The 104,158-nt window shown below is 49.2% G+C and overlaps 5 protein-coding genes and 1 long non-coding RNA gene across 11 annotated transcripts; 3 read left to right on the forward strand and 3 right to left on the reverse strand.

The window, feature by feature from the left end:
- Positions 1 to 25,786: 25,786 nt before the first annotated feature.
- LOC133627740 (uncharacterized) lies at positions 25,787 to 54,418 on the reverse strand. The gene is made up of 3 exons (XR_009820365.1): positions 54,237 to 54,418; positions 53,574 to 53,831; positions 25,787 to 26,029 (listed from the first exon to the last, which is right to left on the reverse strand). It is a non-coding gene; the product is annotated as an uncharacterized LOC133627740 (long non-coding RNA).
- A 122-nt stretch (positions 54,419 to 54,540) lies between these two features.
- Positions 54,541 to 56,639, forward strand: SYF2 (SYF2 pre-mRNA splicing factor). Its single transcript, XM_062014466.1, has 7 exons — positions 54,541 to 54,628; positions 54,729 to 54,839; positions 54,933 to 55,058; positions 55,278 to 55,395; positions 55,481 to 55,571; positions 56,040 to 56,138; positions 56,225 to 56,639. Exons 1-7 carry the CDS (start codon positions 54,569 to 54,571, stop codon positions 56,388 to 56,390), a joined length of 771 nt encoding a protein of 256 aa, XP_061870450.1. The 5' UTR covers positions 54,541 to 54,568; the 3' UTR covers positions 56,391 to 56,639.
- Positions 56,640 to 56,876: 237 nt separating this feature from the next.
- Positions 56,877 to 61,934, reverse strand: RSRP1 (arginine and serine rich protein 1). Of its 2 annotated transcripts, none has more exons than XM_062014465.1 (6): positions 61,911 to 61,934; positions 61,039 to 61,094; positions 59,258 to 59,881; positions 58,796 to 58,944; positions 57,521 to 57,604; positions 56,877 to 57,383 (listed from the first exon to the last, which is right to left on the reverse strand). In XM_062014465.1, the coding sequence occupies exons 3-6, from the start codon at positions 59,817 to 59,819 to the stop codon at positions 57,201 to 57,203; spliced, it is 978 nt and encodes a 325-aa protein (XP_061870449.1). In that variant the 5' UTR covers positions 59,820 to 59,881; positions 61,039 to 61,094; positions 61,911 to 61,934; the 3' UTR covers positions 56,877 to 57,200. The 2 variants fall into 2 exon arrangements, with proteins under 2 accessions (XP_061870449.1, XP_061870448.1); XM_062014464.1 differs by lacking the exon at positions 61,911 to 61,934 and adding an exon at positions 61,252 to 61,484.
- TMEM50A (transmembrane protein 50A) lies at positions 61,547 to 64,983 on the forward strand. Of its 2 annotated transcripts, XM_062014468.1 has the most exons (7): positions 61,548 to 61,654; positions 61,982 to 62,092; positions 62,488 to 62,600; positions 62,764 to 62,831; positions 62,995 to 63,087; positions 63,311 to 63,371; positions 63,660 to 64,983. In XM_062014468.1, the coding sequence occupies exons 2-7, from the start codon at positions 62,000 to 62,002 to the stop codon at positions 63,703 to 63,705; spliced, it is 474 nt and encodes a 157-aa protein (XP_061870452.1). In that variant the 5' UTR covers positions 61,548 to 61,654; positions 61,982 to 61,999; the 3' UTR covers positions 63,706 to 64,983. The 2 variants fall into 2 exon arrangements, with proteins under 2 accessions (XP_061870451.1, XP_061870452.1); XM_062014467.1 differs by lacking the exon at positions 63,311 to 63,371 and having other exon boundaries at positions 61,547 to 61,654.
- Positions 64,984 to 65,841: 858 nt separating this feature from the next.
- Positions 65,842 to 76,806, reverse strand: RHCE (Rh blood group CcEe antigens). Of its 4 annotated transcripts, none has more exons than XM_062014461.1 (10): positions 76,520 to 76,806; positions 72,328 to 72,514; positions 71,951 to 72,101; positions 71,148 to 71,289; positions 69,273 to 69,433; positions 68,840 to 68,977; positions 68,476 to 68,606; positions 67,762 to 67,841; positions 66,583 to 66,656; positions 65,842 to 65,955 (listed from the first exon to the last, which is right to left on the reverse strand). In XM_062014461.1, exons 2-10 carry the CDS (start codon positions 72,462 to 72,464, stop codon positions 65,929 to 65,931), a joined length of 1,041 nt encoding a protein of 346 aa, XP_061870445.1. In that variant the 5' UTR covers positions 72,465 to 72,514; positions 76,520 to 76,806; the 3' UTR covers positions 65,842 to 65,928. The 4 variants fall into 4 exon arrangements, with proteins under 4 accessions (XP_061870445.1, XP_061870447.1, XP_010197095.2 ...); XM_062014463.1 differs by lacking the exon at positions 76,520 to 76,806 and adding an exon at positions 75,782 to 76,099; XM_010198793.2 differs by lacking the exon at positions 76,520 to 76,806 and adding an exon at positions 73,734 to 75,765.
- Positions 76,807 to 76,993: 187 nt separating this feature from the next.
- MACO1 (macoilin 1) lies at positions 76,994 to 103,418 on the forward strand. The gene is made up of 11 exons (XM_062014406.1): positions 76,994 to 77,288; positions 85,480 to 85,621; positions 86,268 to 86,394; positions 88,019 to 88,142; positions 90,034 to 90,212; positions 90,676 to 91,174; positions 98,149 to 98,307; positions 98,506 to 98,688; positions 99,394 to 99,514; positions 100,989 to 101,163; positions 102,241 to 103,418. Exons 1-11 carry the CDS (start codon positions 77,209 to 77,211, stop codon positions 102,441 to 102,443), a joined length of 1,992 nt encoding a protein of 663 aa, XP_061870390.1. The 5' UTR covers positions 76,994 to 77,208; the 3' UTR covers positions 102,444 to 103,418.
- Positions 103,419 to 104,158: the final 740 nt, after the last annotated feature.

A 104,158-nucleotide genomic window follows, 5' to 3' on the forward strand; every position in this document is an offset into this window, starting at 1 on the left:
CTGCAGTTACCGACACTCAAATCCTGCCCTTTTTAGGTGAAAGCGGCCGCCGGGTTTAGTTCGTGTTTTCGTCGCCCGTTCAGCAGCGGGGCACACACATCCCGAACCCGCAGCGGGGCAGGGGGACAGAACTGCGGGACGGGACGACCTGCAGCACAGACCCACACCGGGGTCTGCCGGGGTCTCGTCACGTCCCCATCCCGGTGCCCCCGGCCGGTACCCTCGGGGGGAGGGGTCACCCCGCGCATGCGCGTGCAGTGCGCCGGCGCGTCCGCTAGTTGGCGCCTCGGCTCCGCCGTGGCCACCGACCCCGAGCGCCGGTCGCCTTTGGCTCGGCCGCCTGCCCGGGCAGCCCCGGGGCTGTCACCCGCTGTCGCCCGGAGCTGCAGCCCCGGGGCTGTCACCCGCTGTCGCCCGGAGCTGCTGTCACCCCGGAGGCGTGCGAGGGGCGAGTGTACGCAGGGCAGGCAGAGCCCCGCCGTGGTTGCCCGCCCCGTCCTACAAATCGCCACCGGGTGCTGGGGCTCGGTCCCAGCAGGGCAGCCGCCTCCCAGTTGCACGGAGCTCCTTTCCAGATTTAGCTTCCTTGCCGGTCCCAGTCTGGCTGGTTTACCCGCCGGGTTCCCCCTCACAGCTCTGCATCTGCCCGTGCTCTAGTCACTTTTCATACTGGGAGCAACTTGTTGGAAAGGGCATCTGATTACATCACCTTGGTGTCCTCAAGGTAACGTACAAATGCCTCCTAACATACAAGTCTCCTGGGTTGCTCACCGGTGTATTCCCAGATGCACAGGACCCCACATCCTGCTCCCTCCTCAAAAGCCACTCTCTCCAGCACCCTCTGCCCTCCCACCCTGACTTGTTCCTGACTTCAGGGTGTCCAGGTGCAGATTCACCCCCATAACCCATTGCATGGCCCCACACTTCTCTGCTGCAGATATGCAAAGCCAGTCACCAGCTTGCAGCAATGTAAAATGAGACCCAGAATGCAGAGTAGTGGCAAAACGGGCTCCCCTCAGCCCCAAATTGGGCAGTGACCCCCATAGGTGCAGACCCCAGCGAAGAAACCCAGGGGCTGTTTCTGCAGAGAGGTGTTGAGGAGAGCAAATCTGTCCTGGAGTGATGGGCACCCGCTGCACCCTCCCTCCAGGGAATTAGCGCTCATTTAAATGATCCTTCCCAGCTCAGCAGGATCCAGCGTCTCAAACACGCGACAAACCTCACGCTGCTCTCGTCCTCCGCAAACCAGGAGACATCAACACTTGGGGATTATTCCTCCACCGCCCTCCCTGCACTCCAGAGGAGGTTAATAGAGTGCAAGACCCAGGATTTGCATGGGCCTCTTTTCAAATACTTAAAAGCTACTGTTCACATCTCAGGGAGGTCAGCAGCTCTTTAAATCATTACTCGCTGGGATTACTTCCCTTACAGGCTCCTCTGTAGTTTTTAATTCATTTGAGCTGCTATTTAGCAGCAGAGCCACTCGTTTCGATGGCAAGGAAAGCGCAGAGGCTTATAGGAAGCTTTCTATTAAAAATTCATCGCAAACTGCCTCAGCGCTCTCAGGAGCCCGGCGCTCAGTAGGGCCAGGCGGGTGTCTGGATCTGTTTTGTAGTTAAGGGAAGGGGATCTGAGAGCAGCATGCAGGGAGGGAGCGTGCTATTCATTCATAAATCAAACAGCAGATGCTGGGTCCAACGGGGTGCACGATGGTGACAATTTTTAACCCCTGAGTGTCACCGCTAAAACGAGCTCCCATGGGGCAATTACGGGCTCTGCAGGCAGAGGTTCCTGTGGGAGGAAGCTGTGGGGTTCTGGGGAAGAAATAAGGGGAAACTGAGTGGGGGGAGAAAAGATGGTGCCTGTCCCAGACATAAATCAGGGGAAGCCTGCGCCAGGGCGAGAGCGGGCTGTTGACGACTCCAGCAGAGCTGCACCGGGCTCTGCTCAGCTGCGGCTGTGCCCTGGGGTTGGGCGATACCCACAGCGGAGGAAGCCCTTCCCAGCCCCTACTTCCAGGGCCAGGGCTGCAGCTTGGCATCAAATCCTGAGCCAGGATAGCCCTTAACCCCATGTGAGCCACGACTGCCAAAATCCACCTTGCTGCTGGCTACATACCCAACCTGGGTGCCTGGCATCTAGGATCGTTGCTTGGGGCAGCAAGAGGAGGAGGAAGACTTTGGCAAGAGTTTCAGATCCTGGCATGAAATGCCTTCACCGGGGAAAATCAGTATGAGATTCCCACCTGGTTGCTTGGGGCCAGGTTTTGTTCACCATCATTTGGTGAACAGCCACCTCGGAGAGGTGGTTGCTGACTCTCCTTACGGCTTTGGGACTTGTCTGTTCTCCCTGTTCTCTCCATCATTTTTTACCAATTTTCACTGAAGTCAGCATCCCCAGGGAGAAACTCCATATGTGTGGCACCACTTGGGGCTGGAGCAGAGCGCCCCGGGCACACACACTGGAATAGAGCAGCAGCGATGCCGTTGGGGATGATGGTCTCTCTGAGCAGGGTGTGAGGGGAGGCAGGACCCCCTGTCCCCCAGCAGCAGCCTCTGGCAGGCTCCCTGCACTCGGGGCGCAGCACAGACACGGTCGTGTGCAGTGCTGACGGGATGAGATGGGTTTTCAAAAGCTGCGAAGTGACTTAGGAGCACGAGTGCGATTGACGTGGATCCTGCGGTTCTGAAGTCACGAAAGTGCCATTCTTCATTGTTCGGGACCGCGATTCTCCTCTCCCCACGACGGCCCGACAATGAGCAGCATGTTCAGGGCTCACATCCTCTGTGCTATTGATAGCACGGCCGAGCTTTTTGGAGCGCGGGTCCCATCTGCCACTTCCACTCTTTTTTAAAAGATCCTAATGACTGTCAGATCCTTTTAGTTCTTAATTAATTTCAGAGTTCAACTGCAAATAGGAAACAAGGCAGCTTTTGCCCTTACGCATATGAATATTACTGTTCCATTTAATGTGGTTACTGGTGGAATGCTGTTATTCATTCCTGCCTGCAATAAAAGCCACATGTTTTTAAAACTTTGCACTTGAAAAAACTTTTAGGAAAGAAATCAAGTATGTTTTGTATGCATGGCATGAGATAAAAACTAGTCATAAATATTCAAAGAACAGTTAGAGCTTTATGCTTGATTTAAACAAGTGAACAGAGAAGTAGGACGGTTGAAGTAAGTGGAGAATGAAAGCCCAATGCTCCTTTAAGAATGTGCTTATGCAGAGAAAAGAAACCATTCATGCAAAGGTTACGGAGCACCTAAGGACATCCCATCTCCTCCAAAAGTGCCCAAAGGTGGGTAGCACAACTGGAAACATTGGGCTTTGTTCACAGCTATTTGAGTTCACGGGAGTTTCTCTTTCTTCGGGGGTTTCGGAGGAGTTTTGCATGATGTTTCGTGCCAGACCCTGTGGGGAACGAGGACTCTTCTTGCATGGAGACATCTCCAACGTGTCCGTTCCCCACGTCGGAAGGCAGACGGTTGAAGTCATGGTGAGCAATTTGTGGGGCTCCTGGGACCCCTGGACAGACCTTCCCCAGAGTCCCCAGAGCCCGGTGTGGCCAAGGCCAGCAGGGCGTGAGCAGCGGGGCTGCAGCAGCGTGGGTCCCACGGCCGTGCCGCTGGGGCTGGGGCAGTGCTGAGCCTTCAGAACCCAAAACGCGACAGGGGCACCAAGAAAAAAAATTCCAAAGGAAAGAAAAAGGGGAAACGTCTGGATGGTGAAAAGAGGAACCGAGGCACATGACGCCAAGGAAAGTACAACAGGGTGGACACAGAAAAACACGATATGATTTCTAATTGGGAGGAGAGGCGCGCAGAGGAGCTGCTGTCACGGAAGGGCTCCTGGGCAGAGTGCCGAGGGCTGGGGCGCAGGGAAATCCTCCTGCACGTGCTGAGCAAAGCATTCTTGCAACATGAAAAGATTGGAGAAAGCAGTTTCTTGTCTTGGAAAATAGCTGTGCATTGGCAAGTCTGTCCCTTGCTTGTCCCCATCCCCAGTGGGGTGGGAAAATCGACCTCCTGTCCAGCAGCTGAGTGTGCAGTGGGGTTTCCCAAAGAGCATTTTGCAATGCTGTTCCGTACAGTTTGGCCCAAAATGTTGGGATGATGTTGGGTATCAAACTGGTGCTCAGTGCTTCTGTGGTACATTGAGGTTTGCAGGGCAGCAGGGAGCCCGCAGGGACCCTTAGGGAGGGATCTTGCACTCCCACACTGAAACAGCAGCCGGTGTGTGTGCTCGAGTCCTGGCAGGGCAAAGTTAAGCTGAGCTGGGCTTCTGCTGACAAACAGTCCCTTTGGGAGAGTCAAATGTGAAGAGAGAGAAAGTGAATCTCTCACATTTCCACTTGCTCACCTGCCTCCCATGAGGGCACCTGGCCGTTGGCAAATGGTGGCCAAAGGTTTTGCTGCTTCGGGGCTGCAATGTCTGCAAATACCCCTCAGATTTGGGGGTAGAGATGAGTGTTTGACCCTCCTGGGAGGGCAGGAGGAGGCTGGCAGCTGCCTGCGACGAGTGCTGGTGTCAGACAGGGAACTCTAATTTCCCTTTTGGTTCAGGTCTGATAGAGCATCTTAGGGTCACATCTCAGCAAAAGAAGCTTTACAGGCAAGTGCAAACACACTGTGGCTGCTTAACTCCCCCATGAGATATCAGCATTAGAAAGGGAACCCACCCTGGTCACCTTGAAGGCACCCCACTGATTTGAGAGCCACGGACACCCCTTTAACCAGGCAGCCCACAGACGTGCTTTCCACAGTGGCCTCGTGAGTCATTTGCATCTTACTCCAGAGAGGACACGGGGTTGTACCACCTCAAACTGGCTGACTCCAGGCAGCAGAGATGCCTCACGGCAGCTTCGCTGAATTTCCAAAGCCCTTCCTGGAATATCCTCTTGCTGAAGGTGGAGAGTTTCCTCCCTGAAATGGGAGAGTTTTCCCCACCTCTCTGCAGGCAGAAGAGCTTTTCAGAGCAGTGCCAGCACAAGGCAGCTGGCAGTTGTTTTGAAGCAAGAGAACAGTTTGGAAAAGCCCCCAAAACTGATACTAAAAGGCAGAGGTGAGATGGGACCAATTGCAGCCACAGAGCTCAATGAGATGCGAGGTCTGCACCAAGTGGCATCGCACACGGCTGGATGAATGTAAGCAGGGGCACTTGCCCATCCCGCTGCGAGGCTGCTTGGCGTGGCGCAGGAGCAAACATCTGGCAGCACACAGCTCGTCTGCAGGCAGCTGCAACTCTGCTTCAGTCCTCACCCCAGGGCCACCTCACTCAGGTTGCTCCTCAAGCAGCCTGCCCATGAACCCACCGGCACACACAGCTCCTTAGCTCTGCTTAGAGTTCAAGATGGAAGGTACAGAGGAAGCCTGCACTGGGTGTCCTCTCGCCGGGATCACACCCCAAACATTTCTGTCAATGCAACACATTGGCCCTTTTCTACATAAATTAAGGTTCAGGGCAAGGACCAGCCCTTCCCATCTGACCGTGTGTGTATCATCCTTTTGTGACCAAGCCCTGATTTCTGCCACCTCCACCAGACTTGGTGGCAACACACAGGAGAAACAGTGAAGATGCTCCAGCAGTGACATGGAGCAACCTCAAACTCTGCCATCAACAAGTCGCCTACAGCAAAGTAATTCTGAGAAAATCAGCCTTTGGTTCCAGTTGCAAACTGTGCTGCAAGTCCCCACCATTTTTTCCAGTTTCATTTGCTTTTTGCACTTATTCACTACTTTCACGTCCATGAGTAACTCCGGGTGATGCCGTTTCGCAGAGAGTGGATGGGCTCCAGGCTGCATTTCTCTGCTCCTTTCCCTGGATTACATTTTCTGGTGCAAACGTTTACTTTCATATTTGCCCTTCCCTAAAGACTCTCACCAGTGTGAGCCTGTTTAGTGGTTGTAGAGTTTCTCCAGAACATGAGCCTCAGTGAGGGCTGAGCCTGAGCACTTGCCCAGTGCTCACACATCCCTTCAGGCACAGAACAAATCCCTGACTTGGAGCAATTTGTCACAGGCTAAAAATGATGCAGAAGGTCCTTTTCTGGTTTCTGGCTCTGAACTCAGACAAGTCAAACGCAATGTTCTTTGGGAACCACTGTTGCTCCTCATCCATCTCCAGCAGCTTGGAGAGGGAACCGTGCCTGCCTGCCTCCACCAAACCCCTGGCCCAGCGCTCATCAGCCAGAGCTCATTTTTGGTTTTTGCAGAAGTTTCTTATAAAAGTTCCTGTGCAAGCAGGAGGTGCCTGTCTGCCTGGGTCAGCTGGCTGACACCACGAGCAGACTCCTTGCCCCAGCCCAGACAGCAGCCTGGGAAGTTGGAGCAGTTCAGCAGCAGGTTGGGGCTGGAGATGAGAGAAATGGAGAACTTGCCCAGACAAAACAGTAGCAGCATTCAGTCTCGCACAAGCAGCCAGATCTGCGGAGAGAGAGGGGATCTTATCTGCAAAACACAACCTCAGCCGTGTCCCGGTGTCTGACCCACTCTGTGCCTGCCTGACTCTCCAAAACTGCTGGCTTTCAAGAATATTTTTACATTTTCTCCTCCAACTGAGCAGCAGGCCCTTGCTGCCAGGAACTACAGGCTTTGGGAGAAGGCATTGGCAAGCAAAGATGTCTGGGTTCAATCTGCAGCTCCACCACAGCCTTCCCTGAGGACCCAGACGTGCTGCATGGGAGCTCCCTGGCAAGTGCTTTGGTTCCCCTGTCTCCCATCCCTTGGTGATGGTAAACACCCCAAACCAGACTGACATGAAACACAGACCTGGCACCACGTGTGCATCCCACCTTCAGCAAGGAGGCCCCAGCTCCAGCTCCCAGCAACACCCTGAGGCATGCCAAGGTCCCACCAGCACCTGATCCACTGCCAAACACCTCCACAACCCCCACCTAAACTCAGCCCTTCCCACAACAGACCAAAAGGCCCCAAATCAACAAGAGAAAGCAGGTGGTGATGGGTTTCAGCAGCCCTCTGTGCTTGCAAGAGCAGGTCGAGCCCCTGCTTGTGATGCTTGGTGGGAGCAGAGCTAACAGGGAGCAGAACAGTGATATCTGGGGAAAAACCACGTGAAGGGAAGTTCTGTGCCCAGCTCAAGGTGCAAAAGCCAACTCACAACACTAACATGGAGTAACTACAGGTCTGAAGGGCCTTGTCAGTTCAAGATCTCTATTAGCTGCAGAGGTAGGGAAGGTTTAAAGCACTTACATGGAATCCAACTCTCATGGGCAAGGGGCCAAGATGCTGGTGGGTGTCCCAACACCCTGATCTGGGATGAGGAGTTGGGCTGAGGCTGGTCCTCCCAGCCTGGATGTTTTGCTGAGTTTTATGGAAAAAAAAAAAAAATCGTAGGCTTGCTCATTCAGTGAGATTTTCCAAACCAACCCAGGGCTAATAAAAAAGAGATGTTTAATTACAGGGTTCAAGGTAATTGGGCACAAAAGTGGCCAGTAAAATGCAACCTGGTGCAAAGGAGCTGCAGAACAAGAGCTTAATTTTGGAACAGCACATCTGATTTAGTCTTTACATTCTCTGGCCCACACTTTCTCTCTACTAATGAGGGAAAACAGCATGGCCTTTCACAAATCCCCCCTAAGTACTTTATTCCTGGCTTCAGAAATAAACTTCAAGTCACTGAAATCATGGCACCATGCTCTGTCCTTAAATTATCTTCCAGTTTAAAGAGAAATGGCACAGCCTCTGTCTGGTATTTAATGGCTGCCAGGCTGTGAAGAAACAACCTCCCTGTTTTTTCCATGCACCCCAGAGGAGTGTGGCCCCACTCTTGTCTTCTCACCGCTCACGTGCACCCGCTGTCACCGAGCGTGGGGTGCAGACAGCAGCACTCCTTTAAGCATTTTGTAAGCACTACAAACAGGAACGGAAATAGACTTTTATTTCCCAGGAGTTTTTAGTATTTGTGATTGAGTGTAGCTTTCTCCCTGGCTTTTTGGTGTCCCACAGGGTGAGAAATGGAGCTGCAGAGAGGGATATTCCTGCAGCAGCCCTGCTGCCTGGCGGCTGGGCAGGAGGCTGTGCTGCTGTGTAAGAAAACGTGATGCTCCTGGGAATAACTCATAGCATCACTCCAGAGATCAGAAAGTGGCCTCTCCAGTCACTTGCTGAGGTTTTCCTCCAAGAAAATTCCCCTCCCACTACAAGAGAAGGACATTTACCCAGCACCCAGCTCATGGACACACTCACCCTGTGCTGTCGGCTCTGTCCTGGGTTGGTGGTGCTGCACCCAGAGCCATGTGGGACAGACACCTCTTGCAAAGCCCTGACCAATGTTTGTTAACACAATGAGTATCTTTTAACGACCATTCCTGGACTCACAGCACTGTCCCTGTTTCCATCAGCAGGTAGTTTGTGGCACCCTTTGTCTGTCTGTCCCTGTGTCAGACGGAGCCCTGGCTGGGGCCCAGGAGGCGCAGAGGGTGCAAGAAGCCAGACTTTGGTCCAGGGTTGTGTCTCTAACATAATTCCTACAATTTTGTTTTGATTTTTTTTTAGAAGCTATTTTAACAAAAGCCATGCTGCTTGTGAAGTCACATCCCAATACAGCTGTCACAAACACACACACAGTGACTGCAGGAGAAAACCCCAAACCAGCCCTGGACCCCTACATCCCATCACTGCAGGCAGAAAACACCCTTGGAAAGTGCCTCCCCTCAGCAGGCACACGGCTTCCCTATGCTACCAGCCCTTGGTTATGAGGTCAAACCCCACCATGACACCAAAACCTCAGTGGGGGCAGCTGGTGCCCCAGACTGGTCTGGGGGGATGTGTGGCCAGTGCCAGCGGTGATCTGGGGCACTGCTGGCACATCCCTCACCACCTGCTGCCCTGAATCGTGGCCATGAAACTGCACCTTGGGGACACAAATCCCTCATGGGACCATCCCAGGGCGGCAGGAGGTCCCTTTCCAGCCCCCACAGGGAAGACTGCATCTCACCAGTGGAAACACAAACCCAGGAGCCTCTCCTCCTTCCAACCAGGATCCAGCTGCCCCAGAGGCAAAGGTCAGGTCTCTACAGGGCCTTCCTGCACAACAGGCGCTGTTGAAGAAAAGCCCCTTTTTCTGCGTCTCCCTCCCCAACTGAGGCTTTTTTTTACAAAAATCTCTCCCCTCTCCTCCTATTTTGGTTGTTTTTATATTTCATTTTACAATAGCTTCAGTAATACGTTCCTCATGTTCTGAAGGCGCTCGCTGCTTCCACTGGGAATGGAAAATCGTTGTTTCTTTTTATTTTCCCTTTTCTTTTTATTTTTAATATGTTTATGTTATGGAAAATACCCCAAAGATTGCGACTGACAGGCGCGGGGGCTGCCCAAGACAAACCAAATAACGATTAAAGAACCCAAGCGTGTTCAGAAAGGCCAGAGCCGAGGAGGAGGAGGAGGGTACCGCTGCGGTTGAAGGCTGCGCCTGGCACCCCGCGGACCGCTGCCGTGGCCGGTTTGGGTGCTGCTCTGGGCTGTCAGCGCACCGTGCTGTCACAACAGTTTATACAGGACCCGGAGCGCCGACCGCGCACCCGGCCCCGCATCCCGCACCCACCCCGCATCCCGCACCCGCCCCGCATCCCGCACCCGGCCCGCATCCCGCACCCGGCTCCGCATCCCGCACCCGCCCCGCATCTCGCACCCGCTCCGCATCCCGCCCTCTGAGCAGCGGCCGCAGCGCGAGGTCGGTGCCTGGCGGGGGAGGTGGAGGGAGGACCCAGCCAGGGTCCCTCCGTCTCCCCTCCCCTGTGCTCTCTCCCGGGGGATGCCCAGGTCGGAGCTGCCTCTCGCAGTTCCCCGCGGCCGGGAAACCGCACCCGCATCTCGGCAGCTGCCCCGGCGGGGACGGGGCGGCAGAGGCAGAAATGGGTCGTAACATTCAGACAAGGTGGGGAGCAGCAGCAGCAGGTGCTGCTGGCAGAGGAGGATTTGTGTTTGCGACCAAAAAGGGTGAAGCACCGGCGGTTTGAGCGGACGCTGATGCTGAGGCTGATGCTGACGCTTGCCCAGACGGCAGCGCCGGGGATCAGCGGTGTCAGCCCCCTCCCTGCTCACCTCGGGGCCACAGACAGTCCCGGGCTGCACACCGTGGTCACTGGTCACCAGCAACACGGCAAGGGTGATATGCTTTGGACAAGAATTGGAATGAAAGGCTTCCAGGATCAATGGGATGAAGGGGCCAGGAGTGAGGACTCAGCCCTGATGAAGTGCTGGAGCCAAGGGAAGAGAAGTGTGATGGGAAGCCCTGGGGAGAGCTCAGCTCCCAGCTCCTGCATCCTTGCACAGCTAATAGACATCACTGCTGCAGTGATACCTTCTTCCTACTCTGGACATATCCAAGAGAAAAACTGTGTGCAGATGCACCCTGCAGCTGCAGGGGCCGGGCCCCGAGTGCTGGCACCCCAATGCCACCAGAGACCTGGCAGGTTTTCAGTGCTTTCCCTCCACTGCTCAGCTTCTTTCAGTGAGTATTTGCAGCATGGCCCGTGGCTTGGGCACATCGCTTCAGATGGGAAGTCATATTCCTGCTCCTAATGCTGACCATGTGTGGATCTGAGCCTACAAACATACAGTCTGTTGTTTGTTTCCGTCCTGGCCAAAACAGTGAACCACAAACAGTGACGACATATCAGAGATGGAGTCTAAAATCATCATGAATTAAAGAGCTCAGAAAAGGGCAATGCCACTGCCTCTCTACCCCTATTAGATCATAACAAGGTGATGAGAGACAATGGATTTATACCAGTTCTCACACACACAAATATGGGGTTTTTAAAAAAGGAAAAAAAAAAAAAGACATGCCACCAGTCAGCAGGGACCCTTGGAACAGGCAAAGCCACTGACAGTCTGTCAGGAGCCAGCGAGCTTTCCCCAGGCAGGGAGGACGAATGGAGGCAAACCGGACTTTGTGGCTGCACACCAGGCCCTGGCACGTGGGCAAGAGCGTGTGTGCGGGGCCAGGGCAGCACAGGGGCTCCCTGAGGGGAGCTGGGGGGCAGAGGGAGGGTTTGGGCAGGGACCTGGGCTGCTGGGTGAGAGCCGTGACTATAGGAGAACTCCCAGGTGCACAGACATCGCTCCTGTCTCCTTTGCTTCTCCCACCTCCACACACAGCATATCTGGCCACAGGCAGGGATGGTCCAATGCCCATGCAGACCCCCAGTGCCATCATGCTGGTGGGGAGCTTAGTTACCCATAGATGAAAAACCCTTCACCTTGGGTGGCAGAGGACGAGGTAGAAGATGTGCCTTTAGGGAAACACGACGGGCAGGGTCGGTGACACCACAGCACGTGTGTCTGCTCACGCAGTGTGTGCTCGCTGCCTCGGCTGCAGGCACTGCCCAGAGCCCAGTGTGGCAGCAGCAAGGAAAAACAACTTGAATACTGTCAGAGTCACAGCTTTCTGTGGCTAGTAAGAAACACAGAAGTCCATTAAAAGGAAGTTTGCCGAGTGGGAATCCTGCGGTGGGCAGTTGTGGGAAGGGTGGAAAAAGAAACCTCTGCTTGGGGTGAGCCGGGGCCATCAGTTCTGCCCTGGCCAGCCGGGAAGGGCACTGCTGGCCTGGGGCTGCAGGAGGGAGCAGCTGGGCACGGCCAGAGCACTGCAGTGGCTTCCCCACAGCCCAGGATGTGCCAGCCCTAGCGCACAGCAGCAGCCGAGACCACAGCCCCAGCACAGCCGCTGAGGAACTCTGACTAATCCCTGCCCGTGGCAAACGGGGGAAGGGATGGACGCAGCGACCTTCCAGAGAAGAAATGACGTCTGTGCCGGGCCAGGACAGTCAGTGTCTCCCACTCTCAGAAGCCAAAGGCACCGGCTCCACCACTGCAAGGTTTCCTCCTGCTCCTTCTCCAGCATCTGCTGGGGCAGGTCTAGGGCCAGGAGGAGTCAGTTTGTCTATGCAAACTGCCACGTTTTGGGGATGGGGTGGGCCTGGGGTCTCTCAGGAGATAATGGCTCATTTTTTGCCCTACAAGACAATGTTCTTGTAGGGCTTTCAGACCCCTTAGTAAGGCTGCTCTGAGCAAAGTCACAACCCTACTGCCTTCCTTGGTCAGAGCAGCTCTGCACGGAGCCTCTACACCCACTGCTTTGGGCAGAACCCTGCCCATTCATTAGGATAACGAGGCTGTGAAGGGACAGCAGGAACTCTCCAGCTCCCTGCGCCCACATGGCCCAGCTGCTCCCTTTAGTAAAGCGGAGAGGGTGATGCAGAAACAGGAGGAAATTTGCCACAAACAACCTGAGGTGAGGATCTGGAGGATGCAGGAGCAAAGCAGGGAGTAAACCCCAGGATTAGTCCCAGTTCCTTCAGAGCAGCTCTGAGCACTGTCCTGTGGCCAGACAGGGCTGAGAGGGTGCATTCGCCAAATAAGCAGCAAATTCCCTCCCTGGATTCTGGGACTGAGGCTCAGTGCCCTTTGCCTCCCACTCAAGGGCACAAAACAACGTGTGGAAGGTGATGAGGCAAAGGCAGCTGCTCAGGAGGACAAGTCCCATAACACCATTGTGTTGTTACTGGTGAGCAGGGACGGACAGAGCCAGTTCAGAAGCTGTTCCCACATGTAGAGTTACAAAAAGCAAGGGAAAATGTCAAACATTGGCAACCTGAGCTATGAAGACATGAACAAGCCCAACAGGGACAGTTAGAGCAGAGGAGTCAGCCCATTCCACCAGCAAAGCCTTTGCAGGGCTCACCCTAAGGCAAAATAACTCCAACCCTCAGCTGGAAGGTCTGAGAGCATCTGAACCACCAGCACCTCGCTCCTCCCTTGGAGGTCCCATGGAGTAGGTTTCCACTGAAGATCTCATGGCCTCAAGCTGCCCCAGGGGAGGCTGAGGTTGGAGCTGAGGCAGAACTGTTTCCCTGAGAGGGATGTGAGCCCCTGTGCCAGTCTGCCCAGGGAGCTGGGGGAGTGCCCAGCCCTGGAGGGACCCAGAGCCGTGGGGCTGAGGTGCTGAGGGCTGTGGGTCAGTGCTGGGCTGGGCAGGGCTGGGGCTGCAGCAGCTCCAGGGCTTTAACAACCCAAATGGTTCTGTGATTCTGTGACTCCAAGACTCTGTTGAGAAGCCAGTCCCTGTGGCTGAGCCCTCCCCATCCTGATAGCCACCAGTAACAAAGAACTGACTCACAGATGTGACATTTGTGGTTTGATGACTTAGAGGCAACCGGCTGCCACTGGGACAGCAGCTCTGGAGGTCCCAGGAGGGCATGGCCAGACCCAGGAGCTGAGCTCGAGGTGCTGGGGTGGAGCAGAAAGACAGTTATTTTTTCTGTGTGAAAAAAGATAGAAAAGTGCTTGTGAGTCCCACAGAGGAGCATGGGCATGGCTCAGTCTGGTCCTGTGTGCTGTGCCAGGAACTTGGGCTGGCATTGACAGGGGTTTGGCAGGGGAAGGTCCCCCTGGTTCAGCTCACTTTATCTTACAACTTCTGACTGGTCTCCAAGAGAAGAGAGGAGATGCAAAAGCAGCCCCCAGGCCAAGCTGGCACCAGTTGCCAAAAATGGGGTTTATATCCCTCAAACTGTCAACTGGTTGCAAATTTGCTTCAATCGCATCAGACTTTGTACCGGGCCGTGAGTCCGACGGCACGAGCGGGGATTGGTGCTGCTCTGCCATGGGACGTTCTGCCTGCCCCACTGCAAAGCCAAAAAATCCCCTTTCTATATTAAAAAAGGAGGTTTCCAGACTAGCTAGTGAATACCTTCGGGATTTTTCGTGTCATTCCTCAAATATTTGCACAAACAAACACCCATTTTCATGGCTGTGCCCAGAAAAGCAAACAAGAACTATGACTGTGGCTGAATCCCCCAAAGCCATGAAGAATTTAAATGAACATTTTGCAGCACTCACCCAAATCTAGACGGGCAGAAGAAGACACACTGAGCTCCTTAAAGAAAACAAGGATTTCTCCTCCTAATGCTAAACAAATGTTTCATCATTTGGCCATATTCCATCCTTGGTGCAATCATTTAATTCTCCCCCATTTAATAAAAAATTATGTCTGAAACAAAGATGTTTATTGCTTTTATGAGTTCCTATTTGTATGGAAATTGCATACAGGATGTGATATTTCTGTTGCTCACTCCCTTTTCATTTGTAAATGAGCGAGCCCAGTTAAACCCTGGCATTTCTTCATCTGGCTTGTGCAGGGAGAAATATAGATTAAAAAGAACCATGCAAATGTTTTTTATAAACTTCTCTTATTTCCTTGCCATGGGACTGCCTTTAATTAGCTGCTCAGACTACAAAGGAGACATTTAGGGTCTCCTTTATGCCACCATATCTGAGCAGAGGGCATTGAGATGAACGTGGCTGTTCTGCCTGTTTGCCTGTGCTCTGCCATGGTGCACCCATGAAGGGGCTTGGGGAGCTGGGATGGATTTGCTCCCCACATGTCCGTCCTGGGCTCTTTCTGCTGCTGCTCTAACACCTTCTGCTCAGATGAAACCTCAGGGCCATAGAGGTGTTGTGATGCAGGCTCACACCACTGATCTGCCTCAAAGGGACACATAACCTCAAAAACAGGCCAAAATCTGGTCTGCAGCGACGCATTTCTGGGTGACTTGTGGCACTCTGCCCTGTGGGTGGGAGCTACCATGACCGTCCCCTGATGTGTTTGGGTTCAGAATGGCCTACTGAGGACCCAGGTCCTCACAACCATGACCAGCTCAAGCTTTTGCCCCTAAAGTGCATTAGTAAGGCAAAAGGCAAAAGTTTGCGGAGTTCTGCCTTACACTTTAGCGAGCACCCAGCTCCTTCCCAAAAATGTCTCAGCACACACCCAGGAGCCAGAGTCCAACAGCTCCAGAGATTCACCCCAAGCAGTCCGGCTCCAGAGGAGTTCCAACAAGAGGGCAGCAGTTGTGAAGTGAAGGCAGGTTCAGTTTTGGGGACATGAGATCCTGATGGGAGATGGGGCTGGCTAGAGGAGTAATCTGGGGAGAGGTGACCCTCTGACAGGCAGTTTGACAGACATCAGACCCAGCACTGCTCAGCCCTGGCCCTTCCCAGCACTGCAGCCACACAAGGAAAGGGGAACAGTAGCTGGAAGCAAACCACCCACTAAACCCAAACCCGACATGACCTGGAGCAGCACAGAGCCGGTGAGACTCACACGGGCAGTGGCACAGAGCGAGGTGCCAGTAGAGCCGCAGCAGGGCCACAGCAGAGCCCACAGAGTTTGTTCTTTGCAAAACCAATAAATAAAAGAAATATAAATCCCAGCAATGTTTCCAGTCACCGAGGAAGGAAAGAGCCCAGTCGGTACTCACCACGCAGGAAAGCAGAGCAGTGGGCGCCGAAAGAGTCAAAGATGCTGTTGGATGCCATCGCCCTCGGCCCGTATCCCAGAGGAGTTGCCAGGAGGCAGGAGGAGGAAGAGGAGAGATGGGAAGAGGTAGCAGCGAGGGAGAGGAAGAGGCAAACCCCTTGGCAGCGCAGGTAACCTCCAGCTGGGTGGTGGTTCTGTGGTTGACTCTGAGAGCTGCCGGCTCGGCATCCGCTGAGCGGCGTCACCTGACCCGCGGCGTCAATGGGACAGAGACATCGCTGCGGCTGCCGGGTGCTGGGCTTGGGGGTTTTATTTCCCCCTCTATAGTTGTGGGGGTTTTTACTAATAATGTCATGGTTTGCAATTGGGGTTCATGGGAAGCTCACCCAGACTCGTGGGTGAGTGACAGACAGAAGCAGAAGCGACATTTCTCCTTACATACATTACGTTGTTGCCTTGGAAGAAACTCAGAGGAGAGCCCACAGAATCCCAATCACTTCAGTCAAGTTACTACTCCAATCACCCACTTACACTCCACGGTTTTCTCCTTCTGCCTGCCTCTGCTCCCACATTCACCACTTGTCTGTGAGCAGCACACAGCTCCCCGACGCTCAGCTGGGCACAGGGGCTGCGGGAGACTCGTTCCATATGTGTTGGGTGGGAGGTTCCTCACAGGCATTTATGTGAATTAGTATTGAGCAAAAATGTGAAGCACATGTGGCAGAGCAAACAGCACTGGCTGCAGAGCTGGGACTGGGGAGGGTGGAGAGGGCTGGTGAGGAGAAGGAAGGCAGCAATGGGCACAACTGAACTCCTGCTTTGTCCAAAAACAGCAGATAATTGGGTTTGGGGTTTTTTTAAGTACTAAGGTCACTCCAGTAATACAAACACAGCAAATCCACAGGCATCTAAAGATGCTGTTTCTGCTGGACCACAGAAGTGCCAGCATCCAGCAGGTGCTCTCATGGAACCAGAGCTACTACCAGGCACAGCCTGGAGCTGATGGGCTCTGTCAGAGAAAGTTGCCATTATCCTGGGAGACAAATTTTCCCTAAATGGGAAGAAATGTAGAATTGAAACACGAGACAATATTTGTCCTTTTCTTTTTCCTCCTCCTAAGAAAAAGCAAAGCGAGGTCTCTGATGGAGTAAAACAACTGCAAACTAGACCTGAGCAACCAAATCTGCAGGTAGAAAGGACCCAGGGCAGCAGACACCAGCCCTGGGGGCACACAAGCACCATTCAAGTTTGATGTTTATCACACCACTCACCACTGCCCTTCTCAGGTGAGTTTTTCATCCACTGGATGTTGGTGGTTGCACATATCAAGATGTCACTGGCTGAGGTGTTACAGATCCCTGCAGCACTATTGGAAGCTGAGGGAAACAATGAAAACAGAGCTGCTCGTATTTCCTGGGCTGAAAACAGCTTGCTTGATGCTTTTGAGCAAAGAGGAGAAAACAGTAGTTTCAGAGCAGCAAAGGGGGCAGAGATTTAGCAAACATTGGTACCACAGGAAAGAGAAAAGCAACCCAGCCTGGAAACCCCCTGCACAGAGCAGGATCTGTGGCGCTGAACAGCATTGTCTCACTTGCCAGACACCCACCACAGCCACAGCTCCAGCCCAGGCTGTGGGGCAGAAAAGTCATTTCTGCTAGAGTGATGGCATCCAGCTCCCCAGCAGCAAAGGGACACAGTCCCTTGGGCTCAGCTTTGGGGTGAGTTTGTTCCCTGCGTGTCTGGGCCGAGCTCTGTGCCCGGTAGAGGCGAGTGGGCACTCTGCAGGATGAATATTTCCTGACAACAATACTATTGCCTCAAAAAAACCCCAAAACCAGAGAGCCCAGCCCCAAGCTCTCATCAGCCCAAAGCTCTGGATTTGCTTTGCGGGTATTTGCAGCGGGTCCAGCAGCACCGTGCACCACGTCGCACCCTGAGCAGCACAAGCACCAGCACCCGGGCACCAGGGAAACGCGGGAACGAAGGGCTTCGGCACCTACGGGTCTGCTCCACGGGGAAAGCTGCCCAGGGCTTCCCAAACAGCATCACCATGTGCCAGGCAGGGCGGGGAGTCGGGCTTTCGTGTTATAGCTGGGAAACTGAGGCATGGGATGGTGGGACCTTCAACAGCCGCTCACCGGGGAGATGGCTGGGAGCCGGTACGTGGTTCCCCGAGCAGCTCACAGCCCGGCACGTCTGCGGCACTTCGGCACACGGCATTTTAGCCAAGTCGGCATCACAGCACAGAGGCCCCGGGGCTGGCGGTGCGACCGGCCGGGGCGGGCAGGGCAGGACTCGCTCGTCCAGCGGCAGCGCCCGCCCGCGGGGCCGTGGGAAACGCGGCATGTGACCGGCTGGCACACGCCGGCCGGCCCGGCCGCGGCTCCGGAGCCGTGCGAGCCCCGCGCCGGCGCCAGGCCGGGGGGAACGGGCGGTGCTGCACACGCGTGGGGCCGCCGCACAATGCCGGCGTTGTGAGCGCTGCCGCCTGACCCCGCGCGGCCGCGGCCACGGGACCCGCCGGCTCACGGCCGCCTCGTTCCCCCCGCGCAGCCGGCCGAGGCGCTGCGCCCGGGCCGGGAGCTGCGGGGCGCTGCGGGGCCGCTGCGGGGCCGCTGCGGGAGGCGCTGGGCTGCCGGGGTCACGGAGCGGCTGCAGCCGCGCCGCAGCTCCGAGGGCCGCGGGGCCGGTGTCCGGTGCCTGCAGGAGCCACGGAGGTACGGACGGAGGAACTCTGGAGTGGGGCTGTGGGGGATTGGCCGAAGAGGTGACCGCAGCCATGGGAGAAGGGCAAAAAAACCCCAATAAGTGAGAAAAGCAGATTTAGGAGAGGACCTAAAGGTGGTGGCTTTGGGTACAGACCCAGCATCTGCCTGGACATCTCCAGAGACTGGAGGGGTGGGCCTCAGGGTCTTATCAATGCTTATGAGTACCTAAAGGGGAAGGTGTGGAGAGGATGAGAACAGTCTTTTTTTTCTGTGGTGGCCAATGACAGGACAAGGGGTAAAAGGCACAAGCTGGAACACAAAAAGTTCCAGTTAAGGACAAAGTCCTTTGGTGCTGAGGTGAGGGAGCCCTGGCCCAGGCTGCCCAGGGAGGGTGTGGAGGCTCCTTCTCGGGAGGTTTCCAACCCCACCTGGACACGTTCCTGTGCCCCCCGAGCCAGGGGAAGCTGCTGGAGCAGGGGCTGGGGCTGCAGCAGCTTCACAGGGCGCTGCCCAAGCCCCAGCATTTGGGGTTATGTGATTCTGTGTGTGGTGGGAAGAGAGACGTGCAGCCCCTGGAGGGAACAGCCACGCAGAGAGGTTCCAGCCGAGGGCACGGGGAGCCCAAGGGGTGACCCCGCCTGGGGCCGGGTTGCGCCATCGCCGGGTCACGCCGCAGTCACACGCCGGCAGAGCGCGGTCAGCGCCAGCCCCGGCTCACCCCGGGGTCAGCAGCAGCACCGGGCAGGGCTGGCCGCTCCCGGCTGATGGCTCCTCACGGCTGGACACGTCCATCACCAGCACCAAGGGGGTTTGTTGCATCTCCAAGTGGGATGAGCAGAAAAGTAACAGGGCCCTCAGGTCCTCGTGGTGCAGCTGTGGGGCTGAAGCCACTTCACGTCCAGCCCTGCAGAGGGAGAGAAAGTCTAAAAATCCCCCAAACCTCAATTCCTCCGCGAGCACAAGGAAACACACTTTCCTTTTTGGGTTTTAATACATCTGTGTGTTCTGAGATACCCAGGGGGTCATGCAGAAATCTCCCACCCATTTTAACCACCACTCCTGCGAACAGCAAAGCAAAATCAAACAATTTATGGCAAACACAACGAGTTTTTGTGTCTGGCCTGTGGCCTCTGAGCACATGTTCTCCAAGAAGCGTTTCCCACAGAAGCCAGGGAAGCCGAGAGGGTCGGTGGTGAGTCCTCACCTGATACCTTTCCCATCAGGGATGACCCCACCAGAAGTCAGTCCAACTTTATAGGCATAGAGGGGACCAGGAGCAGCCCAAGCCCCTCTGACCCCTGTGCTCAGTGCTACGATCCCATGACAAGTTGCACCAAGAGCAGAGGAGTCCTGCGGCAGAGACCTTGGAGGGAGGCTCCAAGCATTTATTTTTTAGTATATTTTGTAGGATTGGGCATTAGTAAGGAAAAGCATCCTCTGGAGCACTTGGGAGAAGCTGCTGTCACCCTCCAGCTCTCGTTTCCCTCCATAGGACACGGGCAGATTTACTTTATTGAACAGAAGCAATAATTCCCATTTCAAGGGGCATCTGTGAGGCAGGAGTGATGGGGCTGTGAGCAGGGGGTGAGGCTGGGGCACAGCCAGGGCATGTTTTGGGGCAACAATGAAGATAGTGGCTCCCAGGAGGGTCAGAGCCTTGTCCTTCCCCAGGAGGGACCCACTGGCCTCGGTGGGACGTGCTGGGTTTGCGTTTCGTGGCCGGACGCAGCTTCTCTCTGCAGCAGCGCGTGGGCTGCAGCTCATTATCAGGGAGCTTTTGAAGTGGTTAGAAAAATGAGTGTTATCCCCACAGCCTGTGGGCAGAGGTGGATTCAGAGACATTTTCCACCTCGAAGAAAGAAAAAAAAAGGAAAGAAAAAGCCAACCAAGAAGTTGCCACCCACGGAGGAGCTCAGCAGAGCTGCTGGGCCGGCGGCCTCGGCGGGCACCCAGCGTCCCTCCACGGCTGGTGGAAACCCTCCCTCAGGCCTTGTGCAGCTGAGGCAGAGGAGGATTCCTGTAAAATACCAAAATAATCAGAGGAAAGGTGTAAACTGTAAGCTCTGAACACTCAGTAAGTGAAGGACACGGTGCAAGGGCGACTCTTAAGCACACAAATGTTTGTCCCAGTGCCCCCCGGCTCCTGCTCTGAGGATCTGATCTGTCGGGCTCATCCTTCTTCCCACTTTAAAAACCACAGTCACAAAATAACAGAAAAGAGTGATATGTTAATATAGTCACAGAGCTGTGGGAGAGAGACCTTGAGGAGCCCCCCAGCGCTCCTTCAGCGCAGACACACACGTGTGTTGGATCCTCCGCAGCGTTTGCAGAGGCTGCAGCTGGCGTCACTGCCTGGCGCTCACAGAGTGTCACAGCCAATGTGTCCCCGTAAATAAGATTCATCTCTTTTTTTTCATTCAAAACCTTTAGCTGAAAATAGCTCCATAAAACAAAAGCAAAGCAGCACAGGCTGTATCTTGGCTGAGATTTGGGGTTTTTCCCACAAAACCCTCATTTTCCCACCCCCATCTCTTTCACTTGTAAGTAGAAAGTTTCACCTTTGTTTTTAAACTGGAAACTGAAGTTATTTTTGTTGGTCTTTCTTTAAGACAGACAACAAGCTGTTGCTGCCTTCTCCGTTTGAAGATCTCTTCACATCCACCCTGCAGAAAGCATTCCTGAAAGCAACACTGGATGGAGACTGGGATGGGGTCAAACCCCAGACTCCCAGGAAGGTTTGACCATGACCTGCTCCAAAATCCCAACACGAGCCTCTGTCAGAGCGACTGGTTCTGGTGGGTGTGGGAAAGGGCTCTGATCCTCCTGGGTGTGGATAAAAGCTACTGTAATGCCAGTAATACACATGATTTATTACCAGCTGGTCACTGGTTCTCTCCTGCCATCCACATTGCAAGTACTATGTTTTATTTCAGAGACAAAAATCTTTATTAGGGTTACTACCGAGTTACTTGCTTTCCTCCAGAGGGAAGAGATTCAAACCAGAAGAGCTAAGGGCTTAAAGACCAGGGATGAATTTAAAAGGATTCAGCTAGTTGTGTTCTGTTCCCATTCACACAACACCCCTTTTGCTAAACAAAATTAAATTGCCTCCATTTCTTACTTTTTTCCCTTTTCTTGTGCTATCCCCCCTCCTTAGTCAGCTGCTTCTCTTGGTCACATCTGTAGCAAATCTGCACTTAATCCCCCACAGACAGAGGGTGGAAAAATGGAAGGGCTGATCCCAGAGCCTCCCTGTGGCAGGGAGGGAGGGAAGGGCTGTAGGGGGGAGCAGGAGGCTCTGTCTGGGGTGAGGTCCTGGGAGTGATCCCCACTCTGGACTCTGTCCAACCTCAATCACCGTGACCCCAAATCAGTAGAGACGCAGGATGTGGCCCCACCTGCCTCAGGGAGCCCCGGGGCCTCAGCTGTGAGCAGAGAGATGCAGCTGAAGGTATTTACCAGTTGCTTTCATTCTCTGTTTACCACACCTGTAGTGGTCTGAGCCCTCAGGCACTTTGCTGCAGAGCAGGGCTAAACCACTTTTTCCCTGAGAGGAGTGTCAGCCCCTGTGCCAGGCTGCCCGGGGAGCTGCGGGAGTGCCCAGCCCTGGAGGGCCCCAAAGCCGTGGGGCTGAGGTGCTGAGGGGTCAGTGCTGGGCTGGGACTGCAGCCGCTTCAGGGGCTTTAACAACCAAACAGCTCTGTGACCCCATGACAGGATCTGCCGGTGTGGATTCCCAAGTCTTTAACCTGGGCTTGTTGCAGGACGGGGCTGAGCAGCACCAGGCTGACCCACTGACACAACGTTCCTGCCAGCCGCAGGGATGCGCCTGGAGCGCGGCGCAGCCGGGATGTGTCGGTGCTGGGAGCAAGGACTGTGTGCGCTGACCGCCAGCTTCTGCCAGATTTCATCCTTTCTAAATACACATAAAGCAATCAGTGTCCGAAGGTGTGTCGGCAGGGCTGGCCTCTGACAAGTCCCGCAGCGTGAGCAGAGCTGGTGTCCCCCGAGACGCCCCGGGAGCGGCCGTGGGGCGGAGACGGGGCCCCGGGGGAGGACGTGGAGGGCCCATCCCCAGCTCACCTTCAAAACGGTTGTGCAAGGCGTGAAGGGGGAGGTTCGTGCGCAGTAGGGGGCACGTCCACCCCCAGCTCCCGTCGCCTCGTTTCCCCACCGGCTGCCGCTTTCACAGAAACCCCGCAGCCCCCGGGGCCCCCCCGCCCGGCACCGCGCGCTTCTCAGAACGCCCCTTGCACTCGCCGCTCTCGCTTACTGGAAGCGCTGCGGGGAGGGCCCCTGGCAGCACTTTCCTTTCTCACCGCCGTGTTTTTTCTTGCTTTCTGTCTATTTTCCCTCGCAGGGGCTGAGCCGGGAGCGGCCCCGGGCGGAAGCTGCCGCGCGAGCGCTTGTCACGAAGCGGCGGGGGATGGTGCGGGAGGCAGCGGGCAGCGCTCGGCGGGGATGGTGCGGGAGGCAGCGGGCAGCGCTCGGCGGGGATGGTGCGGGAGGCAGCGGGCAGCGCTCGGCGGGGATGGTGCGGGAGGCAGCGGGCAGCGCTCGGCGGGGATGGTGCGGGAGGCAGCGGGCAGCGCTCTGCGGGGATGGTGCGGGAGGCAGCGGGCAGCGTTCGGCGGGGATGGTGCGGGAGGCAGCGGGCAGCGCTCGGCGGGGGATGGTGCGGAGCGCTGCGGGCAGCGTTCGGCGGGGGATGGTGCGGAGCGCTGCGGGCAGCGTTCGGCGGGGGATGGTGCGGAGCGCTGGGACTGGGCCGCCGCGACGGGCGGGAAACCGCCGCACAGCACCGCAGGGTCCCGGGGGGGTTGGGGCGGGGGTTTGGGGTGCTGTGGAGACGGGGAAGGCGTGCGGGAGAGGAAGAGGATGGGGGAAGCAGCGCTGGAGCGCGGCGCGGTCCGGCCGCGGCTGCTATTTAAAGAGCAGACCGTGGGAAACTTCTTCAGACGTGCGGTTTCTCTACACGGAGGGACTTGTGTCTTCGCTGCCGCCGGGTGAGTCACAGTCAGAGCAAGAGAGAAGGGGGGAAAAATAAGAACATCCCCCCCCCCCCCCCAAAGAAAAAAGCCCAACGTCAGCCCCCAGCAGCAGCGATCAGCGCCGCTGCCTCGGAACACCCACGGCACAATTATCTCCCACGCAACAGACCAAGGTCAGATCTTTTCAGAGAAGGAAGCTCCAAAGAGGGTTTTTTTTTGGTCTTCAAACAGGAAAACTGTCCCCTGCCTCAAAAAACACACAGAAAGAAACCCTAAACCTCTTATCTGAAACAGTCTCGCATGGGAGGGGCAGGAGAGATGCTCAGAGCTCCTCTGACCCCGAAGGGAGCCTCGAGAGGTCCCCGGGTGGCTCCGGGACCTCGGGCAGCTGCGGAGTTGGAGTATTTGCAGCCCCATCCCCACGGGGACTCTGGAGGTCCTGGCCACCAGCTCAGGGCTGGATCCCCTCCCCGAACCTGGAGCTCCCAGGTGTCCCTGGAGAAGCCCATCTCTGCCCTGACTCCATGAGCAGGGTCAGGGCAGGGGGGATGTGCAGGCAGGGCTGGTTCCTAAAGGGCTTTTTCTTATAGAAGTCACACACTTCTGTGAAGAGGTTTCAGCCCTCTGAAAACAGTTTCTATGGAAACTGAGGCACAACCTATCACGGGTTAACAGTGTCTGTAAGCCTGGAGTGACTCAAAGCAACTCCAGCCATTGAAGTGGTGTTTTCTGGGCGAAAAATACAGATTTCTGTCTCCCTCAATGCCACTGTGTGTGTGATGTGAGATCCTTTGGGCTCTCAAGCCGAGGAGTGGGATCGAGCGGGTGGCTTTAAGCTCTGAGGAGCGGCAGTGGGAGCCGGGACGTGGCTGGGGATGTCAGCACAGAGCCCGTGGGCTGACGGGGGCTTCGGTGGCTGCTGCTGACGCACATGGGAGGCACAGGCAGCGGGGGGGGCTCACACCTCCCTGCAGGCGTCACTGAGCCTCCTCCTGAAACGAAACTGCTCTGAGATTGAAGTAATTTGTAATTTCTTGTAATTTGTTCTGAATCATCTTGGAGCAGCGTGTGCAGGTGACTCAGCCAGGGGGATAACGTGCCCTTCGTCCCTATTTGGGAGGTGCCAGTGGGGGAAGGTGGGGGCACAGGCAGCATCGTGCTCCCACAACAGCAACGGGTGACAGCTCTGATGGGGAGCAGCTGAGGGATTGGGGGTGTTCAGCCTGGAGGAGGCTGAGGGAAGACAGGAGCACTCTGTGCAACTGCCTGACAGGAGGCTGCAGTGATCTGCGGGTCGGTCTCTGCTTCTGAGTAACAAGAGATAGGACAAGGGGAAACAGCCTCAAGTTGCACCAGAAGAGATAAAGAAGAACTGTTTCCCTGAGAGGGGTGTCAGCCCCTGTGCCAGGCTGCCCAAGGAACTGGGGCAGTGCCCAGCCCTGGAGGAATCCCAAAGCCGTGGAGCTGAGGTGCTGAGGTCCAGGGGTTAGTGCTGGGCTGGGCAGGGTGAGGGCAGGGCTGGGACTGCATCAGCTTCAAGGGCTTTAACAACCCAAATGATTCTGTGATTCTATGACTCCAGGACTGAGCTGGGGCCCAGGCAGCCAACAGGCACTGGCTTTTCCCCAGCTGCTCTGGGTGAAGGAATCTGCCCAAGACACATTTTTCTCCCCTGTTCCTGAGCAACTTTGAGAACTGAAGGAGAAAATATCGAAGGTCCAAACCCAACAAAGCAGATCAGAAAAGGAGAAAGAAAATAATCAGCAAGGTTTGCATTCAGCCTGGGAGGAAATGCTTCATTTCAGGCACCAGTCTTTCTAAGGTTTTCATTTAGAAAGTAACAACTTTGAGCTTGGAACCTACTTCCCCCAGCCCAACCCAACCCAACCCACCTGGCTAAAGGGAAAGCCAAAACCCTCATTACAAGTCCTTGGGACTCAACCTGCACATTCCCCTTGGTGTGGGACACGCAGCCAGCCCGGGGTGCTGTGGGGTGACGCTGGGGACGGGGCAGAGGGGACGAGCAGCGGGTGCTGCGGGGACGGGGCAGCGGCTCCGTCTCGGCACCGCTTCAAGGATTTGAAACCGACAGTCGCAGATGCTGCTGAACTTCGCAGGAACCCTGCGGTGACACAGACACGGGCCAAGAGTCACCTTATCTGTGACCCAGATAACTGATGTGAAACCAGCCCTGCGCAGGGGGGCTCAGCCTGAGGGGCACCCGGACCCCCGGCTCCAGACACGGTCCCTGCCAGAGAAAGGGGCCGTGGGAAGCCCTGACTCTCACTTGGGGTGTCCCTCTGGGGTAACACTGCTGCTGCAGAACCAGACCAGTGTGGAGATGGCTTCGTACCTTTTCTGCCCCAAAACCACTGGGGGTTTTGCTCTGCAAACCACAAAGAGGGGGTGAAGGGGATGGGGGAGCAACCCCAGAACAGGGCCAGGCTACATGTGGGACCCCAGGGCTGAGCATCCCCCCTCAGGTGTCACCCACCATCCCCATGGGCGGCAGGAAGCGCGGGAGGGTGTTTGTCCCCCCTCAGCAGACGGAGCCGCTGCATGAAATCATGAAATGCCTTTTTTTCTCATCGCTGCAGCAGACGCAACACGCAGCAGCTTCCGGCGCCGGGGGGGCCGTGGTGCGGCGCTCACGCCCCCGGCAGAGCCCCACAAGCAGAAGTCTGCACCAGGCTGGGGAAGTTGCTGGTGACCAGCAGCCCGGGGGGGGGTTGCAGCCCCCGACACGCTGGGGAAGCTGCGTGGGAGAGGATGCTGCTGGGAGGGAAGGACACGTAGCTCCCAGTGACACTCCCCACCTGCAGCTCTCTGGGGCCTGAAGGAAAAGGCAGCGTTGCAAACCCCAGCGGGGACTTTTCTTTCTAGCGAGGATTTATGCTGAATTACCGTCTCTCAGCGCTTTGCTTCTCTTCCCCAGCGCATGGTGGGGGCCAGTGGTGGTGGGGAGGGGGACACCAGCCTGTCGCTTTGCTCCTTCCTGATCATCACACAGCCCCAAGGCAGCAGGTCCAGGGTGCTGGTCTAGCCTAGATGCAGAGAGAGAGGAACAAAGCCCCAGATTAGCACTGGCCTTGCAGGATAAGGCAAAAGGAAAAAGTATCACAAAATAAATACACAACAGCAACAAAACAACAACACAAAGCAAAATAACAGTTTTTAGTGGTTTCTAAAACCAAGAGGTACAGCAAGCCTGGGCTTGCTTGTCCCCTGCTCCCCACAAGCATCCCAGTGCTCCCTCCCCATCCCTGGGGCTCACGAGCGATGGAGACTGGGCTTGGGGTGGGCACTGGAGCTGCCTCCACTCCCAGCCCCTGCAGCCTTGCTGGGGCCACTGCACTGCAGCAGCGAGGACAAAACCTCATCTTTCTCAGCCCAAGGTGCAGCAGATCCTGCCCATCCCCCTGGATGGGTCCCCATCTGGGTGATGCAGCTCACGGGCTGAGCAGTTCCCCTGGGCACAAATGGGGAGCAGCCTGGCCCCATCCTGAGCCATGGCTGCAGCAGCACACAAACACCACAGGAGTAACTCACCAAGAATCCCTTAAACACTCACAACCATGGCCAGTGCAGTTCCTTGGCTACTGGCCCCAAACTTTTCACTGGTCCGGAGCAGCCCGATTTCACTTGGTTTTAACCCAGAATAAATGTCTCCTTTCTGATTGAATTGGAAACTTTTTTTTTCCACAGAAAGATGAGCCTTCTCTGCCCCAGCACAGAAAGACAAACTTCAGGCATGAGAAAATGGCTCATTCTACTCCAGATTTTGCCAAACCCTCTACACTATGATTTTGACCCAGCAGTGACTCGGTGCTCGTGCCCATCCCAGAGATGCTGCCAAGGGTGAAGACAGTCCTACGTGAAACACAACATCTCCCGTGATGGGTCCGTGCTGTCCTGGAAAGGACCCAGCCAGCTTCAGATCTGGAGCTGAAAGTTGCACCTGGAGCACTGTTTGCAAACCCAAGGCCCTTGGCAAGCAGCAGCAGCAACAGCCACATGGACAGTCCAAGTGCCCCCGAGAGCAGCAGCAGCTGGGGGAGAGATCATCAGGAAGGGGAACTGGGATAGGGAACAGGCTCAGCTTTTCTCTTGCCTGGGAATTATCCCATCAATTTCAGGTGCACATTGATGCTCAACCTGTTTATGCAGCCCAGATACTTTGCTCTTGCCAAGAAAGAGGATCTATGAGCACAGAGGGGGTTTCGTGACGTGCTGTGAGGAAGGGAGGGGAACAGACACTTCCCTGATGGAAACTGAGCTGCAACACGTGAGCACTCACCACGGCACAGAAACAGACCCAAACCCACCCCAGACGTGTCCCAGTGCACCCCAGACCAGGCCAAAACCTCCCAAAGCAGCCACTCACCCCAAAGGAAGAAACCTCTAATGAAAAGACTAATTAACGGAAGACTTCAGCCCTACACCAGTAATTTAAACCTGATGGGCGAGGAAAGAAAAACCACACTCCCATTATTTCAGCCTCACTAAGTTTGGTCAGTTGGGTTGTGCTTTTTCATTAGGCTCCCTCTTGCAATAAGTAATTTTCCTTAATGCCTTGAATCACTCTTGATACCGCTGTGGCGTGCCTGTGGCCAATGTGAAGTATGAGGAGGTCACAGCTGATGTGTCTTCCTTGGGATGGGATTTCATTAAATGTGAGTGACCACAGAATTTAGCGGTGGAGCCTGGTAACACTGCCCACTAATTGCTTGAGTGTGCTTCTGGTGCCACCACAATTTCCCCTCCTCGGTATTGGGATTTGTCTGCTTGATCCAATGCCTTTGTCAGGATTGTAGGGAGATGTGGCCTCATTATGCAAATACGGCTTTTCCTGAGTCTTCAGTGTTTCTTCAGCGTTGAGAAGAGAGAGAGACAGCCCTGTGCAGGAATCACCCTGGTGCCAGGGGAGTACCAGTGGAGGACCTCCAGCTCTGTTCACCAGTGCTGTGAAGTGACCTGCTGGTGACATCGCTCGACAGCGCAGCCCAGTGTCACTGGGCCCATTTCACAGATGGGGAAAGCGAGGCACTGGCACAGGACTGCCCAAGGTCACCCCACAGCCTCACAGGCATCTGGCAAACACCAAAAGCCATGAACATGCACCAAAAATCGGGGCATCTGCTGGTGCTCACAGCACTTGCAGAAAAGCAAAGGCTGAGCAGAGCTGAACATGTCACTATGTCCCTCTGAAGCGGGAGGGAAAACCAAGCAAAGCTCTGCTCCAGCCAGGAAAGTGATGACTGAGTCAGGGACCAGCCCCAAACGCCATCCCCAGCAGCTCCAGCCTTGCTCCAGGCCGCGTGGACTCGTCCCCACTGAGCAGCATTACGGCTTGTTTTCCTTTTACTAAGTAAAATCCATCTGCTCTGTTGTGCCATTTCTATTCTAAATCCTGCATTACATTGAAAGTCTTTTAAACCATCTGCACAGGAGGACTCTGTGCGGTTTAGAGGGCATTTTCTGTTTAACTTGCATTAAAGTGTACCAAAGAGTTACAAGTGCATTAGCGGTCCTGCTACCAAATTGCTGTTATAACCTTTGCCCCTGGCCAATCAATCTTGCTGACACCCATTAAAATGAGCTCATGGTGCCGTTTTTATGGCCGGATTAAGTGGTGTATCTGTAGCTCAGGCGGTTCGGGGAGGGCGTCACACTGCTAATGATTTCTTTATTGATCTTTAATGATTTCCTACATTAGTACAAGCAACATTAGCCTCAACAACATGCTCCGGGACAGACTGACTAAATAATTCACTGCAGCAAACTGTGATCACATAACTGCACATCCCTCCTTTGTGTTAAGAAACAGGGGTGGAAAATGCATAATTATATTCTCTGGTAGAAGGCAGAAAGCTGTTTCCTCCTCCCAGACTCTCCAGCCATCTCCCCTAGTCCTGACCCACTGTGAGGAGAAACTTTCCCATCAGGGCCTGGTGATTTGCCTCAGATCACTCACCAGAGAAGAAATGCATCGGTGTGGTTGAGGCTTTACTCCACCTCTGCCTGAGGAAATGCAGAGCTTGGGAGTCTGGGGGGTCCGGAGGAGTTGGGGCACAGCCTGGGGGCTCTTGGCTCAGAAAGGACATTGGTCAGAGAGGACATGAGGAGCTGACACTTCCCTGGCTGTACCCCTCCCCACGGGACACCCCACAGCTGGGGTTTAATCCTAACTATTAAGATCACAAACCTCAGGGCTTGGTTTGCATCCCACATGGGTGCCCAGTGGTTGTGGGGAACGTCACGCCACGGCTGCCTGCGAGGGCAGAACCTGCTGGGCCCCGCAGAGGGTCCTGTCCCAGCTGGCTCCACTTCACCTCCAAGAACAGCAAATGAGGTGAGAGGTGCAGAGATCCTCAGCAGGATGAAATGGAATAGTAAAATGTCTGAGATGAGGCTGACATTATCACTACCAATAAGAGGGAAGGATGAAAGGATGGATGGGTGGAGATCTCTCCATGCCACCAGAACCGTGGGGATAGGATGGTTTAAAGGAAGACTCTCACTGAGCCCAGCTGTAGGGGAATGCCTGGAGCCACAGCCACGCAGGTGGTAGCAAAAGCAGTGCCAGGGCTGTGGCAGAGTGGGGATGAGTGGAGCTGCAGCACCAGCCATGCTCCTCTCCATGCACCTCCCAGCCACCAAACCCTAGAGAAGCCCTTCAAAAGCTGATTTTGCAGCATCACTTCAATATTTGCTTGGTTTGACCTACCTGGGAGCTTCTTCCACTGCTGAGGACCAAAGCCAGGATGGGGATGGCTACTCCCTGCCAGCCACTGGCCACAAGACCAGCCTGTGTGCCTCAGAGTGCATCAGGGTCTCAGGTGCCACGAGAAACCCATCTGTGACCTGCAGCCTTCCCACCAGGAAGCGCTGGTCCTACCACACCGTTTGACTGGGGAGAGTGTGGGTCAAATCCTACATGGGTGCTGGCACAGAGCCAGGTGAGTCTGGGCATGCCACAGTCCTCATTAGCCTGACTGATTGCAAACCACAGCTCTTGACCTCCAAGTAGAAACGATTTCTTCATTAATGGAGATATCAACAGTGAGGAACCTGTGGTTTCTAACAGCACAGCCATTTTCATCAAGTGCACCAGCAATTAAGAAACCAGAAAACCGGAGCCTTCTCCCCTCTCAACACAACAAAATACAAGGTGAGGCTTCCGAGGTCCCGCAGTGAAGGAGCCTGTCCTGCAGAGAGGCCGAGCTGAGTGTCACCGTGACTTACTGCAGGTGGGTAGAAAACCCCTCTCTGATGTCACCACGGGCACGTCAGTGATGGGAAAGGCTTCAGTATGCACCCACAGATGTCACAGTGCAGAGGTCCCATGGGACGAGGCCACAGGAGCAGAAGGACATGAACTAATGATGCTCCTATCCCCAGTGCCCCAAAGAGGTGCTGGGAGGAACTGCCTGTGTGTGCCACAGCCTGTGCCCTCCGTGGCCAGCGCTTGCCTGGCACCGAGCCTGACAGAGCTGGTGGCCTCACTGTGTGACCTCTGTGATCAGGAAAAATCTCCCAGAAAAAGATTTGTCAAGCCTTGGTACAGATGGGCCCCCTAAACAAATGAGGCTGCTCGGAGGAGTCCAAATTAGAAGCCAGAAAAAGACAGACTGTGGCTCTAAACAAATAAACAAACTAAAGCAAGAGCTCGTTTGCATCCCTCAGCCCTCCAGCAAACCACAGGGGATATTCTGGGCTGAAACAGTGTCCAACACCTGGGCCAGGCCCTGCTGCCAGGGTGCCCTGTGTCCCGAGCACCAGCCTGGAACCCTCCCCAAAGCACCTGCCCAGGCCCTCTCCCCCTCTGCTGCCCGGGTGCCGCAGCGCCGGGGACACGCTGGCTGCTCTCGCTGCTCCTTGCAGGACCAAAGTGCTGCCAGCAGCCCTTGGTTTGTGTCGTGCCAAGCAGAGCTGTAGCAACCCGCTGCTGCAGCCAGCACAGCGGGGTTTGCCACAGCAGAGCATCACCTGAGCATCTTCACAGCGGCCCAGAAACAACAGCCAGCTCCTGGGCTTGTGGTCATGGGCAAAGAGTGGAGAAGGGGAGGGAAAAGCCTCAGCTGTGCTCAGAACAGTCTCTGCTTATTATTTTTCTGGGTGATTTTTTTCCTTTAAGGCCACCCTGGGTGGCTGAGAGTGCAGGGCAGCAACACTGCGGCCTCAGGAAGAGAAAGTGGGAATTCTACAGAGCAGAAATAGAGCAAAAAGAAAACAAACAAGCAAACAAACCCCACTGAAACAGAGTGCTCAGGCACAGACAGGCTCAGACCTAACCCAGCACTGATGGACAGAAAACAGCCCTCAGCTCACAGAGATTCACATGGAGGGCTCAGAGCAGAGATATGATCCCTGTCTCACGGGGTACAGCTCAGCATCCCCCTCCAGACGTCCCTTGTCCTTCCATGAGCCTTTTCCTGGAAACTGCCAGAGATCAGAGAGAGCAGCTCTTCCAAGCTGATTCTGCTCCTTTCCAGCCCAAACCATGTACACAGCTCAGTCCCTGCTCGTGGTTCCTCGTAGTGGACACCCCCACAGCCGTGAAACGGGTTGCTGACACACATCGTCAGCAGGAAGGTGTAAAGGATCTCATTAACAGATCCCTCTGCCAGCCAAGGCCTTGGCTGAGAGGAATCAGCATCACCCCCCTTCAAGTCAAGAAAGTGAAATCCAACACTTGAACTGAAGTTCTGAACCTACACGTGTTTAGGAGAGCCAGGAACGCTCCAGTGGGAAACAACACCTCCTTGAGGAACTTCGAGATTAGGGGGTTTAGAGGGGGAAGGGACAGGGGGATGGAGCATAAAGAACAAGTAAATAAACTTGCATTTACTTGTGTGATCTACACACAAGCACACCAAGTGCCAGGTGGGTGGGCAGCCTCCCTGCACCAGGGCTGGAGGCCAGTGGAAAGGGATTACAGTGGAAAATCAAACGTTTCTGTTCTCACCCACACCCGTTACATTTATTGCGAACACCACACTTGTGCTCCAGAAAAAGAGCATTCCCTTGGCAGCACCACCATTAACTTGGGGATGACCTTCTGCCAAGGAGGATGAGCAGAAACCCAATCCTGTGGGTTTTCAGCCCTTTAGACCCCAGGAAAACCTCCCTGGTACGTGGGCAGAAGGGGCAGGCAGGGATCCCTGCCCTGGGAGCCACAGCCGCGCTTCCCATGTGGCTTCAGAGCCTCGAGCGGCTGCCGGCTGCGGCCAGCAGCTCCAACAGCGCAGCCACAAAGGGGCTCATCTCCGGGCTCCCGATGCCCATCGACCGCAGGGACATCGATCGCTGTCGCAGAGCAGCAGCCAGGGCCATGTGGGTGGCACCAGCGCCGCGGGGAAACGCCGCGTGCCATCGCCCGTCCTGCCAAGGCACCACAGGAGCGGCTGCCAAACCTGAGGGTGTGAAAGGTCCAGGCTCACCTCACCCTCAGGCCCAGAGCGGAGCCCTGGAGCAGCTCCTAGCCCCACACGGAGCATCATCAGCGCATCCACCCGGGCCCTGCGCTGGAAAAGCTGCGTCAGCACCCGGCGCGTGTCTGCGGCAGCAGAACCGGGGCTCCCATCCCATGGGGCACCCAGGCCCCCTGCACCCACCAGCAGAGCGTGGGGCTTTGTCTCCCTCTAGTGCACGTTGCTCCAGAGCATCCCTGAGACAGGACCCACCGGCCAGAGCCCCAGGGCTGGGGGCTTGCCCACCAGCTGGCTGCTGCCCCTGTGCTGGCTGCACCCACGCCACGGGCTGGACACGAGCACCGCTGCTGCCCTGGAGCAAAGCTCACAGCAGCGTAAGAGCAGCATTCAGGGGCTGTCTGGCTGCTCCTGGCACAGGGGAACGTGCCCAACCAGGGCTGCCGGCCTCAGGACTCAGGACACGGGACTCCAAGAAATCGCCCACCTGAAGCAGCACCCAGAGTTTGTGTCCTACAGTGACACAACTGGGAGAGTTCTGCCATGTCCCCGTGCTCCTCCTCTATCGACTTTCCCAGTTTGTCCTGTTAAACAAACATCCTGGCAGGGCTACAGGGTGACTTCTTGCCCTTGCATTACAATATCTATTCCACCAATATATCTATTATTCATTTATTTTTCTATTATTCATTTATTCACTGGGAATTTAGAGGCAATCAGAAAGGCACTCTTGGTCATTTTGCTATAAAAGCATTTTTGATCCTCCTCGCTGCCAACACAAACTTGTCTCTCTCGCTTAAAATACATTAATGACCCATTACAGGGAGGGGATCTGATGCCCTGCTTATATATAGGAGCATCTTTGGAGATTTTGAAAGTGATATAAATAAACAGAGGGGTGTTGTTAATGTGCTCGTTAAGCACAGGGTGGACTGGGATGAGGAACACAACATTTTCCACTCTGAGCTCCCCGGGGGCTCTGCGACAGTAGATGTTAGTGCCTAAAAACAAGCAACAAGCCCAGCTCTGCCGCCCCACACCAGCGGCCACAAGGACCCAACAGTGCTGGGGAATGCCACAGCCCCTTCACACCATCCCGCATCACCAGGAATCCCTCACCAGGTGCTGGGGGCCATACGATCACTCAAGAGAGCAGGCAGGGCTGATCCTGCCACCGTCCTGTCCATCCAGGACAGGGAGGCTGTGGCAGTGCTGTGGCTCAGCTTTTCAGATTCACAGAATCCCTCAATGGTGGGGTGGGCAGGGCCCTGCAGAGCTGCTCCAGCCCAGCCCCTGCCACAGCAGGTTCCCCCCGCTCAGGGGGCACAGGAACGTGTCCAATAGGGTTTGGAAACGTCCCAAGGAGCCTCCACACCCTGGGCAGCTTGGTCCAGGGCTCCCTCACCTCAGCACCAAAGGAGTTTCTCCTTGTGTTTTGGGTTCATAATTGCAATTTTAACACAGGCACACAGGAAACCTTGCAAGAGACTCTTGTCAGAGAGGCAAAAAGTTACACAAAAAAAAAAGCACCAAAATTCACAAAGTAGAATGAACAACCCCTGATGAGCACCTGCTGAAGAACCAGCTGCAGTATGGCTCTAATTACAGGTAATAACAGGGCGATATGCTGAGAAGCATGACAGGTATATATGTCAGCCTGTTTGTAGTGGCTGAGAACTGACTTTATGCACCAGCAAAGAGAGTGGGCAGAGCCCATCCTGGTCTGCAAGACACCTGCAGCCTGGGCCACCACTTTTGGCCTCACCTTCAAGGGTCACACGTTGCTCCAGGGTCCGTGTTGTACCCTTTCCCAGGAGCAAGAGACCTTTACTGTTAATTAGGGGTTGGATGTGAAATGAAATCACCTGCCACTGCACCAGTGCCCATCTGTGGAGAGCAGGGCTGGGTGCACACAGCCACCTCCACTTGGCACCAGGTTTGGAGTCACAGGGACCTGTAGGGGAAATATCACCCAAGAAAAGCCAGTGGCAATGGCAAAGTGAAGAGGAAGAACAGAATTAGACAAGGCTACTTCTGCCTTTGTGCCACTGCTACCATTGCTGCTCCCCAGTGATGTGGGGATAGCAAGGTTCCTTCCCCAGAGCCAGGAGAACTCACTGGGATCACTGAGCTGTGCCAAAGGCCGCCCTTTGAGTTGGGAAGTCCCAGGAAAGCGAGTCAGTGCCCACCAGGAACCGACTGAGCCCTTGCACAAGTTGCTTCCAGGACAGGCTGGCTGCAGCCGTGGCCACGGGGCTGTCCCGAACTTTGTGCCCCATTTGCTGGAGCAGGGAAAGCACTGGTGCAGGGCCCAGCAGCCCTCACAGCTGTGTGACAGCCCCTTGCTTCTGTTTTCCTGTTCCCAGCAGTGGCCACCCCACAGCGTGGCCTTTCCCTGCTTCCCTTTGCTCCTGGCCCGAGACGATGCCGGTTCCGGCTCCGCAGGTGCCATGACCCCGTGGCTTCCCCCTCCCACCAGCTCCTTTGCACAGCTGGCAGGGCACCCTCTGCAAAGGGCTTCTCTTCACCCTTGCCCAGGGAAACCAGCCCCAAGTATCACCCAAAGGCTGCTCAGCAGGGCAAGGGCACAAAGGGGCCACCATGAACTGAAAACCTGTCCTCGACCACCACTGTGACTTCCTCTGTCTGCACCAGCTGCCGGGGTCACTGCGGCCCACGGCACGGCCACCTCCGGGGCTGTACTCTCAGACAAAGCCAGACGAGGTGGTTTGCCAACATCCTACTTCTTCTTTAATGTCTCAGCTCTTCTCCCACTTCCATAAGCAGCGTCCTCGCTGCTCACAGTGGCAACGGGCTCAGGGAGCACCTCAACCATCTCGCAGGACAGCAGGTCACCTCTGAGCATCCCCAGTGTCTGGGAGGAGCCCCTCACCCAGGAGGAAAAATGAAAGCAGGAAACAGGCTGGAAATGAGGGCTTGACATGAGCCCTGACCTCACCTGAGATTTAACATCTCTTCCAAAGGGTTCTGGATCAGGTGTCCCCACCCATTTCTCCTCTGAGGCCACTGCAGAGCACGAAGGCTACTGCAGTGAACCCCCATGGTGGGCACAAAGTCAGGGCAGGCAGAAGATGTTAATTGTTACATTAGTGAAACATATTAAAAACAAAACCAGAAAAAACCCAAAGAACAAAAACCCCTCAGCCAAAACAACCCCAAACTCCCACCGAACCAACGGCACCAGCACTATGGGAAACAGAACAGTTATTGCTGGCTGCAAACGTTCAGGCTCCTGAGCAAGGTCTTTCATTGGCAATTTGTGTTGTAATTAACATCTCTGGGGTTAATGGATCTGAGTTTCGGGGGATAAAGAGCAGCATTGTTAGCAGCCCGAGCTGCTGGCTGCTGGGTCCAGGCTGGGGCTGCACGGGCCGGGAAGCCTCAGCTTTCATCTGCCCTTAGTGCTGGCAGCTGCTCTGCCCAGGAAATTAAAACTATTCACTACAGCAAAGTTTAAACGGCCGCGGTTTTATTTGACGTCCCGTGACTTACGGGCTGGGCCGGATCCCTCTGCTCTGATCTCCTGGATTTATGAGTTTGGAAAAGGCACCAAGCGACAGTGCCCGGCCCTCAGCCCTGGGCAGGGAGCGACAGCGCCCGAGGTGCCCGTTTCCCTCTCTTCTCGGGGTTAGAGGCAGCTCAGCAGCTCCGTGTGGCCTCTGTCCTCAGCAAACCTCCCTGCTGCCAGTCCTGCGCTGGCCTGGGCCCTGCTCAGGCTGGGATCATTTTTCACGTGCACATGGGAAGCCGGAGCCCAACGGGGACGTGGGCAGCGGGGCTGGAGCCTCCGGCAGCACCAGAGTGGGAAAACCCATCCTGGAGCTCGGACTGTCCTGTGCACGTTATCGCCTCCCGTCCGCCAGAACCTCACACAGATTCCACGCTGGTGCATCCATCAGTGGTTTGTACATTTGGAAACAGAGGGAGAGGGCAGGACCCTACTCCAGCCCCCGACAACCAGAACCTTCACTGCAGGCAAAGCACATAAATCAATGGTGCACCCGAAGCCTTGGTGAGAGTAACACCCAGCACCCGCCGGCCCCGCACAGGGATGAGCAGCTTTGAGCTGTCAGCGGGGCCGTGCCTGGAGCAGCTGCAGCAAGAGGCTGGAGCTACGGCAGCAGCATCCTGGATTTCAGCAGGCAAAGAAATGCTTAACGGATGGATTTGCATCCATCCTTGTGGCTCCTAGAATATCTTCATAAGCCACAATGTGCCCTTAATCCCACAACAAAATCAAGTCAAAGAGCAATTAATATTCTGATACCTGTGGCTAGCTGAAGTGATATAGAGCTGAAGATTTCTTTTTCCATTTCACTCCAACTGTGGTTTTGTTTTTTTCCAGCCATTCTCTGGTCAGTGGTTTTAGGGGCACCAAGGTTCACTTTTGTGGGTAACCTCCACTGTTAGCTGTTGATTTAATTAACTCAGGCTCCTCTGCCTTCTTGACCATACCAACCCCAGCAGGGCTGGGTTTCAAACACGAGCCCTGAGCTTAAAAAAAAAGCCCTGAGAAATTAAAATAGATGACTCTGAAAGACTGGGCTCTGCAGTTCCAGGGTTGCTTAGTCCTAAACCCAATCAGCAACAAGCATTTGTGACACTTTTAGCCTAAACTTGAACTGAGTGTTAATGAATGAGTTCAACAGCTCAAAGTCAAGGCACGACCACAGGGATGCCTGTGGCATCTCCCGGAGGCAGCTCCTGCTGCCTCATAGAGATGTCTGCCTGTACCCAAAAAAACAAAGGGAAGCATTTCGGGGCAGGTCAGGCAGAGACACAACCCCAGAGCCCTGGGAAGGGACCTGTGTTGCCCCAGCACAGCTCCACTCTGCTGCTGTCCCCACGGACAGCATCTGCAGGTCCAAGTCCAGGTGGGGTTTGGGGAAGGAAAAGCTTGCAAGTCCTCTGGAGCAACAGGAAAACAATTGTTACCTCCAGCAGCACTTACCAACAAAGTCTCCAACCTGTACCCCAGCGAGAAGTGTGGCCCCTAGCCTCCACAGAGGGGTCAGCACCAAGAAACCCTCAGCAAGACCCAGGGATGTCCTCCATCTCCCGCTGAACCTCCCTGACCTCGGCCGGCAGCCGAAGCCCCAGCTGGGTGATTGGCCCAGGCAGGTGCTGCCTTGTTTTTAGCAACCTCGTTGAAATTTAAATTGATTTGTTATTTATCCAACTGACAACAAAGAGAGAAAAAAAACAGTCCTAACTCTGTGCACTGGGGAGATTGGATTCCTGTATCACTGTCAGCTGCATTAACTTACTTCCTGGACCTAAATTCAATTAGAGCAGCATTCCCTAGCATTAATAAATCAATACCAATGCCATTTTGATATATTTTGAATGTCTTTCATTATATATTTCAGGGCAGGGATTAGTGCTGAATTCAAAGTTAATGGGACGTGACAAGGCAAATCAGGTTGGGGAGGCAGAGCCTTAGAGCCGTGAGCTGTAATTGCTTTCTGTTGCAAAAGATTGCAGCGGCGAAACAAAGAGCTGCTGAACCTCTCTTGTTGGGGAGTAATCCCATCCAGGGACTGTCTCTCTTTGCAAGGAGGAAGAGAAGTTAGACATCAGCAGAAAGTCTCCACTGAGTCCCTCCTGCAGCAGCTTTTGGGATGGATTTGCACCTCGTGCCTCTCCCTGGGGCCGCCGACAGCTCCAGCGATGCCACACACAGCACCCCAGCAACCCACACCCTTGGCTGGGCTTTAAATTAAAGGCTTCTGGACAAATGCAACTGGTTTTGATGCTAATTTAAAAAGGGTGAGACAATGGTACTGCAGTAAAGAATTTGTCCCACAGCCCCTCAGAAGTGGCCTTTTGAAAACTCAGTGGGAAGCTCGCACAGCCCTGGGACAGGCGCAGCCTTGGGTCTGTATGTGCACCCCAGCCCGCTCAGCCCAGCCCAGGCATTTCTCACAGCAAGAGCAGCCAAAATGCACGTGATTTCTACTGCAAAGACTCATTGCAAAGCAAAGGGGAGTTTGCAGAAGTCATGGAAAGACTGTGCCTGGGTTGAGGAGATTTACAGGCATCGAGAAGAGCACAAGAACAGGTGAGCAGAGTGGTGCTGCTGGCACAGCTAAAGACACAGCACAGCATCCTTGATACTGGCAGCCCTAAGCCTAGATATAAAAGGCTGAAATCCAGATCCTCAGCTGGGATTCACCTCACTGACTCCCACAGACAACCCAGCCCCAGTTTTGGCTGCTCTGGGCAATCACCCCTCGACCGCAGCCGCAGCAAAGGTGAATCCCTGCGTCTCCTCCTCGCTGTGCGCGAGCCCACTGCCTGTCAAATTGATCAGTACAGTCCCGATTGCAGATTAAGTGACCAGCTATCAGTGATTTGAATCTTGTCCATCAATCACTCAGTTTCGTCCCTTGCAAAACATTACTGAAGCAATTCCTCAGAGCGACTCTTTCAGACAGTAAACCAGGCACCTTGCAAAACGGAGCGTGCGACTGTTAAAGGTCTTAAAAGCATTTGCCAATTATGAATGGCCTGAAGGGAGCCATTCTTGCTGCATCTGGGGATGAATAAAGATGGAAAATAATAGTATATTGATGGTATTGCAACTTTCAATCTTAAAAGATTAATACAGCAAAGTTGCTCAGCCCTTCCAAACAGGAGTGGTGTGGGATAGCTCTGGATTTCGGTGCATTAAAAGGGGAAAAATGTATCATCTGAGACCGTCCCCACTGAGGTTGTTGTGGTGATGTCCCTGAAAAGCTGCTGCAGCCTATACAGGGGACAGAGTCACGTAGGGAAAGGCCCCGACTCCTGCACCAAAATCCTTCCTCCTCCTCCACCAAAAACCTTCCTGAACTCAAACTTCAAAGAGTCAGAAAAGCCCAGTGTTTCCTTTGCCAAGCAAGAAAGCCCCCAAGTCACACTATCCTGTCCATAAAATCAAAATATGCTATTAAGAGCAATTAAGAGTCAGGATTGCCCTTTGAAACCAGGTGTTTTCACTTTCAGGGGCACCATAAGTTGCAAGAATGGGGGATTTATATGGATTTTCCATAGCTGACTTGGAAATAAACAATAAAATCAATGGAAGGAGCCCACTAAAGCGTAGCCCCGAGAGGGCAGGTACCGGCGCATCCTCTTGCAATTCATTAGACCCTTCCTCCTCCGCAGGCAGGTGCTGATCTCACCCATGGGCTGGGCAAGGCAAGGAGGCATAAAAAATGCCACATTGTTGATCAAAACCATCTAAGCCCCGACAAAAACCAAGTAGCTATTTTTCCAAGTGGACTCCAAAGCCTCATAAAGAGGCACCAAAAGCAGAACAACCTTATAAACCTCAGCCCCAAGTGCCTCTGGGGCCAGCTCGGCTCAGACCGCGCCATCCCATGCGGCATCCAAACGGCTTTGTCCTGAAAACACGGTGATTGTCACCCTCCAGGTGATGCAAGAAGCCAAATCTGGCTTAGCCCCAGGAAGAGATCCGTGTCTGGAGGCAGGACCCAACCACCTCTGCCAGGGCCCTGTGGCTGCTGGGGGCTGCCTGGGCAAAGAGCCAAGTGGAGACCTTTTGGCCACATCCGTGGCTTGCCGAATTAAACAGGGCATTTTCTGCCCACTTCTGAGCAACTACAAGGCAGGTTTAACACTCCTGGAGGGGGTGGAAAGTCGGCTGTCACAGGCTTTTGTTTAACTTGGCTGCAGAGACTGAAAAAATCCAAATAGATGTTCAATTAACACAAACACCAGTGAGGGTTTTTCCAGCTCAATCACCCTCCTGGATGGGCTCCACTCACCAATTCAATGGTAGTTAACTAAATTTGGACAAAACATACCCAAAATAAGATCCAAGCATCTCTAGCATTGCATCCCAGGCTCCCCAACAAGAAAAGCCAAGTGGGTGGTGTGTGAAATGCCACCCTCAGCCACCCTCACCCGACTTGCATGGGCCAGCGACAGTGTCTGTGCATCGATGGGTTTTCCTCATCTGTCTGTCATCTCCCTAAAGCATCTCCCTCAAAGGGCATCTGCACTCACACCTTTGGCCATGCCCCCCTTTTAACAGGCAGCTGAACTCCGTCCTGCATGAGGCAGCAGCCAAATCCCAGACAGTAGCTCCGGGCAGCCACCCCCCAAGGCACAAAAGGGATTTAATTCCCCTCCACCCAGTCTTCAACTTCTATTTTTCAGGCTCAAAACCTTTCACATCCCCATAACCAGCAGCACTCAGCACATGGCCCGGTGCTACCTGCCTCCCCCACGTTCGTGTCAGGTGAGATCCCAAAGCAACCACCATCTGGGCTGTTTTCCCCTGACTTCCTTGTCTCACCCAAGCCCTTAACCCACTCCAGGGAGAAGAAGAAGAAGAATCAAGAATGGCTTTGCCCAGATGCATTGCACAACCTTTAAAAAGCAGAAGCCCCAATTGCAAAGAAACCTGTTTTGGGCAGCCCTGACAAGCCCCAAACCTCTCTGCCCACAATCTTGAGCAATAATTTATCCCAGCCACGATGGGGATCTTCTCTCCCTGCACTGCAGCCGAGCACAGCCCAGTCCCCGGGAAGGCTCAAGGTTTGCTCGTGCATCCAGCTGCTGTGGTCTTACTACAGGGGTCTGCATCCTGCAAAAAGGGCACGGTGCTGCCAGCTCACTCCCAATCCAGGGGAATGAAGGAGGAGATGAAACCCAGGGGCTGCAAAGCTGGAAGACCCCACATCTGCCCAAGATGTTTGATTTCTCCCGTTTCTAATTAGTTACAGGCATAAAGCAAGCAGCAGAGAGGAGGCTGCAGAGCCCCAGGGCTGGTACAGAGTCCCCAGTACAAGTGTGAAAATTAGACAAGGTGCTCAGTGACCTGAGGGGTGAGGGGATAAAAACAATGACAATGTTTGAAACCTTCCAGCTCCTGAATTGCCCCCAGTTACTGGAGACGGCTGCGCTGCCAACCCCAGAGCTCTGCTCTGAGCCCTTGGCACAGCGCTGCCGACACGCCGCGGCTTCGGCCCCTCCTCAGCAGCTGCTCAGGAGCAGCAGCTCTGGGGCTGCGCTGCCCACCCCACGCTCACCCCCAGCCCCAGCACAGCCGCAGGATCCAGCCAAGAGCGTCACTGCGGCGAGAGCCGGCCGATGCAGGACGGAACACAGCAGGAAAACATCGTGCAACCTGCACTGCCACCACCAACCTGCCTTTTCTACCCCAAACCAAGCTCTTATCTCCCTCCCTGGAGGAATGTTCGAGGCTGCCTTTCAGCAGGGGCGGAGCGGCGGCAGGAGCCGCTCCTGGACAGGCCCATCTCCCCCGACTTCTTGCCTTTACTTCAGACGTGACCTTTTGATTTCTCGGGTAGAGTGTAAATTACATGTCGCCAGCATAAAATATTAAATCCAATTTATATTTAATTATTGATGTTATTATGTATTCCATAGTAATGGCAGCAGGAAAAAAAACACCCTAACCCCACCATTAAATAGCTCGGTTGCATTAGCAGCTTCTTGAGGTTAGAGATCTTCCTCCGTTCCTTCTTAACGGCAAGATTGATGGCAACGGGGAAGTTTGTAAATAGTCTTCCAGAAATATTTTATCTGATTATTGTGCCTATAAAAGGGAGCGGGGGGCGGGGGGAGGGGAGAAAAGGCCTTTTTAAACCACTACTAATTATTTGCTCAGCTAAAGGGCAAACGGCTCTGCGAGCTGTGTGTGTCTAATGCTCTGCAGCAACCCCTCTGGAGGTCGGCAGCTCCGCCGGCCCCCGAAGGCAGAGCCGGGGCTGTGGAGCCTGCCTGGGTCCGAGAAAAAAAAGAAGGTGAAGAACCACAGTGTTTGGGGTTTTTTCCATCTGAGATTTAACCAGTATCTTAAACTTGAGTTGGGCATTTTTACTAAAACATTAATCAATTCTGTTTTGACTTGATTAAGCTGGTTTTCTCTCCATAGATATTTAATGCTAAAGCCACCCAAGGTGCGCAAGGCTTTGCTGCCTTGGGCTTGCTCCTGTGATCCTCACGTGGGATGAGAGGGGTTTGTGAACATCCAGCACAGGCCAGGCTCGCAGTGGGATAAAGCTTATCCCATCACCCCAAAGTGCTGCAAGGCTGAACCACCCACATCACCTTCACTCCCCGCCGCGGCGGCTGGACGCTCACCGTAACGCAATAAACTCTGTTTATTTCTGCAGTGCCCCCACCAGCATCCTCAGCACAAGAAAAACAACATTATCCCCCTCACTTGAAAATTCAAATCAATAGACCAAATGGAGAGAATCCGACTCAAGAAAAGTAAAGAGAAATAATTCACCTGGGGACTGACAGCAGGCCACTAAGTGCTCGAGTGTCACCACGCTGGGTGACAACCTTTGGGACCAGCCAAGCTTAGGGGGCGAGGGGGAAACTTTCTCCAACCCAGTACATCACAGAGCTGCTCCCATAGGAAAACAAGTAAGTGGGTTCCTTGACATTCCCCTTCCTTGCCTCTTGTCAGCCCCCAAATTGTGCCAGCTCTAAACAGCAGGTCTGGACTTCATTTCTGAATCCACAGGACCCCACACAGTTTTAAGAAGGGGCCAGACTGTAACACACTGCTGGGTTTGCACCCTTCCTACCCTGCCATGATGCATGAGAAAGAAAAATTTGCCATGAAGGGACTGAGGGGAGAAAGCTGCCTCACGCAAGAGGACGTGCCAGCTTCTACAGCAGGGGAGCACCCATCCATGAGGAATGGCTCTGTGAGGGCTCCAGGGTCCCAGTGTCACAGCAGGGCTGGAACTGAGACAGAAAACAAGAACATTGGGTCTTTGCATTTATTAAAATGCTCAGGTCTGGGCTTTTTCCAGGTTTTCATCAGGATGGAGCAACTGGGAATTGCAATTGTGTCCCCCAGAACTCAACAGTCCCAGGGACAGTCCCTTCCTTTTCAGCAGCCCCTCATTTCAAAGATGAATGATCCCCCTCTCCTGGGGAGCAGCCCCCCCCTGCCCTGGGCTGGGAGCAGGCGAGTGCACCTTGTTCCCAGTGGCAGGGTCTGCCTGGCTCCTGCACGGTGCAGCCTGGATCCAACCCCTTTGAGCTTCTCATCTCAAGCGTCCACTCATTGCTCTTTTCTTTTTTCCTCTGTTTTTTCTGTTTTAGCTATCTTTTCCTCCGGGAACCAGCAGCAGGGCAGGCAAACCCTCCTCTACCCCATCACCCAGTCCCAGTTCGGTACCTCCAGTGCCAAAATCCTCCCACCCCACTTGGCCAAGCAGTTGGTTATTAATTAAAGCAAGCTGTCACACCCAGGAGATTTATTTTCTTTGCCGTGTCTTTAGCAGTAAACGCCACTGATGCCTAAATCGGTTCCAGTAGAGCCCTCTGGCCGGACCTCTGATCCGGCAGCATCGATTTCCTGGTCGCATTTGTCCACGTCCTGAGCTCTAAATTCACTTTAATGGACTTTTGTAATGTGAATAAATGGCACAGCCCGTGATGTTTCTCAGAAACACTCAGGGAGCCCCCAGGCAAGTGCCACACATGGGCATCAGAGACTGGTACCGCCCTGTGCTGGGGACCCACAGGCATTTCTACACCTAAACACATACAGCCAGGACCGACATTTAATTTTTGCCCTGAAGTCCCAAACCCAAAGCTGCAGCAGCACGTTGTGCAGGCACACGCAGGCACAGCCCCTCGGCACCGCAGAGCAGCGGGCGCGGGGACGAGCGCTGGCAGAGCCGCCGCCTCCTGCCAGGACGCTGCTGGTAAACAAGTGGAGTGAGTGCCCCGGGCAGCCGGGGAGGGCTCCGCGTCCCCGCTCCCCTCCACGGGCTCCCCTCAGCCCCAGGCACAGCTCCTGCCAGGAGGAAAGTCTCAAGCTGCCCGGTTTGTGGGGGCAGCCGGGGAAACGCTGCAGCTCGGGGGGATGCAGGAGACAGGCAGGCTCGGGGCTGGAAGGGAGGAGAGCTGGCAAAGCGACACGGACGGGGAGGCTGCGATGAGCAGAGCCCAGCGCTCAGAGGGGACTTGCAGCTCACACTCAGGCTCAGCCCCACCGCTGGCGCCAGCGCAGGATCACCCCTACAAGCCCATCTGTGCTCCGGAGGTTCCCGGGATGAAGGCGCTTCCCCCTCTCCCGCCTCCCCGGCTAATTTCGCCGCGTCTGGCCGGGGCTCGCAGCCCTGGTTCTCGTTACGCCTCCCGCCGAGCCCCAGCGCAGGCACGCAGCATTTTTGCAAAGTTACAGGGTAGCAGAAATATCCCTGTTTTGTTTTCCTTTTGGCCACTCCATCCCGCTTCCAAAGTTGGGAAAAAATTACAAAGTAGCACGAGGGGAAAAAAACCCCAACAACCAGCAAACCCAACCAGGGGAGGTTACAGCAGTGCATAAATAACCCCTGTTCTTTGGGGGCTGATCGTGCTCCAGAGCGGAAGAAGGGAGAGAACAGGAGGAGGGAAGACATTCAACATCTGAGAAACTGGAGGCTGTAATCCACAATGCACACAGGCAGTGACACCAGCCCCAGCCAGCCCGTCACGCTCCATCCCAGCACAGATGACCTGCTGCCTGGGGGTCCCCATCACCAGCCCCATCCAGGGGTCCCTGCCTTGCAGCGAGAGCCTGCTTGGGGGGAAAAAAAACCCATTTCCATCTCCTCCCTGTTCCCAGCCAACAGAGTCTGGCACTTGGACAGGGCTGGAGAGCACGTCCCCATCTCGTGCCACCACACCGAGCCTTGGACGGGGCAGTATGAGGGAACGGGATGAGAACAGGCTGAGAGTGATTAGGAGCATCTGAGAGAGACTTAGAACATCAGTCAGAGGGCGAGCAGTGAGGTGAAAGAAAAGCAAAGGTGCTGGCACGGGAAGGAGGGGTTCTGGCCCCAAAATGAGGGCGAATAGCGCTGGTCAGAATGGCTAAATTTGGAACTGTAAGGGCAGGGGAGCTGGCAGCAGCAGTGAGCAGGAGCTGTCCCTGGCACCTGCTCAGAGATGGGCTCTGCAGAGCTGCTGGGGTCACAGCAGCCCAGAGGCCTGTGCACGTCCAAAAAGCCACAGCCCCCAGGAACCTGAAACTGAGCTCCAGCAGAGAGAACTGAAGGCAATGCTCAAGCCCTTGAGGTTTTTATCACAGCTCTTCCCCAAAGGGAAAAACGTGGGAAATGGAGAGTATAGAGCACAAAACAGCACGTTTTCCCCCAAAGCCTAGGAGTTGAAGCCATGAGCCCTGGGTGGACAGGCGCAAGGTGGGCGCCGGGAGGAAACGGTCGCAGCGGCGGGTGAGGAAGCTGCGGGGCCGGGGCTGGATCCAGCACAGTCCTGGTTAACACATGTCACGAAACTGAAAGCCAAATGGAGAAGGAAACAGAAGGTGACAGTAAAGATACCGTGACTAAAGGGATCTTCCAGGGCCAGTTAGAGGAACTGGCTTTGCCTCGAGGTGGTCGGGGATGTGCTCGAGAGCCGCGCGCGGCCCTGCAGATACCATCGCGCTGCCACCCAGGTGGTTACGAGAATGACAGATCCAGGCGGCTGAGCAGGAACACATTTGCAGAAGTGACACCCGCCAGGGCTCAGCAACAGTTTTGGCCAGGTCTGGTGGTTTCTCTGTTTACTTTCCCAGCAAACAACTACTCCCTAGCTCCCACACAGCCAGAGAACCCTTCCCAAATCCAGCCCTGGACCAGCACCCTCTGAGGGTTTCCTACCCCCGTCCGAGGTTTCGAGGCAGGCAGATTGTTGGTGCAGAGGTGCATGGCATCAGCGTGCCTCTGAGGTCTCCTGTTGCTCAAAATATCACCTTTCAGTCCTGCAGTGAGGAGCCGTTTTACCACACTTGAATGCCCAAACGCTTTTGCATCAGCGCATCTTTTGCCTTGGTGCCTTTATCACCCTGCACAAAGGAGGAGGAAACTGCTCCAGGTGCCTCCCAGAACTAGGGTAAGCCATTTACACTCCCTAGCATCACCAAGTCCCCCCCTCCCAGCACCCACAGATGTCCCTCAGGCTATGGGCAGCTCTCTCAGGAGCATCTACGGGGAACTGCAGACAACTGAGATGGGCCACAGCTCAGGGGGACTCACAGTGGCAAAGGGGAGGGGACCTAAACTCACATTTCCCCACAGAACTGAACATCCTCACACATGAGCATCAGCTCCTGGGTTTGATCCTCTACAAGAGCTGAGCAAACCCAGCTTACTTGCAGCCCCTCTCTGCTCCTTTCACCAAAGTTTCACCATATTAAGCAGCTGAACTGCATCATCCAAGCAGTGTCAAATTGGTTTTAAATGGTTCTAATTATAACCAGGAAGTTTTAAAGTGTGTGGGTGGAAAGGAATGCAGCAGATTAATTTAATAGCAGTTACCACGGCACAATAGTCCTTCAATTAAGAGTTCTTGATGGCTGGGATTTTTTTTTCAGTTTTTTTCTTTTCCCTGTTAATAATAAATGTCACAAATGAGAACAGACATATTACTTCATCAGATGCTTTGGCATATCTTGTCGCCGAAAGCCGTTTGTGCAGAAATAGTAGCTGAAAGGGTAATTTTATAGGGCTTAGCACTCACTTAACACTTTAGGGGCCAAAATCAGGCCTCAGAAGAAACCCAATAAGCTGCACCTGTTTACATCCCAGCAGAATCCAACACTGCAACCACAGAAAAACCCCTCGTGTAGTAGCAGGGCTTTGGTATGGTGTCAGACACGAGCCTGGCTGGGGAGCATCCTGCTGCCAGGGGCTGGAGCGCACGGGGAGCTCAGCTTTGCTCCCCCACAATGCTCCCACTCTGCTCCTTTCGGTTTTCCAGCCTCGTGAACCCAGATCCTGTGCCTGCTGGGGGGCAGCTTTGGGGGGCAGGGAGGGAGCGGGACCCTGCTCCAGCTCCCCGTGGCCAGGGAAGGGGCCGGCTTCCTCCCCTCTCCAGCTTTGAACAGCGTGGGGGTTCCTGATATCCAGGTGACAAGATGGGAAATGGTGCATTTCCCAGCACTGCTCTGCAAAGAGAGAGGCTGTGTGTGGGGCTCAGGCTGTCCCAAGTAGCTGCCTGCACCCTGCTCCTTCCCTGTGCCCCTCGTGGACATGATGTGTGTGGTGCCTGAGCAGTGAGGAGCCCAAACTCACTGTCCCACCGGTGGCTGCAAAGTGCATCTCACATCTCCACAGAAAAGAGACAGTGTGGCTCCACTCTTTTCTTTCAGTGCCTCTCATTAAAGCCATCAAACCCCAACTCTAAATACTTCACACCTGAAATGCAGGCTGGGTTTCCAGCATGCCTCCCCAGAGCTGTGGCGAGCTCCCACGTCCCCAGCCATCCTCCCCTGCCTCTGCAATCTGCTGTTTCCTCCCCGGTCTCGGCTGTGGCCAGGCAGGTTTCTCATTGCAGATGGAAGTTTTCCTCAGATCTGGCTCCCAGTGCTGCGGAGGGGAACCCACCAGCCCTGGCCCTGCCTGAAATAGCCTTTACTGTTCTTTTTTTCTTCTTTGAAAGGTTTATTCTGGTGGGTAATGACGGGGGAGACCGCTGGGATAGGGGAAAACCACGGACCAACCCAACCCAGCCAGTTAATGATGAGGGAGGATGCAGTGGCTGCAGCCAGGAGACAAAACTACTGGAAGAGCAACCAGAAGCATCTTTAAAAGAAAACCTGTGGCTGGCAGGAGGGGAAGGAAGGCTGGGGGGGGCAGGAGACACCCCAACACCTCTGGGCTGCCTGGGCCACTGGGCAGAGGATGGGGATGAGGAAGGCACAGCCCCTCTCTGGCATGGATGCCCCATGGACCCCCAGCACCTCTGGGTTTGCACCCAGGGGCAGTGTACTGGGAGAACTAGGAGCCCTGGGGGGACCTGGCCCCTGTGTCCCCTGGCATTATTGCAGCTTGGGGATGAGGTGCCTGCTGTTTATCAGCACCCTTCAGTGCTTTAATACCACCCTTCAATGTTTATCGATGGCTGAAGAGCGGGTGGCTCGCCATGGGGTGGCAGAAAGTGATGAGTAGGATGGGAGAGCTCCATCTCTGCAGCCCTAAAAATGCACAGGGAGCTGGGGACAGCAGGGCAGGGGTGAGAGCAGTCCAAAGTGTTCGACAGGGCCCGTGTGGGACAGGGGAAACAGCCCCTGGAGCTGCAGCAGCATTGCCCTCACCCAGCGCTTCCCCAGCCCTGCCCTGGCGCTCCCCACAAGGTCAGAACCTGCTCGTGGTGCCCAGTAAACCCACAGGAGCTGCCCTGCACAGTCCCAAGAGCTGGAAAACAGCAAAGACTGACTAATATTCCCCAAAACCCAGCTTTGTCTCTGTGATTTGTGTTTGTGTGTGGCCGATGCAATATCGAACAGATGCCTGGAGGGAATTTGGTACTTAAAAACGGTGCACAGGAGGTAAACAGGGAGATTTATTATTTTACTTTTGTGGTTTGAGATAGTTTATGACACCAGGCTAATAACTCACAAACCAAAATCTTCATTGATTGGGGGAAACGTGATGTTATCCTCCCTGGCTGCTCTCCCACAGCCACCCCCTGCACGTCCTGGCACGTCCCTGGGGTGCAGCGGGTGGGACGGCCATGCCTGAGCCCCGTGTCCCAAGCAAGAAGGGCAGCAAATCCCCAGTGTCCAGGGCAGCCTCTCAGAAACCCCATGGTGCTGTGGACTCAATGTTATCCATGCCAGGACCAAAGTGTCTCTCCCTCCAGCCTCCTTCTCCCTCCTAATTGCAACAGCAGGACCAAAGATTCCATCCCTCCCCATTATTTGCAGCTAATTAATTGCCACTAGTCACATCCCCTGGGGAAGTGGCCACCTCCAGCAACTGATCCCTGTTGCTGCTGGGTTTTGGGAGCCTTGAAGGCGTCCCCATGGAGAACCAGCCCAGCACCGCCCAGGATGGCTGTTCCCAGCGTGCGGTCCGTGCCAGCAGGCGATGCTGGAGCGGGGCAGACGGGCCATTCCCCAGCCAGAGCCTGGGAGGGGAGAGGCACAGAGGTGAGTGGCCCAGGCCGCTCTCCCACTGCCTCACACCAGCATATTTCTGTGATATATACTGTAAATCTGCTTCATTTGAAATTCATGGTTAATGACTGAGGTGCTCTCATCCAGGAAACTCCGCAAGGTTCCGGCTTTTAAGGGAAAAGATGTAACAGTGCAGGAGCTGCCGGGGGCCGCAGAGCTGCCCCGCTCCCCGGCGCTTCGCAACGCTCCAGAACAAACACTGGCCCCGGGAAGGCTGCAATTCACCAGCCCCCAGGGCTGCAAACCCCGACCCACCCCGCAGTTCAGGCCACCATCCCGGAGCCATGGGCTGTGACTCGGGCAGGGAAGGCTCAGGCACAGCTGGCCCACAGCCCCTGCTCTGGCCAGCCCTGGGGACACCCGCTGGGACCCTCCACACGGCCCCGGGGGCAAAACGGGGTGGATTTTCCATTTTGCCCACCCACTCGCTGCCAGCATTAAAGGCCCATCGTTTGAACTATATGATCAGGAGCCTAATTCAATAGCTTTAGGCTCATTGTTTGAGGTTGAGCATTTAGCTGAAACCCTAAGCCAGCCCTGCAGTAATTTGGCTGGGGAAGAATTGATTTTGACCATCAGCACTTTCTCATTTTCAATAGAGTAGGAATGTAACCAGGTTAATTTCTGTTAAGCACATTACCCAGGTACTTTTTGCTCTCCAGCCCAATGATTATGTGTCTGATCTGAAAGATTATAATTGCAACCCAACAGGACACAAACAGAAGTCTGTGACTGAAAGGAACCGGGCTGAAAGAAAACCAGCTTCTCTTCTATCTCAAACCCAAACGATCTTCACGTTTCCCCTCTCCCCAAATGTCTTCATGGTTACTGGCTACATGCAATAGAACAGCACATGAGATGTGCTGCAACAGTAAATACGCTCTGATGAATCTTATCTTCCAGTGCACCAGTACGTCGCCCATCTCGCTGCCTTAATGCAGCTCTTGCCAGTCTGACTGGGTTCTGTGCAAGTTTTAGATCTGGTTTTCCTGTTCTTTACCCAAACCAGCATTTCTCCTTGCCAAGAGCTTCCCAGGATGTCCCAGTTGGTGCCAGTCCCTCGCTGGTCCCAACCCAGGACTCCATTCCTGGCCCCCCATTTTCATCCCAGTGCCAAAGGAGATTTGGCCACAGGTCTGAGGTTCCCAGATGTCGGCACGGTGCTGGGATGGCACTGCAGTGCCCTGGCACAAGCACAGCAAACCAACCCCTTAGGTGCCACCCCTGGGGTTTCCACCAAAACCAGGGGTGGGGAAGGGTCCCCCCGCTGCTGCCTGGCCGAGGACATCCATCCCCCCCGCCACCACCCATGCCAGGGGCCGGGGCAGGAGCGCAGCCTCGCCTTGTCTCCAGCCCTGCCTGTACATTATTTCTCCCGATCATCACAACGCTCTTCCGCTTCTAAAGCACCTTTCATCACGAAACAGGATGGAGCACAGCAGCTGTTGAACAGCTCGGAGCTGCGGCACGGGCTGGGCCGGGCAGGAAGTGGAAGCGGCTCCCGCAGCTGCTGGGCCGGTGCAGGGGGGCTGCACTCACGGCACCGCGTGCCGGGCCCGTATTGCAGCCCCCGGCACGCTCGCGCCTCCCGCTGACACGCAACCGGCCCATGTGGCAACGGGCCCGTGTGGCAACCCGCACGTGACGGCAGCGGCAGGACACGCGGCGGGGAGGGGGAGGGACAGGGGAGAGGAGCGGGACCGGGCCACGGCTGAGCATCACATCCTATCGCATCGTATCACATCGTATTGTACCGTAGCTTATTGCACCTCCCGCCCACACTGGCGGCACCAGCACCTGGAGCGTGGACCCACGGCGCCGCCGGGCTGGGTCATGGCATTGCACACCCAAACCACGGCATTGCACACCCAAACCACGGCATTGCACACCCAAACCACGGCATTGCACACCCAGACCACAGCATTGCACATCCAGACCACGGCATTGCACACCCAAACCACCACACTGCACACCCAAACCACGGCATTGCACATCCAGACCACGGCATTGCACATCCAGACCACAGCATTGCACACCCAAACCACCACACTGCACACCTAAACCACCACACTGCACACCTAAACCATGGCATTGCAAGCTCCAGTTTGGGTTTTCCTCCCTGTCTACCCTCCCTCATGAGTGGGAAATGTCCCCAGGGCTGGGGCTCGCTGCCTGCTGGGGCCTGGCTCATGTCCTGGGGAGCACACTGTGGCCTCTGTCATGCTGGAGCCATAATTATTTCCCTAAGAAACAACACAAACCCATCCCTGCTGCCCCGACTGTCTGAGTAGCCCCAGGGCCTCACACTGCGAGGACACCCATCTGCCTTCATGGGGGCCCTTGGCCATGTGCCCCATAGACCCCAACAACAGCGTCACGTTTGCTGTGGGGCACAGGAGATAACCAACGCATCTTCCCCTTTGAACAGGACAAATATAACCGAGATGAGTCAGTTCCTCCAAGCTCCCATCCCCTGTACAATATGTAACTGGAATTTTTCATTTCAACACTGCAGGGGAGGCATAACTGGAGAAGACAATGGAGTCAGCTACAACCCAGCAAGCTGTGCCAATTCTGTGAGCATGGGAAATAAAAACATTTTTACATCTAAAAATACATTAACTGTAAGTGACAGAGAGAGCAGATCTGCATGTACTCACTGCCAGCCTGTGCAGCACCAGCCTCTGCTCCTTGGCACCAGGAAGGTCTGGAGAGCTCCCTGCTCTTCCTGGCCAGGTTGGGACTTGAAGCTGCACCACTGAGCCCGGGAGGACTCGGCACCTGCACCAGCAACTGGGCTGCCTGAGTTGGCATCGCATCCAGAAGCAAATCCACAGAAGCCAGGGAAACCTCTTGGGTTTATTTTCTAACTGCGTTATGTCAGTGAGGAGGGAAAAGAGGCTCCATCGAGCTCAGGCTTGGCTGGGCCAAGGCACTGCACAAACCCATAAAGACCATCCAGCCTCCCCTGACTCAATAAAAGGGTGGCGAGTACATACGCAGCTGATGGCCCCACGCTGCAGCTGAGCTGTGGCCACCCCATATCACAGAACAGAGCAGAGATCTGAGAGTCCCTCCCTGCTCCCAAACCTGCTCTGATCCCAAGGGTAGTGACCAGTTTCCACACAGGAGGGACATGGAGAGAGACTCTGAGGCAGACAACCCTCTTAGGGCACGTGAGCAGGGATGGATCCTGCAACTCTGCTTTACAAGCACCATGAGTTGCCAGGACGTGGCCATGTTTGCTGCTGCAGTGGCAGCAAAGGTGTTTCTCAGCTTTTCTTGGCTCCTGTCACACATTCACTACCTACACTAAAAACCCTTTCCATGGGGCCACCTGCACAGCCCTTGGTGCAAAAGGCTCAGGGCAATGAGGACGGAACCAAAGGACAACCTGAGGGGAGAAGACGGGAGCTCCAGACGAGCAAAGGGACATTGGTAAAGCCATGGCCAAATTTACTGTGCAACATCATCAGCCTCTTCACTGACTGCTCCTCTCAGAAATGCCCCCTCTTCCAGCACCACTGGTCCCCATCCCCAGTGTGCTGGCAGCTCCACGAGCACAGAAACATGACAGCTCCCAGACAAACAGTGAGGACAGGCACCCCAAAACTAAACCACATCGGGAGTATTCTTTCCTTTTTCTTAAGGGACTGTCCACAGGGCTACATAAAAGCCTTCTGCCTCACACTCTGTGCTCCAGCCTGCTCTGTTTTACAGCACTGGCTTCACTGGGCTGGGTTTCTTTTTTCCTCTCTCATTTGACTCCTTGCTGGGTAACACTCTATTTGATATTTTTAATCACTCAGCATGCATCAGAGTTTGGCAGAGGAAGAAAGTGAAGTTAAAAGAGAACAGAGATAGTTTGCTTCTGCCAGAGCTGCTTGCCAGTGCCACAGCCCCTCATCGCTTGTGCTGCATTTCCCTCTGCTGGAAAGTCACAAGCCACAGCTGACAAGGTCCATTTAAAAACCATATCCTTGGCCAGCAATTCTGAACCTTCTGGGGTTTGAATCGTTCCTTCAAAGAAAAACAAGCCCTGAACGCTTTCCTGTATAAACATAAAGACTTTGCACAGCCATACACACAGATGCCTTTGTCTGTGCACATCAATGCTCATAATGAATCTCCATTTGGGTCCAATGCTGGAAGACCCCAGCCACTGTTATGGAAATTTTTACTTACTTTGCTCAGAAGTTACAGCAGCAGTTTTGGTTTTCTGGCAGAGCTGTGACTTTCTCCCTGGGCAAATCTGCGGTGTGTGGCCTGAGCAATTCCCGGCGGGGACACGTGGATGGGCAGCAGAGAGGGTTGGTGCCTAGGGGTCTCATCCAGGCCAGGCTCTGCTCTGGATCTCGCTGCTGCTTCCCAGTGAGCTCAGGCACAGAATTCATGTGCTGCTTCCTCACTTTGACTATAAAGTTTGCATCACTCCATGGATTCCTTGTAAGAAGAAAAAAAGGTTGATTAACAGTGTTTACTGAGCCATGGAGTCACTTCAAGCCCACAGCAGGCTGCCTGCCCAGACATCAGTGTCTGGAGCACAGGGCAGTGTACAGATGGCTTTCCAGATGGTTCCAGGGCGTAGTGGTGAGGCTTTAAATCTGCCTCCAAAGGTGAAAAAAGGAGAGTCATCACTTTTGAGAGACTCACGGCACTGTTTGGGTTGTTGAAGCCCCTGAAGCTGCTGGAGCCCAGCCCTGCCCTCACCCTGCCCAGCCCAGCACTGACCCCTCAGCACCTCAGCCCCACGGCTTTGGGATCCCTCCAGGGCTGGGCACTGCCCCAGCTCCCCGGGCAACCTGGCACAGGGGTGACACCCCTCTGAGGGGAACAGCCGTTCCTCACCTCCTCAGCACACGGGACGAGCCCCGTGAGGCCCAAAGGCGCGCGGGACGCTGAGGCCGGGGCTGGGGTCGGGCGGCGGGACGGGGCTGAGGCCCAGGGGCCGGGGCTGAGGCTCGGGGGTCTCGTCCCGCAGCGGGGTCACGGCCGGACCCGTCCCGAGGAGCCCGCGCGCGGGGCCGAGCGGCACCTCCCGCCCGCTGCGGGGCGCCCGAGCGCCGGAGGCGGCGCGCGGGGCCGGAAGCGGCGCGCGGGGCCGGAGGCGGCGCGCGGGGCCGGAAGCGGCGCGCGGGGCCGGAAGCGGCGCGCGGGGCCGGAAGCGCGGCGGTTCCGCGATGGCGGCGGCGGCGGTTTCGGCGCTGGGCGGCCTGGGCGCCGCCGAGGCCGATGTGGCGGTGAGGCGGCAGGGACGGGCGGCGCGGGGCGCGGCGGGCGGCTCCCGGAGCCTCCACGGCGCCTCCACGGCGCCCGTGGCTGACGGCCGTGTCGTTCCAGGACTCGTCGGGCTCGGAGGACGAGGCGAAGCCCAGCGCGGCGGCCGCGGCGGCGGCGGCAGCGCGGCGGGAGGAGCGGCTGCGGCGGTTTCGTGAGCTGCACATGAAGCGGGTACGCGGCGGCCACCGGAGCGGGACGGGCTCCCGGAGCCCCGGGGCGGCGCGTTGCTCCCAGGATGGAGCGTAACGAGCGGTTTGTTGCCAGAACGAGGCGCGCAAGCTGAACTACCAGGAAGTCGTGGAAGAAGATAAAAGACTCAAGTTGCCAGCAAACTGGGAAGCCAAGAAAGCGCGTCTGGAATGGCAGCTGAAAGTGGAGGAGAAGAAGAAGGTAAAGACACGATACAGCTCCCATAACCCTGCTGAGCCTCAGCCCGAGGGCCCCCGACCTCCCCTCTGTGGTACCTGGGCAGCCTTGGGAGCTTTTACAGATCTTAACCCCCCAAAATCCATCTCCCCAGGTAGACTTCCACGTATCTAAGTTACTGTTCTGCAGTGGAGGTGTCCTGGGCTGATGCAGGTAGTTACAACTAAGTCTATGCCATGTTAGGAATGTGCTGCCAGGGGAGAGGACTACGAGCGCGTGAAGCTGCTGGAGGTCAGTGCTGAGGACGCCGAGAGGTGGGAGAAGAAGAAGAAGAGGAAAAATCCTGACCTAGGATTCTCAGGTAATGGCCTCACTGCACAAGCATGGTTGTGGTGAGCAGCTCTGTTAACATTTGTCCACAGACACCAGTTAATTTTCTCCCCCAGACTACGCATCGGCTCAGCTGCGCCAGTACCAGAGGCTGACCCGGCAGATCAAACCCGACCTGGAGCAGTATGAGAAGCTCAAGGAGCAGTAGTAAGTTTGATTCCAACCACGTAATGCTGTCATTGGCAAACACTGAAGCCCTTGCCTCTTCCCACAACGAGCCTTTTCACAGAAGCTCCAGGGTAAGGGCTGCAGGGGGTATGAGGGGCAGTGCTGCAGCCGCTCAAGTGCAGCTCTCCCCCCTGGGAATTACTGCATTTGAATAGTCCATTTGATTATATTTAAATGTGTGAGCAGGAGTTTTGAGCAGCCTGGCTTTAGCAGACCAACAGCTGAGACCTTGCCAGGTGTGCATTCAGTGCTGTGTAGGGGCGTTGTGTGTCTCACAGGCAAGTGCTGGTGTCTCTCAAGTAACTGAGAGCTTGTTTTTAATATCAACACGTTCTCAGTCTTGGGCTCTCAGTTCAACACAAGTGCCTTCCAGTGTTACACTAAGCAGGGGAGCTGTGCCCTCTCCCCCCTGCCAGCTGTGTAACCCCTGCCCCGCGCTGCTGGCAGCGGCGAGGCGCTGTACCCCACCTCCGACAGCCTGCTCCACGGGACACACGTGCCCTCCAGGGAAGGGGTGGACAGGATGGTGGCAGATCTCGAGAAACAGTGAGTAAAGATGCAGAGAAAAGGTGTTTGAGAGCAGCTTTGTGTGGTGGAATCCAGGGGCCTGAGCCCCTGCCGTTGCCTCCCAGGATCGAGAAGCGGGACAAGTACAGCCGGCGGCGCCCGTACAACGACGACGCCGACATCGACTACATCAACGAGCGCAACGCCAAGTTCAACAAGAAGGCCGAGAGGTTCTACGGGAAGTACACGGCTGAGATCAAGCAGAACCTGGAGCGGGGCACAGCTGTCTGAGCGAGCCTGGGGCCCTGCCTGGGGCACAGCCCTGCTCTGGCTGTCGGCCCAGGGGCAGATTTTGCACGGCCGTTTTAATTTCAATCCCCCTTAAGACATAAACCCAACAGCAGATTTTAGGTAACAGCAGTGATTTGCTAACATGCTCTGTAATGGAAGTAACTTGCCAGCATCTGTCTACAGCTTTTGCTTGCAGAGGTCACCAGCTTGTGCAATTTCATGTTATAAATAAACAAATTGATCACTCCACTTAGAATAAAGCTCATCTTTATTCTGCAGGAGCTGAAGGTAGCCAAGGACCTATGTACCCCTTCTGCACAGCAGAAGCTCCCCTGCTGCCTGCTGAGCCCCAGAAGGCAGGGCTTTGCCCCAGAGTCCACACTGCTTTGTGCCTGTGCCAGCCTCACCTGGCTGACCCTGGAGTACGCAGGACATTACGACAGGCACCTGCTACTCAACACAAGTCTAACATGTGACACATGAGAAGCCAGTGCAAAACTAAAAGTTTATTAACAAAGTAAACAACACAATGTAAATCGGTGTTGAAAATAACAGCTACTGAGCTATTGTTTAGAAAAGGTTACCCACCTGTAAGCTCTAGTCCATAAAGCAATACAAAACTATTTACAAATATACACATATTCCCATCTGTGGCTTCTGGATCACTCTGCTCTACACCTGAAAGACAAACCTAAGATTCCAAAATTAACATCTCAAAATAAATAGTATTAACAAGTCTTCAACCTGATCAGAACGTTTCAGACCTCACTAGGTGAAGGATGCACAATGCTGCAGTCTGAGGAGCACACACTAACGTGCCCGGAACAGAGCACTCTTAGGGGAGAAGTTTAAGAATGTTTTCTTCTCCTTCTTGACAGGAACCCACTGCCCATAGGGATTCCCCTTCTTGTCATCTTCTCGTGCCACAGAAACTGCTGGTTCTTTAACAACGTGGCTCACTGGCTTCTGCAGGGCTGGTTTTGCCACCGTGTTCTGGGAAAGGAAAAAAGTGATTTAAAAACTGCTGTGAAACGGAGGAACATGCTGACGCCTGTCAACAAGGGGTTTCTCTGTAGTGCAAAGACAGAGGGGTGCTGCACTGGAATCCCATCTTGGGAACTCACACTTACATTAGGACTGAAAGAAATGCTTCTCTGTACAGCTGCTCTCTCCATTCCACCCTTGGTCATCTCTTCTGCTGCTGTTTTGGGTTCCTAGAGGAGAGCACATGCACTGTAAGTGGGAGGGTATGTTACTCTCTGGAAGTTAAGGCAGTTTCACTACACAGCAGTAACTTCCTGGTAGAGTTGTTTCAGATATTTACATCAAAAGCAGCCGTAAGCTACTGAGTATGCAAACGCATCTGATGGTGAGAACTCAGAGAGAATTCACTACCTGTGCCAGCTCACACCGAGCTGGTGTCTGTGCCCCGGTCACAGCTCTTAAAGAGGGTGGCACAACCCACAACAGGGGCTGCCCCTCAACCAAGGGCAGCAGCAGATAAGTTGCATTAAGTTCTGCACATCCATCCTGCAGAGCTTTGGGTAACAACAATAAACTTATCTGCAAAGTGATGCAGGCCTCTTCTTCTGCACTCTCTCAACATCTGGAATATATTGCATATGTTATGAAAGGGATGTCTGTACCATTTGTCTAAAACCCTCAGTGAGTTTGCTTCCATTTGAAATGGCAGCATCTGATCATGGAGCAGTTACTGCACTTGAGCATCTACCACGAGTCAGGTTAACAGACAGTAACAGAGAAAAAAGTAATGCAAACTCAGTTTAAGCTGCTCAATTTTCTCCCTCCCTTAAATGCACAACACCTACAGCCCACGAGTCCCTTAATTACCAACAGATTTTCTTCATCATGTCTGGAACCATAGTCATGATTTCTATAAGACAGAAATAAAGTATGTAAAATGCATTGTGTGCTTGGGAATGGAAGTTCTGGGAAACAATTTGTTGCACATGAAAAGCTTTTAACAGTTAAACAGGGTAGAAAGATTAACCTTACAAAATCTTCATGCTATTCACTGGGTTTGGGAAGGACATTCTTCCTTTTAGGTCAGAAACACAAACTAGTTTAAGCAACAGGCAATATGCTACTGGAACAACTATCAACAACAAACTACCACATTCAGCTCTCCTTCCCAACCTATCACCACGGGAAAGGCTGATGTACCCAGTGGACTAACCACCTCTTAAGAGCTTGCAGGGCTTTCAGCTTAAAGTCCACCGTGGTTTCTGGAATAATTTTTAGCACTCCAGTAAATCTGAAGTTTTTGTTCAAGGGTTTGAATTCATAATCACAAAGTCCACAGCTAGAGCTACGAGTCACTCATGCAGATCACAGGTTTAAGAAGTGTTTACCTTTTCCTTGACAACACTCCTGTTCATACTTACCTCAGCCGACTCTCCAGGATCTTCTTGTTTTTTGTTTTTTATCTCTTTGGTAGGAGTAGGGATCTTCAAGCTTGCTGGCAAGACTATGTTATCTGTTCCCAGAGCTTTTGCAGCATTGGCTTTTGCAATTTCAAGGAGTTCCCTCTTGTCTGTGAAAGGAAAAAAACCACAGTGTCGTCTTCTTGCATTTAAATCAACACCTGTCAACTCATGCAAGCCTAAGAACTATCACTACACCTACATCATCATCAAATGTGATGAATTCAGATCAGAACTATGGATTTAGCTTCAGCTGAAGTGCAAAGAACGTGCTCTGGGGTTTTTTGTTATATTTTTACAACCAGAGATTTGCTTCCCCATTGCCACCAGCAGTTCTGCACTACAAAGCAACAAACAGACGAGAATTTGACTAGTTAAAACTGATCATGTGAGTGTCTCAAAGGTGAGTACCCAAGGAAGTACCTTTTTCACTCAAATGCAGAGGTGACCTGCTGCGGGACCTCGTTCGGGACCTGCTCCTCCAGCTCCTGTAGGCCTCAGGGTATATCGTTCGCCCAAACCCGTAGTATCTGCGGCCTCTGGAACGGGATCTGCTCCTGGAGTAGGACCTTCTGTAGTACGACCTTCCCCGGGACCAGGACCTGCTGCGGGAGCGGTGCCTGTGCGGCGAGCGGGGGCCTCTCCGGTAGCGCCAGGACAGGCCCCGGCCCCTCCTGTACCCGCGAGACCTCGAGCGGCTCCTGGAGTACGAGCGCGAGTATCTCCGGTACCGCCGGGACCCGTTTCTTCTGGCCCGTGACCTGGATCTGGACCTGGAGCGGCTCCAACTCCTGGAGGAAGCTGAGGAGGAACTACTCGAACTGGACCGTGAACTGCAAGAGGATCTGCTCGATGACCTTGTGGATGACCTATCACAGCTCCTCCTGGATCTCACAGACGACTCTCGTTTCTTCGGTGAGCTGAGGGTCAGGTCATCCATGAAGTCGGTCATTTCACCTGCTTTCCCGACCCCCGTTTTCTCCATACGGGGACTTTCAGAAGCTGGTTCTGCTTTTACTGCTGTTCTGTAATGCCCAGTCTCTGTTCCTGTGTGGGTGGGGAGGGGGAAGTTAATCATTTACGTTCATCGAGTCACTTGTACAGCAGCAACAAACACTATGACACACAGGCAAAGAGTTCAAGGACAATTAATCACACCAACACTGCTCATGCAGCAATCAGCACGTTGCACACATGATAACTCAGCTTCATCATTTCCATAGAAATGAAAATAGGCTTTAGCTTAAAGAACTTCCGTATTTTACATGTAAAAGAGAGGCTTGTTTGTGTGAGTTTAAAGTTTAATACCCTTCCTTGGTTAGTTAAGCAGATGCCTCTTAAAAGGAGACGAGTTAATCCTTTCCTTTTTCCTCCCAACAGCATTTACAAGGTATTTGATCTTCAATCTGTTCTAAATGCAGCCCGTTGCATCTGCAAAGCAAACGTCTGCCTTCCAGAGCTGTACAAACGCCAGAGTTTCATTTGGCAGTTCTATGGTGGGGAAGTTTTACCCTTTTCCTCATAAAAGGAATGAAAATCTACACAAAAGTACCTGCGAGGCACAAAGCAGCGACCTGTGACCCGACCACCCGACGTTACAGCAGTCTGCACAAAGCTCCAGACATCCCAGCAGCATATGAACAAGCTGCGATTGGAGACGCTCGGCTCTAGGGAACCAGAGCTGGTGACGTGCTGCTGTGGCTCGCGGAGGCTGCGACACCAAGTCATGAAAATGGCCGCTCCCCGCAGCAGCCATCTTACGGCTGCGCGGAACCATCTTACTCCGGGACTCAAACCGCTTGTTGCATCATCACTTCACCATTTCAGGAAGCTTGTTTTGTTACCCGGTTTCTACTCAGTGTTCGTTGCGAAGCAAAGTTATGGAAAAAAACCTTAAAACCTTACTGAAACGCAGCACGGGCGTGAAGCTCCACCCGATACTCTGAGAAACATTCGCCTCACTACTGTTTAGAGCTTAAGTTTCACTTCACCTCTAAGCAAGGGCCAAGGTCACAAACACTGCACCGCGCACAGCTAAAGCGAAACCACCGATTAGCCCTGATCTCAGCCTCCGCCTCTCATCCCTGGGGCGAGACCCGCGTTTCCAAACGCCGGGCACACAGCCGGCTTCCCCTCGGCCCCCGCCTCACGCCAAGCGGCTCAAACCCCAGGGACGGCCGTCAGAGACCGTCACGGGCACTTACCGCTGGGAGCCGACGGACACCCCCGGTGCTGGTTCCCCTGAGCCGCCCCAGCGCTCCTGCAAGAGAGAGGAAGGTGAGTGTGGGGTCAACAGCCCACCCGTCACGGCGGACCCCGGCGCCTTCAACGACAGGCGAGCGACGGCCTCTCCCGGGCCCAAAAACCGCCTGTGTGGCGACAACAGCCCTCACGGCCCCGTCCCCGCAGCAGCTCACCGGCTCCAGCCGCCCAGGCTCCCCCCGCACGGATCCTGCTCCTGTGGGGACGCCTGAGGAGACAGCCCCGCTTCACGAGTCACCCCCATAGCGACCGGCCAGGCTGCTCCGCCCAGGAAAACCGCCGCGATACGGCTCGACCGCGCTCAGCCCCGAGCGGCACTCGGCACCGACCGCCCCTGCCCCGCGCAGCCGCGACTGAGCGCGGCCGAGAACCTTCCACGGCCACGGCCGCGCCTGACGTCAGGCGGCGCCAGGGCGCGTGCGCGGGGCCGAGCCCGCCCTTGGCTGCGCGTGACCGCCGCGTCCCGTGGGCGCCGCGCGAGCAGCTGCGGGCCGCGCACGCGCAGGAGCCGCGCCTCGGCGGTGGCGGCGCCGCGCCGGGACCGTTCTGCGCGCTCAGGTGAGCGGGGCCGCGGCGTGACGCCGGGATGGAGCTCCCGGCCCTCCCCGCCGCCCGCAGCCCCGCCGGACGTCCCCGGGCTCGGGCCGGCGGCGGCGCTCCCGCGGGGGGGCCGCGTGCGCTGACCGGCGGCGTGTGGGCCTCCGCCGCCGCGGCCCGGGCGGGTGCCGGTGGCCGCGCTCCGTCAGCTGCTCTCGGCCAGGAGCCCCGTCTGTGGGACTTGCGGGTGGCGCGCAGCAGCTCTAACCGGCCTTACACGGTGCGGGGCAGATGTTGGCGTGTGGGGGATTTGCTCTTGGAAAGACGTGTCCCTTTTTGCGTCTGCAGCTCTTCACAGCGCTGAAAATGTCAGGTCTGCTTGAGAACTTGAGGTGCTCGGAGTGCGTTGACTGGGGAGAGAAACGAAACACGATCGCTTCGGTTGCTGCGGGAGTGCTGGTAGGTGCGGCTTCGCCTGCGCTGCCTTCGGGCTTTTTTCATGCAGTCAGCTGTCAGTGGGCTGAAAATTATCACCTGTTTGGGAGTAAAGGGAAGAACAGGGATGTGTTGTCCTTGTATGTAGCAGCAGAGCCAATGACAAAATCTGGGTGCTGGCATCCCCACGCTATTGAAGTTTCACAGCTTCTACCTGTGTACTAACTATGGGAAGTAGGTGAATCTCTGGCTTTGCGTTAGACCTCGTCACTAAGTTGACAGAAAAGCTCGTTATGCTGTTGGTTGTCGCTAGGTTGGAGACTGCAAGAATGATTTCATAGATGAGTTTTTCCAGAGTGATTTTACATATTGATAAAAGGCTCGTGCCTGTATTTTAACCTGTTCTGCTTTTCTAATAGTTTTTTACAGGTTGGTGGATAATCATAGATGCAGCTGTAAAATACCCTAAAATGGAAGACTTCAACCATTCCTACCATGCCTGTGGGGTTATAGCCACCATCGCGTTCCTAATGTAAGTGGAATTTCTTCATCAGGCCTACACGCCCCTAGAACTTCTTTTATGCACTTAATAAAAAGCTACACAGTCTTTAAATCAAGAGGTAGTGAAGAAGAACAAATCAAGTTACTGAGTATCTCTAATGTTCACCCTGTTTTATCCCGTTTTGCTGGTACAGGATCAACGCGGTGTCTAACGGACAAGTGCGGGGTGACAGTTACAGTGAAGGCTGCCTCGGACAAACAGGTACAGTTTTAAGAGTTGTGACAACTGTACCAGTGTGCATTCTGTGTGTCTGCATAGCTCTGGTGTGTGACAGAAGGTGCTCTGAAACAAAAGCGTGCTGGAAGTCGGGGGGGGGGGTCTGTGCTCAGACACGGGTACAAAACATCCCTACGTCTTTCTCTAGGTGCTCGGATCTGGCTGTTCATTGGGTTCATGATGGCTTTTGGATCTCTGATTGCTTCCATGTGGATCCTTTTTGGAGGCTATGTTGTTAAAGGTAAGATACAGCTTGGAATAAGACATGATCAATTTTTGAAAGCTTAAAAGTGTTCAGAACTTTTTTGTTTCCTATGCACCAATATTCCGCACCATCTGTGATTATTGGGATGGATTTTACCTAAGGCACAAACTTCCAACTACCCTCATTACAGGCACAAGTCCTGGTGCCCTGGGAACTGTACTGATACAGATAAACTTAGAGAGATTCTGTCTTTTGTTAGAAAAACCCGTGGTGTACCCAGGGATTGCTGTGTTTTTCCAGAATGCATTCATCTTTTTTGGGTAAGACTATCTTCCTCTGTTCAATTCCTATCTAATTTGTTTATAATGATTAAAACTGAACCTTGCTGTAATGTGGTTTTATCTTAAGCCCTGTTTTGTGACTAGGAGTGGATGAATCAACTGCTGGTGAAGGCAGTAGCTGTCTGGGCTCTGTATAGGTGGTGTTGCAGGATCAGGAAGTGGATTTATAAATAATACAACTTGCTCCCTGAAGTCACATGTTTGAAATGTTAGGGATTTTATTTGCTTCATTACATGCTCATGTCCCTTTATTCTGTTTTAAAACAGAGGACTGGTCTTCAAATTTGGTCGCACGGAAGACTTGTGGCAATGAACACGCTGTGGAAGAGCGCTGGCCACGCTGCGTTTTTAACTGCACACTCCCAACCTTTTGTACAACCATTTTGTAAACAGTGACCTTCCGTTGTGTCTAAAGATCAAACAAGGAAAACTGAAACCTTAGTACTAAAAATTCCAGTTCTGTTCTGTTTTTTTACTCTGTATGTTGATTTAAATGTTGTGATGTTTTTGACGAAGGAAACATTGCTACAGGTAACAATGTCAGTCACTTTTATGATACAGTGTTTGCTACAAGTAAATAGCATAGTGGAAAATGGATGTATTTTACCAGCTGTTTCTATGGTGTTACTTACAATCAAAACTTACTAAAAATGCTTTAAACAACTTTTTAACGTATATTTATTAAACATTTCCTATATCTGGACAATATAACTGTTTCTTCAACTTCAGAACTTACTGATGTGTGGCTTTTCTTGCATAGAAATAGAACTGTGCTGCTTTCAGATGGTTTTTTCTCCCTCCCTCTGTATTTTATTTATCTTGTGATGATAATCAGGAAGTAATGACTTACTGCTGCTGTGGATGACGCAGTAGAGGCACAAATACAAATTACAGAGTGGGTCTAGCTGGAAGTAACTCATCCACAAAGCTTGCTGTCAGCTATTTTCTAACCACTGCAAAACAAAGAAAGACTGCTCTTCAGAGTTCTGTCTTGGGCAAAGAGCACTCCTGAGACCAGGGACAGTCACTACCAGGGAGAATTTTGATCCTGCATCTGCCCCTTTCTGTGCACTCACTTAGCCTAGCTGCTCAGAAAAATCAGTGGCAAAAGGCAGGGAATAAAATACTATTCCTTGAAAGCACTCCCGTTATAAAACAGCCCTTTGGTTGCAGAAGTTATGTTTGTCTGGTTGCTGGACAGTGAGAAACACTATCTGAGCCTGGATTTATGCTCCTGCTACACAGGCAGGCAGCAGTGTGTTAACTGTGAGGTGTGTGACTAACATGTGTCCAGGCTGTGTCGCCCTTGGCTGGGGGAGGCTGGGGGCTGCTGATAAACTCAGCAGATCACTGGCTGTTTTGTGACCTGGAAATAAAACCTGGCTCTTCTTCCACTAGTACTTTTTCATTACTTGAATCCTGTCTCACACTGTAACTGTAGTGCTCTACTTTGCTTAATCTCTAATGAGTGAATGAGGTCAGCACTGTCAGTGCAGGGAGCAGCAAAGACCTCGTGCCTTGTTTTCAATAATACATTTTCCCTTGTTCCTTTATTTTTAAGCAAGTGTGCTGAATAAACAAAAACAATCCAGATTTGACTTTTTTATTTCATAAGCCTTTTTGAAAGAGTTTTTCTGTGTCAACAAGTTCAAAACAAAGAAGAAACATTAAGGATCACAATCCATTTCAAGACAAGGAGTCACTTGCACAGAATCCTCTGCCCAACCAAGCTTGTGCACTGAAGCCCACTGCTTATCTCAGATTAAAACAGCTCCACGCAAAACACTTCAGAAAGGGCCTCAGTACTGAGGAGCAGTCCATCACCCTGAGGGCAACCAGAGCCTTGAGGGCCACTGACCCCATGCTGGTACAGACTGTTACTGCCAGGTCTGATGCCAAATCTCCAGGGAGAGGTAATACCATTGATTTTGGGGGCACTGTCCACAAGCAGGACAATTTAACTTCCTGCCATTTGAACTTCCAAACACTTAGCCTAAGCCAAGTAACTATAGATTTTTCTTTAAGCACTCAGGTAAGAGCTCAGTCTGGCAAGATGCAGAGTTCTGGCCCTGATCCAGCTCACCCATCAAATCCTTGCTTAACAGGGCCTTCAACAGCATCAATTCAGCTTAAAAACAAGCACTTCAACACATTGCAAGTTACGAATGAGTATGTACTCCTTGAAAAATTGTACTTTAAAACACGGACTTTGGCTTTTTGGGGACTAAAAGCAGTCTAGTTTCCAAGCATTTTGACTGATTAGTCACTGCAGCACTGGAAGCAGACAGCTTTTCTGTACATATCCTACAAAAAAATAGGTAAGGCCAAGAAAGCAGAAACATGAAATGCATTCTGAGTTTGCACCTGTAAATTTACATCTTGTATCAAGAATAACTAGAAGAGGTTATTACTAACTTTGTGTCTGTTGGGATGCTTTTTATTCCTCAGAGTCGATACTTAGGGGCTCTTTCATTAGGCTCTAGTAAGAAATAGGAAATTATTATCTTGGTCAAGTCTGTCATCTGGGCTCCTCCGTTCAAAATCCAACAGCCAAATGGGGAAACTGTGAATAGAAACATTCTTGTATCAGAACATTTTATGCATCAAATCATACCAAAAAAAAAGACAATGGAACCCTTATTAGAAGCTTGTTTAATTCTTTTTTTTTCCCCCGTAATTTAGATATAGCATCACATTCAGACCTAAAGGTGCCCACAGCTGTGTTTGTGAATAGGCACGCTGCACCCACAAAGGCCTGGTGTTTTCATAAAAAGCACCTTTCATTCTATCCACTAGCTTCTAAAAATCCCCCTCCAATTCAAAAACATACCCCTGTACAAGATACTACACAGAAAATTAACTCTGTCCCAGCCAAAACCAGGACACTTAGACACTCCTCATGTCTCTTTAGGGATGGGATGAAGCATGGAGGCCAGGGCTGTCAATCCCAGAGGATGTCTGAGCACCCAAGACCACATCTTATAGCAAACAATGTCATTTCAGGTCTAGTCCTGTGGCCACCAATGGCCCTGATAATCCTGGCTGAAGACTACATGCATTTATAATGTTCAGGCTCTGAATCAACCATGGGAACAAATCATTTCAAACTGGGCATCCAAAACATACTGTGAAATGGAATTATCCTGTGCCAAATATACTCTCACACAGCTCATCTCACATTGACACTTACCTCCCAGTAAAACTGGTCTTCAAAGTACTTTGATACGGGGACGATCTTAAATGGTTTGAGGTTTAAGATTAAACCTATTTGTAAAAACACATTTGATATAAATAAGACATCAGGGAAAGGGGAAGATTGTGTGCCACTGGAGGTTTCTTAGTAACATAGATCCAAACATAACAGAGATAAAACACAAATTAGAACTAAATGCTTCAGCAGAGCCCCTTGGCTCAAGTTGCCAAAGAGAGATACTTGCCAAGATCAGGGCTTGTGTTACTAAAATTTACGTGCTCTAGGTAAAACCCATTAAACAGCCTTCCAGATTCTAAAAATACATCCCAAATTATTAACTTCTTGCACAGAAAATGCCTGTATGTTTAAAGCAATCGGGCTTATCAGCACTGTTAGCTTGGGATTTCACATGGAAACGTCCCGTTTTTTAAACAATTGGGTAAACATTGAATATTTTATTATTTTAGCTGAGTATTTTTTCGATCTCCTTGATCAGCTTCACTTCTTATTTACACTTAAGCTAATGCAAAGGTTTCAGACCAATTAAAAGCGCAAAACCCTATATTTTGTGTATATTTCACAGCATTTTTCATCTGCCATTTCTCTCTTATTCAAAGCAGAATTAAGATCTACAGAAACACAGCAGCTGCCATAAACCAGAACGTCACATGGAAAACACACGAGCCCTGATGATCCCAAACCACTAGTGATCAAAGGGCTCGTGCTTGGCTGATGCCAGCAAGTTACCGATGTCTGTGAAACTCTGCAGATTTATACCAACTGCCCTAAAAAGAGACCAGCTCTAGACAGCACTTTTCTGTCACTAAGAGAATACCCAAAAGTAAGAATATTTTCATCCTCACACATTTCCTGTCAGGAATTTGAAGGCATCTGTTAAGCATCTGTTAAAATAAAGCTCACCAACGAAAGAATGGTGCTACTAGGTTATTTATGCTGAATACATCTCCTCTTCAAAGGACTGCCTTTGAAGAGTCCAGGTTTCCCATAGCTGCTTCTACAAATAATTTACCCACAGAGACACACACCACCACCCCAGTGTAACTGTCCTCTTTCTTCAAAGGGCTGCGCTGACGTGAGAGCAGGTGCAGTTCAGGCACACTCCTGACCCCGAGGAAATGAGGAAGGTATTACTCAAGCATGTTTTTCAATACTGACCTGTAATAAAACCTGTTATCAAGGCAACACTGATGGTCAGGCAGAAGGCACCAACGTGAGTCAAGACAGAATAACCCAGACTGAAATGCAAAACAAGTGTTTCATCTTTTACAGTTGCTGAATTTAGCGATGACTGTGAATGAATCTGTGTCTACACAACATGTCACATCGAAACCTCTCATAAAAACTGTTATTCTCAAATTTCTCTGCAGCTATAAATGCTTCAACAGGTCCTATCAGAAGCTTAATATAGACTTCAGAGGACACATTTTGCCCTTAAAAACTTATCATTGTGGTACTAAAACTTCATTAAATTTGTTTGTTTCAATAAGAAGATATTCGAGTTAAAGCATCCTTTGAAGAGAAATGTCATTTTCTGCCTCTCCTGTATCAGCATACAAAGCTCCCCAAAACACATGACAAAAGCCAAAATGAGTCTTAGAAGGATGCACATCCCCAGCCTTCATCTCCCATGTCTGCTGTAGGTAAAATGAAGTAAAAATGGAGAGAGAAAACAGTACCAAAAATATTAAAGTTTTGATCCAAAGTCTGCTCAACTTTGAAAGTCTTTTTGGACTGCAGAGAATATCTTATCTGGTATAAAATGATTTACCTGTGATGACACTCAGGCTTTCTGTAAATGAGAACTCTTCTCAGGGCACACTACAATAATGATTAGCTAAGCTTATTACTTAATAGCAAGAATTTATGTACCTTGGTGAAGTGGACCAGTATGTTATCACTAAGAGAACAACCTGGGCAAGAGCTCCAAGCACAGCAGGCAAGCCAAAAGTGAAATGAACTCCAGAGGTATCATGAATCTTGAGAACAGGATTCAAGCATCTCTGGGGAGAAGAAAAGGTTTAAGTGAAACGAAAGTTGATAATAGCATGTTGTCTATTGCAGATCTAGAAAATGAACTTTGGTCTTGCAAGCTGTGATCCCAATCTCTGCTCATAAGGCTTCAGGTTTCCTAGCTTTAATCTCTTTGAAAGTTAGATTTCCCTTGAGTTATCCTGCATTGGAAAATAAGTTTATACAGCTTATTTTTCTCTTTAAATCAGGCTTTGAGTATTACCTGTAAACAGTAAGAGCCTAATATGGCTATCACACTGGCAAGCAGACCCAAGATCATTGCAATCCAAGGATACGTGATACTTTCTGCTGCATAACCAACAGCGACCCCACCAGCTAGTACTGCACTGTGGATGTGAGTCTGTAAAATAAAACAACAAAAACACAGAGTGAGGATTCAGTCATCACTTACAGCAGCCCAGTATCATAGATTGCTATTCTCATGCAAGTGCCATCTCTGCAGGGCAACTCTGGGCCTCTCTATACCGTGAACAAAATTTCTAAATTACAGCTTCAGTGTTCTGCTTGGGAGGCAAATTATGGCTGTCAGGCTGAAAAAGCAGACTGTTTTTACTTAATATCTACGGTATTTTCAGTGGATTACTGACAGTAAGAGAAAAGTCTCTCTGCCACGTTGCGATTTTCTCTCATCTTACCATTCTGAACCTTCCGTCCTTTGTGGTCAGAACAGACAACACGAAGGCAGTGACAGCACTGGCTGCAAGGGCAAAGTAGGTGTTGTAGATTGCTCTGCTCTTGCTGTCCATAACCAGTACAGAATTGAAGCTTGGCAAGAATACCCAGAGAAAGAGAGTACCTTGGAGACAAAGACAAGCAACCACCATTATCTGCCCTGACAGCATTTAGGAATCGCAGCCTCAATCAAACAAATTCACTGCTTTATGTGCATATGGAAACACAGGCTTAGACCAAATTCCAACCAGCAGAGGGAAGTAGGTGGCCTTACACTGTCAAGTTGGCTCATACACTCGCATTTGTGCCTCAGCTCCCTGAGGTGCACAGAGCTCTAATTGCACAGACAACACAAAGCAACGGTTTATTTTGCCTTGTCCAGTCTTTACTTTTTGCTGTCCAGTCAACTTCCACACTTAATGTTCTGCTCTCTATGTCCACAGAGGTAGCAGACCCTTGTGCAATTCACCCGACAGTAAAATTTGAAGTGCTCCTCTTCAAGTTAATTCAGAAGTGACACAGGCATTGTCACTATGAAGCAAAATGGTTAAATCCAGCTTGTAGCAAGTCTGGCAGCTACTACTTTAATACAAGCTTATATTGGCTTCTTGAAATCCAATTTGTGTTGCTAATTTTCACCCTTTCAGTGCACCAAGGGGGTGATAATCATGCATCTCAGACAGGAGAGGACATTTTAGGAACTCAAAACCTATGGTAGCTGTGAGGGCTGGTGGAATGGTCTGTGCTGTGACAATCTTACTCCCATTCATTAGGTAGTTTTAGTAGGTACTAAAAAATAACCTACTGATGCCACTGAAACATTCTTATGAGTATCTGCTCAGCTGTGGAAATAGTCACACTAGGAGTCCAAATGCAGGTGAAGACCTCAGCACCTGTCACACAGCTGTTGGAAGCAGGATTCCAAAAAAAGAACGATGAGGCATTTGTCTGCTCAGTTGCTCCTTTATACCCACATTACCACAGGAATTATTCAAAATATGGCAATATAACTGCTCCACATAGCAAGCACTTGGTTGTAGCAAGTTGCACTAAAATTATAATGAAGACTTAAGAGTGTCTTGATGAATTAGATTAAAATACAGATCTCAAACTCTGCAACAAAGTAAGAACTTCAGGGACTCAAAAGAGCAGCATGTAAAGTTCTCTTTCCTTCTACTGGTCAAAGATTGACCAAGAACTGGACTTTGAGGGTGTTTGTAGAAAGATCAGCTGTCAGCAGTTACACAACAGAAGTCAGGATAATAAAGAAACCAAATTGCTTCTTTCAGAATGGAACTCCCATACGTTCAGCCTATCATCACTCAGATCCTTTCTCGTGTGCGTGTATCATATTCCCCACCCCTCATCAGGCTTTTATCTTTTCATTTACATCACTAGGCAGGGACTGCCTTTTTGTATCTCTGTACAACACCTTGCAAAAAATCCCACCCTGAGCCTTATCCTCAGCTGCGACCTGTAAGCACTACTGAAATACAAGCAACAACTTCGGTGCATAGGTCCCTTACCAATTATGCTTATACAAGTCCAAAGAGGACAAGTTACCTGGACCTGTTAAGCTGGCACAGCCTTTATTCTGAGACTGGCAACACCAAACTAAGCCAAAGGCATTGCAGGTGTGGCTTATCTGCCTGGCAGGAAACATGCTGAGACTCACCAACCCATTGTCAGGACCACGAACCACAGCCCCAGCAGTTTTCTACGCTCGGCTGCATTCAGACTTGCATTTTAGATCCAAAAGCTTCAGTGTGCTGTGGCTAGCCCCCAAACCCCTTCCTCATGTTCTCACTGCAATCAAAACATTAAAGCAAATGCCTTACCCAACATGGACATCAAATCCAGCTTCGGGGTACTTGTGTTCTTCTCCGACCTCGGCCACGGCTCAGAGAAGCGCGAGGAGACTGCCAGACCAAAGTAGGCTCCAAACAGGTGAACGTGCGTCATGCTGGCATTGTGTGGAACCTGTATCAGTAGAATAATCAAATCTGTGGCTTATTTCAGGCCACAGGAAGCCTTTGATACAGTTCCTGACACGGTTGCTCACGTAACCTCCCTATAAGCAATTTATTTCCACAGTTCCTCAGTTTATGCATGAATTACTTATGCAAGACTAACTTATATGAATTCAGTGCAGCTCATAAACACAATTCATACACAGAGCTTGGGGTCCGATTACATTGTGCATTAAACATTGTCTGGTCAGGACTGGCACACCATTCACACTGGAAATCGTCCAGACTGAACTCACACAGGGAGGGGGGAAATTTAAAGGAAATTAGTGCCTTAGCAGAGGCCAAGGCTTTCATTCATGTGTTAGGGATGGTCAGGGCGTGGGCAAGGCCAAATGCACAACATCCCAATGCATGAGATCAGCTCACCCTGGAAGGACAAGAATACAGATATAACCCATTATATAGACTATGCAGGGTTTGGAATTCAGTGTCCTTAAGACTCGTCCCAAAGTCAGATTTCATATCTTAATGAAAACACAGCCACAATCAAACTGAGATGATATAAAGCACACTGGTGTTCCTGTCAGCAGAACATTAACAAACCACCAAAGGCAACAGTTCAAAGTCCCAGTGAAATTTTCCCCATGTGCCTGGAAACTGAACTATAGTACCTCAAGGAATATGATGTTCATCCATCTGCTCACACTGAAAAATATTATCTCCACAACTGTCATCACAATTAACTGCATGGGATTAGTCTTCCCAAGAACAGCTCCAGTGGAGATGACCACAGCAGTCATACTCACAGCAGCCTTTGTTAGCCTGCAATAAAAGAAAGGAAAGAAAAAAATAATTGTATCAGCACCCTGACAAGGTCAATAAAGAAAGAATGACAGACAGTAAAATGTACATAAGAACCCAAACCTTCTAAAATATCTGCAAATATGGCTACACTAATTCTCAAATAGGTCCATATAACAAAGCATTATTCTCCACAAAGAGCAATCAGCAGTTCTAGATTATTCCAACTCTAACATGAACTACTTACCTTGGCAGAACATCTTCGTTTTCCCTTTGAAAAAGGAAATCAATAAAACCTTCTACCAGCACTGAGCACTGGACACCAAGTGCTATGGTCAGGAGGTTGAATCCATTGCTGCTAAACCCATATCTTCTCAGAAACATCAGGAAAAAGCCAAATCCAAAAATCACCACGTAGTTGACATTTTTTAAACCTGCATGACAGAAAAGGACAAAATAGCAGTGAAGTTATTAACACAGACTGGATCTCTGGTTAAAAAAACCCAAATAACCACAATTAACTAAGAAGCTTTCAGCTAAAAAACGAGGTGCGATTATTTAGTACCTGTAAAGAATTCCAGAGCTTTCTTTACAATCCACAGGTAACCAGGGAAACAACACCCTCCACCCTAAATTTCTTTTTACAAAGAGATCAGGATGGATACCATAGGATGGGGGCTGAGGGGTCAAAAAGCATGACAGAAATTAAGTATATTTAGCAATGAAATTTGGACATTCATATTTCCTGAGGTGAATTTAAAGAGCCTAAGCTGGGCTTTTCAGGGAGAGTGAATTAGTGTTGATTCACTCCTTGAGGGCATTACAGAAGAAATTATGTACAAAGAGAAATCTAGATGATGTCCTCATTTGTGTAGAATGAATAGAAATAGCAAAAAAAGAGTTTAATATGGAAAGCAGAAACATTGCAGAAAAGGTAGAGGCTGTCCAAGATATAAACTCTCAGGTCTGTGGGCCTGGAAGTGTTCCCTAGGACATGCTAACAGATACGTTCTCCTACGGTTGTGCTAGCCTGTACCTATAGTAAAATATCAAACTGCTGGTAAGTAGATTTCATTTCTCAAGCTATAAAACAGAGGGTAACAAAAGAATGCCATGAGGAGTAATCAGCTCATACTCACACAACACTGTAAATACATTACACACTATGGCCACAGCATAATCTGCTAACACATTCCTTTGATCAATGCACAAAATAAGTCTCCAGAATACATCTAAACCTTTAATTCCACTGTATAACTTCATTTATTTACATCAAGCATTCACATGGAAAACGCTGTCATCCAATATCCTTATTTTGTAGCACACCACCACCTCTGCATGACAAGATCTCACAGAGACAGGCACTTACCACAGCAATGCCCGTCCTTGGCAGTTTGTTACATTCAGAGGAGTCAAGATTACCACAAAAACAGACCAACATGAAATTTAGTACCACTTATGTCTGTGTTCACTGTCATTGCTTTGATATCAATAAATACACACCGTACATGGCAAGGTAGGGTACTTAAAGAGCAGTAAAAACAGTCTTCTCACTGATAGCCAATTCTGATTAATCCCTTCTCTATTACACTGCAGAAAAAAACCCAAACCGGACATCAACCTTTCCTTTCACAGTAAGGCTGTCAATCTTACCTGTGTAGAAGTCGTTTAATGGGAAATTACTATAATCCAAGAACAAAAAGTAAAAAAGGACAATAAAAAGAGCTTCCAGCAGAAGGATCAGCCATGGCACGCTGTTCCGGAAGTTGCGGTAGTGAGAAGACATTCTGCACTACACTGAGCACAAACACATTAGTACTTTTTCCTATTAAAATGTTCCAGTAACCTCAAACCCACAGAAAAGGAGGTGCAGGAAGCAGCAATAAAAACTCAGAGATAAAAAGGCCAGGAGGCCTCAGCAGGGAACAGTTCCTTATCTATAGCATGTCAGGAGCCCCAATTTATCACAACTGACACCGACTGCGCTCAAAAAACACTCACAAACCTGTCAATATGTTATCATTCTAATACAGCATCCATATGATACTTCACCTGCTGCTGGCTGAATATGGCTAAATGGCAAGTGAAGAAGAACATGGATTCATATGAATAGGACGTTGATATTTATGTAAAACCATTCTTTGCCTGTATCCACCCTCGACCTAAGGCCCATCATGTAATTGTTGGAGAAGGCCCTGTCAAGACTCTCCATGTGACTTCGGGGTTGGCTAGGCTACACCTTGACCCCTCTGTTCCATGACAAACCTTCTCATACATGAGGAATCCAACCCAGAGATGCAAAGGAGACTTAGCCTTTCCTGTGCCACTTGCAAAATTGGTCTCTTATTTGTAGTATGGCTACGAAACAGCTACAGTGAACACTCTGGAAGACCTTGGTAATCCCTTGATAATCCTTGGTAATCCCAGGAAGTCACAGGTAGACAGCAGTGTCAGTGCCCTGCAGGCTTTTAACTGAGAACCAAACCAAAGAATGACACCCTCCTGATTCTTTCTTTAATGCAGATATAGCCTTTGTCCAGAGATGCACCAATTTCTGTTATCACATTATGGCTACACAATACCCATTGTCATATGGGTTCCGAGCCTTTTGGCAAGGCACAGACTCTTCCGTTGCTTCTTTAAACCAGGAGCCACTACAGCAAGCATCTGGGCACATGAGCAGAGTTATATGGTGGATGCTACATTCAGTATATACAGACATTATAATTTGTTGGATAAGATAATTTGGTTGTTGAGGACAACTTATGAAAATGAGCGTTACTATCTTCTCAGTATTCACTGTGCTTCTGGTAGTCCAGGAGATTAAAGTACTGCAGTTAGGCCTAAGACTTTTTGAGGCAGTTTCAAACCAAATGCTGTGCTCCCATGCTGGGGCCTGAGCAAGTCACGATGCATTCCAACAGGCAAAAAGCCACCTACTGGTGACAGAAACGTGAATTAGATACACAGGCAGAAAAATGCCAGTTCGCTTATACTTTAAGACACTCTTCCTGCAAACCCGGGTCACATGGCACAATAGTCATAGTCAAGCCATGTGTGAAAGTTCAGCATTTGTGGTGACACCTCGCACCTTCCCCTCATGCAGTTATCAAACTGCTTTACCAGCTTTTACTCAGGCCTAATAAAACCATACGCAAAGCATCCTTATCTCCATTTCAGAAAGTGCTAAACAACATTCAAAGGACGTTCCCAGATGTGCAGAGAGCTGCCTTGACTTTGGAAAAATGCCGATGCAAAAAGATCTACATTCAGCTCCTTTTTAGGGCAATTCTGTGGGGAATTCAGAACCAGAATGGTTAGTGAACTTTCTCTGGATAAACAAAAAAGGTAATAGCTGAAACAGCTACTTAGAAATTATTTAGCTAACTGATGCAGATCCTCTGTGTGGTTTATAAAGGCAACGTATCTCGTTAGCTTTCAAACATTTCCCGTTAAGACAAATCCTTAGGACTCACTCCCTAGACATGCATGACACTGAACCACTTCCACCATTGTGTCACGGCCAGATGAACACAATTAGCTACTTTGACAGTTGTTACCAAATGCCCCGTCAGCACCACCACCTGGGGAAAACACACCAAAGCCAGGGGATTCACCCCTATTTCCTCTCAGGGTGCCATGCCACGCTGTAAACACTGATGCCTGCATTTCAGCTTAAATTCCCTCACAAAATGAAAGACCTGCGCTCAGAGATCACGGACAGAGTGAAGTAACAGAACAGCCTTCAAATCAGAGCCCCGCGAGCAGGGAACTGCCGCCGCGGCCCAGGGATCAGCTTCAGCGCCATCTTGGGGCGCGTCACGGACGGAGCCCCGTTATCCCCGCGAGGCAGGAAGGAGCCACCTGGCACCACCGGCCTCCCGTCAGCCGAGGCGCCGGCGGCGCGGCCGGCCTCGCTCAGGCTCGGGGGCCGCCATTATGTTCCTCAGGGTCCCCCACGGGGCAGGGCCGGCCACAGACCCGGCGCGGCCGCTGCGGAGCCCACGAGCCCCGACCGGCGGCAGCGGCGCGAGGAGGGGGCGGAGCCCGCCGTGACTCGGCAGCGCCCGCCCCGCCCCCCGCCTCCTATTGGTTGTACACCCCCCCTCTCGACAGGCTTGCCTTAGGGACTAGCCTCCCATTGGCCGAAAGCTGGCTTTCCTCACGGCCTCTGATTGGCCTATCTCCAGCTACCGTCCCTCTTTGGGCCGATCGGGGAAAGAGAGGCCGGGTCGCCCCGCCCTCTCCCGCTTCCTGTCCTGCGATTGGCTCGACAGCTTGTCACTCTGTTGCACGTGTCCATTATTGGCTGGAGGAGCCCGTCAATCCCGCTGAGGGCTTCTTTTGTCGTGCTGGGAGCCCTCAGCCCGAGCCGCGCCGTGTGGGCCGCAGGAGGAGCGCGGAGCTGCCTCCGCTTCCTTCGGCGCCCTGACCCTTACCTTTCCTAACAGCCTATTCGCCAGGGAGGTTGTCAGTCAAGTGTGAGGGGCGGTACTTCAGCCCCACGGTGACAGGGGAAACTGATCCCTCCTCCTTCCGTTTCCGAATGGATGGATGAGTTGTCCTTTTATTCTGACTTGTCCCTTCCATTGGGCGCTCGGGCTGTCGCTCTCGGCTCGGGGCGGGAACCAGCCCAAAGGGACAGCGGGCGGGCGAAGACCAAAACCTCCTCGGGGATTGGCCCCCGCGCCATCAGTTCACGAGTCCTCCTGTGTGACTGGCTCTCGCGGCCGTCGGTCGCGGGCGCGGGCGGGCAGCGCGGGGCGGGACCGGCCTCCCGGGGCCGCCATCGGCCGGCTCGCCTGTCCGTCTGCCTTCCCCCACCGCCCGTTGGCCGGCCGCGCCGTCATTCCGGCTGGGCCGAGCGCTTGATTGGGCAGCGCGGGCGGGGGCGGGGCGCGGCGCGGCGGCTGCGCGGGGGACGCGGCGGGGAGGGACGGGCCGGGAATTATTTTTATTTCTTTGTTTCCCGGGGAAAAAAAAAAAAGAAATTAAAAAAAGCCCGTTGCGAGGGAACCCCCCGCGGGGGCGGATGCTGCTGCCGTGACCGGAGCGGGCCGGGGCAGCGCGGGGCCGGGGCGCGCGGCGGGGCCGGCCGGGCCGGGCCGGGCCGGAGGCGGCCGGGAGGATGAAGCGGCGGAGCGCAGACTGCAGCAAGCTGCGGCGTCCGCTCAAGCGGAACCGCATCACCGAGGGCATCTACGGCAGGTACCGAGCGGCCGCTGAGGGGGCGGCGGGGAGAGGGGGTTGGGGGGAACGCGCCGCCCCGGTCCTCTCGCGCCCCCGTCCCCTCAACGGCGTCCCGCCGCCCCGCCCCTGTCAGCGGGGGCCGCGCGCGACATGGCGCCCCGTCTCCCCTCAGGCGCTGCCCCGCCCCGCGGCCTGCTCGTGCCTCCGCCAGGCCGGGCCGGCCCCTCCGCCGCCCCCTTGCCCGCTGCCGGTGCCATCGGGGCCGGGGGAGGGCGCGAGGTGTGGGGGCAGCTGCTGGCCAAGGTCCTGTCGGCGCTGCCTGGAGGAAGCGGTGAGGAGCCGGTGGGAACCTCCGCGCTCCCCCTCCCAGGCTTCGCACCGTGCGGTGGGAAGGGGGGTCTCGGCGCCCCAGGGGAGGTTTCCCGAGTGGGTTCTCGCGGCTGGGCTTTGCCAGAGGCGCTAAACCCGCGAGCCGCGCGCTGCGGCGGTTCGACAGCGGCAGCGTGGTGGAGCAGCGGGCTGGCAGCTGGACTGCTGGCTTTTGGCGGGCAGCTGCCTCGTGGGCTAAAACTAACAAACTTGGTTTTCTTGGGTGGTGAAGGTGCCTGAGCAGTGGCCTCTGCAGTGGAAGCACGTGAGGGCAGTAGGTGTAGCAGCGTGGGATGCGAGCAGGAACTTGTGTGGGTCATGTCTGGAGGAGGGATGGATGGCCTTGCAGGGGTGAAAACGCAGTGGGTATCTGAATTGCTTCTGACCTAAAAAAATGAGAGAGGAAACTGTAGTGAAATGAGGGCCACGCTCCTAGGCACAGGATGTACCTGCTTCGTGCTTTGGAATAAAGGATGCTTTCCAGGTGTTTAAGTGCAGAACCTGCCACAACACAGATTCCTAAACATTTTGCTTATTGTAATTGCATTTTAAAGAGTATTTTAGAGTCCAGCCCTCTTGAGTATCTAATGCAAAATTTTGTATGCAATACAAATTACGTGTTTCGGAATAAAGAGGAGTTTGGTTTAGTGAGGAGGGAAAGATGGCTCTTGAAAGTTACAGTAATGTCCCATTTCTGTTTCTATTTCAGTTGAGATTTATCTGTGCAGTGAGTGGGACTTCAGCAAACTCATATAATGCAATGTTAGCTTTGCATAAGGGAAACACTAGATCAGGAGTTCTGACCACGACAAAAATTTCATGATATCCTGCATATCCTAGTTATAGTGAATCTCTAGGTGAGAGCAGAGAGTATCTTGTTGGTTTAAACTTGTGGGGTTTTGAGAAAAAAAAAGTGCTTGGAATGTTAAAGAAAAAACATCCATTTGTTAGAAACAAGTACTTAAGATGATTAGTCTTTGGAAGTAATTCAAAATCATGTGCTCTCCATTACCTTTGAAGTGACTGGCTGGAAAGGTGAGGTGAGAGAAGGAAGGAAAAGCAGAAAAATACGAGAACACCAGAAGATGAGTGTGTTCAGCATGTAGAGCTGTTGTAGTTGTGTGATAAGCTGAGAGAGACATCTGGCTTCTCATACTAACTTCTTCTGGAATGCTGTAGTTCAGAAGCAGGACTTTTAGCCGTTTTTCTATGTGGTGTTTTGATAAAGTGGAAGTAGTCAGGGACTTCAAAGTACTGCCCACAGAAAGAAAAGATAAACTAGTGTGAAGGCTCACCTCTTTGGAAATCTAACCAGAGAGAAGTGCTTCTGGGTGGACTGGGGCTCGTGTTTCTTTTACCACCTATCTCCATTTTTTTTCTCTTTGCCCCCCAAAATTCAAAGGGATTACATAGAGATAGCTTCTGATATAACTATAGATTTATAAATTCTTGTAATTACTGTACTTATTTACTCAGCTTATCTTAATTGTCACCATCAGCTTACACAAACCCAGTAAATACAGCTATCAGTAGGTAGAATCATAGTGTTATAAGCACAGCAGCTAGGCTGAACAAACAACATGATTAAGATACTTAACTCTTGTAGGCTTTTTGTTTGCTTTTTAAATTAAGACCAATCTTCCCATCTTTGTTCTGCTCCAACCTTTCAAGGCCCAGCTGTTGATAACAGACACATGTGAGCTTAACTGAGAGCTGCAAAGCTGAAAAGTTTGGGAGCAGCTGAATCAATGAATTGGTCTGCAGTAAAACTGGTGGCAATATTCGAAGCAAATGCTAAGAAGCAATAGAAAAATACTTTCTAGTCCCAGAACAGTTAGAAATGCAAAATCCTGCTTTGCATTGAAAAATGTGAATAGCCTGTCTTCATGAATGGTTGTTTCTTTTTTTTGCAAGCTTCTGCAGTATCCTTTTGGATAAATTGATCTAAGGATTCACAGCCTTTTTTAATTTGAAATTTTACAGTTGTAGTTTTTTAAAGTCCTTTCCCCAACATTCACCACCTAAATTTAAATGGATTGTTTGACCCTTTCAAAGTTACTCCTGACCAGTTTTCACCCCTGCCCCTTCCACACCAAATTTTCAACAGCTGCCCTCCCTATGCTTCTTTAGACTGCTTTTTCCATTCTCCTGTTTTAACTTTTGTCTGCTTTCTGCCTTTTGTCCCCTTTCAGTTCAATTTTACTCCCCATCTACACCTCTACCGTACTTCACTCAGGCTGTGTACAAGCACTGTGTAACGTGATGTGCCGGCACAGCCATTAGCAGCTTTGCTCCTATGTGCTGTAGCTGGAGCCTTGGGTGCCAGTGGGGTGCAGTATCACGGCTTCAAGGGAATATCACTACCTGTACTCTGAAAAACCTGATGAATCCCAACCTAATATTATGTACAAGCACAATAAAGACTTGTGTTATTTAGAAGTATCTGCAGAAAGAACTTTAATATAATTGAAACATAACTGTGCTTTCAATGGCTCTCCAAAACCAGCAAATAGTGAGAACTGAGAAGTCTCTTTTTATTTCCACAGTGTGTGTTCAGAACTTTGCCTTTTCACTTTTTAAGCTATCCATTGTCATTGTTTTACAATGCTTGAGTGATTAATATCTTATACCTTTGACAGTCTGCATGCATTAAAACCTTAATTGTTAATTAAAGTATTCATTGCAGCTTGTCATCAGTTAAGCAATTAAAGTTTACTTGTTACTGCTTGTTTCTAAGTCTTCCGAGTCCTCATCCTTGATCTATTTTAAAATCCTTCAGCATTATTGCTGATACTGCTTGTTTTGGCTCTGAGTCATATTGGCACTTGCTACCAATTTTGTAGCTGGTGAAGTTTCAAGATTAATTCCACGTGTTATTGGCTTAACTTGTGCTGTCACATCAGCTGTCTTACGCTATGCATCATGGATTTCCTGACAATAGTCCTTAAACACTGTGTGTTCTTTTAGAATTTGGATTTTTTAATGCTTACAGATATGTTGCCCTTTATCACAGGCATTACCTGGGCTGACAGCCAAGTGAATGCCTGGGAGGATGTGTATGTGTCTGCAATCTCCACGTGGTTACTGAGATACCCACTGCTGGCATATGATGCCCCGGGCATCTTGTACTGGGCAGCATTGTAATACCACAGTCCCTTTGCTAAGTTGTTCTGTGTGCCACCTAACTTCTGATATGGCTTCTTTCAGAGGACTTGATTTTTTACTCTTCTGAAAACCTTATAAACTGTCAGGAAGAACAGTTACTAACTCCAGAAATGCAGCATTTTTTTAGGCTGATTCTTTGTTGTGGTTTTGTTGTTTGGATTTTTTAAAATCCATAATAATTCTTCTTACTGAATTAGTCTTGCATTTTTTTTCATAAGCTTCCTATACAGGGAAAAACATTTTCTTCACAACCTGCCCTGGAGGTCTGTTACAAACCAGCAGCACTACTTTTTATGACTTTAACTTAAATTCAGGTCTCAAATCTGATTTAGCTTACATTTAAATGTGTTCTACAATGTCAACCCAAATGGTACACATAATTTTGTTTCCCTCTGCCAGTGAATTTCATTCCCTTCACGCTGCAGTTCCTCTGGTTTTATTTGATGTGTTCTGGACTCTGTTGTGTTCAGCTGAATTACCATAGAGAGCTAACAGTGACTCTTGTCTTAGTACTACAATACTGATTGCCTGCAGTTCAGCAGTCTGTTACACATCCAGAATTACTGCAACAGTTTTCTAATTTGTCTTCTGTTACTTACATTTCCATAGTTCAGTGATTGATGTATTCTATGTCACATCAAGACACTGCATAAGTAGTCAAGGAGGTTTCCTAGGGTTCTTCACCCATCTCTTCCTTTTCAAAAAATTAGTTGGCTAGTATTTCATATGATACTTTCTAATATGCAGACCACATCCCAGAAGTGATGTTTTCTCTCTTGCGTGCTTGGTGGGCGCATTCTGTACTACTTTCTTTGTCCACTAGTAATAATCTTATGTGTATATTTGTATGTTTACATATGTAAAGCTCTTATTTTAAAATATCTCCAGCGCTACTTCTGCAGCATCTCTGATATTCTGTCTGACACTTGATGGGTAAGCTTGAGATGGTAGTGGTTGACTATTTGGTAATTTCACAGGCATGCTAAACTTCACCTTTCTAAAGCCCACCTGTACATTTGGTGTCCTGCCAGCCTCAAGATGCCTTCCAATCTATTGTCTGATGTGAGTCAGACTACGAAGTGAAACATGCCGTCACTTCTCTTACGAATTCACTACCCAGCCTTTGAGACTTGCTGATAGTAGTGGATTAGAATAGAGGCTTAATTTGGTACCAGTTTCCATTTGGGATGTGTAATGGGTTTTTTCCTAGTGGTGGGTTGGTTTTTTTTTTTGGTAATGTTTTTACAAGCTTCTGTGGGGCAGTAAAAAGAAAACAAAACAAAGAGCATGAGGAGAAAAAAAAAAGAGATGGCATCTGGCACTTGAGGGGAGGAGGAGAAAGAATAAGGAGGAAAATTATTTGTTTGAAGATTCAAAGGGGGAGCACAACTCCTGGTGAGTTACAAATAAATCTTTACATTCAGTATATGTTAGCAATCAATTGGCCTCTCACAGAATTTGCAGCACTGTAATCACTGCTACTTCCTGGTTAGTACCCTGCTTTTCTCAGGAATGTGTCCATCCTTCCCCCTCTGCTTGTATTGCTCTGCAATATTACATACCATATGCTGGTTTTATAGGGAAATGCCTGTCCTCCTTAAACCTCTAGCAGGTCACTGAAGTGAGATTTTTTTTGATACGTGTCAGAAAATTGGATAACCCAGGTTTTAGGTATTTATCTACAAGCTTCCCCTGTATTGAGAACAAACTCAGAATTATAATGGACATCATGGAATATAGTTGAGCCTTTCTAATATCCAGAGGTTAGAAAGCACTTCTGCTTCCTATGTTATTTCTGTATTATCTCTGGATGAGGATACTGACGCAGCAGCTATCAAGACTGGAGAAATGTGTGGATGTGCCCAGAAAGATCAATGATTATCAGAGGTTCCCAGACACCAAATGGCCGGTGCTGGATTCCGAAAGAGCGCCAGTTGTCTCTGCTATAGGATGAGTGATTTGACAGGGAGGCACAGCGGGGACAGAGACTAGATAACAATCTAAAGGCACTCAGGGAAGAAGGATGTCTGGAAGGAGTCAAGGCCTTGAAGAGCAAAGGTGAAGTGAAAGTGGCTAGTACAGAGAAAGGGAGGAGGGCCATCTCTAAATTTTGTTAGTCATTTCATTCATGGGATCTTATTTGAACAGTCTTTTTATGAAGCAAAAGAGTGGAAGAGTGATTAGCTTTTCAAACAAGAGGTCTTCTAGCCTGGTTTTCTTTGGGGTTTAACTCTTGCTGGACACTTTTTTCAGCTATTGCTAATTTAAGTGTTCATGGAAGAGCTATGTGTTCACTAAGCACAGTCGTGTAAATTAACTGATAAGTGTGTGCTTGCCAGGAGGAGCAAAGTTGGGTGTGCAGCATACCTTTATGAAAAAAAGGGAAGCTGAGTTTCACCTTTCTTTCTTTCTCCTATAAAGACTCATTGCTACTTGCAGCCTGCAGTGTGTGGCAGAGACACCACAGCTCGTTGTAACCCAGTGATGTACATAACTGAGGCAGTGTGAAAGCTCAAAACTGGTCCATTTAGAGGAGGAAGCTGTCATCTTTAGGCTGCTACCTGTATCAATTTGGTGCAATGTTTAGTTATGGACTACAGTCTCTTACTCTGCAGTCCTGCATGCTTGAATTGGACGGGGACAGAGAATCATGATGTAAAAAAAAACCCCAAAAACGATTGCGTATCTTTAAAGTGCTTCATAGAAGTGCATGTAGCATGTGAACTTGTGCAGCTGAATACATACGTAGAATGTATTACACAACAGTGAACTCTGCTGAGGCCAATTGAAGTGAATGAAGTTTTTTTATGAAAAGAGATAACTGCTTTGTGTCTTAGTCTTGTACTCATTAAATTCTTAATTGCTTTTGAGTCCTTCAAATGACTGAGAAGTAGGCTTTTCAGTATTGTTGGGAGAACCTTATTACAAATGTTGTATTGTTACAATTCCACTTTAAAAGGTGGTAAATGTCACCATGGCCTTTGGATTGATATGAATTTAATATTACAAATCACTGTAATGACTGTATTACAGAACTCCTATTCAGCAAATGCTTTAACTTAGATTGGCACTTAACAGTTGAAAGGTACTAGTTCTGACAACTCTAATTTGCTAGGAAAAATGTAATCTCTTTATGGATTTCAGTGGCAGAAAAATAAACTTTAACCCAGAAGAAAGTGCCTACACAACACATCTGCTTTTCTAGCTAAATAGACAGAATAACAATTGCTTATGTGTGATGCCTTTATATATTTTCTCATTGTCCCATTATGTTATGTCACAGTGAAAACCTGGGCATCGGACTGATGGGGGGGACGGGACTGATCACATACAGTGAGAAAGCTAAGCAAAAACTCTTCCAATGGGGAAGCTGTAAGCCTAGGGCAGCTGACAAGGGTCGCTTTCAAGGATGTGCAATTTATGTTTGATTCACAAGATATCAGAGCATTTTCCCTGTCGTGTGGTTTGTAAGCTGATCTCTTGTGGCAAGTAATGTGAGTGATAATTGGATGAGCAGTTTAAAACCTCTGATGGTAGGTGACAGTTTTCAAAGAAGTTTTGTATTTCTCTGAGTTCTCTAAAGCTCTGAAGTACTTCCTAAAAAAGCTACACATCCATGAGCAGCATAGAAACTTGACCCGACCTGGCACTGGACATGCCAACTCCTGGTGACTTAACAGTAATCATTCTAGGGCAAAGTTCTGCTGGTTTGGATGTCAGTATGATAGAGGAGAAAAAAGTTACTAAAAGGAAAAACTGCCCTCGATTTTAAAAATGAAAACTGTGTTTTAAAACCCCACTATCTTTATAACCCAATATAGTGCAGCAAGATATTTGCATTTTGGGGAACTAGAGTGACACACTAGATTTCTGGGTGCTGGCTTTTGGGGGGAAAGGGGTTCTACTACTTTCTTTTTAGCAGAATGGGTTGGGCTGAGCCTTCAAGTGCCTCCTGTGTGTGTTAGGTATGATCAAAAATTATTTTAAGCTCTGTAGCTAAGAAGGATCATCAGCAGTTCAAAATGCAGGATTATGAGTAAGGCAATATGGCTTTGAAATAATAATAAAGAGAACTCGGGCTGTCTAGTCTCAGGTCTCCCATGCCTCCATTTTAATTGATGCGTTTACTCTAACGTGGATGTTTTCAAATATAACTCTTAACTCCGTATCAAAACAGTCTTCCTAAGTGCTATAGTTATAGGCTCAAAATATATCTCAATTTGTTGGTGTTGCGGTTTGTGTTAGATGTGGAAAAACATCTGCAATCTGAGAAAAGGGAATACAGAAATTTCTGAGCTTCAAGTACATGAGTGCAGACTAGGGGAGAAGCATTTCAGCCACAACAGGATACCTGTTGGCAAGATCTCACTTTGTAAAGCACACTGCAAAGCTAAAGGGAGGTGATTGCTGAATGTCTTGTAAGAGCATCTAGCCTTCTGTTTCTTTACTGCTTAAAAAACTAATGCAGTTAATTAGATTGTAATTAGATCAGGCCTGATTTTAATGTAATAATAAAGTTACTGATTTTGTGAAATTATTTTTATGACTTATCTGAATTATAGTTGTCTATAGCTTTTATTCCTGAACTTTTAATCTTTTAAGTATCTCTATTGGAAATTCTGACCTGAAATTACCTTTTGTGTGTGTGTGTGTTTTTGTTTGTTTGTTTCCACAGTACTTTTCTGTATCTAAAGTTCCTGGTAGTGTGGGCCCTAGTACTGCTGGCAGATTTTGTCCTGGAGTTCAGATTTGAGTATCTGTGGCCATTCTGGCTCTTCATCAGGAGTGTTTATGATTCCTTCAGATATCAGGGCTTGGTAAGTAGAACAGCAAATTCCTGTTCCTTTGTATGGAAATCCTGCAAAGTTTCAGGGCATATTCCATGTTATACAACTAACTTAATGGTGTTGATGATCATTTTCACAAGAGGAGGAATTTTCAAGCAACTAGGTGACCTAGGCTAAGGTCTTTTATCTCTGCCTATTATATTTGGGGCAAGGGGAAGTGAAATATAGTATTCCTGACATTAGTGAATTGGATTAGATCCCTATATAACAGGGTTTTCTTTAAAATAAAATGGAAGCACCTGCCTGTAGATAGTTATTATTCTTTCAGAGAGTAAATTATGTTACTGGTTGTTTTATTTTCCCCAGAAGGAAAGTATGGTCATGATAATACTATATCAACAACGTAAATTACAGTCTTCAAACAAAATGATGAGGAATAAGTATAGCTATTTGGAGACTTGTTGGAAGAATGCATGGGCATAAATTCTTGAGTTGCACCAGATCTCTTAACTAAGTTTCTACTTTCACTGCAAGACTGCACCATTTCTTTGCCCTGATTATTAGCACCACTTGTGTTTTTTCTGTTGAAATCATTGTGGTGACACCATTGATAAACTGGCAATATTTGCTGGAATAAACCAAACTCTTCTATCTCCCCACCCCTCCTCTCTTTTAGGCCTTTTCAGTATTTTTTGTTTGTGTAGCATTCACATCGAATATAATATGTCTGCTCTTCATACCAATACAATGGCTGTTTTTTGCTGCCAGCACATATGTTTGGGTACAGTATGTTTGGCACACAGGTAAGTCAGAATTCTTTCTTTATGACCTACTGATTTAAATTTATATCTTACAACTTTAGTAACACGAAGAAGCCATGTTACCACATTTGTTTAGGTTTGTTTTAACAAATCCATGGGTTCTGGGGCAGCAGCTGGATTTGATGGAGGTGGTTTAGGTTGCATGATGACTAATACATGACATGGCTTATTTACATGTCTTTTTATCAAAAAAATTTAGGACTAAAACTTGATTTTTTTTTTTTTTTTTTTTTTTTTTTTGAGGTAACTTTTCACTACTAAAGTCCCTGGGATTTGAGGCTTTTGTAATATTTCAGGTTAGACTTGTAATCAGATCACAAAAATTTGCAGGATAGTGTGGATCGTTTCTGAGCTTAGTGGTGAAAGCAGTCATCTTTCTGACACGTTAGTCATTGGTAATAATGACAACGTGGGAGCTAATGGCAGGTACTGTGAACCAGTTGCTGCCCAATTTAAAATATGCAGAAAATCAGGAGTTATTTTTAGGAATATTTAATATGTTAAAGTGTTATCTGAAGTTGTTCTCAGTGTTAATGTTTAGAAAACCCTAAAGGAAAAAACTGATGGGACAATTTTTACTGTAGCTATTAAGCTTGTTTAATATTTTAATTCATGCAACTTTAGGGATTATTCTCTTTAAATGCTCATCAAAGTTGATGGCAACTTGCTCTTTTTTCTGGAAGTTATGATCTTTTTAGGTGATGTGCCTACCCAGCTGACATGCCGAGCCCCTTTAAGCTGCTAGTTTCTGCTATAGGTTTCTCATTTATGCAGAGTGCAGCTATTCCAGAGAGGCCAGAGACAAAAATAAATAACATGAAAGCCTCAAAGTAATGCTCCTTTTAGTTTCAAATTTGAGACATGTTTGCAAATGAGGACACAATATCCTGATGTCAGTGTGTCATTGAGAACATTTTTGTTAAGCTTATGGCATGTAACTGGAATTGATTTGTGGAAGTTTACAGTGGCTGTATTGCAAGCAACAGTGGCATTTTCCTTTGTCCAAGAGGTTTAAGACCTTAGTTTTGATGGGCTGCTATTTTACATTCTCACCAGTAGTGCTGGAAAGATAAATCAATAGAGCATCTTAAAGGTTCCCCTATGTGTAGAGTTCTGAGTTGCAGACTGTTGTCTTCATTACTGTATATGGAGTAACTAGTCCAGTGCTTACTCACTCCTGTTTTCTCAACTGATTTGCTCACTGCTGCTACAAAGATATACCTAACTTGGAGTGAAAGAGTAGTCTAAGCTTACCACTTCTGACTCAAAGATCATAAGCTGTAACATTACCTCATCTTCTGCAGTTTCTTCCATTTGTGTTCCTTCTCTATATAAGGTTTTGTGCCAAGCTATTTCATTGGCTGTGCATCTGTTATTTTTCACTGATGCCTTATAAAAGTAATAAAGCAAGATAAGCAGACAAAAGTTAAGAGTTGATTTAAAACAAAGACATCCTAGGTACTTTATTGTGAAAATGATCCTCTTACACTTTCCTGTATGTCTGAAATCTTCCCTTGGCTTTTGGAATGTTTAAAAATGAAATTTAAAATACCTGTTGCTTGTAATATACTACTAAGGTGCTTCTCTTTTTCTCTTCTCTCAATAGAGAGGGGTGTGTGCTTACCAACAGTATCACTGTGGATACTTTTCGTTTATATTGAAGCAGCCATTAGATTTAAAGATTTAAAAAACTTCCATGTAGACCTTTGTCGCCCATTTGCAGCACACTGGTAAGTGGTGGGGTTTTTTCTTCATTTCAATATTCAGGGCTATTTATTTTGGTCCAGTTCTTTCACACATCTGTCATTAAATATTCCACGAGAGCTGTATGCTGAACATGAACCAAGTACAGCCTTGCTGATGATACAGCTTGTGAGCTGCAGGGAATTTGTAGCCCAAATGTTCTGAGCTTTTCTTGAAAGTTCGTGTCATCCGTTCACAATTTTTTTTATTAAAGTAATTACTAGATAGTAAAAGAAAAAAATAGTGGCTGTTTTGATAATTTATGTATCCTGTTAGGAAAATGTTATTCTTCTATAACAAAGCAGTCCTCTTTTTTCCCCCTTCAACAAGAGATTCTAATGATAATCTTCAGGTTGAAAATAGTGACAGAAAATATAAAATACTACTTATTACACTGCTTCTTTGGAAGTGGTAAGAGTGATTTCAGGCAAAAGACTTAACTGCACAATATCCATATCTGGAAGAAATGTAATGTGCATTGATTTGACTACATTTAAACTCTTTCCTGTTTTTCATGTAGTTACTTGGTCCAGTTCCCTGTGATCCAGTCTCAAATATACTAGACATCTCTCATTTTAATTTATATTGCTAGGTTGTACAATAAATACCTTAAACACCAATTAAATACTATCATAGGTTACAAAAGCACTTTAGGAGCTATAGAGAAAGGTCTTTCTGCTGCTGAATTGGATGCAAACATTTCAGCTTGTCATCAGAGTTTTAGAACTGTAGCTACAGCTGGCTTTACACGGTATTACAAAAGAAACATTGGGAGAGATAATGTCAGATGCATATGCAAATGATTCTTCATTCTGGCAGCTTACTTAGGAATGCAGTGTGCACAGTGCTATTACTGAGCAAAGAATGAAAAGATGGTTAATAGTCACTGGCATCTGGTTTTCCCCTGTAGGATACCTTCAGTGTTTAAAATGCAACTTCACTGGCTTTGTTAAACTTGTAAAACGCAATGCTGGGGGTGAGAAGGGCTCATCCAGCCCAAGCCCCTGCTGCAGCAGATTCCCCTTGATCAAAGGGCACAGGAACTTGTCCAGATGCATTTTGACACCTCTTGAGAAGGACCCTCCACACTCTCCCTGGGCAGCCTGGGCCAGGGCTCTCTCATCCTCACAACAAAGAAGTTTCTCCTTGTGATCAAGTGAAAATGATTTGGTTTTATACAGGGATGTTTGCCCATTGATCGAGTATCCTCATTAATAAATACAGTAGCACGATCTGGTAGCATTTTGTATTGGTTCAGTTGTCACAATTCTTAAATTCCAAACGATGAAGCTGATGTGCAAAACACAATTCCAAAGTTCTGTTACACTTCTGTCATCCCAGTAAAGAAACGGAACTGCCAACCCTGACTGGAAGTGAAATTCTTCCTATCTTACTTGTCAGCAAGATAAGTGGAAGAAGTAAGTTTAGAGAGTAGATGTTTTTTGCTTAGAGCTTCAAGGTCAGCTTCCCAAATGAGGAAATTCCAAAGGCTGTTTGTTGCCCACTCAAGATGTCTTAGTTGTGGCCATCCTTAGCAGGGACAGATGGTGACTGAGGCTTTACCTCTGGGGTCACTTCTAGCTGTAATGGCACTTTGGCTCACAGCCTTGGTCTCTCCCAGGGGTGCAGTAGCCCAAGAGCTGTATGCTCCAGCTCTTGTTAATGCTGTCTGTAACTGTGATTTTTTTTTAACTTGATAAAGAAGTGCCTATATTTTTTTACTGTAGCTTTATTGTAGTAGAGCAAAATAATGTTTTATATATAATTTCCTTTGAGCAATTGTAATCCAGATGTAGTCACAGTTTTATAATGTATTATAATTTATTAATTTGCTAATGTTTTTACATTTTGAATACTATCGTTGCTTTTTTTCCATAGCATTGGCTACCCTGTTGTGACTTTGGGCTTTGGCTTTAAAAGTTACGTCAGCTACAAAATGCGTTTAAGAAAACAAAAAGAAGTGCAGAAAGAGAATGAGTTCTACATGCAGCTTCTCCAGCAAGCTCTGCCCCCGGAACAGCAGATGCTGCAAAGGCAAGAGAGGGAGGCAGAAGAAGGCAAGTTATTACTTAATGTGTTTGCTATTATCTGCTACTAAAAAACAAACCAAGTAATCAAGCCTGCTAAGGAAGAACTTCTGTAGTCGGTGTTGTTTTGATGAAGGTACAGTGAACTTGGAAACAGAAGAGCCAGAAATGAAATTATTTTGGCAGTGATTATTGTGACAGTAGAAATGAATTACGTTCTCTCTGTTTAGTTCTCTATTAGCAACTGCATCAATCTAGTCAGTCAGTGCTCTACGAAGCACTGGTATTTATTATTACATCCCTTGGTTACTGTTTCCTGCCTGTAATGAGAAAAACATCTTAAAATACCATGTGAATTGTGATTCTCTTTTTAGATTAACACTAATAATGATTGTTTTCTGCAGAAATGATTGATATGTACTTAATGATTTTTCTTTGTCACAGTATTGATTGATTTAATGAACTGAGTTGGGTTTTTTTTTTGGTATTGCAGCAGCCAAAGGACTATCTGATATGGATTCCTCAATGCTTTTGCAGCACAATGGAGGCATTCCAGCCAATAAGAAATTATCTGCAACGTTGCCAGAGCTAGAATATAGAGAAAAAGGGAAAGAAAAGGACAAGGATGCTAAGAAACACAACCTTGGAATAAATAACAATATTTTGCAACCTGTAGACTCTAAAATACAAGAAATTGAATATATGGAAAACCATATCAATAGTAAAAGATTAAATAACGATCTTGTAGGAAGTACAGAAAACCTCTTAAAAGAGGACTCATGCACTGCCTCGTCCAAAAATTACAAAAACGTCAGCGGAGTTGTGAACTCCTCTCCTCGCAGTCACAGTGCAACTAATGGGAGCATCCCTTCCTCATCCACTAAAAATGAGAAAAAACAGAAATGTGCTAGCAAGAGCCCAAGCACACATAAGGACTTAATGGAAAATTGTATTCCTAATAACCAGCTAAGCAAACCAGATGCACTGGTAAGGTAAGTTTGATCTGAGCATTGTGTAACAGCCTGATGTACCCTCCCTTCATTCCAGTACATCAGACGTTTATTTTTCCTTAGGAACATGTAACTTATGATCCCATAAAGAAGACAGAATTGTCTAATGATGGAGTAGGAGAACTAGGAACTAGACCCTTTCGGTTCTGTTGCTGATTTTTCCCTCTGATTTGCTATGGAACAAATTGTTTACTTTCTGCCTCAGTATGCAATATTTACCTACCTCACAGGGGTGTTGTGAGGCATCATAAATAGCTTTGACAATGATTTGATAGTGGCCGTGGAAGATGTGGAGAATCATTATTGCAGAGCACATTGAATGTGTTCTTGACAAACTTTCCATGGAGTGACCTTCAGGTCTCCAGAGAATTCACTGGGGTTTGGTGCCTGAACAAGTACTTTATCTTAGTTTTGGACGTTTGTTTTGTTTTGGTGTTTTCCTTGAAATATTTGGATTTTGTTTTAATCTCAGTTCACAAGAATAGATGCAAAGCTTCAGCTGCTACATAACTCCTTAAACTAATAAGTTCAGATTCTTGCTTGCATACCTGCCACCTTAGTGGTTTAAGCACAGGTCACAGGGATTTAATGTAGTTGCCTTGTAAACTGTAAAGCTTGAAAAGGTCAGATCTTTACATATGTTTATCTAAAGTTTAAGTAAGGATGTATTTATGAAATGCAGCTAAGTACTTAGAGCATATAAGTCCTGAGACATACGGTGGTGTCATATGTTACCAGATTAAGTACTTTTAAGAAAGAGATAGTGTGTAACTGTTCAGAAGGGGAGCAGAGATACCTCTAGAACAAAACTGTTGCTCAGTTATGTGCTTTCCTGCCATACCTGGCGTATGTCTCTTTTCCTTTTTCCACATACTGAACAGTCTTTGGCCAACAAGTCCTTGTTGGCCAACTTAATTGGCAGATCGAGTTCACTTTGCCTGCAGATACCTTTTGATAATTGGACTTTGACTCTGGTCTGTCTCTGATGGTTTGTGCTATGTGAATACAATTACTACAATGAGAATATTATTTTTCTTCTCTGCTAATCACTCTGCCAGTGATTGATGCACCTCTGCCAATTAACCATCCAGACTAATTGATACTCAATGTCTGTAGAGAACTTGTACAAAGTGCATAAGAAATTGGCTAATCAGTCTAATCTGTGAATCAAATCCAGCCAAGATTAATGGGATGCAGATGGCTTTGTCTTCATCAAAGCTGCATCTAAACTAACACATACAGGGCTGCTGTATTTGTATATGGCCAGTTCACGTGGGCATCTCTATACTCTTTATATGGTTTATTTGCCCACTGAATAAAATAACAGGTCAGTTCAGCTTTGCTGCAGTTCAAAATATTACTTGCAAGTCTTGAGAAAAGAGAAAGGTAGAATGACCTGCCAGACTCAAGAGTGTTTCATGTAGCTATGGCAAGGAATGAGATTTAAACCCCATATGTTTTAAGTTACACATCAAAATTATGTGCTGTGATGTGAGCTTACACCAGATGGTCATTGTAATTGTCCAGAGCAGGTTTTCTAATGCAGAAGTGAGGATACAACAAACTGACTGTGTCCTTCTACCTCCTCTAACTCACTGGGTAGTGACAGAGTACACATTACTGTACTTGGAATGTGCCTTTGTGCAATGTGGCCTTACTCTGCCCTGAAAGTGAATTTAGCTACTTGAGTCTTTTGTTTGTCGAGTGTTCCTATGTGATGAGTGATATGTGTGGCTGTTGTGCTATAAACTCTTAGAGCTATTTATTGTACACCGATTTCCCTGTGCAGGCAAGTCAAGAGCACTTAAAACACCAATGTCCTGTGTGGTGCTGCTCACAGGTTTTTACAAAAGTAGACTGAAGTAATTCATAAAATCTTGTTTCTCTTCAGATTGAGTATGTAACTCCTCCAGCAATGGAAGCATAAGCTTACCTGACAAACTGGATGGGATGGACAGGAATGGACTTAATTTTTAAAATTCATGGTTTTGGTTTTTTTAACTTGTCAGTTATCTTGTCCCTGGCATTTGTTCTTCATCTGTTCTCCTTCCTGTTACTCATTCGTTATTAAACTTTTTGTGTGCATCACTGCTGTACCCTGAAAAGGGCTGTGTGAAGTTGTGCATTTGTGTACCGACTTTCAGATCAGATCTGCTCAGCTTCCAAATAAAGTTGCTTTTTATGACTCCTTGTCCAGCAGACTCACAGCAGGATGTCAAAACCAAGCTACTTTCCTTTTGTGTTCACAAATTATTTCCCTGAGCTGACTAACCAGTATTAAATGTAAAGTATGCCTTATGACTGCTAGGGACCCGGGACTAACAGGGATTTTTTGAGACAGTAATGACTGGGGTTTTTTGAGAACAGGACAATCTTGCATGTTTGTTAACTTTTTCTTTTAAATGTTTGATATGACGTTTGTATCTGAAAGGGTACTACTAATTCATTTAAGTTTCTATTTTACATATACAGTCTTAGTTTTTTATTTCTGTTCCATCTGGAAAATAATTAGTGAGTATGTGCATAGTTTTCTGGAGAGGAAGTTACTGATCCCCATCACAACAGTAGAGCTAGAGCAGAGGGATGCAAGAAGCTCAAGTAATCTCTTAGGTTTTTCTTCCTACAACAATTGAAATTAATATCTGCCTCTGGTGGATGGTGAAATCTTCTGTTTGTTTGTGAAGCACATTATAATTGAATCTCTGATCTGAGCTGCTTGTTTTCCAACAGTGGTAACTGAGCCAGTGGAGGGACACATTTGGTGTGCACTTCTGAGGTGCAGCAGGTTTTGCTCACATTTTAGGGGCTCAGTGTCTGGAATGAGTCCAAGCTGTCATTGCTTCTGAATTTGTGTATGTTGCATATTACATAGTAATTATCTTGTCCTGCCTCTGGTTATTTGAACCCTTAAAAAAAAAAAAAAATACAACCCAAAACTCCCAAGAACCATGAAACCAAAAAAATCACACACAAACCTGGCAGTGGAACTTGGCAAATCTGTTTGTATCCGTAAAGGTCTTACCTTTGGCACATGAGGTGTTGAAACAAGCTGTCTTGTGTACTAATTATTCTCAGAGATAATGATGACATCTTCTGGAAAATGGGCTAAGAAAAATATTTGTGAAGCAAGGGCTGATCTACCACATCTTATTTTACTTTTTTAAAATGTTAAGGTTTTAATTTAAATTTCTGTTCATTTGATGCTAATTTTTGTACATCTTCTGTGGCAGGATTGGTGTCCTAAGAGTCACTGCTGCTTCTTCCGTATCCCCCCCTGCCTGAACTGGCATTAGTGTACCAGAAGGCTTTCTGCTGTTAGCTGCAGTCAGGAAGATGGTCAGTCTTTACAGTATGCAATATGATAAGAGCAGAGGAAAGTATAGAATAAAAAAGCAGAAGAATTGGGAATGTAAATCTCAGAGACTGTCTTTCTAGCAGACCATTTTCAAGCCACTGTCAACATAATATGTGGACTGTTCAAAAACAGAATGATCTTTTGAAATGCCAGATACTTGGATCAAATTTGTGTAGGAGAAAAATAAGTAACTCTGCTTTCTCTCGGTGGATTACTGTCTTTGTGGTACTGAAAAATGCTCTGAGGAACTGCTAGTAACAGCACGTTAGTTACTGCAGACGAAGCTCAATGCTGCAGGGTCACAGTGGCTACTTCAAAGAAAGAGGTTCACTGCGGCAGATGCTTACGCCAACAGATTGGTCTGGAACAGAACAAAGGAAAAAATGAGTCCCTTAGAAAAGCATCTGAGTGCCTTCTGGGTCTTTTAAAACTTTAATTTTTATATAACTTGTGTTTAATTTGTGTGCAGTTGCCAGGTGATTGTGGAATTGCATTAACCAGGCAAACAAAGCAACAAGCCTAGGTTCTGGGCTGGTGTCAGTGAGTTGTGTTTAAGATTATTCATCAGTCTTCCTTGAAGCATTTGGAAACTACTCAGTCTTGGAGGTGATTACAGATTCATTCTCTTCATCAGTGACATCAGGAATGGTAGTGCTGAGAAAATACGTAAATCTACGTTTATGCTAATGATAAGCTGGAAGAAATTGGCCATGGTGGTATAAACAGCAAAATGTCATAATCTGCAACTAAACCCTCATTTTAAAAACAGTTATGTGCCAAAATGGCTTGTAGTTTGTGCTATACCTTCTAGAACTCAAGTTTTCTTCACCTCCTCTTTGTAAATGTCTTTTCCAATAAGCCTGGAAATAAGAGACTTCAGCAGAAAATGAAATGGTCGAAAGAATCATAATAAAAGAAAAAATGCTGTCTTATTGGGTCATTTGTCATTGTAACAGTAGCACAGACTGTTATGGGGGGAAAACTCCACGCACTAATCTGTGCTCGTATGACATTGTATTGGTTTACCTTGATGATGTGCTTTCATTTTAGAAAGAGGGCAACAGAAAGGGTGTTCTTAATCTCCTCGTATTTCTATGAAAATGATGGATGACCTCTCTGTGTACAGAGCTTTGAATTCTTGTGCCACAGGTGAAATTTCTAGGCTGAAAATTTTTGACTGGACTTTATGAGATGGTTAGGAAGATGGGTATACAGCAGAGGAGGCAAGGAGTACGTGGCACGTTTTTTTTTTTTATGAAGCTGTATCTCCAGCTAATTGTGGCAGGCCTGGGAGAGAAACCATAAAGGAAACATTTGTTCCTTGTGTTATGATGGATTATTAGCTTCCTAACTAATTTTAGCTAGTAAGGACCATTTATTTGCTCTATAAATTGCAGAAAATGTTTGCTCTGATGTTTCAAGCTGTCGCAAACACTACAGCATAATGAAAAAGAGTAGTTACATTCTGGTAAAATCTTCCTTTAAAACTTCTTTTTAAGTCCATTGACAGATAAATTTCTAATGGTTTGTCAGGCATTGATTTGAAAGAGATTCATTTTCTTTGCATTTTAATTCTCTTCTGCCTCTTTGGAATTGCACTACTATAATTGATTACTCACTGTATATAGATTGGTCATATTTTACATTCTGACTGCTTAAATTAGGTCATCTGTACTGATAGGAGTGATTGTTTCACAACAATAAAACCTCTTAACTGCATGATGGTCTGAAAAATGAAGATGTGTAGAAGTACTGGAATCCTTTGGTTAGACTAAGTTGAACCTGTTAAGTTGGCACTCTCACTCCTCCTCCTATTGTGAGCTGATTTGTGGTGCCTTATAAATGAGAAAGCCTTTGGTTTTGGTGGATCCACAAGGTATATAGTTCCCACTTTGTACCTGCTAGCGGTCTCTAAGAAAAAGAACTTCCTCTCTGCAGTGTTTAGTGAATGAAGGGTTGCAGACAGAGCACCAGCTGCTCATGGGCAGCAATATTCTATCAGTACGTGGTCTGCCTGTATGTGTTTTAGCAGTGTGACTACTGTTTTTTCATAAACAGTGGAAGAACCCAGAGTTTAATCAATTCTTGTCAACTTAAATCCTGACTTACTTGAGATTTGCTGTGAAATTTATAATTGACAGCAAGTCAGTTTCATTTTTTCTGTGAAAGTTACCCAAAGTTTTCTGTGAGCCTTCAGGGTAAAAGGGTGAATATTTGATGCTCGGAGTGTCTTTGAAAAGTTAAGGCAGAAAGGGTATCCACGAGGTTTTAGTGGAAAGGACATCTTTGAGGCTTTAGCTCTGTGTTCAGGCAGAATTTGAATGCTGTATTAGGAGTGTGCAACACTTCTGATCCTGAGTCTCACAAATCTCGTGTACATAGCTCTGTTTGGATACTCTTACCTTGGCTGAATGAAAAGAAAGGCTGTGATTTGTGGCCTCGTATTTCCTCCCGGTTTGGAAAGTAGGCATCCTTTCAGGTCACGTTTGTGTGCACTCTACAAATCATGCAGGTTTCATCTTTCTTCACAGTCTAGACCAGCCCTGTGAGAACTGCAGGTGTAGAGCACTCATTGAAACCAGAAGGAGTGCTATGAACCACATGGCTTATGAAGTTTGAACTAATGTCAATATTCTGCTGCCAAAAATACAAATGCAGCTTGTCCTGTGCTTGTCCATCGATTCTTTTTGTAACTTTAGGAAATAAAAACATCTTAATCTCTTTTATGAACTTTTAAATCAATAACTAAGGGAGCAAGTGAGGATTATGTGTGAGTGACTGAGAGTCATTTTTGCTTTAAGTATGTAACAGTGATTGTGCAAAATGGTTAATTATTCCTCTACAATGTGTTATTATTTGAAGAATCATTAATCTTATTTTGAAAATGTGGGGGAAAATTGAAGTTGAGCAGAACCTCTCATTAGAAACTTGGGGTTTTATTTAACCAGTTTTGATAAAAATATTTTAATTAATAAGCTTGCATGAATCTTCAAGAGCTTTCTAAAGCTACAATTAAGTGTATAGCAGATGGTCTCTGTTCAGGAGCAATTAAGACTAAATTTACTGACTCCTGAACTGTGGATGACTTAACACATACTCTTTATTCAACATGCACATCATGTACTTCAAGAAAAAAAAAAAACTTTAGGTGAGAATTCAGCAGTATGTTCTATAACTCAGCTATAACTAACAAATGAGACTCAAAAGTTGTTGAGGAAAGAAAAATTTGTTCATATATGCACTTGTCCTTGTTTACAACTTCTCAGACTTACCTATTTCACTCCTGCTTGAAGAGGAAGAATATAATTCCATAGGGTTTGTTTTACAACTCAGTAGTGCATGGAGGAAAACAAAATTCCTGTGGGAGATTATGAAGTGTGTGTATAGCCATACATAGAGCTATATATATATATAGAGTTATATAAAACATTATTATTTATCAAGGATAGACGTAATTTCTGAGAGCTGATTATTTTAAGTATGAAGGGTCTGGGGGGTTGGCAGATGGTGTCATGTTTACTCTGCTTATATAATGTGCTTGAATATTTGGGTAACTGGGGAAAAAAAGGTTGACATTCTCTTTTAAAATTATCTCTCTTAGGTTGGAACAAGATATTAAAAAGTTAAAGGCTGACCTGCAAGCGAGCAGGCAGATTGAGCAGGAGCTACGCAGTCAGATCAGTTCTCTGACTAACACAGAGCGGGGAATTCGATCTGAGATCGGACAGCTCCGGCAGGAAAACGAGCTGCTTCAGAACAAGTATGTGTCTCTGCAGGGCTGTGTGAATTAGTTGCTGATGGCTGTAGTCTGGTAAAGGAGAAATATTATTATGTTAAGACTCTACAAAATTTGAGGCACTTCTCTGCAAATCCTGTAAGATTCATTTGGGACCATTGACAGCAATTTATTTTCAGTAAGTAAAATCATCTGTTAAATCCTGTACCTGTTACCTTCCAGATTACACAATGCTGTACAAATGAAACAAAAAGACAAACAAATGATCAGCCAGTTGGAGAAGAAACTAAAGGCAGAGCAGGAGGCACGAGCCTTTGTAGAAAAACAATTAATGGAAGAAAAGAAAAGAAAGAAGTTAGAGGAAGCAACTGCTGCACGTGCTGTCGCATTTGCTGCTGCTACAAGGTACTTTGTTCTATTCCAGAAGCAAGCTCAGCTCCAGAAAATTACTGAAATGCAGCTGTTGCTACTGAAAGGTGTTTTATGGAGGATTTGAGGAGGCCCTTTTCACTCTTCTGTATGTAAAGGAGTAGTCTGTATTTGGGGTTTTTTTGGTTTCATTTTGTTTGTTTTTTCTCTTTATTTGTAGTAAGAGGTTGGACTTTGTTGAGGCACTGGTAGGTCTGGGAGAGATGTACCCTGCATGGGTCAGAGTGCTGGGAACATCAGCTTTCGTGTGGGGGCTGACTCCAGGATTCATACAACAGCTTTGGCCAAAATCCTGTCTTGATCTCTCATTGTCTTGAAAGTTTTTTGCTCTAGCCAATGACTAGCAGTGCTCAGTGCAGTGGTGTTTTGGCAGTAACATAGGTGGGATGTGTGGTTGACTTTAATCTGCAGCACTCCAAATGTATTAAGAAGTATTATTTCTGCTTTTCTCTTTTCCATATTTCTTAAATATTACAAATTCCTTAGTACTTGAGGCATAACATTGAGTAACTTTTTGCAGCTTTTTGCATCATTGCTGTGAGGGAAATTCTCTTGCTGGAAAGAACAAAGTTAGCTTCCTCTTTTTATCCTTCACTATTTATATTAATTTCCACGTTACGAACAGTTCAGGAATGACAGCCTCTTATTTCATCTTCTCTTTAATGGTTTTTTTTTCTGCAGAGGAGAATGTACTGAAACTTTACGAAATCGTATCCGAGAGCTGGAGACAGAGTGCAAGAAGCTAACAATTGATATAAAGCTGAAAGAAGATCAGATACGAGAACTAGAAATTAAAGTTCAGGTAACAAAAAAGCACCAGAGGCTTAGATCAGCATCAGAAATGAGCGCTTTCAGCCTTCTGACTATGGTGGATCTACATAAGAGACAATCAACACCTTCAGGAATTACATTCTTCAGATGTCTCTCTTCATGTCTTGCATCAAGCTTTGTAAGAATGTAGGCATGAGAGAGTTTAATAGTCTCAGCTGCACACCAGTCAGTTGTTTAAATCATTAGGTTTTTTTCCCTGAACCAACGGTCTGGTTACACTGAGAATATAATCCTGTCAACAACATTTTCTGTCTAAAGTGAGGAGCTTGCCGTGCCGGTCTATATCATCAATTTCATTGCTGGCAAGTAAGATTGCTTACTCAATGCAGTCTTAATCACTGGCCAGACTGGCTTTTTTTATTGAAAGTACTTGAATATTGAAAGTACATTGTGTTAGACTTGTAGCAGACATATTGTCTGGCATGTTAGAGTTTAAGAGCTCAAATGTGTGAGTTGAAGTTGACCTTATTCTTTTAAAATGTCTGTTCTTAAAGATGTACTCAGTCTGTCAACTGAAAATTTGTATTTTTAATGTCTTGTGGTTTTTAGACACTCTTCAAAATCCCCACAGTGTTATTCTGAACTTGTTTCCAAATAACATATGCAGCTTTGTTGTTCCTGGGTTTAGCAGACCCTTGAAAAAAAGTGGGGTTTATCAATGGAGAATAATGTGAGCGTGGCTTTCAAATAAGTAAAACCAACTGTAATCCAGCTTTTAAACTTTCTTAGCATCTTCAAACTGTTAGAGCAGCTTTTTGTTACAAGCATTGACATTTCCCCCATTATTTCTTCATTTAGAAGTATAAAACCTTTTGTTTTTAATGTATAGTACTTCCTCTTTTTTTCCGTAGTCAAACTGTTAATTCATTCTTCCCAGCAACAAGGTGCCTGTCTTGTGTTCAGAATACTTGCTCCCTCCTTTTTTCCTTTCTAAATGTCTGGGTTTGTAGCACTATGTGGGGAGTATTTTGAGCTAAAGTCCCTCTCATCAGACAATTGAAAGAATTTAAAAGGCTGATTTAGTATCATCTCAAACTGTCTAGCAAGAGATCAGTCTGTGTTCTACCCATTTTGCTTGTGGCAAACGTTTCCATGTTCCCCAGCTTGGCTGAGAGTACTGTGCAGCTGCTTAGCTGGCCCTTGGCAGTGGTGAGGAGAGTTTCTGGGTGTAGGGTCTTGATTTGGATGATAGAGACTGAGAAGCAGAGTAAATGGTACTTGCTCACCATACTAATTCCGCTTTGTACAATATGGCTTTAATCACTTTTTTGATGGCCATGTATAATTACTAGAGGTAATATTACAATGTCCTTAATTAACCATCATTTTAATTTTACAGTATTAATACCAAGCCCAGTGGTGTGTTGTGGGGAAGGGAAAGATTTGTCAGTGTATCTTACATGTAAAGTTGATGAGAGTAACATTTGTCTTAATTACTCCTACAGGAACTGCGGAAGTACAAGGAAAATGAGAAGGATACGGAGGTGTTAATGTCAGCACTTTCAGCCATGCAGGATAAAACACAGCACTTAGAGAACAGCCTGAGTGCAGAGACAAGAATCAAGCTGGATCTGTTCTCTGCATTAGGAGATGCAAAACGGCAGCTTGAGATTGCCCAAGGTAATGTGGATTAGTTGAATTTAACATGTAGTACTGACTGAAACTGAAAATACAGCAGAAAGAATATCTTATCTTTTTATTTTGGGGTGAGCTACAGCCCCCACTCAGGATTTCAGCTTTCAGTAGCTTTTTGTCTTTCACACCTTTGTGAATGTGAGCCTAAGAATCCATCCGATCAGCTGACCTAATTTCCCTAAGCTATCAAGCCGAAGACAATAAATATCAAGATGGGCATTTAAGTTAATTTATGATGATTTTCTACATTTTTATAAACCATTACCTTAAAGCTGGAGAGCTAGAAGATAAAATAATAGTTACTGTATATAAAGCCCTTATCAGAATTCAAGGGCTACCAGGATATAATATTTTGATACTCATGAAGTAAACAACCACCTAAACATGTGGGGGAAAAAAGTTAATCCAACCTGTTTTAAGCTTCCCACTGGTGGACACTGGTGTCCGTGTTGGGCTGGGGCTGCAGCCACCAGAGGGAGTGTGAAGCCAGCGTAAAACCCTCTCCAGCTTTTGTTCAGCTGTGCAAACCGTGAAGCAAAATTTGGTATCTGATGTATTTCCTTACAGAAATTGGTTTGGTTGCAGGAAAATTTTATTAGAGTGAGAAGTTTGTGTCATTTTGTTGGTGTTTATGTAGTTTCATAAATTGCTGTGGTGCTGTTGTGCACAAAGGGGGCTTAGAAAAATAGTGAGGACAGGTTTGAAAATAAACTGACACATTTAATGAGCAAACACTTGTGCTCCTGTGAGGTGCTTGTAAAATGTGAACGGAAAAGTGCACGCAAAAGCTGACTCACAAAAGTAGTGTTTTGGTGTGGTGCAGCTGTGAATCCAAACATTGCAGAATCCGAAGGAAGTGCAATGTCCAGTTGGGTTGCATGGTAACTGGAGGTAATTAAACATAGTTTATCAACACAAAACAGGGGTTGTGTGCGCTGATCTTATGCTCATATCATGTTAGTGTCTTCTGGGTGTTTCGCTTCAACGGGTCTTATCATTGAACAGTTGGTGGAGGGTGAAAACATGCTGTTGGTTCTAAGTGATGTCATTTGCTGTTTTCAGGGCAAATAATTCAAAAAGATCAGGAAATCAAGGACCTAAAACAGAAGATTGCAGAAGTAATGGCAGTAATGCCCAGCATAACATACACTGCAGCCACCAGCACTCTGAGTCCTGTTTCCCCACATTACTCTTCCAAATTTGTGGAGACCAGCCCTTCTGGACTTGATCCCAATGCCTCTGTTTATCAGCCCTTGAAGAAATGAATGCCAATTTTCTTTTTGCCCAGTAATTTTGTCATGCTGAAGGCATCACACAGGAGTGTCTCTTGCAGTCAAGATGAAATTGTATTGTGTGAGACTGTATTTGTTGTCATTTAAAACAGGATAAAAGAACATCTGGATTGACTAGAACTGCCCATCAGTTTTTCTTGTAAATTTTTAGAGAACCTCACAGAACTTTTGCAATTTATTTTCCTTGGCCAATGCATTAAAAACAATTCTTGGTTTTCAAGTAGCCAATTTTGCCTTTTTATGTACTCTTGCATGGTTTCCTCTTGAAAAACACAGGGCTTTGCTTGATTTTGAACCCTTTCTTCTTTTTTTTAATAATCAAGTTGAATTTGCAGATTCATTCAGAAATAGTGAGGAAAACCTTTTTGTTTTTACAGTGAAAGGGTTAAATAATCCAACAAAGCTTTGATTTATAGATGTATTAAATACAAATATGTGATGTTGCAGAAGATAATTTGATTACCCCTCAAAGGACCAAACAAATTTCAGGGGCATTGTTTAAGGGAAAGAATAAGAGAATAGATGATGATGTGACGGTGGTTGTTGTGTGAAATATTTATATTCCCATCGGTGTTTTTAGTCATTGAGAATTGCTAACAGTCTTGTTCACAGTGCCTTGGGAAAAGACATTTCAAGAGGAAACTTGATAGTTTAAACTATTTTTTTCCCCCTTCACTGTCATCTAGCTTATATATCAAGCTCATTACAGAGTCTACTGCAGATTGTACATGGTAATTTGGATGTTCATTATAAAGCAAGGTTACATCTTCTGTTTATTTTGGTATAAACTCAGCAGTGTTCTGTAACTTGCCTTGATTATACTGCATCGTGGAAGGCACAATATTAACACAGGAAGCGTTATTGTGAAGGCGGAACTGTGCAATGTACTGTATTCAAGAGACTGTAAAGCTGGCTAATAAAAGCTGCAGTTCTGGGTTTTTTATTTTATTCAGCTGTGATTTACACTTTATATCACCTTGTGTTTGACAGTCTAAATGGAGCTGAATATTTTTCAGCTGTTGTGCCAAGGGGTTTTTAAGGAAACTCATAAATTGCACAAAGATTTAAGTTGAAATGTATGCTCTACATTGATAGAAAGCATTTGCACTGGCAACCTCTGAAGTGTTTCAGATGTTTGGGGGATGGGACAGGAGGGGTAGGAAGCAACATCGTATTGGAAACTAGCAGAACTACAAACCCAGCGTTACGATTTTGCAAACATGCAGTGGACTCTGGAAGGACAAAGTTCTTCTTAAAAGGAAATTCAAAAGTTTCCTGTTAATTGGCATGTATCCCTCATTAAAAAAAGGAATTGAGTAGGACATGGAAGTCAGTAGACGTATTAAAGTTTCATTATTTTAATCACAGGTATTATTTTGGGATAAAACTTCTAGCTTTAGCCAGGTGTGCATGTTGCTGCCATTTGCATTTTGAATCATCTTGTGTAATTGTCACCATAAAAGTGTTACTCAGAAATGTCACAGGTTTTTCATCTTTGTGCAAAACATGAGATATTGTCACTGACTTTTTGTGTTGAGGTTCCCCCATTTGGCTGCCTACTTGGGCACAATTTTTGTTCAATACTTGGTCTTGGCTGCATTCTTTTTTTCTGTGGGGTTTAAAAAGAATAAACATCTTCTTTCAGATAAAGAATTTTTTTCCTTTTTAACTGAGCTGGTTGAGCCTGG

The sequence above is a fragment of the Colius striatus genome, chromosome 24 (genome assembly GCF_028858725.1).
Source record: "Colius striatus isolate bColStr4 chromosome 24, bColStr4.1.hap1, whole genome shotgun sequence".
NCBI lineage: Eukaryota > Metazoa > Chordata > Aves > Coliiformes > Coliidae > Colius > Colius striatus.

Coding starts and splice junctions, on each gene's coding strand:
- SYF2 (XM_062014466.1), top strand. CDS start 54,569: ATGGCGGCGGCGGCGGTTTCGGCGCTGGGCGGCCTGGGCGCCGCCGAG. Junction 54,840..54,932: donor GTGAGCTGCACATGAAGCGG/GTACGCGGCGGC, acceptor GTTTGTTGCCAG/AACGAGGCGCGCAAGCTGAA. Junction 55,396..55,480: donor TCCTGACCTAGGATTCTCAG/GTAATGGCCTCA, acceptor TTTCTCCCCCAG/ACTACGCATCGGCTCAGCTG.
- RSRP1 (XM_062014464.1), bottom strand. CDS start 61,340: ATGGGGGTGACTCGTGAAGCGGGGCTGTCTCCTCAGGCGTCCCCACAG. Junction 61,095..61,251: donor AGCCTGGGCGGCTGGAGCCG/GTGAGCTGCTGC, acceptor TCTCTCTTGCAG/GAGCGCTGGGGCGGCTCAGG. Junction 57,605..58,795: donor ATCCTGGAGAGTCGGCTGAG/GTAAGTATGAAC, acceptor GCTCTCCTCTAG/GAACCCAAAACAGCAGCAGA.
- TMEM50A (XM_062014467.1), top strand. CDS start 62,000: ATGTCAGGTCTGCTTGAGAACTTGAGGTGCTCGGAGTGCGTTGACTGG. Junction 62,601..62,763: donor GCCACCATCGCGTTCCTAAT/GTAAGTGGAATT, acceptor TTGCTGGTACAG/GATCAACGCGGTGTCTAACG. Junction 63,088..63,659: donor TGGAGGCTATGTTGTTAAAG/GTAAGATACAGC, acceptor GTTTTAAAACAG/AGGACTGGTCTTCAAATTTG.
- RHCE (XM_010198793.2), bottom strand. CDS start 73,866: ATGTCTTCTCACTACCGCAACTTCCGGAACAGCGTGCCATGGCTGATC. Junction 72,102..72,327: donor AACGAAGATGTTCTGCCAAG/GTAAGTAGTTCA, acceptor CTTTTATTGCAG/GCTAACAAAGGCTGCTGTGA. Junction 68,607..68,839: donor TAGGCTCTTACTGTTTACAG/GTAATACTCAAA, acceptor TCTTCTCCCCAG/AGATGCTTGAATCCTGTTCT.
- MACO1 (XM_062014406.1), top strand. CDS start 77,209: ATGAAGCGGCGGAGCGCAGACTGCAGCAAGCTGCGGCGTCCGCTCAAG. Junction 85,622..86,267: donor CCTTCAGATATCAGGGCTTG/GTAAGTAGAACA, acceptor CCTCTCTTTTAG/GCCTTTTCAGTATTTTTTGT. Junction 90,213..90,675: donor AGAGAGGGAGGCAGAAGAAG/GCAAGTTATTAC, acceptor TTGGTATTGCAG/CAGCCAAAGGACTATCTGAT.